This window comes from Oncorhynchus nerka, linkage group LG25 (assembly GCF_034236695.1).
Source record: "Oncorhynchus nerka isolate Pitt River linkage group LG25, Oner_Uvic_2.0, whole genome shotgun sequence".
Lineage (NCBI taxonomy): Eukaryota > Metazoa > Chordata > Actinopteri > Salmoniformes > Salmonidae > Oncorhynchus > Oncorhynchus nerka.
This window is the reverse complement of record NC_088420.1, coordinates 49,618,346-49,762,524: the sequence shown is the minus strand read 5'-3', so window position 1 is coordinate 49,762,524 and position 144,179 is coordinate 49,618,346. Positions and strand designations below refer to the sequence as shown.

At 42.6% G+C, this 144,179-nt stretch overlaps 3 protein-coding genes across 5 annotated transcripts; all 3 read left to right on the top strand.

Annotated features, from left to right (window-relative positions):
- Nucleotides 1-12,525: 12,525 nt before the first annotated feature.
- tcp11l1 (t-complex 11, testis-specific-like 1) lies at nt 12,526-19,691 on the top strand. Its single transcript, XM_029634780.2, has 11 exons — nt 12,526-12,614; nt 12,812-12,918; nt 13,950-14,097; nt 14,423-14,555; nt 14,727-14,847; nt 16,827-17,047; nt 17,226-17,362; nt 17,510-17,673; nt 18,386-18,567; nt 18,802-18,974; nt 19,191-19,691. The coding sequence occupies exons 3-11, from the start codon at nt 13,977-13,979 to the stop codon at nt 19,403-19,405; spliced, it is 1,467 nt and encodes a 488-aa protein (XP_029490640.1). The 5' UTR covers nt 12,526-12,614; nt 12,812-12,918; nt 13,950-13,976; the 3' UTR covers nt 19,406-19,691.
- An 11,296-nt stretch (nt 19,692-30,987) lies between these two features.
- Nucleotides 30,988-80,239, top strand: LOC115109624 (homeodomain-interacting protein kinase 3-like). Its single transcript, XM_029634779.1, is given in 16 exon segments — nt 30,988-31,083; nt 36,699-36,776; nt 36,779-37,857; nt 63,125-63,248; nt 66,529-66,648; nt 67,933-68,019; nt 68,192-68,376; nt 68,558-68,711; nt 68,978-69,098; nt 69,229-69,338; nt 69,529-69,647; nt 69,761-69,919; nt 70,256-70,699; nt 70,828-71,084; nt 75,676-75,806; nt 75,978-80,239. Coding segments are annotated over 16 exon segments (3,663 nt in total). The 5' UTR covers nt 30,988-31,002; the 3' UTR covers nt 76,392-80,239.
- A 647-nt stretch (nt 80,240-80,886) lies between these two features.
- On the top strand, nt 80,887-121,692 carry LOC115109623 (UPF0606 protein KIAA1549L-like). 3 transcript variants are annotated; one of them, XM_065009835.1, is made up of 23 exons: nt 80,887-81,397; nt 98,054-98,368; nt 98,751-99,347; nt 101,263-101,378; nt 102,370-102,592; nt 102,748-102,881; nt 102,986-103,154; nt 108,369-108,428; nt 108,944-109,104; nt 109,721-109,892; nt 110,162-110,322; nt 110,554-110,589; nt 112,720-112,910; nt 114,792-114,922; nt 115,272-115,396; nt 115,742-115,956; nt 116,371-116,509; nt 117,014-117,394; nt 117,668-117,765; nt 118,548-118,690; nt 118,861-119,012; nt 119,139-119,212; nt 119,307-121,692. In XM_065009835.1, exons 1-22 carry the CDS (start codon nt 81,175-81,177, stop codon nt 119,166-119,168), a joined length of 3,972 nt encoding a protein of 1,323 aa, XP_064865907.1. In that variant the 5' UTR covers nt 80,887-81,174; the 3' UTR covers nt 119,169-119,212; nt 119,307-121,692. The 3 variants fall into 3 exon arrangements, with proteins under 3 accessions (XP_064865907.1, XP_029490634.2, XP_064865908.1); XM_029634774.2 differs by having other exon boundaries at nt 80,888-81,397; nt 118,861-119,021; XM_065009836.1 differs by lacking the exon at nt 110,554-110,589 and having other exon boundaries at nt 80,888-81,397; nt 118,861-119,021.
- Nucleotides 121,693-144,179: the final 22,487 nt, after the last annotated feature.

Genomic DNA, 144,179 nt, shown 5'->3' with positions numbered 1-144,179 from the left:
CAAATGTGATTCAGGACTTTAAATCAATCCTGACCTAAATCAACTGAAAAATAGAGCAAAGAATAAGGGAACAGTGCATACCTGGAATAGTGATGAGCGATTAGGGCTTTTTGAGGTCGGTTCGGGATTAATGCTGTAACACAGAATGATTATTTTTTAAGTCCCATGATGGTAGTGACTGCCCATTACTGCTTATCAGTTACTAACCATCATTTCTTCTAAATGTTTTACTCAAATATTTAAGTTGTTGTGTAGATTACATTTTTTGATTCGATTACTTTATTATTTCATTCCCAAGTCATCTCTATTGAGCTGCTGCCTGTGCTGTCTGACTAAATTGGCACCTTGTAGATCTTCAAAGGTATACTTTTATTTTTTATTTTTTTTCACCTTTATTTAACCAGGTAGGCCAGTTGAGGACAAGTTTACATTTACTCATTTACATCTGCGACCTGGCCAAGATAAAGCAAAGCAGTGCGACAAAAACAACTACACAGAGTTACACATAAACAAACGTACAGTCAATAACACAATAGAATAGAAAAATAGAAAAATCTATGTACAGTGTGTGAAATGTAGAAGAGTAGGGAGGTAAAGGCAATAAATAGGCCATAAAGGCGAAATAATTACAATTTAGCATTAATACTGGAGTGATAGATGTGCAGATGATGATGTGTAAATGAGCAAGAGGGTAAGTAATAATATGGGGATGAGGTAGTAGTTGGGTGTGCTATTTACAGATTGGCTGTGTACAGTTACAGTGATCAGTAAGCTGCTCTGACAGCTGATGCTTAAAGTTAGAGAGGGAGATATAAGACTCCAGCTTCAGAGATTTTTGCAATTCGTTCCAGTCATTGGCAGCAGAGAACTGGAAGGAAAGGCGGCCAAAGTAAGTATTTGCTTTGGGGATGACCGGTGCAATATACCTGCTGAAGCGTGTGCTACGGGTGGGTGTTGCTATGGTGACCAGGGAGCTGAGATAAGGCGGGGCTTTACCTAGCAAAGACTTATAGATGACCTGGAGCCAGTGGGTTTGGCGACGGATATGTAGTTAGGGCCAGCCAACAAGAGCATACAGGTCACAGTGGTGGGTAGTATATGGGGCTTTGATGACAAAACAGATGGCACTGTGATAGACTACATCCAGTGTGCTGAGTAGAGTGTTGGGGGCTATTTTGTAAATAACACCCATGAGGTCAAGGAGCGGTAGGATAGTCCGTTTTAAGAGGGTATGTTTGGCAGCATGAGTGAAGGAGGTATTGTTGCGAAATAGGTCAGGACTCCTGAATAGAAACTACCAATGTATTTTCAGGTAGTGATACCTCGTGAAGCAACAGCTGTTTTCTATATCTACTCACGATCGCACATTCTTCCATCTCTTCCATTGCAGGTGTAAAAGAAACAAACTCGACAAGTAGATGCACAATGGATTATGATCACTGTAGTTAATTACCTTTATGTGCTAAACTATGTTGGACATTGGCCTGTTGGAAACTACAACTCCCTACTACATTTCCAGGCTGGATCACAACCGGCTGTGAATGGGAGTCCCATAGGGCTGCGCCCAATTGGCCCAGCATCGTCGGGGTTAGGGTTTGGCTGGGGTAGGCCGTCATTGTGAATAAGAATTTGTTCTTAACTGACTTGCCTAGTTAAATAAGGGAAGAAAAACTTTGCAAAGTTCAGGCTGGATCTGATTTATCTCTAGAGAAACTGTGCAATGTGGGCATTGAGCTCACCGGAAAAAAAACAGAACGAAATGCAATTCAAATAGTTGAAACGATGTTGGTCAATTAGTTGTTTGCAAACAGAAAAAGAACCAACACGCTAACTACCGTTACCGCCTATTGATGAGGTATCTTTAGCGCTTATTGATGAAGGTATATTTTTCCTGGGGGACTTTTGTTAAGATCCCCTCACACTCGGTCTGAACGTGAACACCCATAGCTTGTGGAATGGTTTTGGAAACATAAGGAATGTATCTTTCATAACAGTGAGAAAAATACCCCGATAAATACATGTTTTTTTAAATGACTAAACACATTTAGAGGGTTAGTGTCGCACATGTCCATATCTCCATGTTACAGCACGTGTTTACGGAAGACAGATGGACGGTCAAGGCGACCACCTGCGCTAATTAGACATCTAGCATGCTCTGAACACCCGTGTGTAAAGGAACGCTGCCAGAAACGTAATTGAACTGAAAAATACTGTCAGCTTCAACTGTAATAAAGCTGGTTACAACAGTAAGTGTATATTTTTGTATTTGTGAAATGATTTTGGTGTGATATGAAAGTAAAGGGCTTTATGTTTTCTAGAACCGTATCACAATTGAGAATTAATTCACGTTTAGATATCGTTTTTGCCTGTCAGAGCCAGCCTACCTCTGAAAATAGCCAGGTCCTTGGACCTTAAGGAGTAACGGTAGGTTATCGTAGCTACACTGGGCTAGATTTCTCCCTGCCTTTTCAGGAACCCCCTAAAAGCTCACTCGGGCACCCATAGGACCTCTGGCTGAGACCCACTGGTGTAGCTTCAGGCCTATATAGTTAGCAGACCCCTGTTTAGAGAAATGTGTCTTTGACTAACTACACGGCGTCGACCTCAGAGCCTGGGGTCACAGGGGTGTATTAGTCACACACGGTATTTTACAACGTGTTTTTCTACATGACAAATTCAGGTCGTTTTCCCCGTTACGTTTGGTTCCTAGGTTGTACAACCCTGGTTAAGTCTGGGCTACCTGTAAATCATTTTCACCAACCGTCTTCAAGTCCAAGGGCCTATAAACCAGAACAAGGCACCGACTTACTGATAGACCCCTTCCAGCGAGCTAACGTTAGCTGGTTAGGTAGCATGGTTGGTGACTTACCAATTTCACAGCTGATTTCCTTTGGATGGGAAGAAACAAGCACACTTTTGAGAATACACAATAAGTGATTTTAAGTAAATCTAGCAAGGTTTCTAATATTATATAGTGACAGTGTTGTTTGCTTAGCTAGTTAGCTACATTTATGAAAGTAATAAAGGCAATGTTGTAGGCCTAGCTAGCCATCTGTTATTTAAATGTAATCAGCCGCTAGCACAGCTCGCACACAGCCAGGCCAGCGCGCGAGAAAAACAAACAAAACGACATCATTTGGACCTGTGTTCTGACACCTGAATGCAGAGCACACATATCTACAAAAAGCCCATTTCTGAAATGTATCATCTTAATATTAAATTTGCAACCTACCCATAACCACACTGCTAAATCTTACCTTAAATCAAGAGTTTTGACAATTTGGACTTTGTGGCTGTGGAATCTGACTGTGGCTACAGAAGCTAGTGGAAACCCGACCGTTGATTGGGTGCATGCCAGATATGTGACTTCACATTATATTAACTTTGCAAAGGGAAGGAAACACTTACGTTACTCACTCTCCAACCAAAGTGCATGTTTTGAGAATCAAACTGAAGTGAAGAGCTAATTTAGCAACACTTTGAGGATAGTGGAAGTTTATGCTTATTTATGAACCATGAAAACAGCCCCAGACCATTATTCCTCCTCCACCAAACTTTACAGTTGGCACTATGCATTGGACCTGGTAGCATTCTCCTGGCATCCCCCAAACCCAGATTCCTCTGTCAGACTGCCAGACGCTGAAGCTTGATTCACCACTCCAGAGAACGCGTTTCCACTGATACATAGTCCAATGGCGGCGAGGTTTACACCACTCCAACCGACGCTTGGCATTGCTCATGGTGATCTTAGGCTTGTGTGCAGCTGTCTGGCCATGGAAACCCATTTCATGAAGCTCCCGACAAACAGTTCTTGTGCTGGTTGCTTCCAGAGGCAGTTTGGAACTCTGTGTTGCAACCGAGGACACTCAGCACTTGGTGGTCCCGTTCTGAGCTTGTGCGGCCTACCAGTTCACGGCTGAGCAGTTGTTGCTCCTAGACGTTTCTTCTTCACAATAACAGCACTTCCAGTTGACCGGGGCAGCCCTAGCAGGGCAGGAAGTTGACGAACTGGCTTGTTGGAATGGTGGCATTCTATGACGGTGCCACGTTGAAAGTCACTGAGCTCTACAGTAAGGCCATTCTACTGCCAACCGTTGGAGACAGTTGGGAAATCTGAGCATCAGTCCAAGCCAAGCAGTCCATGACGCTTCATTTCCACAGACCTGTAAGTCATCATCTACTATCATAGTGTAAAGTCAAATTGAAACCAGAGACTACATTTTATATAGTATCTATACATTTGAGTCCAATTTTTTCTGACAGGAGAAATGTTTTCATTGAAATATTCTAAAATCTGCATGAAAAAAATAGCATTTTCCCAAAAGAGGTGTGTTTCCATCAAACTGACTTGTTGCAGATGTGTAACTATTGGTCATGACGTAATGCATTTAAAAAGCACTAGTTGTATAACTTCTGTGTTTCCATCCTATTTTTAAAAATCTCTGTTGATGGTTTTTGGACAAAGTCTGCGATAAACAGCAAATATGCCCATTCTACAGTGCGGAGGGAACATGATGAGGTTATAGATAAGAGCGGGATCATTTTTATTTGCCAATTGGCAGCCAAGCACCGATCATCATGTCGCCACAATACAAATAAAGATCCTCGACAGTTATTGGAAATGAGCATCGAGCTCACCACCCTGCACTATCACCACCCTGCTGTCACGGTCGTTGTAACGAGGAGACCAAGGCGCAGCGTGATGAGAATTACATTCCTCTTTATTAAAGGAAGACCACTTAAACAAACTAAAAAAAACTACCGTGAAGCTATACACACCAGTGCTGACATGCAACTACACATAGACAATAACCCACAGATAAACCAAGGAATATGGCTACCTAAATATGGTTCCCAATCAGAGACAACAGTAAACAGCTGCCTCTGATTGAGAACCAATCTAGGCAACCATATACATATAAACCCCCAGACTAGTGAAACCCCAAGACATACAAAACCCCTAGACATACAAAAAACCCTAGACAATTCAAAAACTAAACACACCACCCTTGTCACACCCTGACCAAACCAAACAATAAAGAAAACAAAGATAACTAAGGTCAGGGCGTGACACCTGTGAAGTTCATCATAACCATAACCTCATCTGTAGCCTAATCAATTGCGCATGCTTTTCCAAATCTCAGTGGGAGGACCACACAACATAACATCGCTTGACTGCAAGTTTACTTCGACATGATGGTTATTTTGTCAATATTTGCACAAAAGCGTTTCAAGTGCAGTTGTCGCATCTATTTCACCCCAAAAAAAAATGATTAAACCTTTTCTAGTGCATTTTGTTTTGTCAACATCAAGAAAGTTTACTGACAAATTAGCTGTTTTCATCAGGTTACATTTTTGTCCTCTCATAAACAGTCTGGATGGAAACCTGTTTACTGTGTTTATATTGTCTAATACTCTTCTATTTAGCATTTGGGAACCCACAGGGATGCACATTTTGTTATAGCCCAGGACATATATACCAGATTCAACTAAAACTAAGTACGTCAGGGATGCTGGTGTCGGGCAAAAACTTAAATGTCGAGCCATGTGCGGTACCCAGGAGTAGGCTTGAAGAACAGTCCATTCCTTTACTCTGGTTGATGAAGTGAGGCAGGAGGAGACAATTCTGAGACTGCTGCAGCTAGTAGCGTTTCCTATGCTGGACAATCTGTTGGAAGGTAGAGAGGCCTCTCTCTCCTCACTTGATGTACACCAGCAACTACCTGGACAATGAGACCCTGAGGGCCTTCAAGGAATCACAGTATGTTGTGTGATTTTTTTATCGGTCTTAATTTAATATCTTATATGAATATTTCCACCATAATTGAAGATCTCATACAGGCCTACAGAGTACAATATTCCTGTTGGTGAGGACAACAGTTTTTTCAGTGGCACAAAATTGTATGTTTTCTTCTGTGGAACGGAGGATAATTGGCTTTCAGCAGCATTGGTCTGTCTGGAGTACCTGCCTGACCAGCAGGTGGTGGAGGTGAGTCGTGAGCTGCCCAGGTGTCCAGGTGCTGTGTTGTTGGCCAGGGCCAGCACCATTGCTCAGGCAAACAATAGTCCAAACTGACGCTGTATGAAGCACTGGTGAATACTACGGCCGGCCCGACCGCTCGCCCCTGCTCACCAATCACATGTCCGACATATACATTGGGGTTACCGAACTTCTAGGTGACCACTTCATATGACTTCGGTCAAGATGGCACCTTTTCTATCACCAGCTATTTGTAATGCTGCATTAAAGGGGCAATATGTGGTTGCTACATACATTTTTTTAAATTAAAAATAATAATAATTATATGCAGACATGTATTCTTAAAAAATATTACTTACCAATGTGTCATGAGCTTAGTTCAACTGTCTAACCCCATCAGAACCCAAAATATAAGCTTGTTTTACTCCATTGTTTGTAAACAATGTCATTGTAAACTAAACACATTGTAGCTTCTAAGCTATCATTTTGTTCTCACGGATGGTCAGTCCCTGCATCCATATACTCGTCTATGAATTTGATTATATTTCTCCAGTCCCACCCCTAAGCTGTTTACCCAAAACTGTGGTGGTGTGACTGCTTTGTTGTTGTTTGAACTGCAGATTCAGTTAATGCAAAGTTCGATAAAGCTCTGGAGGCATTGCAGTTGTGTTTGAAGCAACTGCACCCTTGTAAGTGAAGCGGGAGGAGCTGTGCACATTGTTGGGCTTCATGGCTGTGGCTACAGACCCACTGGAAATCAAGCTAGACAAAGAGGTGAGACCGTAAGAGTAATGCCCTGCTGGTAATCTATGAACGTTTGAACATCTTGGCCATGTACTGTTATAATCTCCACCCGGCACAGCCAGAAGAGGACTGGCCACCTCTCAGAGCCTGGTTCCTCTCTAGGTCTCTTCCTAGGTTCCTGCCTTCCTAGGGAGTTTTTCCTAGCCTTGATTGATTGATAATGCACATGGGTCAGTTACTGTTTCTGTAGGGAGTCAGAGCATTCTAATTCAGACCTTGATTAACCAGAATATATTATGTTTCAAATTATGTTGGAATTACTATCGTCATTATATGGTCTCATTTTCAGATTGAGAACAAAATGGTTATGAAGATAGCTTTTTCCTGAGCCAATATCCTCAGCAAATTGCTAGCCAACGAGAAAGTGAACCTTCTGGTCTTGTTCATGCCGGACAATCATCATGATATTTTTAAGGTATTCTTGTTTTGTAGACAGAGCAGTGACTGATTTATTTGGGCCCTTGAAAAGCTATATGAATGTTTTATTAACATTGTATGTTGTGAGAATTTCTCATGAACATGCATTCATTACATCATTACATTTGACACATGGCTTAATTGAAAAAAACGTCTGTTTCAGATACCAGAATCTTTGCACAAGCTGGTCAGAGGCAAACTCGCCAGAGTTGTGCACGGGAAACAACCAGAGGTGAAATATATATCTGGCCGTAGTCTTTGTGGAGAGTGCTCTGACTCAGATGTCTCACATTTTGCTCGCTTTGTTATCCTTAGGCTCCACCTTCTGTCAGCAAGCCTCAACAAAGGCTTATTATACTCAAAGAAGGACTATATTCAAAGAAGGACTATACTCAAAGAAGGACTATATTCAAAGAAGGACTATATTCAAAGAAGGACTATACTCAAAGAAGGACTATATTCAAAGAAGGACTATATTCAAAGAAGGACTATACTCAAAGAAGGACTATATTCAAAGAAGGACTATACTCAAAGAAGGACTATATTCAAAGAAGGACTATATTCAAAGAAGGACTATACTCAAAGAAGGACTATATTCAAAGAAGGACTATATTCAAAGAAGGACTATACTCAAAGAAGGACTATATTCAAAGAAGGACTATATTCAAAGAAGGACTATATTCAAAGAAGGACTATATTCAAAGAAGGATATACTCAAAGAACAACAAATGAAGAGCTGTTTGCATTACGGAAGAACAAGCTTTTCACTACACCTGCGATAACATCTGCTAAAAACGTGTATGTGAGAAATGAAATTTGATGAAGAGCCAAATCAGAGGAGGCTGGTGGGAAGGGGGGCTTTAGGAGGAAGGGCTTCTTGTAATGGCTGGAATGGAATAAACCGAACAGTTTGCATATGTTTGATGTGTTTGATACCGTTCCATTGATTCCATTCCAGTCCTTGCAATGAACCCGTCCAACTAGAACTCCTCCCACTCAGGACCGCCTCAAGCCTTTCGGGGGGCCTATGCGAGATTTGACGGTGGAGAGAAACATTTATGTTTTAAAGTTGATTTCCTGCAATTCTATACATTTTGCCATGTGGCGCAGAGAAAATGTTGCAGGTCAGGGCCTCTGGGCGGGTGCCATGCATGCTCGATTGGTATTCGACTATGATTAAATTCCATCAGATAAAAAATGTCATGACATGCCTGATGAAAACAGAACATTTGACGGTAAACTTTCCAAATGTAGACCAAACTAAATTCGCTTAGTGAAGGTGGCCTCTTTTGGTCTGTAAAATGAATTATGAGAGAAATGTCGGTCTAAATGCTTTTATGCGAAAATATTTATATAATAACCCTCATATTGAAGTAAACATGGAGTCACGCGATGACATGTTCTGTGACCCTCCAACTATGATTCGTTAGGAAATCATGCACTTTATTCAGCAACAAATTAAATGAGTTATGATGAGCTTCACATGGTGGTGAAAGTGCCAGGTGGTGAGCTTGATGCTCCTTTCCAATAATTATCGAGGGTCTTATGCTGGTGACGTGATGAAGACCGATGCTTGGCTACCGTTTGGCAAATAAAAATATCTTGCTCTTTTGTCCATAATAATATTATCATGTATAGTGCATTCTGAAAGTATTCAGACCCCTTAACATTTTCCACATTTTGTTACGTTTCTAAAACAGATGACATAAAAAAAGGTCCCTCATCAATTTACACACAATACCCTATAATGACAAAGTCAGAACAGGTTTTTAGAAACTTTAGCAAATGTATAAAAAAAGAAAAAAAAGAAATACATTATAGACTCAAAATTCAGCTCAGGTGCATGCTGTTTCCATTGATCATCCTTGAGATGGTTCTACAACTTGATTGGAGTCCACTTGTGGTAAATTCAATTGATTGGACATTACTTGAAAAAGGCACACACCTGTCTACATAAGGTCCCACAGTTGACAGTGCATGTCAGAGCAAAAACCAAGCCATGAGGCCGAAAGAATTGTCCGTAGAGATCCGAGACAGGATTGGGTCGAGGCACAGATCTCGGGAAGGGTATCCAAGAACACAGTGGCCTCCATTATTATCAAATGGAAGAAGTTTGGAACCACCAAGACTCTTCCTAGAGCTGGCAACCCGGCCAAACTGAACAATCAGGGGAGAAGGGCCATGGTCAGGGAGGTGACCAAGAACCCGATGGTCACCCTGACAGAGCTCCAGAGTTCCTCTGTGGAGATGGGAGAACCTTCTAGAAGGACGACCATCCCTGAAGCATTCCACCAATCAGGCCTTTATGGTAGTGGCCAGACGGAAGACACTCCTCAGTAAAAGGCATATGACAGCCCGCTTGGAGTTTGTCAAAGGAACCTAAAGGACTCAGACCATGAGAAACACGTCTCTGGTCTTATGAAACTAAGATTGAACTCTTTGGCCTGAATGCCAAGCATCACGTCTGGAGGAAACCTGGCACCATACCTACGGGGAAGCATGGTGGCGGTATCAAAGACTAGTCAAGATCGAGGAAAAGATGAACAGAGTAAAGTACAGAGAGATCCTTGATGAAAACCTGCTCCAGAGCGCTCAGGACCAGGAGTGGTTAACGCAGGAGTGGCTTCGGGACAAGTCTCTGACTGTCCTTGACTGGGCCAGCCAGAGCCCGGACAAACCCAATCGAACATCTCTGAGAGACCTGACAATAGCTGGGCAGCAATGCTTCCCATCAAACCTGACAGAGCTTGAGAGGATTTGCAGAATAGAATAGGAGAAACTCCCCAAATACAGGTGTGGCAAGCTTGTAGCATCATACCCAAGAAGACATACTTGTGAGTATACAGGCCATGGAATAACTGAGACATTTTCAGCGTCCAGGAATTGCATACAGATCCTTGTGACATGAGGCCTTGCATTATCATTCGGAAACATGAGGTGATGGCGGCGGATGAATGGCACGACAATGGGTCTCAGGATCTCATCATGGTATCTCTGTGCATTCAAATTGCCATATATAAAACACAATTCTGTTCTTTGTCAGTAGCTTATCCCTGCCCATACCATAACAGCACCACCACCGGGGTGCAATGTTGACATCAGCAAACTGCTCGGCCACACAACGCCATACATCCTATCTGTCATCTGCCCGTTACAGTTGAAACCGGCATTCATCTTTGAAGAGCACACATTTCCAGGGTGCCAGTAGCCATCGAAGGTGAGCATTTGCCCACTGAAGTCTGTTATGACGCCCAACTGCAGTCTGGTCAAGACCCTGGTGAGGACTATGAGCACGCAGATGAGCTTCCCTGAGATGGTTTCTGACAGTTTGTGACGAAATTCTTCGGTTGTGCATAGGGCAGTTGGGGTGACCGTTTTACCGTCGCATCGGCAGTCATTAGTCATGACCGCAGTAAAATTCCACATGACCTTGAGTCACGTAATCTCCTCTTATGCACTCTGGACATGCTTTGGTTGTACCCAACTCATGACCTGAGCTAATGGCCTGGTACTCAGAGCTCTATTGTCCCTCTGACCACTCTGACATCAATGCAAATGGGATCAAAAATCACATCCAACACTTATCAAAACAGTATCCTGCTTTTAAAACTCATTTTGCTATGATGATCAATTTGAAGAAAGAAGTTCAACATTGTGGATGATGTTTCATAGCCTAACACAACGAAATGGACAGGGGATTTAAAAAAAAATATTTTCATAATTAATTGGGTGGTACATTACCTTTAGCTACACAGAATTTCCACCACCATGCATTTCCATCTCCTCCTCTCTCCCCTTTATTCCTTTATAGAGCATGCAGAAGGGCTGTCAACTGTTTAGTGAAATATGTTTCGTTGCGAAAACATGTCAAATCAAATCAAATCAAATTGTATTTGTCACATAAACATGGTTAGCAGATGTTAATGCGAGTGTAGCGAAATGCTTGTGCTTCTAGTTCCGACAATGCAGTAATAACCAACAAGTAATCTAACTAACAATTCCAAAACTACTGTCTTATACACAATGTAAGGGGATAAAGAATATGTACATAAGGATATATGAATGAGTGATGGTACAGAGCAGCATAGGCAAGATACAGTAGATGGTATCGAGTACAGTACATACATATGAGATGAGTATGTCAACAAAGTGGCATAGTTAAAGTGGCTAGTGATACATGTATTACATAAGGATGCTACCGTCGATGTTCCCAAACAGACTTCACTTGGTTTCCCAAATTAAGCACTGGGTAGCTGCAGGAACAGGGTTGGAGAGCCCATGGCATACTGAGTTTCAGCAGCATACCACCCTGCGGCCCACTGATGGCTTGCCTCTGAAGCTAAGCAAGGTTGGTCCTGGTCAGTCACTCCCTGGATGGGACACCAGATGCTGCTGGAAGTTAAAAAAAAATATATATATATATATAAATTCCACACGGTAGTGATTGGGGACATTGCCCTGTGTAGGGTGCTGTCTTTCAGATGGGACGTTAAATGGTTGTCTTGACTCTCTGTGGTCACTAAAGATCCCATGGTACTTATCGTAAGAGTAGGGGTGAAATTCCACGTTCAAAACAACTGGGAACTCAAAAAAATACAAGGTCAAATCATGACGTCAGTGATATTCAGGTCGGAAAGTCCGAGCTGTAGAAAGAAGAAGTTCCCGAGTTGGTTGACAATTCAAATAGATTTTTACCAGTCGGAGCTAGTTTTTTTCTGAGTTCCCAGTTGTTTTGAAAACACTGAAGTCTGAGATTTATTTTTGTGCGTATGGAACATTTCTGGGATCTTTTACTTCAGCTCATGAAACATGGGACCAACACTTGACATGTTGCGTTCATAATTTGATTCAGTGTATATTTAATAATTTTGGGGGGGCCAACTAGTGGCCGGGGTTCCTAAGCGACCGATTATGCCTGGAATCGGCCCTGCACCCACCATCCTCCACTGATCCAAAGTATCTGCCAAAGAGAAGAAATGCATCCTTTCTATGTCTGCTGTCAGTGTGTAGCCAGTTTCAATGTTGTCAAAAGATCACACTTTGTACATGTTTGTATAGGCCTAGGATAAACTTTGTAAACATGCATTATGAATTGCATTTAAATAATCCACGTGTTTTAAACTGATGGAGATGGATGGTATTTGAATTTAACTCGAGTGGGAGAACTCTGATTGCATCAGTCTTATTTTACTTTAAGTTTCCGTGTTTTTGTGTTGAGGGACACATTGCAGTCATAAACATTGTAGCCATCTTCCATCTGAGAATGTATTTAGCAGGGACCTCACGACGAGTTCGACGTCACTTTGGCCCAACCCACTGCCGGAAGACTTCTCTTCATTTTCACCAGAGATCAACAACGCATTTAGCTAGCTATGTAACTTCATTCACCATGCCAGAAGTACACTTTGATTAGGTAACCAAATTGATTCGAATTATATTACATGTAACATTAGCTAGCCTGGCTTCGATTCAACCAAGATAGTTTTTACATTGTGCTGTAAAAAAAATATATTGGTTGAATCGAAGCTATAGTTAGCCTAGCAGCCAGCTGATGAAAGTCAGGCAGTAGGTAACGCATCGCTTTGTCACACGCTATTGTTTTGTTGTCAGCCAGCAGAGAGACGACTACTCCATCACTCGACTGTCCATTCACTTCAGGACTGGCAAAAGTCGGACCGAAGAAATCTACCCTGCAAGCTAGCTAACCACAGTATACGGTATGTTGCTCACAATAATATAATATGTTTTTGCTTGCTAGCTCATGACGTAAATTAGGCTGTCTCTGCTGTCGAGGTGTAAGGACTCGGTGATGTCATTGAAATCACACTATTGGTTTAGCCTTGACAGAACTGTGCATCGTTTGTTATGCGCCAGTGATCTTATGACCAGACGCCACAGAGTTCTGATTGTTTTTGTTTGCAATCACATCATTAGGATGGTGCGATGTCCTGGCTGCCTTAAGTTGTCTTAATGCTTGTGTTGGCGTCAGGTTGTCTTATCAGCCTGTTACCATGGTTACTCCATGCTATCAGTCTGAAAGACGTCGCTGTAAAAAAAACAAAAAAACGTCTCTACAAGCCAGAATGTTGATTACGGTGATATTTAAACGTACTTTATCGGTTGTCCGTGCTGTTGGTCCTTTTGGAGGTAGGAGGGTAACTACAGGAAAGTGTTGTTTACCCGAGTTTTTGCGGCGCGGTTAGGTTCTGTTGCTTGCTTGTGTTTTCCATCTCCTGATGCATTTCACGTGGTGCACAGTATGTAAACAATAGCCGAATGTAACCAAATGTTCTCGACCAAAGCTCTTCCCTTGCAATCTGTTGATTGTGTGGGAATTTGCCAGATGATTGTGTGGGACACCTTTTGGTCTGTGCTTTGGTTAAACTCGGCTATTGTTGACATATTGTGCAAATCGCGTGTGAATTGCGGCAGCATTGAAAATACAAACCGATTTACAGGCCATCATACTGAAAGTAGTGTTAACAACACTACTCTGTGGCTATTTTGGCTCAGATTACCTCCTACATAAGGACAAAATCTGCAGACAACATGTGAAGTATGTTCAAGGGAAGTTTATTCTACAGTCTGACTTGTGATCGGACTGTACACAAAAAGTGAGCCTACATGTTAGAGACGAGAGAGGAGTCTTCCACTCTCTGATTCGTAGAGGCGGGTTGTCAGCCATCACACAACTGAAAGTATTTGAATATGTTTCTTATCCTAATTTATCCCAACTTCAATTTTTCAGTCCCGGGACTCAAGTGAGAGGAGCAACATGCCCAAGGACTCTGACAAACCTGGGGGTGGAGAGGACAGAACTGACTCCTCTGAACAGTCCCATAGTAAGAGAGTCTGGAGTGGCACACCTAGTCCTCACAGAGGGAACACCCCACAATGTGAGTAGCACCTACAGGGTGGGAACTAGATGGTATACAGTTTCAAACATAATTTACTTTTTGTAGCAGGTTAGGAAATGTGGGTTAAGGTTAGGACAATGGTTAGATTTAGGGTTAAAATAAAAAAAATCTCCCTGAAACGACAAAAAATATGATTTTGACAATTTATGTGTCTAGCTTACAACCCAGCTTCCTTTATGGTTCAAAATCAGGTGTACTATTTGAAGGCTTGAAGTCTAAAACTAAAAGATGTAATTTAAGTATAAGTTGGTCCACATCCCTTTTTAGAGCTACATAACCTGTTGCCATTGCTCCCGTTTCACAGCCAGCCCACCAAGATTTGTGTCAGCGGAGGAGCTCATGGAGACGGCGAAAGGTGTGACCAACATGGCCCTGGCCCATGAGATCGTAGTGAATACTGACTTCCAGGTGAAGCCCTCAGAGCCAGCAGAAGGAAGGTGAGCTCAATGGGTAGTCTTATAGAAGTGGCTGTCACTATGTATTCTGATTTCTGTGCCATGCACAATTATAAGGCCTGATGTACTGATGCTATCATCCACAATTTTGTAAATATGCTGTTTTCGCATTTTGAATTGCCATTTAAATGATTATTCTTGCTATGCTCCCAGTTTGGAAAAAAGGGTGAAGGATATTATGCATAAAGCATTCTGGGACGTTCTAGAGGCACAACTGAGTGAGAACCCGCCATCATATAATCACGCCATCAAACTTCTTGCTGAGATCAAAGAGGTAAGACAGCTGTTGCTAGGCCATAGATGCAGTAAAGAGGTCTACGGACCGCAGACCGTGGGGGATAGAAGAATGACGCCTGATTGGCATACATTCAACAATTCTGATCGAACAAAGTAAATATTCGTCAAGTCCGTCGCGATTAATGTACGGTATCAGGCCCAAAGGGTGGTTGCTAAAGTCCGATTTGGATATACAGTGCCTTGCGAAAGTATTCGGCCCCTTTGAACTTTGCGACCTTTAGCCACATTTCAGGCTTCAAACGTGAAGAATCAACAACAAGTGGGACACAATCATGAAGTGGAACGACATTTATTGGATATTTCAAACTTTTTTAACAAATCAAAAACGGAAAAATTGGGCGTGCAAAATTAAAACTCATACAAGGAGAAGACTGATCAGAGATGCAGCCAAGAGGCCCATGATCACTCTGGATGAACTGTAGAGATCTACAGCTGAGGTGGGAGACTCTGTCCATAGGACAACAATCAGTCGTATATTGCACAAATCTGGCCTTTATGGAAGAGTGGCAAGAAGAAAGCCATTTCTTAAAGATATCCATAAAAGTGTTGTTTAAAGTTTGCCACAAGCCACCTGGGAGACACACCAAACATGTGGAAGAAGGTGCTCTGGTCAGATGAAACCAAAATTGAACTTTTTGGCAACAATGCAAAACGTTATGTTTGGCGTAAAAGCAACACAGCTCATCACCCTGAACACACCATCCCCACTGTCAAACATGGTGGTGGCAGCATCATGGTTTGGGCCTGCTTTTCTTCAGCAGGGACAGGGAAGATGGTTAAAATTGATGGGAAGATTGATGGAGCCAAATACAGGACCATTCTGGAAGAAAACCTGATGGAGTCTGCAAAAGACCTGAGACTGGGACGGAGATTTTTCTTCCAACAAGACAATGATCCAAAACATAAAGCAAAATCTACAATGGAATGGTTCAAAAATAAACATATCCAGGTGTTAGAATGGCCAAGTCAAAGTCCAGACCTGAATCCAATCGAGAATCTGTGGAAAGAACTGAACTGCTGTTCACAAATGCTCTCCATCCAACCTCACTGAGCTCGAGCTGTTTTGCAAGGAGGAATGGGAAAAAATTTCAGTCTCTCGATGTGCAAAACTGATAGACATACCCCAAGCGACTTACAGCTGTAATCGCAGCAAAAGGTGGCGCTACAAAGTATTAACTTAAGGGGGCTGAATAATTTTGCACGCCCAATTTTTCAGTTTTTGATTTTTAAAAAAGTTTGAAATATCCAATAAATGTCGTTCCACTTCATGATTGTGTCCCACTTGTTGTTGATTCTTCACAAAAAAATACAGTTTTATATCTTTATGTTTGAAGCCTGCAATGTGGCAAAAGGTCGCAAAGTTCAAGGGGGCCGAATACTTTCGCAAGGCACTGTATATCTTCGCTGCATAACATTTAGTAGTCCCTTTTCAGGTTTAGAAAAAGTGACTGCTAAATGCTAACTCCAGTTCGTATGAGCTGGTAGCATAGCTAGCGTGGAGAGGTCATAGGGTGGTATTCAAAGTCGTTTTTTAACTGTAACTGCAGTTGATTGGTGACAATGACATGAATATGTTTTGGGGTTGAAGGCCATACAAAGCATCAGATTTTTACCTCAAGTGCGAAATTTACATACAGTATAAACAATAGCCTAAATGTAGGCTAATTTTGCTGGATGGCAATGAGGAGATTCATGATCTTTCCCCCACAGCATCTTTCCCCCACATGTTTGCATATTTCCTATTCTTATTTCTCGTGTTTTTCTTCTTCTAGTGATACATTGTTTTTGATTGTTGGGTTTTGAGTTTGCAAGAAAGGCATTTCACTGTACCTGTGCATGTGACATTACAACTTGAAACTTGTTTTGGTCGAATTCCATTGACCTCTTTACCGCAGCTATGTTTTATCATTCAGAAGAGCAATTTTCATTAAACGGTCACTCTCTCTACCACTGTAGACTCTGCTGTCCTTTCTACTTCCGGGTCATGGTCGGTTGAGGGGGCGAATTGAGGAGGTGCTAGACCTCTCTCTGATCCAGCAGCAGGCAGAGAACGGAGCTCTGGACATCAGTAAGGTGGTTGAGTTTGTCATTGGTATGATGGGTTCACTCTGCGCTCCGAGCCGGGACGAGGAAATCAGGAAGCTTCGGGAAATCACAGATCTTGTGCCTCTATTAAAGTAAATCGGCAGTCAATTATTTTTAGTGCTGTAATGGGGTTATGTTTTGAATGATATGTTAACGTGACACAATTGATGTCTCCCTCTTTTTGTCATTCTAACATACGGCCTTATGTTGCTAAGATTTGTGCTTGGAATGTCTGTCAATACTTTAAAATTGTCATACTCTCTCTCATAGGGCGGTATTTCCAGTGATGGATAAAATGAAACTTGATATGGCCAATTTTGCAGTCAGCAGTATTCGACCCCACCTCCTGCAGCAATCCGTTGAGTACGAACGGAAGAAATTCCAGGAGTTTGTTGAAAAACAACCCAGTAAGGAGGACATCATTAGCGTCTCGCATCACATCACTGGTTGCTTCAGTCATCACTGGTTGAACAAAATCCTACCTAAGCTATGCTGTGCTGGCTCTTACTGTAGATGATGTAACTGTTTGTGGAGTAACATGCAGACTTTTTCAGACGCCTTAGACTTTACTGAGAAGTGGCTTCAAGACTCTGCTAAGTCTGTACTTCATGAAGATCAAGCGGGTGGTGCGGGTGGTTTACCCACTCCTCTCGCTGTGCACAACCATGCTTACCTGTGTCTGCTTAAATGGAACCACGCCTCTGATCCTTTCCCTGAGGTAGGCTTGTCTGTCATACACCTTACACAGGCCCAACAATGGCCAAACAGTGGTTAATAATCCTTAAGTCTATTGATGCACCTGTGTGTCGTAAGTAACATAATCATGATAAAAAATCCCATTAAAATCCATCAGTTTAACGTAGAGATATCAGTTTTTTTGGCTGCGTCTCGATCCACCGCATTCGCCAATGTTGGCCTTCCGCATCTGCGGTGGAAGGTGGCTGAGTTACAGCGGTATTCAGACCATGAAACAATCCAGATCATCTCACGAAAACATCTAGCATCTGAATTGTAACGCTTATGTGCCAACTTCTGTCTAACGTCCAAACCTTTTGGGCTACAAACTAATGTGACCCCATGGGACTCGTCTGAAGGTAACCCATACAAATGAATGGAAGTATAGGGGTCGTTTTGTGCCAACAATAATAAGGGGTTAAGTACTGTATGTCAAAAAACCCAACAATATTTCCTGAGCTTTCTTATATCTCCTAGATAAAGGATAGACACTTCAAAACCTTATTCCTTATGATTTCTTTTTTGACTGTCTTTTTTTGTTGCCATTTATGAATGTTTTTCTTCAATGCGTTACTATGGGCTATAGTAGTAAAGGCCAAATTCAATATTCAAATCTATATATATATATATATTTTTTTATACCTAAAGGGTCTTAAAATTCCAAATCAAATCATCACTTTTTTATATGTTCTCAGACTCTTCTCATGGACCAGGTGCGTTTCCAGGAAATGCAGCAGGACTTGGAGCAGCTGGTTCTGGTGGCGTCTGTGCTGCTCATAGTGTACAACACCACGGGAGAGGCCATCTCAGGCCTGCCAGGCCTTATGGACAGACTGAAGAGGACCATCGGGGTTCTGCTCACAGAGATGCACATGCCGTAAGTACACATTTAAACACACCGTTGGAATGATCATATACACACTTGAATATACTCATAACCATGGTCTACGACATTAGTCATAGTGACTACTCTTGTTTGTCATATATTTAAAAAGAAATACATGTATATATTTAACCTTTTTTTTAACCAGGTAGGCTAGTTGAAATAACGTAATACCCAGAGCTCTCATTCATTTTATGAACTCGCCCAACTCTTAACTTTGGTCTGAAGGTCTTTCAGTGCAGATGAAGCCTTGGCTACCATTGGAGAGAGGATGTGTGTGGAGCTAAGTGGACGTCTGTCTGAGCATGGCTTCTCCCCATTCACCACCAACCGGCAGAGCATTCTGAAAGGCCAAATCTCGGCTGTTACTCTCCCAGACAACGCCATCCGCAGGCTTATAGGTAATCTAACCATAGTTGAATGTATTTTCCCAATCCCCTGAATGAAGTTCTGTGCAAAATATAGTTTGGGTCTGTATCTTCTGTCTATTCTTTGATCATCGTTTACATGTGTGGTCATGTCAATGACATGATCTGCTTTTGATGATAGCATACCTAGTTTGTTGCTCTACACTGTCACTTTAACCCTCTGAGCATGAACATTCTTTCCTTACTCAGGCTCCCGCATCCAGACTTACCTGCTTGCCTTCCTGGAGTCCAGTCACAGGAGTGCTCCAACCCTGCCAGGGGGCCTAGCTCCAGTCAGCAAAGAGCTGGAAGAGATTGCCATGAAGTTTGGCCGTCTGGTCCACTTCAACAAGTTGGTTTATTCCCCTTTCTACCAAAAGATCCTTCAGGAGATTGTGCAAGAAGGAGAAAGTAGTGACACCTAGGCCTTAACACTGAACTGTTAATTAAAATAGGATCACTGTAGGTTATCCATGCTTTCCATTGTATGGCTAAAGATAATGTAATAATGACAGTATTGTACAATACCAGTATTAATTGATATCAAAATACTTATACAACAAGCGCTGTTGCATTCACATGTTACTTATTTGATGATGGTGTGTCTGTTTCTGGATTGGTACAACAAACACGGGTAAAAAAAAAAAAAGGCATATTACAAAACTGCATGTTTTCTTTTACTTGCATTAAATAAGGAGTTCTGTGATAGCATCTGGAAACTATTTGGTAACTGGCTACTCATGAATTGAATTGCTTAAAAACATATACAACAATATGTAGAATTTATTCCCAGAAGATAACACTAAAAAGTATTCCTTAATACACGTTTCCAAAGTGGTCCTTGATGGTAAAGGTGAGAACATAAGATGACTTTTTGTGTAGAGGCCCTCCTTGTTGGATATTTATTTCCACTGTAAACTGCTATGTATACTGTAAAGCACACATCGCTACCTAGGTTTCCATCCAATTGGCGACAGAGTTTCATGCGAATATTCTAAAATCTGCATAAAACAATATGCGCATTTTCCCACCAGACATGTGTTCCCATCATATTGACAGATAAAAGGCCGTGCAACTAAAAATAGCTTTTGCGGTTATTCCCATGTACCGAATACATAATTTTTTTTTTTTTTTAAAGTTAGTTGGGTTTCCAGCGCATTTTCAACTCTACAGATGGTTTTCACAAAAAAAGTGTTCGGATTATATAGTGAGTGTGCCCACTCTGGTATTGGCATTGCTGTTGGCTAGAGCGCATGTATAGTTTACATGATGAGATTATTAGGACAAAAGAGCGAGATTATTTGATATATGTCAAACAGCAGCCAAGCATCGATGATCATGTCACCAGAATGAGACCCTCGATATTTATTGGAAAGGAGCATCAAGCTCATCACCTTGCACTTTCACCACCCTGTGAAGTTCATTATAATTTATTTAATCTGTAGCCTAATAAACTGCATGCTTTCCCTACGAGTCGTAGTGGGAGGACCACAACATGTCATCGTTTGACTCCAAGTTTACTTCGATGTGATGGTTATTATATCAATATTTGCGCATAAGTGTTTCCATTGATATCTCTCCCATAATTCATTGTACCAACACAAATCCCACCTTGTCTAGCGTATTTAGTTTTATCAACATTTGGAAAGTTCACTGGAAAATTGTCTGTTTCCGTAAGACCTGTCATAACATTTTTGTTATCTGACATGTACTTTGCATAAAAAGGTTGGATGGGAACCTGGTTATTGACAGTGATCGTGATTGGTGCCTTGCATACCTTCATGTGACCAGCTGTAGATTCATGATTTGGTAATTGTTTAAACATGTTAACAATTGTTTATGAAAGGACAAAAGGTAATACTGAACCATACAATCAATCAAATGTATTTATAAAGCCCTTTTTACATCAGCAGATGTCACAAAGTGCTATACAGAAACTCAGCCTAAAACGCCAAACCGCAAGCAATGCAAATGTAGAAGCACGCTGGCAGGAACCTAGGAAGAAACCTAGAGGAACCAGGCTCAAACGGGTGACCAGTCCTCTTCTGGCTGTGCCAGGTGGAGATTATAAGAGTACACAGCCATTAAGACCAGATTGGTCTTCAGTATGTTCATAGATGACCAGCTGGGTCAAATAATAATCACAGTGGTTGTAGAGAGGTTGCAAAAGTTCAGTACCTCAGGAGTAAATGTCAGTTGGCTTGTCATAGCCAAGCATTCAGCAGTGGTGTTAAGTACTTAGGTTTTTTTGGGGGTCTCTACTATACTATTTATATTTTTGACAACTTTTACTTCACTACATTCCTAAAGAAAATAATGTACTTTTTCCCTGACACCCAAAAGTACTCATTACATTTTGACAGGAAAATGATCCAATTTACGCAAGAGAAGATCCCTATTCATCCCTACTGCGTCCGATCTGGCGGTCTCACTAAATACATGCTTCATTTGTAAATTATGTCAGTGTCGGAGTGTGCCCAAGGCTATCTGTCTGCTTTGCTTACTATAAGGAATTTGAAACTATTAATAATTTTACTTTTGATACTTAAGTATATTTAAAACCAATAATTTTAGACTTTTACTCAATTATTATTTTAATGGGTGACTTTCACTTTTACTTGAGTCATTTTATATTAAGGTACCTTTACTTTTACTCAAGTATGACGTTTGAATACTTTTTCCACCACTGGCATTCAGAGGTTGAGACAGCAGACATGGTCGAGATATGGAGAGCGAGAGAGTCTAAAACACCATGTTTTTACAAGCTCTGTTTGCTTTTTGTCAAACCAGGTTTCCATCCAACCTTTTTATGTGAGTAAAGTACATGTTGGATAAAAATGTAATGACAGGCCTGATGGAAACAGCAAATTTGTCTAAACTTTTTATATCTCGACAAAACAAAATACGCTAGACAAGAGGTGGGGGATCTTTTTGTGTCTAAAATGTATTATGTGAGAAATGGCAGTGGAAATGTTTTTATGTGCAAATATTGATATAATAACCATCATATTGGAGTCACGTAATGATCTTTTGTGATCCTCCCACTACGAGTCGGGAAAGCATGCAATTTATTAGGTAAGGCTACATAAAAAAAAATATATATACAATTTTATTTCGCCTTTATTTAACAAGGTAGGCCAGTTGAGAACAAGTTCTCATTTACAACTGCGACCTGGCCAAGATAAAGCAATGCGACACAAACAACAACAGAGTTACACATGGAAAAACAAACGTACAGTCAATAACGCAATAGAAAAATCTATATACAGTGTGTGCAAATTAGGGAGGTAGGCAATAAATAGGCCATAGTGGCGAAGTAATTACAATTTAGCAATTAAACACTCGAGTGATAGATGTGCAGAAGATGAATGTGCAAGTAGAGATACTGGGGTGCAAAGGAGCAAAAAAACAATATGGGGATGAGGTAGTTGGATGGGGCTATTTACGGATGGGCTATGTACAGGTGCAATGATCTGTGAGCTGCTCTGACAGCTGATGCTTAAACTTAGTGAGGGAGGTATGAGTCTCCAGCTTCAGTGATTTTTGCAATTCATTCCAATCATTGGCAGCAGAGAACTGAAAGGAAAGGCGGCCAAAGGAGTAATAGGCTTTGGGGGTAACCAGTGAAATATACCTGCTGGAGCGCGTGCTACGGGTGGGTGCTGCTATGGTGGGCTGAGATAAGGTGGGGCTTTACTTAGCAGACTTACAGATGACCTGGAGCCAGTGGGTTTGGCGACGAATATGAAGCGAGGGTCAGCCAACGAGAGCATACAGGTCTCAGTGGTGGGTAGTATATGGGGCTTTGGTGACAAAACGGATGGCACTGTGATGGACTGCATCCAATTTGCTGAGTAGAGTGTTGGAGGGGCTATTTTGTAAATGACATCGCCGAAGTCAAGGATCGGTAGGATAGTCAGTTTTACAAGGTATGTTTGGCAGCAGGAGTGAAGGATGCTTTGTTGTGAAATGGGAAGCCGATTCTAGATTTAATTTTGGATTGGAGACCGATGAAAGTTATGAACTTCACTGGGTGGTGAAAGTGCACGGTGATGAGCTTGATGTTCATCTCCAATACCTATCAGGGGTCTTAATTCTGTTGACATGATAATTGATGCTTGTCTGCCGTTTGACAAATGAAAATAATATCTCGCTCTTTTGTCCATAATAATCTTATCATGTAGTAGGCTATACCCACACTGTATCTGCGAGTGCGAGCTGTTGGCTAGAGCGCCCATGCACTTGCCAGAATGGGACGTTCGCAATGTTACACAAACATTTTTGTGACAAAACCATCAGTAGAGTTGCAAATGCGATGGAAATTTTTTACTCGCCACTCCGTCATTTGGCACGGCCATTTATTGGCCACTAGCCAATTTGATGGAAAGGTCTGTGGTGGGAAAATGTACATATTGTTTTTAAGAATGTTTGAATATTGGCATTTAAAATCTGTCCCCAATTGGATGGAAACCTAGCTATAGATGCAGATAAAACCAGTCGTGCATGCAAATGTGTATATACTGTAAGAGCTTGATGTTACTGTTTAACTTATTGTTTTCTCAACATCTACTGCATGTCCATCGATCTTTTGACTCATTCCATGCAACATTAACGCTCCTTCAATGCATAGCTGCGGGAAATAGGGGTGCCGAGGGTGCTGAAAAAGCTGGGGGGAAAAAAAAATAGATTAATTAAAATATACACTACCAATGAAAAGTTTGGACACCTACTCATTCAAGGGTTTTTCTTTATTTGTACTATTTTCTACATTGTAGAATAATAGTGAAGACATCAAAACTAACACATATGGAATCATGTAGTAACTAAAATAGTGTTAAACAAATCCAAATATATTTTAGATTCTTCAAAGTAGCCACCCTTTGCATTGACAGCTTTGCACACGCTTGGCATTCTCTTAACCAGCTTCACCTGGAATGCTTTTCCAGCAATCTTGAAGGAGTTCCCACATATGCTGTGCACTTGTTGGCTGCTTTTCCTTCACTCTGCGGTCCAACTCATCCCAAACCATCTCAATTGGGTTGAGATCGGGTGATTGTGGAGGCCAGGTCATCTGATTCAGCACTCCATCACATTTTTGCAAAAAACTCTAATCTCTTTTTGTCTTGTTATTATGGGGTATTGTGTGTAGATTGATGAGGGGAAAAACGACAACAATTTAATCCATTTTAGAATAAGGCTGTAACATAACAAAATGTGGAAAAAGAAGTCAAAGGGTCTGAATACTTTCTGAGTGCACTGTAAGTATTTTCTTTTTTTGTGGCAGGTATCCTAGTTAAGAGTGTTTGGCTAGTAAAAGAAAGGTCGCTGGTTGGAATCCCAAAGCCGACTAGGTGAAAAATCTGTTGATTTGCCCTTGATTTGCCCACGTAACCCCAATTGCTACTGTAAGTTTCTCTGGATAAGAGAGCCTGCTAAATGACTCAAATGTAATGATCAGCTTGTCAAAAATTGAAGGATGCAAACTTGAAACCACTTTTCATGACAATTTAGCCCACGGCGTAAAGCTCCTGGACAGCAGTTGTGAGTAGCCTGATTATCCATTCCATATTGTCCATTTTACTTTGACCTGTCCTGTTTTTAGGATCTGTTTTTTTGTCAACTTGTCAGCAATTTTTTTATTTTTTATTGGGCACCATTTATGTTAGACACATCATGCAGATTTATCAGATCAAATAGCCTGTCTCATTACATTGTCGTACATTTTTATCTCCAGCCTGTAGGCCACAGAAAAGGCCACATACTCTTTCTACCATATTTGATATCTGCTATGATTTATGTCAGATTATTTGTTGTTGTTGGCGGAACGTTGGAGAGTGGCAGTGATGCAGTTTTCCAACAGCACCATGGAGACACACGCTGGGAATGGACAAGCAACATTTCTTGCGCCCCTGCCTTTGACAAAGTGGCCACTGTGTATTACACGGCGGCATCAGCGCTCACTTAAAAAGCCCATATGCCACAGGTTGAGAGAAATTGTCATTGTTTTTGGGCAGAATTATGTGAGGTTTTTATGTGTTGTTGAAGGTGTGTCTTGATCAGTTTAGCTCAGAAATTGCCACCTTCAATCTGCCGCCGTAGGTGGCCGCATAATCCTGCCTAATGAGCGGACAGGCCTTGCCTGTATTAGTGGACGGATACAACAGTCCGTAACATGAGAAGAAATGTTTTTCTCCCTAATTTGCAGCACCCCCACCACCAAACATCTTCCCGTGGCTACGCTTCAATGTATTGTTACATAAAGTGTTATCACATCAATGTTACTTATTTTGTGTAAGGCTGTAATTACCTATCAGCAATGTTCAGCACCGAACATGAAGCACTCAATAAATCCTGTGAATATTTATTTGTTTTCAGGTTTGTGTTGGTTGTCAAGCCTTTGCTGAATTTAGTTTGCAGCCTTTTTGTGACTTTGATATGAATAGGATCTTCATTAGCCGACGCCAATGGCGACAGCTAGTCTTACTGGCGTCCGACACATAAGGAAAAGGACATTACAGACAAAATAATACAATTTACATACATTTAAAAACATGAATGTGTGTGCCTGCATCTATCAGTTAGCCCATATGCCACTGGTTGAGAGAGATTGTCATTGTTTTTGGGCAGAATTGTGAGGTTTGTATGTGTTGTTGAAGGTGCTTCTTGGTAAATTTAGCTCAGAAAATGCCACCCTCTTCAATCTGCCGCATTACGGATACAGCATAAATGTCAGTACATACACACAACTTTGAAGGTGAGAACGATCTATTTTTTTGTTTAGATGAAAGAAACATTAATCTATATATACAGTTGAAGTCGGAAGTTTACATACACCTTAGCTAAATACATTTAAACTCAGTTTTTTGCAATTCCTGACATTTAATCCTAGTAAAAGTGCCCTGTCTTATGTCAGTTTGGATCACCACTTTATTTTAAGGATGTGAAATGTCAGAATAACACTAGAGAGAATGATTTATTTGAGCTTTTCTTTCTTTCGTCACATTCCCAGTGGGTCAGAGGTTTACATACACTCAGTTAGTATTTGGTAGCATTGCCTTTATATTGTTTAACGGGTCAAATGTTTTGGGTAGCCTTCCACAAGCTTCCCACAATAAGTTGGGTGAATTTGGCCCATTCCTCCTGACAGAGCTGGTGTAACTGAGTCAGGTTTGTAGGCCTCCTTGCTCTCACATGCTTTTTCAGTTCTGCCCACAACTTTTCTATAGGATTGAGGTCAGGGCTTTGTGATGGCCACTCCAATACCTTGACTTCGTTGTCCTTAAGCCATTTTGCCACAACTTTGGAAGTATGCTTGGGGTCATTGTCCATTTGGAAGACTCAAGCTTTAACTTCCTGACTGATGTCTTGAGATGTTGCTTCAATATATCCACATAATTGTTCCTCCTTATGACGCCATCTATTTTGTGAAGTGCACCAGTCCCTACTGCAGCAAAGCACCCCCATAACATGATGATGCCACCCCCGTGCGTCACGGTTGGGATGGTGTTCTTCGGCTTGCAAGCATCCCCCTTTTTCCTCCAAACATAACAATGGTCATGATGGCCAAACAGTTCTATTTTTGTTTCGTCAGACCAGAGGACATTTCTCCAAAAAGTAAGATCTTTGTCCCCATGTGCAGTTTCAAACCGTAGTCTGGCTTTTTTTATGGCGGTTTGGGAGAAGTGGCTTCTTCCTTGCTGAGCGGCCTTTCAGGTTTGTCGATATAAGACTTGTTTTACTGTGGATATAGATACTTTGTACCCGTTTCCTCCAGCATCTTCAGGTCCTTTGCTGTTGTTCTGGGATTGATTTGCACTTTTCGCACATAAGTACGTTCATCTCTAGGAAACCGAACGCGTCTCCTTCCTGGCCGTTAGACGGCTACGTGGTCCCATGTTGTTAATACTTACGTACTATTGTTTGTACAGATGAACGTGGTACCGTCAGGCGTTTGGAAATTGCTTCCAAGGATGAACCAGATTTGTGGAGGTCTAACATTTTTTTTCTGAGGTCTTGGCTGATTTCTTTTGATTTTCTCATGATGTCAATCAAAGAGGCACTGAGTTTGAAGGTAGGCCTTGAAATATATCTACAGGTACAACTCCAATTGACTGAAATGACGTCAATTAGGCTACCAGAACTTCTATAGCCATGACATCATTTTCTGGAATTTTCCAAGCTGTTTAAAGGCAGAGCCAATTCAGTGTATGTAAACTTCTGACCCACTTGAACTGTGTTACAGTGAATAAGTGAAATAATGTCTGTAAACAATTGATGGAAAAATGACTTGTGTCATGCACAAAGTAGATGTCCTAACCGACATTACCGCTCAAATGTTTTTGGTCACTTAGCACAGCTGAAAACTGTTTTCTAACATAATTGCTAACACATCTAACATAAAAAGGCTTTTCTAATGATCAATTAGCCTTTTTAAATTATAAACTTGGATTAGCTAACACAACGTGCCATTGGAACACAGGAGTTGCTGATAATGGGCCTCTGTAGATATTCCATTCAAAATCAGCCGCGTCTAGCTACAATAGTAATTTACAAAATTAATGTCTACACTATTTCTGATCAATTTAATGCTATTTTAATGGAAGAGCTTTTCTTTAAAAAACAAGGTCATTTCTAAGTGACCCCAAACAGTAGTATACATAGTCAAAAGTTTAGACAAACCTACTCATTCAAAGGATTTTCTTTATTTACTATATTGTGGAATAATAGTAAAGACATCAAAACTATGAAATAGCACATATAGAATCATGTAGCAACCAAAAAAAGTGTTAAATCAGAAATGTTAATTTTGAGTCACCCTTTGCCTTGACAGCACACTCTTGGTATTCTCTCAACCAGCTTCATGAGCGCTTGTTGGCTGCTTTTCCTTCACTCTGCGGTCAAACTCATCCCAAACCATTTAAATTGGGTTGAGGTCAGGCGATTGTGGAGGCCAGGTCATCCAATGCAGCACACCATCACTCTCCTTCTTGGTCAAATAGCCCACACACAGCCTAGAGATGTTTTGGGTCATTGTCCTGGTGAAAAACAAATTATAGTCCCACTAAGCCAAACCAGATGGGATGGTGTATCGCTGCAGAATGCTGTGGTAGCCATGCTGGTTAAGTGTGCTTTGAATTCAAAATAAATCACGAGTGTCACCAGGAAAGCACCCCCACACTTCCTCCTCCACCTTGGGAACCACACATGCGGAGATCATCCGTTCACCTACTCTGCGTCTCACAAAGACAACGGTTGGAACCAAAAATCTCATTTGGACTCATCAAACCAAAGGACAGATTTCCGCTGGTCTAATGTCCATTGCTCATGTTTCTTCGCCCAAGCAAGTCTCTTCTTATTGGTGTCCTTTAGTGGTTTCTTTGTAGCAATTCAACCATGAAGGCCTGATTCACGCAGTCTCCTCTGACCAGTTGATATCAGGTTTGAAGGTAAGACCCAGATGCAGATTGTGTCAAAGTAACCATGTTTATTACAACAACAGGCAAACGACAGGTCAAGGCAGGCAGGGGTTGATAATCCAGAGTAGTGGGGCAAAGGTACAGGACAGCAGTTAGGGTCAGGCAGGCCAGGTTCAAAACCACGAGGGTGAGGGGAAAAAAAGAGAGACGGGTGAAAAGCAGGCGCTTGAGACAAAACCGTTGGTTGACTTGACAAACAAATCAAACTGGCACAGACAAACAGAAAACACAGGTACAAATACACAGGGGATAATGGGTAAGATGGGCGACACCTGGAGGGGGGTGGAAACAAGCACAATGACAGGTGAAACAGATCAGTGTGTGACAATTGAGTTGTGTCTGTTACTTGCACTCTGTGAAGCATTTATTTGGACTGCAATTTCTGAGGCTGGTACATTCTAATGAACTTATCCTCTGCAGCAAAGGTAACTCTGGGTCTTCCTTTCTTGTGGAGGAAAAGTAATTATGGACATTTGTTTTTCTGGGCTTATTTGAGCTGTTCTTGCCATAATATGTACTTGGTCTTTTACCAAATAGGGCTATCTTCTGTATACCACCCCTACCTTTTCACAACACAACTGATTGGCTCAAAGGCATTTAGGAAAGAAATTCCTCAAATTAACTTTTAAGAAGGCACACCAATTAATTGAAATGCATTCCAGGTGACTGCCTCATGAAGCTGGTTGAGAGAATGCCAAGAGTGTGCAAAGCTGTCATTAAGGCAAAGGGTGGCTACTTTGAAGAATCTCAAATACAAAATATATTTATATTTAAAATATAAATATATTTCAACAATGTAGGAAATAGTACAAGTAAAGAAATCCTTGAATGAGTAGGTGTGTCCAAACTTTTGACTGGTAGTGTATATATATTTCCTTTGCTGAAAAATTACACTTGTTTTAAACTCCATGCTTTTGGGACTAGCAGAGCCTTCACTGTGGAGTTACATGCAATACACATATCTAACAGCAGAGGGAAACAATACTCAATATTGAAACAGACATTCAAATCAAGTTTATTCATACATTAAAGTGGCCAGCGCTATCATCTGGGAAAAGGTTAATGTATTGCTGTGGGGAAATGACAGAGGTGTTATCTTTTTATCATTTGCTGAAACCGACGGGCATTCTGAGGGCCTGGGAGGGTTATTTTAGAATTTCCATAATATAACACAGCCTATTATTATTTTACTATTATTATTATTAGCTATGGATATAATGCAAAAATGTCCTTATCAATATTTTGTTGCATTTTGCACTGAACAAACAAATCCTATTTATTATGTTTTATGTAGTGGGGTCTTCACCTTGCCGTTGAAAATAGATTCAATAGAATTGCATTAATTGCATTGGATATTGGAGGTAACTAAAGTTAATTTTGAAATCGATTCTCTAATTAAGCAATAAGCATGAGGGGTGTGGTATATGGCCAATATACCACGGCTGTTCTTAAAAGCACAACGCAATGCAGTTTGCCTGTGTACAGCCATTAGTCGTGTACCACAAATCCCTGAGATGCCTTATTGCTATTAAACTGATTACCAACCTAATTAGGATAGTAAAATCACTTTTTTTTTTCACCAATGCATGGTCTACGGTCTGTTGTAAACTGGGTGGTTTGTGCTCTGAATGCTGATTGGCTGAAAGCCGTGGTATATTAGACTGTATACCACAGGTATGACAAAACATGTATTTTTACTGCTCTAATTACATTGGTAACCAGTTTATAATAGCAGTAAGGCACCTCAGGTTTGTTATATATGCCCAATATACCATGGCTAAGGGCTGTATCCAGGCACTCTGCATTGCGTTGCCCTAAGAACAGCCCTTAGCCGTGGGTGTAGTACACCCTCTCGAGCTTTATTGCTTAAATATACCACCGTTTTCAGCCAATCAGCATTCAGTGATCAGAACCACCTGATTTATAATTGGATTTAAGGAACTGAGGAAATAAATCACGTGACTGAGGCTATGGGGACTGTTCATATTTGCTCAAATTTGTCAGTTTCTTTTTTTAAACTTTTTATAAATCATGTTTCATAAATGTTCTTTTCTTTATAGATTATAATTGGTGCAGTTCGTTTTGCTTGGCCCGGTGCCCCGGGTGAGTGGCGATTTCCCTTAAGGACCAATGGAATGGTCTAATATCATTCACTCCACTCCCTTGGGGAACCGGGCCATGCAAAAAGAACTCTGCCAGCGGCTTTGACGATATCGTGCTCAGAAGTCAGCTCGTAATGTGTCGATGGTTGATTTCTCTGGTCTTGCTCTATGACTCTTAAACATTGCACACGCAACGGGGTGGGGATACTTTTTCTGCTGGCTTCCAACATAGCTAGTGCTAGTTGATGAAATAACGAGCAAAGTGCTGGAACTGCACGGCCTCTGGGATAACTGGTCCCAACAAAGATTAGAAATATGGGCTTCGTTACCCTTTAAACGAAAACAAGAGCCACTTTTTTTGCGAAACTGGCAGTTGTTGACTACGCCGTGGACGAAGACTGGTTTCATTTAACGGTGTAATACGTGAGTTATTTGGAGTTTAAAATGTGTGAGATTGTGGGTTTATCGAAAGCCTCGTTGTCCAGGAGAACAAGATGGCAGCATTGCAGGCATACTGAGCATGGTGTGGGTACTTGTTAAACTCGTTAGCATGTTCAGAGAAGCCATGCTGACTGTATTATGTCACTAACTACTGTTAATAAAGATAGCAAGCGTTTATATATCATAACGTAAAAAATTATCAAGCCATTTGTGCGAATTTCAATGCATTTCGTAACTAGTAAATAGCTAGTTTGTTAGTTTTAGTCAGTTTGACTTCAATGCCTAATGTAGACGTTGGCTAGCTAACGTTAGCAAATCTGTCAAACTAGCTAGCTAGTTGCTAGCCAATAGTTAATGTTAGCAAGAGGTTTGTTCGTCAGCATGGGTTGCATTTTGGATTCGTCCATTGGTTTGTATGTACATTTTAATTATCTGATTTTGGGTGAATTTTTTAAAATTTTTATTGCCTACCATCTAGCTGGCTAGCCAACGTCATGGAATGGCTAACGTTAACTAACTACATTGTATGGAATAGCATACTCTCTCTGAGTAGTAATCCACTCGGGGGGAACGAGAAGTCCCAGTCATGTCCTTCCCTTTGTTATGACATAACGTTAACTGACAAGATGAATGCGTACATTCACCAGCCATCTAACTTATAATAAATGTTTTATCCCTCAGACATATAGTTAGTTAAAACATTAACTCCCTTATATAATTTACATACTATTGGATATCTGCCGTGGCACTACTAACGTTAGCTAGTTACTTGAAATGACTTAAACTACGTTGTCAACAGGTGACTTATCAACCACCCATACCCGTCCTCAGTTTGCACCCCCATCCATTTGTTGATTACTTACACAGAAAGGTCAGTCAGTCAGTCACTAGTGATTCGATTTTACTTAGTTACCAGTGGCCTCTTACAGCAGGCAGCCTTTACAATCCTGAAATGGTGAGGAGTGTAATTCAACACTAGACCAGGGTCTCCTACCAATGATGGGGTATCAAGCCTCTGCGTGTATGGACAGATGGCATTGCAGCTGACACTGTTTTTGTACTTAGCTAGTGTGGTAACTAGTAAGTGTTGGACAAGGTTTATGTAAATAATGATAGAGTTAAGACTTAATATTCTAATTTATATCACCACAGGGTACCCCTGAGTGTGAAGTGAACCTTTTCATTGGGTAATCAGTTTATTTTATTTTGCACTGTTCATTTTGGTAGGATGACATCATTTCAGTTCATGTGTGATGCAACTAGCAATCTGCTTTTTGTTATGTTTGTTTTTACAATTTTAAATTAGGAACTGAAGTAGGGATGGGCATTTAATATTATGTTACTATTCATATTACTTTTTTGGGATATTGTCAAAATACAAAATAAAATAGCTACTGACTCTCGAGCAATCAGAATGATATTTGTCAGGGGTCTCCAATAATTTCCAACAGGAGAGCTACTTAAAAAAAGTTTTTACTTATTGCGAGCTACTCATTTTGATTCATTTTTTCCTTTCAAATAGGCACATTCTTCTCTTCTACTCTCCCTAGCAACTCTTTCTCTGGGTCTTTAGTGTACAAGAAAAAGTGCACTCTGTTTTCTGTCAATATACCTGATAAAATAGTGGCTAATAAACAACTCTAGAATCTGATTGTTTTATATTTTTTCAGTAAAAATGACAATTGTTATTTTATTTAACTAGGCAAGTTGAGAACAAATTCTCATTTACAATGGTGGCCTAGGAACAGTGGGTTAACTGCCTTGTTCAGGGGCAGAACAACAGATTTTTTTCCCTTGTCAGCTCGGGGATTCGATCTAGCAGCCTTTCGGTTACTGCCCCCACGCTCTAACCTTGAGGCTACCTGTCGCCCCTCTTAAAGAAACATCAACATTTGATGTTCTGAGTCCTTGTCAATGCTTAAATCACATCAGAAGATCTGGAATCATTTAAATTGCACCTCTGGCCCTTTTTACATTGCAGATCTAGTGAGGGAAGAATGTGCTGTCTAATCTGCTGGCCTAGTGACAGTTCTGAACCGCTGCTGTTCATTTCATGGCAACGTTTGCAAATAATAGATACACTTATTCATGATATACTTCTGCCAGGTAAGCCTTCTTTGCAGTTAACATTTAGTTGAAGGTTTTGGGGCAAGTATTTCTGTCGGTGGAACATGTGAAAATTGCATGTACTTTCAGAATTGTTTGGCGAGCTACTGGTAGTGCGTAATTAACCTGTTGGAGACTGCTGATGTAAATGCTAGACAGCGGGTATGCTGTTTTTCTTCTGTAGTTTGGCTAAAAGCAACAGAGAATGAAAAGTCAGATTTCACCATAACTGATTATGTAACAAAAGTTTTTGGGGTGAGAGTGTTGCGTTCATCTGTCAGGTATTGTGAAAACCGTTAGGTGAGGGCCTGTAATTGCTTTTTGAAGTGGGGGAAATAGCATACTAATGTCAGGGCAGCCTGGGGGGCTAAATCCGCAGCAATAGTTCAAAGCACCATTATAAAAATGTCATTCAAAAGTTGTTTTACTCAATTAAGACTTTCAACTGTCATGGGGTGTACTTGTTAAATTGTTAAAATAGGCCTATATATGCAGTACCAGTCAAAAGTCTGGACACCTACTCATTCTAGGGTTTTTCTTTATTTTGACTATTTTCTGCATTGTAGAATGATAGTGCTGACATCAAAACTATGAAATAACACACATGGAATCATGTAGTCAAAAGTGTTAAACAAATCAAAATATAGTTTATATTCTTCAAAGTAGCCACCCTTTGCCTTAATGAAATCTTTGCACACCTTTGGCATTCTCTCAACCAGCTTCACCTGGAATGCTTTTCCAACAGTCTTGATGGAGTTCCCACATATGCTGAGCACTTTTTGGCTGCATTTCCTTCACTCTGCGGTCCAACTCATCCCACACCATCTCAATTGGGTTGAGGTCGGGTGATTGTGGACGCCAGGTCATCTGATGCAGCACTCTATCTCTCTCCTTGGTCAAATATCCCTTACACATCCTGGGTCATTGTCCTGTTGTACAAATGATACTCCCGATAAGCGCAAACCAAATGGGATGGCGTATTGCTGTGTTTGACATGCTGGTTAAGTGTGCCTTGAATTCTAAATAAATCACAGACTGTCACCAGCAAAGCACCATCACACCACCTCCTTGCTTCACGGTGGGAACCACACATGCAGAGATCATCTGTTCACCTACTCTGCGTCTCACAAAGACACATCGATTGGAACCAAAAATCAAAAATTTGGACTACTTTGAAGAATCTCGTATCAAATATTTGATTTAAGACTTTTTTGGTTACTACATGATTTGATATGTTTCATAGTTTTGATGTCTTCACTATTCTACAATGCAGAAAATAGTTAAAAAAAATATCTCAAGTACCGTAAATCTTCAATTAATAGCCCTGGTGTTTATTTGCTTAAATCGCTCAATACAACAGGTGCTTTTTGGAGACCGGAATCTACTAACGTCTGTTAGGATATTCGATTAACCGTGCCCCTCCCTAAACTAAATCCATTTCAATACGAAAGACACACCCATTCCTCTGTCTGAACATGGCATACAGTGCCTTCAGAGAGTATTCATACCCCTTGACTTATTCCACATTTTGTTGTAGCCTGAATTCAAGATTGTTTAATAACCCATGACAAAGTGAAAACGTGATTTTTGAAACTATTGAAAATGAAATGTAGAAATATCTCAATTGCATAAGTATTCACGCCCCTGAATCAATACTTTGTAGAAGCACCTTTTACGGTGATTACGGCTTTGCGTCGTCTTGGGTATATCTGTCAGCTTTGCACATCTGGATTTGGTGATTTTTCTCCCATTCTTCATTGTAGATTTTCTCAAGCTCTTAAATTAGTTCAGGAGTAGCTGTGGACAGTGATTTTCAAATGGCATGCAAGTATGGCCTTTGGCTGGGCTCCTCAAGGAGTTTTACATTCTTGTTCTGGAGCCATTCCAGTGTTTCTTTGGCTGTATGCTTGGGGTCATTGTCCATTTGGAATGTAATTCTTTGCCCCAGTCTAAGGTCGTTTGTTTGCTCTCTGAAGCAGGTTCTCATCAAGGATTTGCCTGTATTTGTTTCTCTACTCATTGTTCCCTCAAGCTGTACCAGTCTCCCAGTCCCTGCTGCTGACAAGCATCCACATAGCATGATGCTGCCACCACCATGCTTCATGGTAGGGATGGTGTTAGACGGACGTTGAGCTGTGCCTGGTTTTCTCCAGACACAGTGCTTTGCATTCAGGCCAAAGAGTTACATTTTTGTCTTCTCCGACCACAGAATCTTTGCCTTTTTGCAAACTGAAGGTGTGCTGTCGTGTTTTTTTTTCTCAGGAGTGGCTTCTTCTGGCCTCCCATAAAGCCCAGATTGTTGAAGTGCTGTAGAGACTGGAGAACATGCCAGAAGGACTACAATCTCAGCCAAGGAACTCTGTAGTTCTGTTATTGGTCACCTCCTTGACCAAGGTCCTTCATGCCCGGTTACTCAATTTGGTCAGACAGCTCTAGGCAGAGTCTGGGTAGTTTTGTATTTTTTCAATTTCCCAATGATGAAGACCACTGTTATTGAAAACACTCAATTTGTGGACAGTTCCTTGAACTTCATGGTATAGTTTCTGCTCTGACATGCACGGTCAACTGTGGGAATGTTATAGAGAGGTGTTTCGAAATCAAATAATTGATTTGGCCACAAGTGGACTCCATTTGTTGTGACATCTCAAGGATAATCAAAGGAAATTGGATGCACCTGAGCTCAATTTGGAGCGTCATAGTAAAGGGGTATGAATAGTTATGTAAATTCGATCTCTGTAATTTTCTATAAATTAACTAATGATTTAAAACAAAAAAAATACTTTTGTCATTATGGGTTATTGTGTGTAGATGGGTCACAGAAAAAAAAATATTTCAACTATTTTGAATTCAGGCTGGAACACGACAAAATGTGGAATAAGTCAAGGGGTATGAATACTTTCTGAAGGCACTGTATTTGTACCCCATGGTGTAACTATTGCCAAGTCAGCATAACAACTTTCCATACTGTTTGATGCATTCACTCACTCTGATAGAATCCGCAGCACAGCTAAAACATCCATGTTTCCCAACTTTGATGATCTAACAAGTGCTAGTACTCCAGAGACTATAGTGACAAGATGAGACATTTTAAAAGGTAATGCTGAAATGTTAGCTTTTGACAGGCTGGCAGGTTGGCTGTCTGTTTGCTTGTGGTCTAGAGTGCCACATAGTTTGCTGTTTGAATAAAGCCCCCCCCATCTACTGTAGTTCCCTTTTTTGCTTGCTCTGCTTTTCCTGCCTGAGTGAGACACACACCATAGCTCGCCCACAGAGGGATGGGATTCCCCCCTCATTACATTGATATGGTTTTAGTTTTTTGCTGAATGCGCCCCGGTAGAGCTTGCTATGGAGAACCAATGGAAATTCTGGAAACCACATGCTATCTGATCTAACTGAAATGTCTAATTGCCTCCTCCATAGCAGTTTTTGTTGGAAGTTGTGTTGAGATGGCCTAACAATCAGCCACGTAACAACAACATGGCTGGCTAAATTGTATTATACAGCGTGAAAAATGTAATTTGGATAGTTATTGCCTGCAAAACAAGAGGTGCGGTAGTTGTAAACTAATCTTTTCCATTCCTTCTCTCTTACAGGTATGGCCTCAAATGTTGGTGGACCCACCAGATGTTTATCAAACACAAACGAGTGCCTTTTGCAGTGTGAAGAAACAGAGTTGAGTTCAACAGCGGTTTTATTTTATGATTGGACGCTGTCGACTTATATAATTGGAATAAACCTTGGCATTGCCCAGCCTACCAATATCCTCCATTTAAGACAAACTTCAACATCTTGTAGACTCCTGAGTGGGCAGGACATAACTTTGCAGGCCACTGCATCCCTGAAAGTAGTACACAGTGAGTTGCTCCAAAAAACACCTCGGACCCAGGACCAGGGTCCCCCCGTCAAGGCACAGCAGTGGAGCTACAGGGGCAGTCAGACTGGCCAGAGAGGCAGCAGTGAAGGAGGTGAGGAGATAGAGAGGGAGGGAGGTTTGAACTCGTTGAAAAGCCCCCTGCAATGTGGGCTGAAACGTCAGGGTGAGCACCCGGAGAACAGTGAGAAAGCCATGCAGATAGTGGAGGACGTTTCCATGATACCTGCCATGTTGCAAACTAACATAGGGAACACGGTGGGGGGAGTGCCCCGCAAACAGAATGGGGGAGGGACTGGGGCTCGCAATGCGGTCGGGGATGGGGACTACCAGTTGGTGCAGCACGAGGTCTTGTGCTCCATGAAGAACACTTACGAGGTGCTGGAGTTCCTGGGGCGCGGCACCTTCGGACAGGTGGTGAAGTGTTGGAAGCGGGGCACAGGAGAGGTTGTGGCCATCAAGATCCTAAAGAACCACCCATCGTACGCGCGACAGGGCCAGATAGAGGTGGGCATCCTTGCCCGTCTGAGTGGCGAGAATGCAGATCAGCATAACCTGGTGCGGGCCTTTGAGTGCTTCCAGCACCGCAGCCACACCTGTCTGGTGTTTGAGATGCTTGAGCAGAACCTCTATGACTTCCTCAAGCAGAACAAGTTCAGCCCGCTGCCGTTGAAGGTCATCCGGCCGGTCTTACAGCAGGTGGCCACTGCGCTGAAGAAGCTCAAGAGCCTGGGGCTGATCCACGCTGATCTGAAACCGGAGAACATCATGCTGGTGGACCCGGTGCGACAACCTTACCGGGTGAAAGTGATAGACTTTGGCTCGGCCAGCCACGTGTCCAAAGCTGTGTGTTCCACGTACCTGCAGTCACGCTACTACAGGTAGGTTGGGCCTGCCCTTTTACGTCACAATAATACACTTTAGTACTGTGACCTGACTACATGAATAGAGTGTTGTTCATGCCTTTATCTTCATATAACTATTTTAAAAGTTGGAATGACAAATCAGCACAACTCCAGTTAATTGGTAGCCTAAGCACTGACCAGTTCAAGATACAGGGTTAGCATTTCACAAGGGTTAGTCTATTGTCCAGAGCTTTATGCATTTAGTCCATTATGCAATATGAACAAAGGGCCCTGTAATAACCTGCAGATCTTTCAGAGGGAGCTTGACGGCTTGCAAACGCTTTCCATGCTCTGCCTCTGTTAACCATCAGACGGTCACACCCAAATGTGCCTACATTACGTAACCTGTTGAAGGAACAGAAATGTTTACATGAACAAGAATGCCTTTAATGTTTTACATGTTTCCGGATGAGACACATGGAAAATTCTTGATGTCTAATCCTTTTGGCCACTACCATATATAGGCCTTACGCTTCCAATTTAACAAGTATGTGAAATGTTGAAACAGTGTTACGTAACATACCTCCGTGACCTGCTTCGGTGTTATGGTGCTTCTCAGAAATGGTCCTGGTCTATGAAGAGCTTAGAAAGCCAGTTTATTCTCATGGCTTGGCTGCATATAGCCAGAGGTCAGTAGGTGGGGGGAAGAATGTTGCGTGTAAATGCACATTTAGAGACCGGAGAAAGGCATTTGGACGTTCCTCTGTTTTAGAGTGTGTGTGCAGCACACGGTACCAAGGTATTTTTTATTTTCTTTCCATCTGCATCTTGGTATTGGGAACAGCAGTTCTCGTGTTCAGCCAGCCATGGAGCATGTGTCGGACGGAGGCTGACATGAGGTTCACAACAGCTAAGGCTGGTTGCCTGCCTTCTGAACTGTACACAGTGAACAATTGGCTTCTCTTGGATTCATATTTCCATGTCATTGTGATAACTGTAGTTTATCTATGTGTAGACATGCCAGTATGTCCAGTGAACTCAACCTACGCAGATAGCAGTATGTGAACACCCCTGCAGTTGCACACCTGATAAACCTCCCCCTACGCTGCTCATGTAGGTGTTGGACTTATCTACTTTCTTGATGATGTAATGTTTCAGTGAGGGTACAGAACCCGTGTGTGACTTTGTTGCACTCAGGTTATCAGTCAAATAGATATAAGGAGGAACTGAGTGCATAAACTAGAGGTTGAAACCGAGTGTTTCATAAGAGGGATATTACTTATTTTCATAGTGATTCACATTTTGGAGGTGACTAAAGCTTTACTTTTTTACTTCTCAACTAGGCCCGGAATGCAGCTCTCAACTATTACTGCTGGATTAAATCAGAAATGTGTTCAAATTGCAATGCATAGACTGCTGCCTGTGACATGTAGTTTACGCCTAATCGTTTTATAGCAGTGGTCACCAACCTTTTCTGAGTCCAGGTCACTGAGTCAAAATGTAACCTGAGATCTACCATTCACATTTTTTAAATAATATTATTTAAACATACGCCTATACTACATTAACCAATTAAAAACAGTTCTGTAGCAATGAGGTTTGTGCAGTAGGCTATAGGCCCAATACATTATCACAGCCGTGCTTGAATTGCCCTGCCAATGTTCTTGTCAGACTATTTCAACATTTTTGTTATACACTAGTAATAGATAATTGTTGTATTACTTGTGGCACAGCTGAGTGAGCATAATATATACATTTTTGTTACTGGACTGATGACCAGCATCTGATGGTCAGTCTGAGGGGATTGAGGGAGCAGCCGTGAGGCTGTCTCTCACCAGACACCGTCCCCTCCGCTCTCCCTCCTTCCGCTGAGAAAAGGGGACAGTCTTCCAACTGATGGTGAAACTTAACTTGCACTGCATTATTTCTGCCTCCGAGCCCAGAGAAAGTGCAATATTCCTTGATAATAAATAAGACACAAGCCACAAATAATAACGGAACCGTAACAAAAATGTTTTGCTATACTCATTCATTGTAGCTGGTTGTAGCATGAGTGGAAGTAGGGAAAACGCACATTTCATGGCTTTATAAAAGGGTTGAACAAAGTGTTGACAGGGCTGAATAACAACTTACACATGAACTTACTCATAAAAACAGCAGCTCTTTGCTGTATTCATTGAGTCTCTATAGTCGTGGTTTTAAAAGTTTTTAAATCTCACATCAACTTTGCTGTGCATTCAATGCTTATTTTTACAGTCTATGGCATGAGGTAACCGAACTCTGATCACTGTCTGCAATCTGATTGGAGAGCGGTAGGCCTATAAGTGGACTTAATTTGCTCTCCGGTCCTGCCAGGTAGGTGGAGTTAAGCCTTCAGACACAAATGGTTCAAAAATGGGAACACTTTTACTTCCCGGCATTAGGGCTGCTGAATCAAGTGCACCTATCGCCAACAGCGCTGTGTTTTTTTATTAATTGAGAATATATATTTATTATTTATTTATTTATATATATTGCTGAAATGTTTGGTGAATGACTAGGAATGCCTTGGAGACTACTGGTTGGTGACCAATGTTTTTTTTTTATTGGAACGTGTAAAGTGAGTTTTCCGAGGTACCACACTGTGCCTTAAAAGCTCTCGTTTTGTTTTTTCAAAGTCACTACGATGCCTTTTGCCTCTACTCTCATTTGTACCTGCTGTTTGTAGTCTTCACTTTGCCTCCCATGAAGGTTACCTACAGTGCCTTGCGAAAGTATTCGGCCCCCTTGAACTTTGCGACCTTTTGCCACATTTCAGGCTTCAAACATAAAGATATAAAACTGTATTTTTTTGTGAAGAATCAACAACAAATGGGACACAATCATGAAGTGGAACGACATTTATTGGATATTTCAAACTTTTTTAACAAATCAAAAACTGAATAATTGGGCGTGCAAAATTATTCAGCCCCCTTAAGTTAATACTTTGTAGCGCCACCTTTTGCTGCGATTACAGCTGTAAGTCGCTTGGGGTATGTCTCTATCAGTTTTGTACATCGAGAGACTGACATTTTTTCCCATTCCTCCTTGCAAAACAGCTCGAGCTCAGTGAGGTTGGATGGAGAGCATTTGTGAACAGCAGTTTTCAGTTCTTTCCACAGATTCTGGATTGGAGTCAGGTCTGGACTTTGACTTGGCCATTCTAACACCTGGATATGTTTATTTTTGAACCATTCCCTTGTAGATTTTGCTTTATGTTTTGGATCATTGTCTTGTTGGAAGACAAATCTCTGTCCCAGTCTCAGGTCTTTTGCAGACTCCATCAGGTTTTCTTCCAGAATGGTCCTGTATTTGGCTCCATCCATCTTCCCATCAATTTTAACCATCTTCCCTGTCCCTGTTGAAGAAAAGCAGGCCCAAACCATGATGCTGCCACCACCATGTTTGACAGTGGAGATGGTGTGTTCAGGGTGATGAGCTGTGTTGCTTTTACGCCAAACATAACGTTTTGCATTGTTGCCAAAAAGTTCAATTTTGGTTTCATCTGACCAGAGCACCTTCTTCCACATGTTTGGTGTGTCTCCCAGGTGGCTTGTGGCAAACTTTAAATGACACTTTTTATGGATATCTTTAAGAAATTGCTTTCTTCTTGCCACTCTTCCATAAAGGCCAGATTTGTGCAATATACGACTGATTGTTGTCCTATGGACAGAGTCTCCCACCTCAGCTGTAGATCTCTGCAGTTCATCCAGAGTGATCATGGGCCTCTTGGCTGCATCTCTGATCAGTCTTCTCCTTGTATGAGCTGAAAGTTTAGAGGGACGGCCAGGTCTTGGTAGATTTACAGTGGTCTGATACTCCTTCCATTTCAATATTATCGCTTGCACAGTGCTCCTTGGGATGTTTAAAGCTTGGGAAATCTTTTTGTATCCAAATCTGGCTTTAAACTTCTTCACAACAGTATCTCGGACCTGCCTGGTGTGTTCCTTGTTCTTCATGATGCTCTCTGCGCTTTTAACGGACCTCTGAGACTATCACAGTGCAGGTGCATTTATACGGATTTATACGTATCACAGTGCATTTATACGTCCCACTTGTTGTTGATTCTTCACAAAAAAATACAGTTTTATATCTTTATGTTTGAAGCCTGAAATGTGGCAAAAGGTCGCAAAGTTCAAGGGGGCCGAATACTTTCGCAAGGCACTGTATATATGTACCTGCATGTTTCAAATGGTGACCTCTTTTCTGACATCAGTTTTCCAAATCCATGGACTGCAGGAAAACCCTGGTCTTGAGGGCTTGGTAAAATACCCTTAATTTCTTGATAAAACATCAGACAGAAACAATAAATGAGGACTGTTGCTAAATGTCATGTGCGCAGACCTTTTAGATTAAAGTAATTGTGCATATGCGTAGGTGTGTCTTTGCCTATGGTTGTGGGTTATGCCATTTAACACATGCCTCAGTTTTTCTTATTTTCAATGTGGTCAGTACCATAAATACACTGTTACTGATTGACCATGGTGAAGAGCAACCTTTATTCATAGTCAGGCTCGTATGCTGGGTTGTCATGACTAAGCACACTTGAGGGGCTTACACAGTAATTCGTTTTTAGAAAGGCATCAATCCGACGTACGGTCAGACTGCTACGAACTCTAATTCACATATACAGTGCATTCGGAACGTATTCAGACCCCCTACTTTTCCACATTTTGTTACGCTACAGCCCTGTTCTAAAATGGATACATAGTTTATTTTCCCCTTATCAATCTACACACTACCCTATATAATGACAAAGCAATAACTGAATTTTTTTTGCATATTTATTGGAAGAAGAAAAAAAACTGAATACATTTACATAACTATTCAGACCCTAAACTCAGTACTTTTGTTGAAGCACCTTTAGCAGCGATTACAGCCTCAAGTCTTCTTGGGTATGACACTACAAACTTGGCACACCTGTATTTGGGGAGTTTGTCCCCATGCTTCTCTGCAGATCCTCTCAAACTCTGTCAGATTGGATGGGGAGAGTCGCTGCACAGCTGTTTTCAGGTCTCTCCAGAAATGTTCATGTCCGAGCCCTAGCAGGGCCACTCAAGGACATTCAGAGACTTTTCCCGAAGCCATTCTTGCGTTGTCTTGACTGTGTTTTAGGGTCGTTGTCCTGTTGGAAGGTGAAACTTCACCTAGTCTGAGGTCCTGAGCGGTCTGGAATGGGTTTTCATCAAGGATCTCTCTGTACTTTGCTCCATTCATCTTTCCCTCGATCCTGACTAGTCTCCCAGTCCCTGAAAAAAACATCCCCACAGCATGATGCTTCACCGTAGAGCTGGTGCCAGGCTTCCTCCAGACGTGACGCTTGGCATTCAGGCCAAAGAATTCCATCTTGGTTTCATCAGACCAGAGAATCTTGTTTCATGATCTGAGAGTCCTTTTTAGGCAAAAGAAAAAAGGCACCTAAGGCTGCTGTGCCTTTTACTGAGGAGTGGCTTCTGTCTGGCCACTCTACCATAAAGGCCTGATTTGTGTGTAGATTGAGGATTTTTTATTTAATACATTTTAGAATAAGGCTTCTCTCCCAAGTGGTCATTCTCTCTTTCTCCCCTTACCCATCTGTCTATCGCCTCCTTTGAATTCCATGCTGTCACAGTTACCAGCCCTTTCAAGCTTAACATCCTTATCATTTATCGCCCTCCAGGTTCTCTCGGAGAGTTCATCAATGAGCTTGATGCCTTGATAAGCTCCTTTCCTGAGGACGGCTCACCTCTCACAGTTCTGGGCGACTTTAACCTCCCCACGTCTACCTTTGACTCATTCCTCTCTGCCTCCTTCTTTCCACTCCTCTCCTCTTTTGACCTCACCCTCTCACCTTCCCCCCCTACTCACAAGGCAGGAAATACGCTCGACCTCATCTTTACTAGATGCTGTTCTTCCACTAACCTCATTGCAACTCCTCCAAGTCTCCGACCACTACCTTGTATCCTTTTCCCTCTCGCTCTCATCAAACACTTCCCACACTGCCCCTACTCGGATGGTATCGCGCCGTCCCAACCTTCGCTCTCTCTCCCCCGCTACTCTCTCCTCTTCCATCCTATCATCTCTTCCCTCTGCTCAAACCTTCTCCAACCTATCTCCTGATTCTGCCTCCTCAACCCTCATCTCCTCCCTTTCTGCATCCTTTGACTCTCTATGTCCCCTATCCTCCAGGCCGGCTCGGTCCTCCCCTCCCGCTCCGTGGCTCGACAACTCATTGCGAGCTCACAGAACAGGGCTCCGGGCAGCCGAGCGGAAATGGAGGAAAACTCGCCTCCCTGCGGACCTGGCATCCTTTCACTCCCTCCTCTCTACATTTTCCTCTTCTCTCTCTGCAGCTAAAGCCACTTTCTACCACTCTAAATTCCAAGCATCTGCCTCTAACCCTAGGAAGCTCTTTGCCACCTTCTCCTCCCTCCTGAATCCTCCTCCCCCTCCCCCCCTCCTCCCTCTCTGCAGATGACTTCGTCAACCATTTTGAAAAGAAGGTCGACGACATCCGATCCTCGTTTGCTAAGTCAAACGACACCGCTGGTTCTGCTCACACTGCCCTACCCTGTGCTCTGACCTCTTTCTCCCCTCTCTCTCCAGATGAAATCTCGCGTCTTGTGACGGCCGGCCGCCCAACAACCTGCCCGCTTGACCCTATCCCCTCCTCTCTTCTCCAGACCATTTCCGGAGACCTTCTCCCTTACCTCACCTCGCTCATCAACTCATCCCTGACCGCTGGCTACGTCCCTTCCGTCTTCAAGAGAGCGAGAGTTGCACCCCTTCTGAAAAAACCTACACTCGATCCCTCCGATGTCAACAACTACAGACCAGTATCCCTTCTTTCTTTTCTCTCCAAAACTCTTGAACGTGCCGTCCTTGGCCAGCTCTCCCGCTATCTCTCTCAGAATGACCTTCTTGATCCAAATCAGTCAGGTTTCAAGACTAGTCATTCAACTGAGACTGCTCTTCTCTGTATCACGGAGGCGCTCCGCACTGCTAAAGCTAACTCTCTCTCCTCTGCTCTCATCCTTCTAGACCTATCGGCTGCCTTCGATACTGTGAACCATCAGATCCTCCTCTCCACCCTCTCCGAGTTGGGCATCTCCGGCGCGGCCCACGCTTGGATTGCGTCCTACCTGACAGGTCGCTCCTACCAGGTGGCGTGGCGAGAATCCGTCTCCACACCACGTGCTCTCACCACTGGTGTCCCCCAGGGCTCTGTTCTAGGCCCTCTCCTATTCTCGCTATACACCAAGTCACTTGGCTCTGTCATAACCTCACATGGTCTCTCCTATCATTGCTATGCAGACGACACACAATTAATCTTCTCCTTTCCCCCTTCTGATGACCAGGTGGCGAATCGCATCTCTGCATGTCTGGCAGACATATCAGTGTGGATGACGGATCACCACCTCAAGCTGAACCTCGGCAAGACGGAGCTGCTCTTCCTCCCGGGGAAGGACTGCCCGTTCCATGATCTCGCCATCACGGTTGACAACTCCATTGTGTCCTCCTCCCAGAGCGCGTGATCCTGGACAACACCCTGTCGTTCTCTACTAACATCAAGGCGGTGGCCCGTTCCTGTAGGTTCATGCTCTACAACATCCGCAGAGTACGACCCTGCCTCACACAGGAAGCGGCGCAGGTCCTAATCCAGGCACTTGTCATCTCCCGTCTGGATTACTGCAACTCGCTGTTGGCTGGGCTCCCTGCCTGTGCCATTAAACCCCTACAACTCATCCAGAACGCCGCAGCCCGTCTGGTGTTCAACCTTCCCAAGTTCTCTCACGTCACCCCGCTCCTCCGCTCTCTCCACTGGCTTCCAGTTGAAGCTCGCATCCGCTACAAGACCATGGTGCTTGCCTACGGAGCTGTGAGGGGAACGGCACCTCAGTACCTCCAGGCTCTGATCAGGCCCTACACCCAAACAAGGGCACTGCGTTCATCCACCTCTGGCCTGCTCGCCTCCCTACCACTGAGGAAGTACAGTTCCCGCTCAGCCCAGTCAAAACTGTTCGCTGCTCTGGCCCCCCAATGGTGGAACAAACTCCCTCACGACGCCAGGACAGCGGAGTCAATCACCACCTTCCGGAGACACCTGAAACCCCACCTCTTTAAGGAATACCTAGGATAGGATAAAGTAATCCCTCTCACCCCCCTTAAAAGATTTAGATGCACTACTGTTCCACTGGATGTCATAAGGTGAATGCACCAATTTGTAAGTCGCTCTGGATAAGAGCGTTTGCTAAATGACTTAAATGTAATGTAAATGTATAACGTAACAAAGTGGGAAAAGTCGATGCGTCTGAATGCTTTCCGAACGCACTATGAGAGACTGCATTTAATTATACCGCATCTGGTAGATGTGTGGTAGCTATACTGAAAGTGGTGAAAGCCTAATGTGGAGGTCCTGGGTTGGCGTGGTTACATGTGGTCTGCAGTTTTGAGGCCAGTTGAACGTACGGCCAAATTCTCTAAAATGACATTGGAGGCAGTTTATGGTAGAGAAATTAACATTAAATTGTCTGGCAACAGCTCTGGTGGACATTCCTGCAGTCAGCATGCTAATTACACGTTCCCTCAACTTGAGACATTTGTGTCATTGTGTTGTGACACAACTACACATTTTAGTGGCCTTTTATTGTCCCCAGCACAAGGTGCATCTGTGTAATGCACTTTAATTAGCTTCTTGATATGCCGCACCGGTCAGGTGGATGGATTATGTTGACAAATGATAAAGTGCTCGCTAACAAGGATGTAAACTAATTTGTGCGCAGTTGCGAGAACTACGTTTTCTTTGTGCATTTGGAACTTTGGGACCTTTTATTTCAGTTTATGTAACATTGGACCAGCACTTAACATGTTGCGGCTTTTTAATATTTTTGTTCAGTGTAGTTTGCTCTTGCCTTGAGTTTTCTCTCTTCAACTATGGGTTGAGGTTGTTGTTACAGTTTGGCTGAGGAGTGCGTAAGAGACGCTGAGCATGATACACTGCTGCTAGAAATAGGCCTAGAAATAGGCCTAGCCTTTGGGTGTTGGACAGTGCAGTCTGACTGCTACAGATGGTAAGCTGCTGGCAGGGGCCACAGTAAAACATGCCAAAAGTAAATCCCTGAAGGTCACACTCTTCTGGCTGATCTCGGATCAGTTTATAGATTAAATTATACTTTCTGAATATTCCAGGATAACTTTTATGGGGGGGGGGTTGTTCTCTTAAAAGTAGAATAATGTGCCTGTCACCTGGCCGCCTCCTTTTGAGGAATTTGACCGCTGTGTGTGTTTTTTCATTGCCCTGCTTTTCAGGTTTGGATGTTATTTGGGCATGTGTGCTCTTGAGCACAGCCCACATGTGGTGTGTGGTATTCTTATGAGAAAATGAAGTTGAACCTATTGAGATGTGAGAACAGATAAAATTAGGCCTAATCAGGAGCACTGGTAAGAAGTTCATCCTTTTAGAACAAACTAAACATTTTAAAACACTTCTTTCGGTTATGCTTGGCGGTGTACTGTTTATGCTGTATACAATGGTATTTGGAAAAAGCCACAGGGTGGTTTTTCAATACAGTCAAATGTTTATTGGATGTTTTTTCTTTTACGACATTTGAATATTTGTAGCTATCTTTTTAATGTTGCAGTCCGCTCGTGCAATACGTTAGGAGAGGAAGCAGATTGCGTTCTTCATTTCACCTGTCACATTATTTGACATTATGAAGCCTACTGTAGTTCCCCAGGACAGTTGAGCCAGTCACGTGTTTGTTTGTAAATGGGAGACGGCGGGAGCTGGTGAGTCCAAGCGTTCTGTATCTATCAGCTAGTCTGTGAGGCGCATATGAGGTGATAAAGTTACACTTGTATATAATTCACTACTGAGTGTTTGCTATCGGATATCTTATAATGGCTTTCTGCTATAAATCAAAGAGCTCTGGATGAGTAGTCTGTACAGCTACCTTTTTTTTTTTTTACCTAGTTTATTTATTTTCCTTCTCTCTGTTGTTTTCCACTCTGCTCCGTGTACACGCGCATGCTTTTCTGAAGGAAACGCAGCATCACAACTTTGTTCATTTTCACAATTTATCTCATTCACTTTTGCTTGTAAATGTCCACACTCACTGAAAATGACATTTGGTAGCTATTAGCTATGCTTAACTTTGAGCTCGAGTTGTCTTTGCAATTTTGTTTACGTTAGTTTTCGCACATTAGCATTTGGTTAACGATTTTGCTATTAGTTTGTGCAAATTGTCTTAGCATTCTGTTAATTGAGGCCCGATGGGCTTTTCTTGTTTTAGCACTATAGTTTTGGCAAGTCGGTTAGGACATCTGTTTTGTGCATGACTCAACTCATTTTTCCAAAAATTGTTTACAAACAGATTATTTCACTTATAATTCACTCTCTCACAATTCCAGTGGGTCAGAAGTTGACATGCACTAAGTTGACTGTGCCTTTAAACCGCTTGAACAATTCCAGACAATATCATGGCTTTAGAAGCTTCTGATTTAGAAGCGGCTAATTGATGTCAATTGGAGGTGTACCTGTGTGCATTTCAAGGCCTACCTTCAAACTCAGTGCCTCTGCTTTACATCCGAACTGACCTAAAACAGGGAATAGTTAATAGGATTAAATGTCAGGAATTGTGAAACTGAGTTTAAATGTATTTGGCTAAGGTGTATGTAAACTTCTGACTTCAACTGCATATGACTTCAACTGCATATACAAAACCTAATGTTCCTACTGTAATCTGTAAATATGACATTGTGAAGTGACTCCAGTAATGTAGGCTTATTAATTGTTAGGCTAGTCAGTTAATCATTCTCTTGTGAGAAATGTTTTATTTTTTTATTTTGTGGTTAGGTGTAATTTTTAAATTGTATTTTTATTATCTGTGATGTTTAGCCTCCTAGCTGTAGTTTGGCAGTGTTCCCCCTCCAGGTTCTTATCCCAGAATACATGGAGCACTGTGCTCTTTTGAATAATTCAACCACCAGCTCGTGTGTGTGTGTGAGGTTTTCTGGACAAGAGAGTTTGGGAGTTACACAGCCAAAGAGTTTGCCTTCATGCAAGGTTTCAAAGTAGCAGGCTATAACCGGGGTTTAGTGTACTTTCCCTGAGCGCTAGGCTATTTTTGTTTTGTGGTTTAGCCCTGCCCTGAGGTTGGACTTTCCCTCTACTGCCCAGGGATGTCAAATGCACGGTTTTCCATGTCCATGCTGTTATTTCTGCACTAATTGTCATTAGCAGTGAGCCCTTCATTTTTTGCTTTTAAAGACCCGTTTCTCCTTCTCCGCTCCTGACTGCATGTGCTGTTGCTGCATGCAGGGGGACGTTGCCTAGGCTACTGAAGACTCGTTTGCCGCAACAGCTTGCATGTTTTAGCAAGGAGGAACAAAGTTTCATCACGTTGTGGAGTCCATGTTACAGCAGAAACTGACTCAACCGCACAAATGCCCAGCCGTCACGTCTCCAGTCAGCTGTTCCATGTTTATGGCGGGTATTTTATTTACTGTCTTCATCCATAACCATCGGTTATACTGTAATTGTACCATCCCTACTTGGAGTACTACCACAAGTGGCATCACTGCTCAGCCACTCTTTTTGTTGTTTGAGAACGACAAGACTCTGTCAAATGTTAGCGATGGAGGTAAACCGGTTTTCATCAGTGTTTTACAGTTTGTATCAGCTCCTAGATCAAATCTTGATAATGACTATCTGGAATAAAATGCTTCTCTCACTGTATTGTGAATGACCTTTTCTCCATTCCATTTCCATGACTTTGGGGTTTTGTAACAGTTAGGCTAGCACCACTAAAACACAGCCAGGTAATTACAGACCGTTAGAACAGAGCTGAAACGCAAAGACAGCCTTGTTGCCCAAATGTGCCTAATTGGTTAAGTCTTACACTTTTTTTTTTTTTTTACAGAAATGCGATGGGTAATTGGATCAGTCTAAAACTTCGTTGAGACTCTGTCAAATGTTAGCGATGGTGGTAAACCGGTTTTACATCATACACTGCTGCCCTCTAGTGGCCAAAATCTAAATTGTGCCTGGGCTGGAATAATACACTGGCCTTTCTCCTGCATTTCAAAGATATTGGTACAAAAAAAAAAACGTTTTTCTTATCAGATCTAATGTGTTCTCCTATATTAATTTCACATTTCCACAAACTTCGAAGTGTTTCCTTTCAAATGGTATTAAAAATATGCATATCCTTGCTTCATGTCCTGAGCTACAGGCAGTTAGATTTTGGTATGTAATTTTAAGCAAAAATTGGGGGGGTGGGAGGTTCAGATTCTTAAGAGGTTTATGGATCGTGTGTGCTTTCCACATAACCAGCTTATCTTGTGCCAGCTCAGGGGAGAACCTTACTTTTATGGCTGACTGTTGCCTTTGAAGGAAGGAATACTGCCTCAGTCTTGCCGTCTAGCCGGTTGCGTTGTTGATCGTCATATTTAGTTTAGACTTGTAGAATGTTACTGTGCCATTTTTTGATATGACACGGATCTCTGTGTACACAAGCAGGTCAATGTATTTCCCACGTCATGCTTATTGATCTAGTGCTGATAACTGTGATATAGGCCTATTAGTGTTCCGCAGTTGTCTTTCTAATTCTATTTGCTAGGAAAATATCCAACAATGTTTTTTCTTGCGTGGAGTCCAATGTTAAGCGTCGAATAGGAGGCGCTGGTCTTATTGCCTAGTATACTATAGGGTAGAGAGATGGGTTTTGTACTTTTATTTTAAAGTCATAAACTTCCTGGAACAACATGTTCAGGGCCTTTTCTCTTTGGGTACATGCCTTGTGAAATGCTTGCATGCAAGCCTAGGCAGGATCAGTCTGTGGGTGCAATACAAGCTGCTTGACGTTAACCAGAGCTATTTGCCTTTGCCACAGTAAAATGAATTACTCCCTCCCTCAACATTATGCAACATCACTGTTTTTCTTCCTCTTCGCTTTGGTTCATAAAGCACATTTTTCATGTCTGCTCTGTCGTATGGCAGACTTGAATGGCCTTAACATATACCTGCTGTTATATTTTAGGTTGGACCCCATTCCATAGAGCCAGGAATGGAATGGCTCACAATGTGTTTGAACACTACCTCCTTAAACTCAGAACATTCTGTACCGGGCGTTTAGTAAACTTTAGAAATTAGGCAAAACAAATTTCACTTGCCCAGGTGCCTGCTAAAAGTGTCTGTTTTGATTTCAATAGACATTCCCTGGTTCTCTCCACCCAAGGCTATTTTGTCCATATTAAAGGTGCCCTCATAAACTTAAGGGCAAACTGCAGTTTTCATCACAAGGTGTTAGATATTATCTGATCCATGACCTGCGTAGTTGTATCTGATCCCATTCAACAGATCACAGAACTGTGGTGTAACAAGCCTCGGATGTCTTAACCATGGGCTTGGTCTCCTCTGACCAGGGGCCAGTCTCTCGATGAGGTCTGGCAATTGACTTGACTCTTGGTGTATTGAAATGCCTGCAGGGAATGAGGGCAGTTTTAATTACGCATTTGATGATTAAGCTGTAAAGACCGATCTGAAGATTTACACCAAAAAGTGTAGAGAAGCTAGCCATGAATCCTACTAATAGTTACCACTATAGTAGTGCATCTCGGTATAGAGCTCTTCATGCAGTTGCTCTACTTTGTTTGTGATTTGTCTCGGTAAGCATGCTGGCCCTCATGGGGCAGCAGGTAGCGTAGTGGTTAAGAGCGTTGGGCCAGTAGCCGAAAGGACACTGGTTTGAATCACCGAGTCGACTATGTGGAAAAATGTGTTGATATGCCCTTGAGCAAGGCACATAACCCCAATCTGCTCCTGTAGGCTCTGGATAAGAGCATCTGCTTAATGAGTAAAATGTAATGATATTGTTGCTCTGTGTTTGATTGCTTTACCCTGTCCATATCAGTGTCTGGTTAGGGTTGGGTGACTTACACTCTTGTCTAGCTGTTTAAAAGAAAGAAAAAAAAGACTGCCTATATTCGTTCGCTCGCTCTCCATTTGATAGGCTAGGAATATGACTGAAGGCGGGTTATGCATGGCTGTCCCCTGATTTAAAAAAATAAAATAAAAGATATGTAAATTTCATCTCAATTATTTGAATAGCCTACAAATGCACAATGCTTACAGAAAGTATTCACACCCCTTGACTTTTTCTCCAAATTTGGTTGTGTTACAAGGTGGGATTAAAAATGATTTAATTGTCATGGTGTAGATCTTTGACAAACAAAATACTTTTCTGTAGCGTTTAAAAGTTTTGGCCTACAAACTACTATGACCCCTCTGGAAAGATGAGTCTCATTAACACGATGGTGTCCTCTGTTTTGCTCGTAAGACCCCCACAAGCGTTTTGTGACTCGTCTGAAGTCGGTACAGCCGATCTGCCAACTTCTGTCTGTAGCGTCCGAACAGTTTGGGATACACACTAATATGAACTTCCTTTGGAAAGGTGACTCATTTTTATTTACTTAAGTTTTTGTTCACCAAATAAAAATCCTGTGTTTCCATGGTTTCCACTCTACTGATTTTTAGTTTTTTCTCAAATGTGTCTACTCTGGTCTTGGCACATGCACTCTAACCAACAGCTGGCAGATGGTGCTGGTAGGCTCTGTGGATAGGGTAGTCTACATCAGGGGTCATCAACTAGATTCACCCTCCGGAATTTAGTTTTTATATTTTTCTTTAGCAGATGGTCAGGGGGCCAGAACAGAATTAGACTAAAACCTAATAATTTCAAACCTTGCTTACATTTTGTATACAATTTTATATATATATATATATATATATATATATACTGCTCAAAAAAATAAAGTCAACACTAAAATTACACATCCTAGATCTGAATGAATGAAATAATCTTATTAAATACTTTTTTCTTTACATAGTTGAATGGGCTGACAACAAAATTGCACACAAATTATCAATGGAAATCAAATGTATCAACCCATGGAGGTCTGGATTTGGAGTCACACTCAAGATTAAAGTGGAAAACCACACTACAGTCTGATCCAACTTTGATGTAATGTCCTTAAAACAAGTGAAAATGAGGCTCAGTAGTGTGTGTGGCCTCCACGTGCCTGTATGACCTCCCTACAACGCCTGGGCATGCTCCTGATGAGGTGGCGGATGGTCTCCTGAGGGATCTCCTCCCAGACCTGGACTAAAGCATCCGCCAACTCCTGGACAGTCTGGTGCAACGTGGCGTTGGTGGATGGAGCGAGACATGATATCCCAGATGTGCTCAATTGGATTCAGGTCTGGGGAACGGGCTGGCCAGTCCATAGCATCAATGCCTTCCTCTTGCAGGAACTGCTGACACACTCCAGCCACATGAGGTCTTTCATTAGGAGGAACCCAGGGCCAACCGCACCAGCATATGGTCTCACAAGGGGTCTGAGGATCTCATCTCGGTACCTAATGGCAGTCAGGCTACCTCTGGCGAGCACATGGAGGGCTGTGCGGCCCCCCCCAAAGAAATGCCACCTCACACCATGACTGACCCACCGCCAAACCGGTCATGCTGGAGGATGTTGCAGGCAGCAGAACGTTCTCCACGGCGTCTCCAGACTCTGTCACATGTGCTCAGTGTGAACCTGCTTTCATCTGTGAAGAGCACAGGGCGCCAGTGGCGAATTTGCCAATCTTGTGGTTCTCTGGCAAATGCCAAACGTCCTGCACGGTGTTGGGCTGTAAGCACAACCCCCACCTGTGGACCTCGGGCCCTCATACCACCCTCATGGAGTCTGTTTCTGACCAGTTGAGCAGACACATGCACATTTGTGGCCTGCTGGAGGTAATTTTGCAAAGCTCTGGCAGTGTTCCTCCTGCTCCTCCTTGCACAAAGGCGGAGGTAGCGGTCCTGCTGCTGGGTTGTTGCCCTCCTACGGCCTCCTCCACGTCTCCTGATGTACTGGCCTGTCTCCTGGTAGCGCCTCCATGCTCTGGACACTACGCTGACAGACACAGCAAACCTTCTTGCCACAGCTCGCATTGATGTCCCATCCTGGATGAGCTGCACTACCTGAGCCACTTGTGTTGGTTGTAGACTCCGTCTCATGCTACCACTAGAGTGAAAGCACCGCCAGCATTCAAAAGTGACCAAAACATCAGCCAGGAAGCATAGGAACTGAGAAGTGGTCTGTGGTCACCACCTGCAGAACCACTCCTTTATTGGGGGTGTCTTGCTAATTGCCTATAATTTCCACCTGTTGTCTATTCCATTTGCACAACAGCATGTGAAATTATACACACACACACACACACACAGTGGGGCAAAAAAGTAAAAAATACTTATTTTCCACCATAATTTGCAAATAAATTCATACAAATCCTACAATGTGATTTTTCTGGATTTTTTTTTTCCTTCTCATTTTGTCTGTCATAGTTGAAGTGTACCTATGATGAAAATTATAGGCCTCATCATTTTAAGTGGGAGAACTTGCACAATTGGTGGCTGACTAAATACTTTTTTGCCCCTCTGTAAGTGCAAGAATGTATGTATTTGTCAAACGGGAGTCGAGCATTGATCATAATGTCACCAGAATAAAACCCTCAACATTTACTGGAAAGGAGCATCAAGTTCATAACGTTCACATTCACCACCCTGTGAAGTTCATCACTTATTTAATCTGGAGCCTAATAAACTGCATGGTTTCCCCGAGTCGTAGAAGGACCATACACCATGTCATCGTTTGACTCCAAGGTTACTTCCATATCATGGTTATTATATTAATATTTGCGCCTAACACGGAACCCAAACCGGCTGCTCGCGTGCGCCATCGTGCATAAACTTATTTTGTCCCCCCACACCAAAAGCGTTCACGACACGCAGGTTAAAATATCAAAACAAACTCACATTAATTTGGGGGCAGGTCGAAAGGCATTAAACATTTATGGCAATTTAGCTAGCTAATTTGTCCTGGGATATAAACATCGAGTTATTTTACCTGAAATGCACAAGGTCCGCTACTCCGACAATGAATCCATACAACGGTCAACCTAATCGTTTCTAGTCATCTCTCCTCCTCCTAGGCCTTTTCTTCTCTTGACTTTATATTGCGATTGGCAACTTTCATTAATTAGGTGCATTCAGTCACCCATGTGGGTATAACCAATGAGGAGGTGGCACATGGGAACCTGCTTCTATAAACCAATGAGGAGATGGGAGAGGCAGGACTTGCAGTGCTATCTGTTTCACAAATAGAACTGACTTCTATTTTAGCCCTTGGCAGCGCAGATGCTTGTTGGCGCAATAATTCAATAATATAGATTTCTAAATTTATTTTGCAACACTTGCGCACTCGATCAGTATAGTCAGCCTGTAAAGGCTTTTCCACCGCCAGTTCTTTCATAATTTTTTTTTTACACAAAGATCCCACCATGTCAAATTAACAAATAACAGTATCTTTCGGCATTTATTAAATTGTACTTCCTGTTTCCACCACAACTGTCGATTTTTATATTTTTTATATATGTTATAACTTTACGGTGGATGGAAACTAGAGGTTGACCGATTATGAATTTTCAACGCCGATACCGATTTTATTGGAGGACCAAAAAAGCCGATACAGCTTAATCGGCCTATTTTTATTTATTCATTTTAATTTTATCAAGATTTATTTGTAATAATGACAATTACAACAATACTGAATGAACACTTATTTTAACTTAATATACTGCATCAATAAAATAAATTTAGCCTCAGGTAAATAATGAAACATTATTTAAACTAACAATTTGGTTTAAATAATGCAAAAACAAAGTGTTGGAGAAGAAAGTAAAAGTGCAACATGTGTTATGTAAGAAAGCTAACGTTTCAGTTCCTTGCTCAGAACATGAGAACATGAATGCTGGTGGTTCCTTTTAACATGAGTCTTCAATATTCCCAGGTAAGAAGTTTTAGGTTGTAGTTGTTATTATAGGACTATTTCCCTCTATACCATTTGTATTTCATTAACCTTTAACTATTAGATGTTCTAATAGGCACTTTAATATTGCCAGTGTAACAGTATAGCTTCTGTCCCTCTCCTCGCTCCTCCCTGGGCTCGAACCAGCAACACAACGACAATTAGCGCGCGCTAACTAGCTAGCCATTTCACTTCGTTACACAAGCCTCATCTCAGGAGTTGATAAGCTTGAAGTCATAAACAGCGCAATGCTTGACGCACAACAAAGAGCTGCTGTCAAAACGCACAAAAGTGCTGTTTGAATGAATGTTTACGCGCCTGCTTCTGCCTACCACCGCTCAGTAAGATACTTAGATACGGCCCTAATTAATTGGCCAATCGGTCGACCTCTAATGGAAACAACATCGTTATTGACCATGTATTTTCAGTGGATTCAATGGCAGTTCTTACTTTCGCCACAAGGGGCATTGTGCCGATTTTAAAATGTGCTTTTGGCACGTGTGCACATTCCAAAAGTACCTTCAGCGCCAGCGCTGCTTCACAGGCACTATTCATGGTGCAAAAGTACATGTACATGCATATCCAAAGCTCTTGCTAGCAAATTCAATAGGGTCTGGCTGCAGCAGATACCGTCTCAGGACACACGTGAGACAGACGAGCTCAGACAGGTTTAATGGTGCCAGAGAGGATGGTGCGTTACTGCCACCAATAGTTGGTGTGTGCGTTGCATACTGATGCCCTGTAACAAAGCTACTGACTCGTGCGATACACGCGACCAACAAACTTCTACCTTTTGCATGCACACATACCATCTGAGATGCAAAAATACAATTTGGAGGTTCGCAGACCAGGCGGCGTCAGCATGCATAATGTGCTGCTGGATGCTTCTCAGCAAATTGGCAGTTCTTGACTGTTAGCAGTCTCTTACTGGCAGTAAGAATGGACGATTGCCAGAATTGTTTTACTTTCATCAAAATTACATTTCTATTTAACATACGAAACATTGACAAATACCATTTATGTAAGGTAAAATAGAAATCCAAACCGATCTGTGCATCAATACTGGTGCATATAGTGAAAAGCAGTTTACGGCCCAGCCTACCACTGTTTTACAATCTCACTAAGTCGAAGATAGAAGCTTCAATGGTTATCCAATCCCACAGTAGAGAAGGTCGTGTGGTCAGATCAGCCAGGGCTGCTGTTTTGATCAGAGAAACATGCCCTTGGCGGTACACATCATTAAAGTAGAAATGGTCAGGAACACAATGGCCTGTGGCTGCTTGATGAAGACCTGTTTCTTAATTGGCACATTAAAGGAGGGTCATCTGGCCATGTCTGGGCTGATGCTGCTGATGAGTCCCTAATAAAGTCAGTCAATGTCCTGTGTCGACAGACTGCAGATGGGCCTTCTCGAGTTGGAGAGCAGTTATCTGCTGGTGCAGAGGCTCTACTCCGTTTGTTTAATCACCCAATCAGACATGGAAGATATTTAATGGCTGTTGAGTAAAGTAAATTATGCCCATTTTGTTTTTGTGTGTGGCTGTTGGCTAGAAGCTAATATCTTCCTTCCCTGTGTAATCTAATCTACATTCTTAGCTGCTATTCCAAATGCTCTTTTGGCATCACAGTATTCTAGCTATGTCAGTTTGGTCTGTTTTTACCCAGATAAGGCAGCTCTCATGTGAATGGTCCAGTGTATTTTAATTCTGGAAATGGTTGCCCCACCCCCACGAGGCTCCACAAAGTGCTGTGTTCCATCAAATATGGTGTGTGCATTGTACGGGCAGCTTCTGGAAAGGCAGGCTGTGGCTGCAGCCTTTATCACACTGCCGGAGTTCAGTTATGAGCGGTATGCTTTCCCTGCTGGGTGTGAGCGCGACACAAATGGTCCGATATGTATATTCACAGGTTGTCACTCACTCACGCACACTTCAGCCACAACACAAAGAACGCACTAGCTTAAATGAACTTGATCGTATCTCCTCTTTCTAAATATCCAACATTAGGTCTTAACAAAACATTTTGTTAAACTAGTCTTTCTTGTTCCTGTGGTATCTGTATGGAGGAATTTCTGACTTTCTGTGAATTTGAAGGGCTGTAAAATGCATACCCTGTTCTGCTGTAAGAGTATAGGCAAAATGGAAACACTTGAGTAAATGAGGGATACAGGTGTGGTTCCAGAATTAATTAAGCAATTAACTAACATCATGCTTAGGGTTGTGTAAATATGGCGACCTTGGCTATGTCCCCATAGAATGACAATGCCCCCATCGATAGGGCACGAGGTCACTGAATGGTTTGATGAACATGTCAACTATGCCATGTTCGTCAGTCACCAGATCTCTACCCAATTGAACACTTATGGGAGATTCTGGAGCAGCAACAGAGAGAGCAGTTTTTTCCACCACCATCAAAACACCAAATAATGGAATTTCTCGTGGAGGAATGGTGTCTCATTTCTCCAATAGAGTTCCAGACACTTGCAGAATCTATGCCAAGGTGCATTGAAGCTGTTCTGGCTCGTGGTGGTCCAACGCCCTATTCAGACATTTTATGTTGGTGTTTCCTTTTATTTTGGCTGTTACCTGTATTTGCATCAGAGCGCTTCTGTCCTTGTTCTTGCTGCTTGGGTAATGGGGTAAGTTCGGTCATTTATCCTTGACCTCTGTTAAGGCATCTCAATGGAAGGTTGATGTACTACATTTAAACATTCTCCAAGTTTTTCCAAAGAACACATGGCTGTGTTTATCAGCTGTGGAGATTTCTAGCTATGCTCCCCATGAGGCAGAGTATTTTTAGCCCAGCAGGTTGAGAACCGTGGCAGGAGAGCTGTATGTAGAGCTGTATGTCTCTAGACACAACGTGAGAACCGTCTGAACTAGAATAAACTGATGTAGGAATGGAGAGCCAATGTCGCTCCAAGAGATTGTCTTCGCCTGCACCCAGCTGTGCTGACAGGTTGAGGAAACCCCCTCACAGCTCCCCCTAATCGGCATTCCCCTGACACATGTAGTGTTTATTTTAGTAGATTGAGTTTAGTTAGGGCCATGGTTAGATATTCCCTGCTCCTGGGCTTGTGGAAGACATGTGTTTTCCCCAGAACAGCTGCACTGTGCAGAATTCCCCTGGACCACAGGGAGGCGGATACCCAGGCCTTGTTGACCAGGCGGTCAGATCCTCAGTCACAGTAGCCTAGGAAACACGTTCTCTGGGGATGAACTTCCTGCTCCAGCCTGGATTAATCAGTTACTTGCATGTTATCTATATTAGTTCATGCTGGTGTTATATAGGCTAGTCTTTATCTCTAACGGGACATTTTGTAATATGATATAACAGACTCTTCTGAACTTAGCCGTAAGCACACCATGTACAGGAGTTTAAAAATTATATGTTTTAAATAACACACCCACCACTCTAATCCATTCCTTTGCCAATGTTTTGCAAAAAAAGGGGAAGACTATCTCTGCTCAGGATAGCACTCGGACCTAATTTCCACTTTATGCGACGGATACTGACGTTGAAATGTTCTGCGTTTCTCAATGTCCCTTGTCCTTTCTTTGCTTCACATAACTCTAACTTTCTGCTCTTTTTAGGAATGACAGGAAATAGTTAATTGTTGCTTCCCCTTCCAGCACAGGGTAGAAAAACATGAACTGTCCTGATCTTCCTGTTAGAGAAAGGCCTTTTATAACAGGTGTTACTTTCCCAGATAGCTAAGGTTTTATACTATGTCTGGTTATCTCTTATTCACAATGTTGCCTGAGGTGAACACTGACCGTCTGTCTCCCTGTGGGTGTACATGATCCCCCTCAGCTGTTGCCAGTGTTGTCCAGGGCTGGAAATAGAGTAACTCTGCATCTCCTCTTCCTGTATGCTGGGTGTGCTAAGCCATGCTGTCATCAGGGCACAGAATTAACTGCTGATGTAAGAGAGGGTGCCCATGGTCACAATATAAGATTGCACTGTTGATATTCTCTTTTTCAGACGTCTCATAGCCATGCCCACTCTTCAGATGTCCAAAATAGGTTTTGAGAAAGTAGTTCATTCTTTCTTGCCTGAAATAATTACAGATGGCCTATTTGTCTGTATCTGAACTGAAGTTTTATGGGTCTCTGCTGCACAATATGATAGACTATATAACCAGAGGCGTGTACTCATGGATGCCAAAAAGTTTACCTATTAAAAAAAGAACATGAAAGATAAAATGTTGTCTCTGTTTCATAAAAATAATAGCCAACCAGCTTTGAGCTAAACTGTGAATGATGCTAGCACAACAAATCTAGTGTTAACGGAAGCCAGTTTGGATTTGGCTTCACACCAATCACATCAAAAACAGAATGTAATTTATAGAAACACTTGAATTGTTGCATCTCTTTGTTTCGTTGACCTCCAGTGGCTGGCCAGCTAAAATTGTCCCTTACCTAAAATAAGCCATGCATGGAGATTTGGATTTGTGGTTTTACTTACATCTCCACACTGGCCAATGCTTATAACGGCGATGCTAACCATAAATTCATACGTTGTGCCCCTGGCCTGAGAGGATCGAAGTTCAATATGTAGTAGGCTAGTGTCAACTAGCTGGCCTGGCGCATCGTTGTCCATGAAAGGAAGTTAGGCCGGCTAGTGTCAACTAGCTGGCCTGGCGCATCGTTGTCCATGAAAGGAAGTTAGGCTAACGAGCAAGCATTTTAGCCAGGTAACCTAGGACAATGAACTAAAAGCGTGTACTGTATGACAGTCAGACCTTTTCGTCAACATGAAGGAGGGGAGGATGTCATTTGCATTTCTCTACAAGTAGGGTGTGAGTACGTGTTTTTTTTACTCACGTGCACACCAGCACCATGGACAGCTACTTCATATTTAGCTTGGACTTAATAGTTTTTGATATCTTTTTAGTTGTCACTATATTAGACTAAGCATAAGTTAGTTGATGTTGAAATGGTGCTGGAATAGTGGAGGCAGCTCCTGTTTTCTTTTAGACTTGCAGTAACTCTCCGTGGTTAATAAACAACCGTTGATTTAGAGTCTGAAAATGTCGGAAACATTAACTTGCTTGATCCTGCTGTAGGTCATGTAACTGTTCGATACATGTAAAAATGCTATGTGGACCGTCACCTGACGTATTGCTCTCTGGTTTTGTGATGAAACACAGGTTATTGTCTCTGCTTTAGGCCTATACACACAGTGCATTCGGACAGTATTCAGACACCTTGACTTTTTCAAAATGTTACGTTACAGCCTTATAAAATGGATTCAAATCGTTTTTTGCCCCCTCATCAATCTACACACACTAACCCATAATTTAGAAATTATTGCAAATGTATAAAAATGAGAAATTGAAATCACATTTGCATAAGTATTCAGAGCCTTTACTCAGTCCAATGTTGAAGCACCTTTGGCAGTGATTTTATAGCCTCAAGTTTTCTTGGATATGACGCTGCAAGCTTGACACACCTGTATTTGGGTAGTTTCCATTATACTCTGCAGATCCTTTCAAGGGCTCTGGCTGGGTCACTCAAGGACATTCAGAGACTTGTACTGAAGCCACTCCTGTGTTGTTTTGACTGTGTGCTTAGGGTTGTTTTTTTTTTCATCAAGGATCTCTCTGTACTTTGCTCCGTTAATCTTTGCCTTGACCCTGACTAGTCTCCCAGTCCCTGAAGCTGAAAAACATCCCAGAGCATGATGCTACCACCACAATGCTTCACCTTAGGGATGGTATTGGCCAGGTGATGAACGGTGCCAGTTTTCCTTCAGACATGATGCTTGGTATTCAGGCCAAAGAGTTCAATCTTGGTTTCATCAGTCCAGATAATCTGGTTTCCTTGAGGTGCCTTTTGGCAAACTCATAGCGGGCTGTCATGTGCCTTTTTACTGATGTGTGGCTTTCGTGTGACCACTACCATGAAGGCCTGTTTTGGTGGAGTGCTGCAGAGATGGTTGTCCTTCTGGAAGGTTCTCCCATTTCCACAGAGGAACTCTGGAGCTCTGTCAGTGACAATTGGGTTCTTGGTCACCTCCCTGACCAAGTCCCTTCTCCCCCGACTGCTTAGTTTGGCCGGGCAGCCAGCTCTAGGAAGAGACTTCGTGGTTCCAAACTTCCATTTAGGAATGATGGAGGCCACCGTGTTCTTGGGGACCTTCAATGCTGCAGAAATGTTTTGGTACCCTTCCCGAGATCTGTGCCTCGACACAATCCTGTCTCAGAGCTCTACGGACAATTCCTTCAACCTCATTGCTTGATTTTTGCTCTGACATGCACTGTCAATTGTGGGATTTTTTTATAGACAGTTGGGTCCCTTTCAAAATCATGTCCAATCAATTGAATCTACCACAGGTGGACTCCAAGTTGTAGAAACATCTCAAGGATGATCAATGGAAACAGCATGCACCTGAACTGAATTTAGAGTCTCATAGCAAAGGGTCTGAATTCTTATATAAATAAGGTATTTGTTTGACATTTTTTATACATTGGCAACGATTTCTAAAAAAACTGTTTTGGCTTTGTCATTATGGGGTATTGTGTGTAGATTGACATGTTTTAATCCATTTTAGAATAAAGCTGTAACGTAACAATGTGGACAAAGTTACGGTCTGAATACTTTCCGAATGCACTGTATCATGGTGGCAAGGCATAAGAACTAACCTGTTGTAGAGCGAACAACTTCTCCAGTTATTTTACCCGCCCACCACTACTGGATATAACCTCCCATTTTGCATGCACTTCTCTGAGGGGTTGGGTTAAATGTGGAAGACACATTTCAGTTGAATACGTTCAGTTGAACAACTGACTAGGTATCTGCCCTTTCCGTAGAACTAAGAGCCTGTTTTTTTTGGTCACACCTTCTCTCGCTGAATTTGTTTCAGCATTTATCCATCGACAGACGTTTCCTGCCAGCAGGATATCAAAACCGAGTGATGATGTCACAGGTTACCTTGTGTGTCACACTATAATGGTCGCATTAGGGTGTTGCATCTGTCAAGGCAGCCGCTGTGCTCCGCCTTGGTTTTAAAATGGTAACTGATTGATTGGCCTTAATTTTTTATGGAAGTGGAACCTTGTGGTAATGCCAACAAAATTGCTTGATGGCCGTCAGTCCACGAGCGTCACTCTCGGCTTGATTAAACATTTGTTTTGTGTGCGTGTGTGCTCTGTCTCAGTATTTGTGAAGAACTAACACGAGTTCAATATACACAGTACCTAATGTGTTTGTGTGACCTCATGGTCTTCATACATGAGTTCCCACAATAAATCATGTTAGTTAAGATCTCATCTTGAGTTCCCTGCCCTCCCATGAGTATAACAAATCCAATGCCTGTTGTGTATGTGTGTAACAATGGTTGTTGAAAGTGCTCCCCACTAAACTCGTTCCTGTTTTGTATTCCCTATATACAGGGCTCCAGAGATCATCCTGGGTCTCCCATTCTGTGAGGCCATCGACATGTGGTCCCTGGGCTGTGTCATCGCTGAGCTCTTTCTGGGCTGGCCCCTCTACCCAGGAGCACTGGAGTATGACCAGGTAAATCAAAGCACCTGCCTGACATCTCCAAAGCTAGCAGACTGTCAAGGGAAGAGAGCGATACTGACAGGACTGACATCTCAGTGAAGACTGGCCACACACAGACCAGTGGAGCAGTGTAACCGCCCCTGATGCCGGTGTGCTGGTGCATTTTGAATCTAAATGTGATGGTTAAAGCCTCCACTTTTCGTTTGTTTTCTTATTGAAACCCTGTCTTATTTTGTTGGTGCTCTCTAAGCAGTGAAGCATACGAATACAAAATGTCTCATCTGGACATTAATGGAACAGGAAATTGGCTGTGTCATCTTTGATTATTTCCCTTAGGCCAGTAACTAAGTGATTGGGACTGAGTCCCCCAGCTTAAAGGGGAGATCATGGGAAAGCTCTGTGGTGTGCTGGTGTAGGGCTGTCATTCTTGGGTCTAGTGGTCATTTGGACCACGACCAGGCAGTAGTGCTTTGCTGACCATGAGCCCCCCTGACTGCTGCACCGCGCCAGCGCTGGGTCCAGTTCCATGCCACACAGCAAAATGTATTTATAAGCCTAATGCTAGACACACCACACACACTTCGACCCCAAGCCTGCACCATCAGCAGGTTCTCACTTCATTGCTCTCACTGTGTTTGTGCAGCGTTGTGGCAACCCAATTTGAATCTCTATAACATCCAAATCATCAAGCCTTAAACAGAGCCAGTTAATCTCGCCGGTCTCCTGGCTGTATTGAGAGATACAGCGGCAGCTTTGCAGAGTGAGGAAAAACCCCTGCCTCCTGTCCTAACACATGCCTGGTCTTGTAGTTTTAGCAGCTCTAAGGCACAGTGTTTTGGCTGGAAGAGGGTAGATATGACGTACCCTTTCTGAGAAATAGGCCTAACTGGCTTTACTGTCAGGGACAGATGCTAACTTGTATTTGTCATACTGTCAGTGTTACTGCTCCCACAGGAGAGCAAGTGTCAAAATCTAGTCCCGTCTATTGCTGTTTTTAAAAACAATTTTAGTAATGAACTCATGGGCAGCAATGACGTTGTTTGAATAATAAAGAAGTAGATATCTTCATTATTGTTTTTGCCATGTTACCAGATGAGCAACATGTCTTTTTGTAAGGTGATTTTTTTTTTTTTTTTGCATCTATCTAGGTCACCCTACCTCCACTTTGTGGGATTGGAAAGGTTTCCATGGCAATTTTGGAGCACATTACATCTGTCCTGGGCATGTCAGGTGGCTCTCAGCATATTGGCCTGGCAAAGTAGCAAGGGATTAGCAGCAGTACTATAATAGAAGAGTAACCGATATTCCTACTGGAATTATATTTTACAAGTGTATGACATGTGTCTATTTACTCCGTTTGGAAGACCTACATGTAACCTTTTTGATTAGCTTGGATTAGTAGAGACCGAAACACCCTGTTTGGCTTAAGTGTCTTTGTCCTGCGGGTATGTTTGGTAGGGCTGGGATAGCCGTGTGCCTGTGTCAGGCTCCCGACGTGGGGGTGACGGAATGCTGCTAATGGGAAGTTCTCCTCGACACCTCTCTCACAAACCTCACAACTCCATGACCACACTTGGCGGTCCAGTCATTGCATGCCATCAATAGCATTGCAGTGGTCAGCTCTATTTACGTCCTGCATTAAAATACTATCGTGTAGTTTGTTTTGATGAATATCTGTGTAGTGCCATCAGGGTTTTTTCAAGATCAAAATGGAGTTTTGGGTGGTTGGCGTGGCTGGGCGTGGCCAATGGTGCGGTCGCCGACCACCATTTTTAGAGGCCCTCCTGTTGACTGCAGTAACAAATGTAAATTTCCTGCAGTTCCACACATCTTGCCATGGCTTATGCTATCTGACTGACTTCAACATAACAAAATCAATGGGGGCCCTATTCAATGACAAAAAAACAATACACATTTTTGGGGGGGATTTTTGATTCTCTGTCTAGCTTTTATTTTGGTGATTGTTAGTTCTCAAAGATGATCTTATTTGAAAATATAGGTCCATTATCTTTTCTACATACTTTACATCTGGTGTTAGTCATTTAAGTTGACATGTTTGTCCATTATCCTTAATGTTGGTGATTCCTTTGTAGATGTATTCGTACCCCTTGACTTATTCCACATACAGCCTAAATTCAAATTTGATTAAATATTTTTTTTTCATCCTTCTACACACAATGCCCCATAATGACAAAGTGAAAACATGTTTTTAGAAGTGTTGTCAAATTTATTAGAGAAATATCTCATTTATATATGTATTCGCACCCGTGAGTCAATATTTTGTAGAAGCATCTTTGGCCGCGATTACAGCTTTCAGTCGACTTCGGTATGTCTGTGTCAGCTTTACACATCTGGATTTGGGGGATTTTCTCCCATTCTTCCTTGTAGATTTTCTCTAGCTTTGTTAAGTTAGATTGGTAGCAGTGGTGAACAGCCATCTTCAAGTCTTACCATAGGTTTTCACTTCGATTCCAGTCTGGGCTTTAGCTGGGCCACTCAAGGATTTTCACATTCTTGTTCTGAAGCAATTTCCAACATGGCTTTGGCTGTATGTTTGCGGTCATTGTCCTGTTAGACTGGGGTGAAGATTTACATTTCCAAGGTTATTTGCACTTTTTGATACAGGTTCTCAAGGATTTGGCTCCATTCGTTGTTCCCTCTATCCTTACCAGACTCTGTCCCTCACTGAAAGCTGCCACTATGCTTCATGGTAAGGATGGCGTTAAATGGGTGATGAGCTTTGCCTGGTTTTCTCCAGACATGGAGGGTAAAGTTTCTCATCAGACCACAGGATCTTTTACATTATGATATCTGTCCGCTCTCTCATAAAACCCAGATTGGTATAGTGTAGTAGAGCTTTCATCTCAGCCAAGATACTCTGTACTTCTGTCATTGGGTTCTCGGGACACCTCCCTGACCAAGGTCCTTCTTGCCGGTTTGGTCGGACGGCCAGCTCTAGGCAGAGCATGATCAAAGGAAATTGGATGCACCTGAGCTCATTTTGGAAGTTCATAGCAAAGTGGTGTGAATATTTGTATAAATGAGATTATATTTTCATTTAGTTTCATTTTCAATAAATTAGTTAAAATAAAAATGTGTTCACTTTGTCATTATATTTGTGTATAGATGGGTGAGAAAATCAATATAATCAGGCTGTAACACAACAAAATGTGGAATAAGTCAAGGGGTATGAATACTTTCTGAAGGCTCTGTATATTAGTAGGTTCAACAAGCAGGAATATGATGTAAACGCTGCAATCATATTGTCTTCCTCTGTCTTTCTCCTACACAGATTCGCTACATATCTCAGACACAAGTGTTGCCGGGGGAGCAACTGCTAAACGCGGGGACCAAGACGTCCCGCTTCTTCTGCAAAGAGTCCGACTCGCCTTATGCTTCCTGGAGACTGAAGGTAACATTGACACTCTCTGATTCCTGAACATGGGCATCCTAGACCAGGGCTAGGCAACTACACTGAACAAAAATATATAAACATCAACATGTGAAATGTTAGTCCCATGTTTCCTGAGCTGAAATAAAAGGTCCCAGAAATGTTCCTTAACATTTCTCTCAAATGTTGTGCACAAATTTGTTTACATCCCTGTTAGTGAGCATTTCTCCTTTTGAAAAGATAATCCATCCACCTGACAGTGTCAATGTTATCAAGAAGCTGATTAAGCAGCATGATCATTACACTGGTGCACCTTGTGCTGGGGACAATAAAAGGCCACTATAAAATGTGCAGTTTTGTCACACAACACAATGCCACAAAGTTTTGAGGGAGCATGCAATTGGCATGCTGACTGCAGGAATGTCCATTAGAGCTGTTGCTAGAAGGTTGAATGTTCATTTCTCTACCATAAGCTGCCTCCAATGTCGTTTTAGAGAATTTGGCAGTACGTCCAACTGGCCTCACAATCGCAGACCATGTATGGCATGGTGTGGGCGAGTGTTTGCTCATGTCAATGTTAACCCCACCGCCACCATGGGGCACTCTTATGGTATGGGCAGGCATAAACTACGGAACACAAACACAATTGCATTTTTTCAATGGCAATTTGAATGTAGAGATACCTTGACAAGATCCTGAGGCCCATCGTCATGCCATTCATCCGCCGCCATCACCTCATGTTTCAGCATTAAAATGCACGGCCCCGTGTCGTAATGATCTGTACACAATTCCTGGAAGCTGAAAATGTCCGTTCTTCCATGGCCTGCATACTCACGACATGCCATCCATTGAGCGTGTACAACAGCGTGTTCCAGTTCCCGCCAATATCCAGCAACTTCGCCAGCCATTGATTAAGCCGATGATTTGTCATAGCAGATGGTAGGGTGGCCGGAACATAATTGTAATAATTTTGACTACTGCAAACGGGCCACAACTAAGCCAAAAATCTATTGTATTTGATTACATTGAGACACGATCACATATCTATTTTATTTGTGGGAATACTTGGAACAGATTTCCTGAATTATTATTATTATTATTATTAGTTTATTTTTTTGCTGAGCTGGTGATTTTATTTTTCAGGTTTTTGTGCAAAAAATAAATCACTCACGGACTAAAAACCGAAACGCCTGTTGCCGACCCCTGTCATAAACCATCAACAGACCCAGTTCTGAGTACACTAGGTAGAATTCTAGAGAATGCATGTTCACAATTGAAGACTCCTCACATTTTCTGTTTCTGCAGACGACAGAGGAGCATGAGACTGAGACGGGGATGAAATCCAAAGAGGCCAGGAAGTACATTTTTAGCAGTCTGGATGACATAGCACATGTGAGTACATTTGCTTAAATGTGTCAGATAATCACATCATTCAAAGTACGAATTTGCGTACAAGTAAATTATGATGTGTGAAAACGACCATATGATACAGTAGTGTGACAAGTGAATACCTGTGTATTTTGATACATAGTAGCTAAAGATGTTGGTTTTGTTTTGCTGCCAGGTGAATCTGGTGCTGAATATGGATGGCAGTGACTCGCTGGCAGAGAAGGCAGACCGGATGGAGTTTGTGGGCCTGCTGAAGACCATGTTGCTGATTGATGCTGAGAAGAGGCTTGCTCCCTCAGATGCCCTCAACCATCCCTTTGTCACCATGCAGCACCTTCTAGACTTCCCCCACAGCAATCAGTAAGTCTAACCTAGGGCTAAACAATAACATAACAAACCCAACAAAAGCTCTTCCATGCTCTACCAAGAAATTAACTACAAACTGATTACAGATGGACACTGATCAGAAGTAGGCTGCAATGTTCCATGAATGCGCTCTGCCCGATCGTCCATCTCACCCGTTCTCCTCCCTTTTCTCCAGTGTTCAATCGTGTTTCCACATCATGGATGCCTGTCAATCACGTCCCAACACTTACGATACACTCAACCGCAACAAAGCACCATTCCACAGACCCTCAAACAACTCAGCTGGACTGCCAATGGCCTTCAATAAAATGGGATCGGTTCACTCCCAGGTAATCTATTCATCACAATTACAAGAAGCTTAATGTATGGCCTGAATGGATGTAAACTGGAAATCTGTTACATTTATGGTTGGGGTAAATAGACTTCTTATTTAACCAATATTGCCACCTACAGGATTATTGGTGCTATTGAATTGCTATTAATTGCTATTAATATTTACCTATAATGGTACTGCTGTCTCTCTCACTTCAGTGCCTGAAGTAAATAATGAAAAGAAAGGTTGATTAAACTTAACCCCCCCCCCCCCCCCATGCAGGCTTTGACACAGTCTGCTCCCTCTGTGATGCATCCTGGGATGCTGCAGACTGGAAATGGTCAGTTTGGGTGTAACGACTCCTTTCAGCCAGCCCTCATCCTTTGCCCCCCAACCATGCAAGGTATGGAGCGCCTCAAATTAGCACACAGTCGAGTCATTTCATGAGAGATACAACATTAATGCTGGATTTACAGTGGCCTTGTCGATCAAAGTTCAAATCCAATACTAGGCTATGCTTGTTGTTTTTGTAGGTAACCCAAACCAGTCAGGATATGCAGTTCGGATGGAGAGCACGATACCAATGGTGAACCAAGCCCCTCCCATACAGCCTTTGCAGATGCGACCTGGAGTTATGGCACAGGTGAGACTGGCTCACATTGGAGATATTTGTATACAGGGGTCAGATGCCACACTGTACTTAGTTGAGGTCCTTGACTCATGCTAGTCGGAGGTAACACTTTCAAGTGAGGCGGTTCGGGAGTTTGACGCTTCCCTTACCGCATCTTAAAGGTTTATGGCGTGCTAATGATTCCTGTCTTGGTTCTTTGCAGCAACCGTGGCCAAGTAGAGGCCAGCAAATCCTGGTACCAGCCTGGCAGCAAGTGGCTCCTCCTACCTCCTCTATGGCTTCTGATAATGTGGCTGGCCCACAGAGGCTCAGTGACTGGGGGTGAGTTAGTTCACCATTGAAGAAATTACATTTTTAACACGTATGTCACTTTCCTCTTTCTTTGTACTGTGGAGATAAAACGTATATAATGTTGTTGTTTTGCCTTTTTAAAGGAAAGTACAGCAACACAGCAATCATTACACCAACATGATACAGCCTATTCTAACCAACCAAATGACCATATCCGGTCCACAACCAATCAACATTGGTATTGCACATGTGGTGTGGCCACAGCCGCACGCCAACAAGAGGAACCAGACCAGTCAGAACAGGTGAGATTTCCTTCTTCCGCCCAATGCTTCTCCTCTATGTTCCAGTTAGATAGTGTCCATGGCAAATCAATGCTGTTGAATTGACCCGAGTTCATTGTTTCTGGCTTGATAAATGATTGATTTTGCATCATCATGATAATGTGACTGGTGACACTTTGCTTCTTGAAAGTCTAATATCTTTAACTTTACTGTTTTGGGACTATAAAAAAATGTAAATGTATAGTTTTGAGTGGATTTTCCCTTTAAGTGAGTGTACTACTTAATCATAGTCATATTGTTCTTACATAAACAATAGTCAATGTACGGATAAACAACTTTTACTCTACTACCTATTAGGAGCATGAACTACTCACACAACAACAGGGACATCCAAATCTCAATGTGCCGATCTCCAAAGATGTCCGACCGTGTTAGTAACACAGGAGGAGGCGATTCGTCCCATCGGGAGAGGCCTGTGGAGGTTCAGCAGGAAAGAAGTGAAGAAGTGAGCTGCTGTAAGGCAGTGGAGGACGAGCGGATAGATATGTCCCACCAGCAGCGAGAGTCTGTGGTCATCGATGACCTACCCAGCCCCACCCTCAGCGTAATCAGTATCAGCAGTGACACGGATGGGGAGGAGGATTCTTCCTGCAGGTGCAAAGGCGGCTCTGACTGCGAGGCTTGTAAGGGCTCTCTGAACATGGAGAGGGTGTGCTCCCTCAGCAGCCCAGACAGCACCCTCAGCACCAGCTCCTCTGCCTCGGTGCAGTCCAGCCCGTCCCCCTGCAAGAGGCCCAACAGGTACTGCCAAACTGCACAACTTTTGATAACTTGCCTGAGGGGTCAAAGTCTTGATCATCAGTAGCACGCCTGTGCATTTAGTTGTTCTGTTAGTTATTCTGTTACTGATTGTGTTTGTCTGTTTTCAGCATGTCTGAGGATGATGGTCATGGGAGCGGCTGCGAGACTGTAGACGGTTCCCCCGCCTCGGACTCCAGCCAGAGCCACAGCCCCTACCTGGAGAGCCGCTATCTAGGCAACCACAACCATCAGTCCCTGGGTATGACGACGCGTGGCATGGACCCCGAGAACGAGCCCAGCAAGCTCCCAGTGAGAACCATGGTGGTGCCCCCTATGAGGGTGGTGCAGAACAACAACAACATGGACCAGCATACAGACAGAACGGGTCAGTTTCTATTTGCAGAATTTCATGTCAAAATTGTTTCAGTATTAACAGTAAGAATAGGCCTATACAGTTATCTTTTGTTTCAGTTTTGTGTAATGCAAAGGCCTGGTTAGAACTGATCTCTGAACTGTTCAAAGTTAATTTATGGATTTTTTTTCCTCAATGCGTTTGAGCCAATTATTGTGTTGTTACAAGGTGGTATACGGAATATAGCCCTATTTGGTAAAATACCAAGTCCGTATTATGGAAAGAACAGCTCAAATATGTTAAGAGAAACAACAGTCCATCATTACTTTAAGACAAAGGTCAGTCAATCTGGAAAATTTCAAGAACTTCTTAAAGTGCAGTTGCAAAAGCCATCAAGCACTATGATGAAACTGGCTCATGATGAAACTGGCTCTTTCTGCCACAGGAAAGGAAGACCCAGAGTTACCTCTGCTGCAGGGGATAAGTCCATTAGAATTACCAGCCTCAGAAATTGTAGCCCAAATAAATGCTTCACAGAGTTCAAGTAACAGACACATCTCAACATCAACTGTTCAGAGGAGGCCTTCATGGTCAAATTGCTGCAAAGAAACCACTGCTAAAGGACACCAATAAGAAGAAGAGACTTGCTTCGGCCAAGAAACACGATTTAATGTACATTAGACCGGTGGAAATCTGTCCTTTGGTCTGATGTGTCCAAATTTGATAAATTTGGTTCCAAGCGCTGTGTCTTTGTGAGACGCAGAGTAGGTGAACGGATGATCTCTGCATGTGTGAGTCCCACCATGAAGCATGGAGGAGGTGTGATGGTTTTGGGGTGCTTTGCTGGTGACGCTGTTGGGGATTTGTTTAGAATTCAAGGCACACTTAACCAGCATGGCTACCACATTATTCTGCAGCGATGCACCATCCCATCTGGTTTTGGCTTAGTGGGACTATCATTTGTTTTTCATCAGGACAGTGACCCAACACACACCTCCAGGCTGTGTAAGGGCTATTTGACCAAGAAGGAGAGTGGTGGAGTGCTGCATCAGATGCCCTGACCTCCACAATCCCCCTCTCAACCCAATTGAGATGGTTTGGGATGAGTTGGACCATAGAGTAAAGGAAAAGCAGCCAACAAGTGCTCAGCATATGTGGGAACTCCTTCAAGACTGTTGGGAAAGCATTCCAGGTGAAGCTGATTTGAGAGAATGCAAAGTGGCTACTGTTTAACAATTGTTCTATTTCATAGTTTTGATGTCTTCACTAGTATTCTACAATATAGAAAATAGTAAAAATAAAGAAAAACCCTTGAGTGAGTAGGTGTGCAAAAATTAAATGTTTTTTTTTTGGGGGGGGGTAAGTCAAAGATAATGGACTTATATATTTTATATTAGTATAATCTTTGAGAACTAACAATCACCTAAATTAGATCTAGTCAGAGAATAGAAAATTCAGAAAACAGTCCATTTTTAGCTGTATTTATTTTGTTTGAGCGAAAGAACACCGCATGGCAAAATTGATGGAATTGTAGAAAATTTGCATAAAAACCTCATATGTCTCTCGGCTTCATGGAGAAATGTGTAGAAATGCAGGAAACAGCTGACTGAAGAGAGGACGGCTGGGATTTGTGAGGTTAAATTACTTTTTGCGGTAACGTGGACTTTTAAAATAATGTTTTGGTCACTTTTGAATGCTGGCGGTGCTTTCACTCTAGTGGTCGCATGAGACGGAGTCTACAACCCACACAAGTGGCTCAGGTAGTGCAGCTCATCCAGGATGGCACATCAATGCGAGCTGTGGGAAGAAGGTTTACTGTGTCTGTCAGTGTAGTGTCCAGAGCATGGAGGCGCTACCAGGAGACAGGCCAGTACACCAGGAGACGTGGAGGAGGGCAACAACCCAGCAGCAGGACCGCTACCTCCGCCTTTGTGCAAGGAGGAGCACTGCCAGAGCCCTGCAAAATGACCTCCAGCAGGCCACAATTGTGCATGTGTCTGCTCAAATGGTCAGAAACAGACTAAATTTTTAAAAATATATATATATATATATTTTTTCACCTTTATTTAACCAGGTAGGCTAGTTGAGAACAAGTTCTCATTTGCAACTGCGACCTGGCCAAGATAAAGCATAGCAGTGTGAACAGACAACACAGAGTTACACATGGAGTAAACAATTAACAAGTCAATAACACAGTAGGAAAATAAAGGGGAGTCTATATACATTGTGTGCAAAAGGCATGAGGAGGTAGGCGAATAATTAAAATTTTGCAGATTAACACTGGAGTGATAAATGATCAGATGGACATGTACAGGTAGAGATATTGGTGTGCAGAAAAGTAAATAAATACAGTATGGGGATGAGGTAGGTGAAAATGGGTGGGCTATTTACCAATAGACTATGTACAGCTGCAGCGATCGGTTAGCTGCTCAGATAGCAGATGTTTGAAGTTGGTGAGGGAGATAAGTCTCCAACTTCAGCGATTTTTGCAATTCGTTCCAGTCACAGGCAGCAGAGGGTGGTATGAGGGCCCGACGTCCACAGGTGGGGGTTGTGCTTACAGCCCAACACTGTGCAGGATGTTTTTCACCCAGTGCTCTTCACAGATGAAAGCAGGTTCACACTGAGCACGTGACAGACATGACAGAGTCTGGAGACGCCGTGGAGAACGTTCTGCTGCCTGCAACATCCTCCAGCATGACCGGTTTGGCGGTGGGTCAGTCATGGTGTGGGGTGGCATTTCTTTAGGGGGCCGTACGGCCCTCCATGTGCTCGCCAGAGGTAGCCTGACTGCCATTAGGTACCAAGATGAGATCCTCAGACCCCTTGTGAGACCATATGCTGGTGCGGTTGGCCCTGGGTTCCTCCTAATGCAAGACCATGCTAGACCTCATGTGGCTGGAGTGTGTCAGCAGTTCCTGCAAGAGGAAGGCATTGATGCTATGGACTGGCCCGCCCGTTCCCCAGACCTGAATCCAATTGAGCACATCTGGAACATCATGTCTCGCTCCATCCACCAACGCCACTTTGCACCACAGACTGTCCAGGAGTTGGCAGATGCTTTAGTCCAGGTCTGGGAGGAGATCCCTCAGGAGTCCATCCGTCACCTCATCAGGAGCATGCTCAGGTGTTGTAGGGAGGTCATACAGGCACGTGGAGGCCACACACACTACTGAGCCTCATTTGGACTTGTTTTAAGGACATTACATCAAAGTTGGATCAGCCTGTAGTGTGGTTTTCCACTTTCATTTTGAGTGTGAATCCAAACCTCCATGGGTTGATAAATTAGATTGATAATTTTTGTGTGATTTTGTTGTCAGCACATTCAACGATGTAAAGAAAAAAAGTATTTAATAAGAATATTATTTGGGGAGTTTCTCACATTTGTTCTCTGCAGATCCTCAGGTTTGATGGGGAGCGTCGCTGCGCAGCAATTTTCAGGTCTCCAGAGATGTTCGGTCGTGTTCAAGTCCGGGCTCTGGCTGGGTAACTCAAAGACATTGAGACTTGTCCCATAGGCCACTCGTGTTGTCTTTGCTGGGTGCTTAGGGTCGTTGTCCTGTGGAAGGTGTATCTTTGCCCCAGTTTGAGAACCTGCTCCAGAGCGCTCAGAACTTCAAGGATCTTGACTCGTCTCCTGGTCCGTCCTGCTGAAAAACATCCCCACAGCGTGATGCTGCCACCATGCTTCACCGTAGGGATTGTGCAAGGTTTTCTCCAGATGTGACACTTGGCATTCAGGCCAAAGAGTTAAATCTTGCTTTCATCAGACCAGATTATCATGTTTCTCTTGGTCTGAGTTTTTAGGTGCCTTTTGGCAAACTCCAAGTGGGTTGTCATGTGCCTTTTCACTGAGGAGTGGCTTCTGTCTGGCCGCTCTACCATAAAGCCCTGATTGATGGAGTGCTGCAGAGATGGTTGTCCTTCTGGAAGGTTCTCCAGAGGAACTCTAGAGCACTGTCGGAGTGACCATCGGGTTCTTGGTCACCTCCCTGACTAAGGCCCTTCTCTAATTGCTTAGTTTGGCCGGGCGGCTAGCTCTAGGAAGAGTGTTGGTGGTTCCAAACTTCTTCCATTTAAGAATGATGGAGGCCACTGTGTTCTTGGGGACCTTCAATGTTGCAAAATGTTTTGGTACCTTTCCCCAGATCTGTGTCTCGACACAATCCTGTCTCAGAGCTCTATGGACAATTCCTTTGACCTCATGGCTTGGTTTTTGCTCTGACATGCACTGCCAACTGTGGGTCCTTTATATAAACAGGTGTGTGCCTTTTCCAATTAATGTTCAATCAATTGAATTTACCACAGGTGGACTCTAATCTAGTTTCAGAAACATCTCAAGGATGAGCAAATTAAACAGGATGTACTGGAGCTTAATTTGCTTGGGTATTCAAACCAGCGACCTGCTGTTTACCGGCCCTACTCTTACTAATGGGCTTTATTACCACCAGCAAGGAGGAGCAATTGTAATTCTGTCTGCCGAAGTTTCTCTCTCTGTGTTTATTTTAGCAAAGCATGCTCTTGTTTCCAGTGGGTCCTTATTGGTGTTTTACCCAGTCATATATATTAAAATACTTAACTTATCTGTTAGTCTTACCGATCCCTTTTGTGGTTTCTCTTGCAGTCTTCGAAATCTCGTGCCAGTCCAAAGGGCGTTGCGCCCCCGGACGACTGAACCACCACTCCACACCTCTCCATCCCCGGCAGCAACAGAAGATAACTGCGTTCCAGCAGCAGCCCCTGGGCTTTGGCCAGGTCAGTCCCCCCTTCTTACTGGTGTCTTCCAGGTTTTGTCATTCAAATCTAATTCTACCTGCATCATTTTACTTTGTTGACATTTTAGTAATTTAGCAGGTGCTCTTATCAAGAACGATTTAGACACCACTACAAACTAACGGTTTCTCCCTCTCCTCTGCCCACCCTCAGGTCCAGCATTACGGCTCCTGCAACAAGGAGTGGAACGGAAACTATGGGCAGCACCGGCGGCCGCACGCTTACATCCCTCCCACGGTGCACGGCCATGCTTTCACCCTCCCCCACAGCAGCCCCACCCACAACTCGGGACACCACCCCCAGGCCGCCCTACTCTCCTACCCTCCCTCGGCGCCCGTCGCCCACCTTCTGGCCTCGCCCTGCGCCCAGCGGCCCATTCTGCAGCCCACATACGGCATTGTCCACCAGGTGACCATGGGCATCAACCACCGGCTGCTGCCCTCGCCCACCATCCATCACCAGGGCCAGTACAAACCCCTCTTTCCACCACACTCCTACATCGCCTCTCCCGCCTATACAGGTTTTCCCCTCAGCCCCACCAAACTCAACCAGTACCCTTACATCTGAGAACCAGCCACCCAGTGCCATGGGCCAGCAGGGGCAGCCAGCAGTGACAACTACAACCAAGGCCTTCATCTGTCATCTCTCATGTTATGACGGATAAAGAATCCCCTTTGACTTTAACAAATCATGTTGGTTGATGGTGATGATAATAGAATTGAAACCGTTAGCTTTAAAAAATATAATTTAAAAAACATAATGGAAAAAGAATGAATGAATCAGTGAATGATTAAGAAATTCTCACTTTTAATGTGTTTTTGCACATTTGCTCTGCTTTGTCATTTGGATCGAATGGTTCTCTCTATGAAATGGGTCAAATGGAGGGGTTAGAGGTCGTTTTCTCAACCCCCACTTTTCCTGTTTTTCTGTATTGCCTTCTATCTAGCATGTGTGCTAATCACATCACTCATTAAGCCATCCCAGTCTCCAGTGCTAGGACAGCAGAAGTTTGTCTCCGTTCGTTTGTTGGTTCATTGTGGTGTAAAGGTGTTACTGTGTTGTTTGCTAATGTCCTCTGTGTTTTCAGTGTGATACCGTCGGTGGTCTGAAAAGGTTGTTCCACACACTGCATGACGTCGCATGGGCAAAATAACTTAGTCGAGTCGTTGACAGATGCTTAGATGTCACTCTTTCTATGTGTACTGTGAGACTTGCTGCATCGTAACTTGTTCCCACACCTACTAGTGCCTTAAATATATGAGGTTGTTAATGTTACTTATCGCGCGTGTGTATATATATATAAAAAATAAATGTACTGGACTGCAGCACTTGAAGATTATTTTTACTCTGATATGCTTATCAGATAATCAAATAAGTCTTGCTTATTTGGCCTCATTGTATATTTGAGTAGTTGAGCTTCTTTTACCAGAGGACGCCAGCATGCTTTGCTGTGGCAAATGTTTATTTGGTTTGGACTTTTCCCAAATGAACTAATGTACATAAAACACAATTTGAATGATTTTAATATTTGATAATCAATTTCTAGTCACTTAGTACTTAATTACTAACAGTATTGACACTGTTTTTTTGAAACTGCAGTACAATCTAGATATTAGGCGCTGGTTTGCTGTGTTATGGTTTTTTACAGCCTTTTTCTTAGATTAATACTGATGTGAGGCATAACGTTGACTATCGACAAACATGCAAATAGTTGGTTGGTTCTTGGTACAATATGATCTCATTATCTTCAGAACACCTATACAGTGTTTGATATACCCATTTATCAACCTACAGTATAATTGCTGGACTATGTAGTGCTTGACAAGGTGTATTGGTTGAGTGCAATTTGCTTTCATTGTTCCATTTAAAGATTTGTCGTCGTCAACTGCTTAGTGCTTATTTTCTACATTCCGTCAGGGAGGAAATATATTTTGAATTTTGTTTTTAATTGCTTGCATGAGCATTAGATTTTTGTCTTTCCTTACTTTTCAAATGCTCTTTCAGCACCAAAGACTAATTCATATCCTAAGCAAGGTAGCTACTCTTTTTCCGTTGGCCTCAAGTATTCTGGAGTCATCGAGATGAAATATATTTTAAAAAGGTTTGAGGTTTTATTTTCAGCATTTTGGGCAAGTTGTATGATATATTATGTATTGAATGTATCATAGATAAGCTGCTAGCTATGTACTGATTGCCACATCAAAATGATTAACTTAGTTCTTACTGTGTTCTTACTTTTGTATAGTTTTAATTACCATATAACAGAGGTGGATTTTATTTTAGTATAGAGTTTACTTAATGGCATTAAGACTTGTTAGTGCCTCTGTATATTTGCTTTGACGTTTTGAAGTGCGATTGTATCTACTGTATTGCAAGTAATGGAATTTAGCGTTTTTGTTGGGTTTTTTCTGTTTTTTTTGTTTGTGTGCCTATAGCATCAGTATTTTATCTTATTAAATATAGGTTGGGTTCATCATTGCATACAGTAATTGATGTGTTGACGATTTTGTGTTGATTTTCAGTTATTGTTCTGTTAACACGCTCAAAAGCCTACATCTTACTCACATTATCATTGTTTTGACAGATCTGTATTACCATGCAGATATATTTACTGCAACACATCTATTTGGTCCTTATCTAAACATTGGGCTACAGGGAGGCCTTCTTCACACACACATTTGTTATGAAATGCATCAGTAAGCACTTGTTCAAATTTATTTAACTCTCCATATGCTTATCAGGTTCAGTATAAGGCAAAATCCCACACAGTTTTTGTGAAATTGCTGTGCTCTGTGGACTTTGACTATGATTTTTTTTCTAGGCATTTATTTTAAGCCTAAGAAAATGTTCTAAACCCACTTTTTGTATCTAAAGTGGATTGAGAGAGATTTTCTACAGATTATTCTGACCTATTCCTAGTTGATTGACTGAGGCAAATGGGTGGGATTTTTCTTCAATCTTTAATCCAAACAAGGGGGTTGTCAAATGACTGATCTTTTTCGCTTTCAAATCTTGCCACTCCTTTTGTAGTCTCATTACATTGTGGACTGAGAGATTTGTTTACTCACTATCCCCACAACCCCAGACACACACGGATGCATTTTTTTTTGTCATTCTGACTGTCTACAACCTAGTGCCTTTTTAGATATGTGGTCCAGAGAATAACTGTTGGTCGATAACTCCCTGACCCCTAGGCAGTCCCCTCTCCCGCAGAGGGGTGGCAGTAGAGTCAGACGTGGACGCTCCTCAACAGAATAGAGTATTACACATCCAAGCGGCGGGATGTTAGGATTAAGCAGCATCTTGTTATTTCAGGACTTCTGTCTCCAAATCCAAATATGTTTTACATGTTTGCCAACAAGTGAGAAAGCATTCTGCTTTTGGACTCGTGTACAGTATAATAGAGCTGACAAATCCAATGCATTCTTCTCTCTGAGAAGCTCTTATGGGTGCTGGCTTCTATCTTCAGATCACGCAACCCCAATGCGCAACCTTAGACCATATGGTCTGAATCCATAAAGCTTTTCTACAGAATATAAAAATACAAATGTTATTCTTAGTCAGGGAATATTTTTTTACACTCTTCACCCAAGACACAGTTTATCTCTTATTGGACATGCACAAATGCAAAGCTTTACATACAATGTGAATGTATATGTGGAGTTGAACATATGGTTTGTGGAGTTGAACATATGGTTTGCGGACTTGACAAAATGTAGTTTTGTTTTAGTTTTCGATTGGCTACAGAGAATTCTGTTCTGTGTATATGATCAACATCCATATAGCAGCCTTAGTTTTGATGTATCACTTGTTGGTATTTGCTTTAACATCCCACGTAAATATTAGGTCCAAAGTTGTCACATATACTGCAATTGTATTGTTTTATGACTTCCTATATGATTCATTCAGGGTCTTTTGTATTCTACTGTATTAACCTTCCAATCCTTACCACTTTGTTTCATTGCTTTGGATCTTTTTTGCAGTAATTTCACTGTTAGCACAAGTTGTATTTCACTTCAATTTATTGGATAATATACGGTATCTAAACAACACAGCATATAGACTTGATTGTGAAATTGGAACTGTTACTGGTTTAATGTGTAGTTTTTGTGGCTTTATGATTTTGTTTGCTTTTGATTTTATGCTACACTAGTTTGCCATGTAGCAAATGCACTGTGCAATATATATATATATACATTATGAGGACTGGGACAATTTATTATTTTGGATGTAATGTCTTTTACAGTTTGCGGTCGTATTTCTCTCTAGTTCTCAGTGATTTCAATGTGACCAAGCCTTATGTACTTTGTCATAAAAAGCGGGTTTTCCTGGTGAATATTGGCGAGTGTCAAATTAAGAATTGGTGTACTATTGTCAAGATTCACTTTGAATAAAAAAAAAATGATATTGCTTCAGCCATCTTGTTTGTCACTGTGTTACCCCAGTTTAGCATAAGGTATTTGCTTTACTAACTTGTATTTTAGTTTGTCCATTTTCAGATGCGGTACAATACAGTAGATGAAACGGGTCGAAGCCAATAGCACCACCCTGTGCAAGCAGAGTAGAAGAGCACTACCTGTATTTTGATTGCATTGACCATGTACAGTATAGGGCATGGTAAATCATAGTGATGTAGATGACACCATGTTCCTCAGCTAATGCCTGGAGTGTTCTAAATAATAGCAGACATGTTAATATAAGCTGTCATTTTGAAACCAGGCCATTTTTTAAATAACATGCAATGCTGTTCACAAACCCAGATCTCAAATGTCTCATCACTTATGTATGCGATACCATTGGCCCGCCCTGGCTGCCCCCTGGTGACAACCTGTCATTTTTGAAGCTCAATTTGAATTCATGCAAATCAAATTGGTGATAGAATTAGCGTTTTCCAGTTGGTTTACTATTGATGACTTATTAGTTTGGTTTGCCATCTATACCCAGAAGCGGTCGTCTCACTGAGAATGCCAAATATTTTTAGCAGTCAATGCTGGCGTCACTGGCGTGAAATGACGGGTTTGAAAGTAAAAATTCTGACGGTGTCGTATGATTTATCAGTTCGGTTTTTTTTTCAATGGGAGACGTTTGTTTCGTCGGTGACTGAACTCACTACTATGGATATGTGTGCATCTTTAATTTTTCGCAGATAATAGCTTATTACGCGCTAGCAGGTCGACGTGGTGCATGGAGTGTGCCCTACAGACGCATTACACACAAGTGTCAATGCTGCCGTTTTGTGTCAACCTCTGGGAGAGACGGGCTTACGCAGAACCTCTCATTGTCCGCAGTGAAGGATTGATCAAATGTATTTTACAAGATTAAGACTGTTAGATGTATCAAGGATAAACAAATGGCTTCAAAACATGCGTGTAACAGCCTCGATGATTTGATCGCCAGCGGAATAAACAATGCTCGCGCGCTTGGTTCGATTGAATGGATAGGTATGGGGATGGGATCCACCTTATGTTTCCAGAAAAACGGAAAAACACTGGGGCTGAATCGAATGTGGACTAAATGTATTTTATCCGTTGGAATGGTTTTGCTTTTAATGCCGTCGGTCCTAGCTGCTGATGGTAAGACTTATTTGGTTGATGACAACCTGTTCGAGTAATATTTTTCTTGATTTTGGTAGGACAAACTAATTGGTCTTCATTGGCCACTTGCAATGTAGCCTATGTGGAGGGCACTTTACAAATCCACATTATCATTTTTGTTATATTCAAACAATTTGGGTAGTAGTGGTTTATTGTGCGTAAATGATGACATTGCGCCTATTTTTGCATGATCTAAATGTCCCACTAGCCGTGTTATCTGTCGCAGACACATTCAAGCTATTGAACGTCCCTAAATCAATATGAATGTTGATTTTCTATAATGCAGCCTCCCAGACACTCTTTCGAATTAGTAAAATAACCGCTGGAGTGGCCTTTGTGCCTGGGGTGGCATGCCTGTGTGCGGTCAATACTGCAACGTGCGCGCAGAAGCGCGCTTTTAATAATATCCATACTAACTTACTTGATCGACGGTGTTGGCAACATTTGTGGAGGTTATTCACAATATAGATTTTTTTTAAAGAACACAACTCGTGAAACGTTCATACTCATTATTTATAATGCTGTCATAAGAAGCTAAAACTAGCCACTAGCCTAAATTGGTTTTCGTTTTTTCTTATCCTCTGTGATTTGAACCTGATGTTTATTAGCCTATAATTTAACCATGGGTAGCTGTTTTCATCTCATTGTTCCTTCAAGTAGGAAAAACAGCTCGTGACTTAGCCATGGGCCTGACCTATACACTTTCAGGTCCTCTCAGATTGCCATAATATACCCCTATTCCTCCATTCATGAAACAATATTTGGAATTTGGCGTTTGGCTGTGGTCCAGGGAGGGCTAGATCCACGTACCATTTTGAGAATGAGGTGTTTTTTCCTGTATTTCCCCCGGGGGGGGGGGGTTGAGCTGTTCCTTTGAGTCAACATGGAGCCCACTGTGCCTTGTTGCCATGGGAACTGATCTGTCTAACGCTTTTTTTTCCAGACTGGGCTGTATATAGCCTGCCCTATAGCATCTGAATAACCAGTACATGCTCCAATTTCTGTCTGCTTTTAGACAATAGTTTAAAATTGATTAGAAATGCTGTGTGATTCGAATAGTACGTGCAAACAAATTGCTTCTTTGTGTAAATGACGGAAGATAGGATTTCACACTGCTCAACGGCATCAACAGGCATTTTGGAGATACAGTTCAGTGCATGCCTAGGCCTATAAGCATTTCTTCACAAGAAAACACTGAATTTTGTGCTCCATTTTCTTTCCAGTGTTGTTCTTCCATTACACACAACTAGACCTTTCACATTTCTTTAACCAGGCTGTCCATGATGTGGTCATGTCTTGCTGCTGTATCAGTATTGGTGTGGGAAACACTGGCCTTATTCAACCCCATAATAAGATGCCCACAATTTGGATGAATAGTTGGGTTGCTTGGATACTTAGTCTTTTTAATAGATCGGCCTCAAAAATGGCCTGTACAGCACCTTGCCCCATGCACTCTGCTGTGCTTCATTAGGGTGATTGCCTGTGCTGTGAAAGTTAATTATGCATTGCTAGAGCCCCTCTCACTGTGTCAGATCTTAAATAGATATTTCCCTTGTACATTAAATACATTATGCATGACGAGCCTCTACAAATCATGTGGTTGGGATGATCTTGTTGGCTAATTTGATTTCTAATCCCAATTAGGTATAGTACTTATTTCCCAATCTATGGGGAATTCTATATTGTGTTCTGAACATGAGAGTATGTTCGGAACACAGTTTGTGTTTTTTGTTGTTGTAATGAAGTGTAAACCTTGATGCAAAAGATTTAATTATATATGCACAATATAATGTATCCGTGGGTAATACATGTTATTACATAAATACATGTTAGTATATTATACTGTGTGTGCGTATGTGTGTTTTCCAAATGTCTGTATTTTGGAGTCTGCACAGCAGCTGTAAGTCCAGCTACTGTGTCCCCTTTTTAAAAGCTGTAATTCTGAGTGACATGTAATCTGTATCTGACAAGCTTAGACGTCCCCAGAGATTGTCCATATTCATAGACACAGTGTTTTGTCATTTCTTTCCTTGGGGAATAGCGTTGACCCCAAAACCAACACATTAGGTAACAGAAATGTTTCAGTAAAAATCACAGCCAGTGAATGCTCTTGACTTGCATGAACATTTCATCAAGTCCCTCAAGATTGAGTGAAGAATGGATTTATGTCTCCGTCTCCTTGAGCATTTTCTGAACTCACAATGTGTTAGAGCGCCCTCTCGTCATCGCTCACAGTGACGGCTGTGTGACGGCCTTAATAGATGCTGCCTGCTATGTAGCAGCAGTCTTCACTTTGTGTTGGCCTGGGAGGCTTCAGCGCTGACTAAAGAGAGAAACACAAAGGGCAGGGCTGTCTGGCTGGCCTCACCTTAGACCTGAGCAGATCAGCAGGTCAAACTCAAAAGAAACTGAAACAGGAACAGAAAATAACTGCTTTGATTCATGTCAGCACTGCCATACAGAAGCGCTGTGTAGTTATTTATTTGGCACAGCTTAGATATAGGGCTGTAAAGGTATTTGGAATTTGCATGTAAAAAATGTTGTGCTGTATACCCTGAAGGTAAAGCGAATGAAACCTGGTTGGCACAACCCCAATGAGTTTGGAATCTTAGAAATATTCTTCCCTCCAACTTCAGCGTCCGTTTAGAACCCACTTGCTGTATCCTCAACTGGCGAAAAGCTGCAAAGATGCTTCTCACTGTGTGTTGTATGACTGTGTCTATTATGTAACGGGAAAGGACAGACAAGAGTCTTGGCCTTCTAATGAATACTATATGCAATGGAATCAGAGCCATTTAACAAATGTGTTTCCTAAGAGGGGTTGAAAAGTCAGGCGATCATGTGGTGGCCTCTGTCAGGTTAATGCTTCTGATTCCCAGAAACAATGATGAAATCGCTTCTGTGCTCACACCATATGTGCCTGCAAGTCTCCCACTACAGTAGGTTATGAATCAGAGTCCTTTGTAGCTCAGTTGGTAGAGCATGGAGCCTGTAATGCCAGGTTAGTGGGTTTGATTCCCAGGACCACCCGCATGTAAAATGTATGCACGCATTGTTATAAGTCGCTTTGGATAGAAGTGTCTGCTAAATGGCTTTTATTATTATGTATTGAGCCACGGTAGGGGACAAGGAAGGGCAAAGCATGGCTAGTGGTTCCTCATTGGACAAGTGGCGTCACGTGGTCCTGCAGCAGTTTTGGCATTTGTTATGAAAAATCAATGCATACTTTCATGTTAAAAGTCTTATCAATTGAAGTGCTTCTGCTTCCCTGGGATAGGCTGTTGCTAGGGGCTTTTATGATTTACTGTCTGTGTTTGGCCATTTGAATCAATAGGAATTCATAATACATAATATGGTTTGTGTACATGCCTGCAAGTGTACTGTGTGTGTGTGTGTGTGTGTGTGTGTGTGTGTGTGTGTGTGTGTGTGTGTGTGTGTGTGTGTGTGTGTGTGTGTGTGTGTGTGTGTGTGTGTGTGTGTGTACATGCCTGCCAGTGTGCATGTGTGCGTGCATTTGTCACCTTAGCTACAAAAGGTCAGGTGACTGACTTTCCTAATTTCGAACTACCCTCAGTGCCAGTTCTGACAGTTGATCATACTGTAGTGAAATAACTGTGAATTCATCACACGATCTGAATTTGAGAGAAGCTATAAGAAATGTTCTTAACACCTTTAAAAAAAAATCTGTACTGAAAAAATATTCTTAATATACAAATTGGTCTTATAGAAGGCTAGTGTAAGCAACTGAGTTTTCAAATTGGTCTTATAGAAGGCTAGTGTAAGCAACTGAGTTTTCAAATTGGTCTTATAGAAGGCTAGTGTAAGAAACTGAGTTTTCAAATTGGTCTTATAGAAGGCTAGTGTAAGCAACTGAGTTTTCAAATTGGTCTTATAGAAGGCTAGTGTAAGCAACTGAGTTTTCAAATTGGCGTATTGAATTGTATAAATTACATATATTTTTGAATGAAAAGTTATATTTTTGTATGATCAGTAATGTGTTTGCCAACACCAATCATGTCAGTATCTTGTTTTGTCAAAAGGCCGTACGTTGCTTCTGATAGTATTTGGAAATTAAGTGGGTTGTCTTTAGTGTTGGTCTTATATTTATGAGTGAGACTTACTCACGTGGACATGATATTGTCTGTCTGAGGATCAGTAGGCTACAAAGAACAATTCAACAAGAACTAATGCAGAGTGAAACTAACTTTCCCAGTGTCTATGTCTTACTTCTGGTACCCTGAGGTCGGTTTCGACTCCTCAGATATGAGGGGGAAAAATTATCGCTGCTCTTTTGCAGGGTGGTACTGGAGGAGCAAGACACTCATCCACTTTTAATAGCGTTGTGATTTGCCTGCTGCATCCCTGGGACTTGAAGCTTGAAGCATGTGTTTCTTAGGATGCACTCAGGTGAAGGAATCTCACATGCTCTCCCTTGCAGGAGCTTAGAAAGCTCTCAATATTTCAGTCCCTGGCTGCTGTGATGCTAACCAAAGGAGAAGGCTGCAGAGCCAGACTGAGCCAGACTCAGAATACAAAACGAACAAGGCCTGCTGAAATCCACGCTCCATCCATCTTTGTCGCCATTCATTATCACTGTCCCGCAAGCCATCAGGTTTGTTGTAGAAAGCCAGTGTGGCAGGATCAGGATATGTTTGTTTGCCAAGGTGGATTTAGGGCAATGTACTATAATGCTGTTTGCTGTGTCCCCCTCTGTGTTGTTTTTCATGAGCTACAGTGCTAGACTAGAGTTCTCCCAACAGTGTCTTTCCCCTCCAAATCAAAGGCATGCAGTAGACATAGTCAAAAGAGCCTCTCTCCTCAGTGCAGCTCACTTAGTGGATTCTTCATTGCTGCCTGCCTGATCACCATATGGCCAGATTGTCATCTGCATAATTTCCACTCTCTCAGTATCTCCTTACGTGACCACTTTTAAAATTGTCGTGGCTCATAATGTCTCACCCTCACTCTGTTTTTGCTAGACTGCCTTGACATACCCCGAGCCAGGAAATGGTCACATGATTGTCTTGTCTAGTCACATGGGACCAAGTAATGCCTACACAGATGAGCTGCTATCCATCTGCATCATTGACATCACAACCTAGTTTTGTTTATCACATTTGGAAGGCATTCTTCATGTGTGTGCAATGTGCTAGTTACGTGTTTATTCCTCCAATGAAATCAATTTCCAGGCTCTTTAACACCAAATCCTTTTAGTTTGTGGTTAGAAGTTTAACAAGTAGGCTTATTAGTTGTTGTTTTTTGTGATCTTGAGTTATGATAACACAGTTGTACTAAGCTATAACTTATAACTTATATTCTTAGAGAATCTATGGGTATTTTTGTCACAGCCTGAATTTGAAATTGATTCACTGACCTAAACACAATTTCCAATGCCTCGCAAGGTTGGGCACCTATCAGTAGATGGGTAAAAATAAAAAAGCAGACATTGAATATCCCTTTGCGCGTGGTGAAGATATTCATGTTATTAATTTCACTTTGAATGCTGTATCAATACACCCAGTCACTACACAAATACAGGCGTCCTTCCTAACTCAGTTGCCAAGGGGGAAAGATACCGCTCAGGGATTTAACCATAAGGCCAATGGTGACTTTAAAACAGTTACAGAGTTTAATGGCTGAAAACTGAGAATGGATCAACAACATTGTAGTTACTCCACAATACTAACCTAATTGACAGAGGGAAAAGAAGGAAGCCGGTACGGAATAAAAATGTTCCAAAACATGCATCCTGTTTGCAACAAGGAACTAAAGTAATACTGAAAAAATGTAAATCAAATCAAATTGTATTTGTCACATACACATACACATGGTTAGCAGATGTTAATGCGAGTGTAGCAAAATGCTTGTGCTTCTAGTTCTGACAATGCAGTAATAACCAACGCGTAATCTAACCTAACAATTTCACAACAACTACCTTATACACACACACAAGTGTGAAGGGATGAAGAATATGTACATAAAGATATATGAATGAGTGATGGTACAGAACGGCATAGGCAAGATGCAGTAGATGGTATCGAGTAAATTAACTTTTTTGTCCTGAACACAAAGCGTTATGTTTGGGGTAAATCCAATACAACACATTACTGAGTACCATTCTCCATATTTTATTTTCAAGCATAGTGGTAGCTGCATTATGTTATGGGTATGCTTGTAATCAATCGTTAAGGACCGGGGAGTTTTTCAGGATAAAAACAAAATGGAATGGAGCTAAGCACAGTTAAAATCCTAGAAGAAAACCTGATTCCGTCTGCTTTCCACCAGACACTGGGAGATGAATTCACCTTTCAGTAGGACAATAACCTGAAAACACAAAGCCAAATCTACAGTGGTTGCTTACCAAAAAGACAGTGAATGTTCCTGAGTGGCTTAGTTACAGTTTTTAATTTACAGTAAATCTACTTGAAAGTATATAGCAAGACCTGAAAATAGTTGCGTAGCGATTATCAACAACCAATTTTTTTAAGAATAATGGGCAAATGTTGCTTAATCCAGGTGTGGAAAGCTCTTAGAGACTTACCCAGAAAGACTCACGGCTTTAAATTTCTAAAAACATGTTTTCACTTTGTCATTTTGAGGGATTGTGTGTAGATGGATGAGAAAAAACAAACATTTAATCCATTTTGAATTCAGGCTGTAACACAACAAAATGTGTAATAAGTCAAGGGGTATGAATACTTTCTGAAGGCACCGTATCAAATCAAATTGTATTGGTCGCATACACATGTTTAGCAGATGTTATTGCGGGTGTAGTGAAATGCTTCTGTTTTTTAGCCCCAACAGAGCAGTAATATCTAACAAGTAATGACTAACAATTTCACAACAATACCCACAATACACACAATACCCACAATACACACAATACCCACAATACACACAATACCCACAATACACACAAATCTAAAGTAAAGGAATGGAATTAAGCATATATGAATATTTGGACGAGCGATGTCGGAACAGCATAGACTAAAATACAGTAGAATAGAATAGAGTATATTATTAAAGTGACTGGTGTTCCATTATTAAAGTGGCCAGTGATTTCAAGTCTATGAAATCACTGGCCACTTTAATCAATCATGAATTGTTTGGGAAATATTGTAGGCAGTAGCATATATTGCAGACTGTGGCTTTAACGTGTGTGATAACTGAAGTGCCAGAGTATGTCCATCATATTCTCCCAGGACCCAGGAGTGTGATTACTGCAATATGGGTCACACACACAGGGCCTGGGCTCCAACAAGAGATCAAACAGAATATGGCACTTAGTTTATTCTGCAGCTGAATCTTTTTTTTTCACTGTCACAACATCACTTCATTGGCTTTTTTTTTCAACTTTCGAAAAATGTTTAATACTCTCCTTAATCATAAGCTGTGCAAAACTCAGGCTCTGATTTGACTTTAGGTTGGCATTTCTATGAGTTAGTGTGCTGTAGGGTTTACTGCCATAACTTAATACCTTGCTTCTATCATGAGAATAATTGGTGTGCGTTTTCTTCCCAGTCTGAAATGGAACACAAAAATATATTTCTTCAGATCGTCATTTATGGTAATGTCTTACCTGGGAGACAGTGGCACTAGCTTACATTTTTTTTGTGTGTGCATGCAATTACAGTAGCCTAGGTTGTTTGCTTTGATTCTGCTGATTAGTAATATTGAATGACCACTAGTAACAGTACTATTGAATTACTGTGAATAGAATTCCATTGAATCAGATGCAACAACAGCCTTTTGGTATTTGGTATTTTATTAGGATCCCCATTAGCTGTTGCAAAAGCAGCAGCTACTCTTCCTGGGGTCCAACACAAAACATGAAACATAATACAGAATGACATAATACAGAACATAAATAGACAAGAACAGCTCAAGGACAGAACTACATACATTTTTTAAAAAAAGGTACACGTAGCCTACATATTAATGCATACACACAAACTATCTAGGTCAAATAGGGGAGAGGCGTTGTGCCGCGAGGTGTTGCTTTATCTGTTTTTTTTAAACCAGATTTACTGTTTATTTGATCAATATGAGATGGAAGGAAGTTCCATGCAATAAGGGCTCTATATAATACTGTACGCTTTCTTGAATTTGTTCTGGATTTGGGGACTGTGAAAAGACCCCCTGGTGGCATGTCTGGTGGGATAAGTGTGTGTGTCAGAGCTGTGTGTAAGTAGACCATGCAAACCATTTGGGATTTTCAACACCTTAAAGTGTCTTAATAAAAGAAGAAGTGATGCAGTCAGTCTCTCCTCAACACTTAGCCAAGAGAGACTGGCATGCAATAGTATTTATATCAGCCCTCTGATTACAATTAAGAGCAAAACGTGCCGCTCAGCTTAACTAGGTCTTTCCTTGCAGCACTGGACCACACGACTGGACAATAATCAAGATTAGACAAAACTAGAGCCTGCAGGACTTGCTTTTTGGTGTGTGGTGTCAAAAACGCAGAGCATCTCTTTATTGCGGCTAGACCTCTCAACCACCTCCCCACCTTTAAAAGGCAATGTTGTTGCTATGCTGTGACTGAAGATGCATGCTGAGCTGCAGTGTGACCGTGCTTAGCAGGTGTCTGTGCAGTGCCACAGGGTAAATAGGAGCCATATTCTGTTGAGTTTGACAAACAAAACAGTGAAATATCAGCTGAACTTTCATATAGCTTTTAGAGCTCAAATCTGCAAGCCCTGCTGTCACTCTGTCCGTACTTGATGATTCCCTTTTCTTATCTGCCTTGTCTACCAGGGAGATGACATACAGTGGCAAGAAAAAGTATGTGAACCCTTTGGAAATACCTGGATTTCTGCATAAATTGGTCATCAAATTTGATCTGATCTTCATCTAGGTCACAACAATAGACAAACAGTCTGCTTAAACTAATAGCAGCAAAGCAGCCCCAAAACATGATGCTCCCTCCACCATACTTTACAGTTGGGATGAGGTTTTGATGTTGGTGTGCTGTGCCTTTTTTTCTCCACACACAGTGTTGTGTGTTCCTTCCAAACAACTCAACGGTAGTTTCATCTGTCCACAGAATATTTTGCCAGTAGCTCTGTGGAACATCCAGGTGCACTTTTGCAAACTTCAGATGTGCAGTAATGTTTTCTTGGACAGCAATGGCTTCTTCCGTGGTGTCCTCCCATGAACACCAGTCTTGTTTAGTGTTTTATGTATCGTAGACTCGTCAACAGAGATGTTTGCATGTTCCAGAGATTTCTGTAAGTCTTTAGCTGACACTAGGATTATTCTTAACCTCATTGAGCATTCTGCGCCGTGCTCTTGCAGTCATCTTTGCAGGACAGTCACTCCTAGGGAGAGTAGCAACAGTGCTGAACTTTCTCCATTTATAGACAATTTGTCTTACCGTGGACTAATGAACATCAAGGCTTTTAGAGATACCCTTTCCTGCTTTATGTAAGTCACAATTCTTAATCTTAGGTGTCCTGAGATCTCTTTTGTTAGAGGCATGGTTCACATCAGGCAATGCTTCTTGTGAATAGCAAACTCTAATTTTGTGGGTGTTTTTATAGGGCAAGGCAGCTCTAACCAACATCGCCAATCTCGTCTCAGTGATTGGACTCCAGGTTAGCTGACTCCTGACTCCAATGAGCTTTTGGAGAAGTCGTTAGTCTAGGGGTTCACATACTTTTTACAACCTACACTATGAATGTTTACATTTTGTATTCAATATAGACAAGAAAATACAATCATTTGTGTGTTATTAGTTTAAAGCACACTGTGTTTGTCTATTGTTGTGACTTAGATGAAGATCAAATTTTATGACCAATTTCTGCAGACATTCACATACACTACCGGTCAAAAGTTTTAGGACACCTAGCCATTCAAGGGTTTTTCTTTATTTGTACAAATTTCTATAGTGAAGACATCAAATCTATGAAATGACACATACAGAATCATGTAGTAACGAAAAAAGTGTTAAACAAATCAAAATATATTTTATATTTGAGATAGCTTAAAATAGCCAGTATATTTGAGATACTTAAAATAGCCACCCTTTGCCTTGATGACAGCTTTGCACACTTTTGAGTTTTAGATGTGTGCAATTTTGCTAAGTACAATACAATGTGATACCTATTTTTGTTTTTTTCATATTCACGTTTCCTGTGTTCTGCTTGTGGAATAAATTGCTCTAATCATCCTTTTCAAGGTTAATTGTTGCATTTGGGTCCTGTAGTCTTCCTGAAAAGTACTGTAGAAGTGTGACTTACTCTCCAGATCCAATATTCAACCCAGAGAGACAGATGGACACTATGAATAGTTTCAGGAAGTGTGTATCTGTACATCCTGTTGGAAAGGTGTCACTCCATGGAAAGCACACCACACTGTCGCAATGGGTTTAATTTCAGTTGGACACTTCCCAAAGGCCCCCTCCTCACCACCTGCGCCTTGGATGGTGGTGCACTGTGTTTCTCCACGCGTCCCTCTTTCCTGCCCCAATGGCTCACTGTTTTGAATGGGCAGAGGTTCTTCATGAGTCCCAGGACGGCTGGAGCTGCCATGTGTTGTCATAGGAGCCCAATGGAGGAGCTTTGCTGTCTACTGCCATGGCTCAGCCTCTCAGTGATCTCTCAGTGCTGCTGAGGGAGGGCCCTTATGTTGCCCCCTGTTAGAGCAGGTGGCTTTCTGTGGGGGGATAGGATAGATACAGGAGAGGTCTTCAGTGTGTCCTGTCTTGAAGACACCAAATACTGTCACACTCTCACTGCTGAGCAAATAGGGTCTTTTAGGATAAATATCTCCTGATCATGTTTGCTATTAAGAACGTACAAACTCGTTGTCATATATATATATATATATATATATATATATATATATATATATATATATATATATATATATATATATATATATATATATATTCATGTAGGGCTTTAAATGATTGGTTCATCTGAGTTTTTTGTAGGATTAAGCGATGCTAGTTCCTGCTAGACTCATTGTTTGAGATGAACAGTCCAGTAGGTAGTGTTAATGGAAGACAGTGGGCTTGCATCCTGGGGATGTAAAGCACAGGCCTGGTTGTACTGTACAAAGCCAGCCTGGTTCGGAAATCCTTCCTTTTAATTAAACAATCCTCCGATGAATAGATTTAGAGTGTGGGGGAAGCATGTGCTCGGTACGGAAGTACAAATGCGCTCTGGAGGTCTGCCAGTATTTAATCGTTTCCCTTATAGAAGGCAATAAACCCTGCTAGCTGCCCATTCCTCATCGTTCACTTGTACTGAGGAAAGATGTCTTTGAAAACACCACAAACCGTATCAGCACTGATTCAACGCACTAGCTTTCCCTCGTAGGTTGAGATTATATGTTTTTAAATCACAGCAGCTGCTTATGTGTGCCCCAGATATGTACTTGAGAGCATCTAAATTAATTCCCTATGCTCATCCTGAACAAAACATAAGTGACCTACTTATTAAGATTATTTTCCCTCTGTCACGGTTTCATAATACTGCTCCTGGATGACTAAGAAGTGTTTGTATCCTCAAATGTTCTGCTCCATAGTTTTGACGTCGGCCTCTCCCCGTACCACTCATGTTGTTGACAGGGGGCACTGCCAGGCTGCGTTTTGGAGAACAATATTTCATGCTTTCAAGATGTGGTTATAGAGAGAGACGATGTTGATGAGAAACATAGGGGGACAGTCAGGATGTCATCATCAGGCCTCTGGGATTGATGAGTCAAATGGAGAATTAACGTGTTCCTGCCTTCCCAGCTAACAATTCTAGGGAGAGAGAGAATGTTTTTGTAATGTTAGCCGTAATGGTGCCTAGATGTTTCAGTGTCCAGTTCTCAGTTAGTTAGGTGAACATTCTATGTATGTAAGCAAAACTCTGAGAACCTATTTTGCATGTTTTGGAACTAGAGTTAGGAGAATGTTCCCTAAATGTCAAACAGAACTTACCCAGAACATGGTTGCCATATTCTCAGAATATCCTATATTAATATTCTAGACACATTTCATTGGATGCTGCAAGAACATTCCTGTGTCCAGTTTTCTGAGGGTTAGGATAGTATTCTATCAGCGTCCCACCAAGCATACACAGTACATGGTTACCATGTTCTCAGAATATAAGATATTAATGTTGTAGACACGTTTCATGGGAACATTGCAGGAACATTTCTGTGTAGTGGTCTAAATGTTGGGGCAATTTACCCAGTCTTAATGTTACTCCTGAATCACTATAATCAATAAAACAGTTTTTCTTGAGTGTACTTTTAGGAGAGCTGAGATTTACTTCAAAGTGCATTTCAAGAAGACGATGGAGAGATGCTCAGCTATTCAGAATGGATAAATACTCATCAGTTATGAGAGGTAGTGGATATTATTTGCGCTGAAAGTAGAATTCTACAGATTCTCATCTTTCAATGAGGAACTGATTTTAATTAGACCAGATGAGGGTGTTGTAAATGTTGCCAAGTAATGACACTAACGTATGTTGCTAAGAATGTGAGAGTAGTGTGACTCCACTAGCAGGTGTCGAACCCAGGCCACCAGCATCAATGACAAACACCTTAACCACTGTCCCAATAAGGGATCTCTCTAGGTCATGTGCTTGTTCGGCCTGTCCAGAAGCAAAACCTAGCTAACATATGGAATTGTTTTAAGAGGGTCATACAATGGACCATTTAGCTATTTGATTTTGAATGTTAGGACCCTTGTACATAAAACAAAAATATATACAGTATATACATTACCAGTCAAAAGATTGGACACACCTACTCATTCAAGGGTTTTTCTTTATTTTGACTATTTTAATAGTAAAGACATCAAAACTATTAAATAACACATTTGGAATCATGTAGTAACCAAAAAAGTGTTCAACAAATCAAAATATATTTGATATTTTTAATTCTTTAAAGGAGCCACCCTTTGCCTTGATGACAGCTTTGCACACTCTTGGCATTTTCTCAACCAGCTTCACCTAGAATGCTTTTCCAAGGAGTTCCCACATATGCTGAGCACTTGTTGGCTGCTTTTCCTTCACTCTGCGGTCCAACTCATCCCACTAAGCAAATTCTAAACAAATCATCCCCACACCATCACACCTCTTCCTCCATGCTTCACGGTGGGAACCACACACGAGGAAGTCATCCGTTCACCTACTCTGCGTCTCACAAAGACATGGCAGTTGGAACCAAAAATCTCACATTTGGACAGATTTCCACCGGTCTAATGTCCATTGCTCGTGTTTCTTGGCCCAAGCAAGTCTCTTCTTCTTATTGGTGTCCTTTAGTAGTGACTGTCTTCTGTATACCACCACTGCCTTTTCACAACACAACTGATTGACTCAAATGCATTATGAAGGAAATCAATTCCACAAATTAACTTTTAACAAGGCACAACTGTTAATTGAAATGCATTCCAGTTGACTACCTTATGAAGTTGGTTGAGAGAATGCAAAGAGTGTGCAAAGCTGTCATCAAGGCAAAGGGTGGCTACTTTGAAGAATATAAAATATATTTTGATTTGTTTAAATTTTTTGTCACCACATGATTCCATATGTGTTATTTCATAGTTTTGATGTCTTCACTATTATTCTACAATGTAGAAAACAGTAAAAAAAAAAGAAAGAAAGATAAACCCTGGAATGAGTAGGTGTGTCCAAACCTTTGACTGGTACTGCATATAAAAAAATATTTGATGAAACACTGATTTTGTCCTTTACCATTATAGCCCATAGAAATGCATTGAGTAACACATTTGTACATGGCAAAACAGACAGTCCAATAATGTATCATAAATAAGGTTTTGAAATGTCTGTCCTATATCTGAGATACAATAGATACAATTTAGACACAAGTTTGGTCACTTTATTCATGGCACTTTTTACCCCCTATGGACGTTGTGCCTTCACTCCTGTGAAGCTTGTGTGCTTCATAGAGCAAAACAACCGACACCTTTGTGTTTGTGAGAGACTCCCCTTTTGATATTGGTGTCTTATAGCTCAAACGGTTCGGTCTGGATAGTCGGTTTTGTGAGCAGACTCCCCTCGAAATGAGAACGTCCGTGGCAGAGAGTTCAGACGATTGCAGTAAAGCTTGTGGATGTCGTAGAGCGAGATTATTGTTTATACAGACGATTTTGTGACCATTCTCTTGTCCCGATCCTCTCACGTGTAGAAAAACACCTCTTTTACAAGCCCCATGTTATGGAATAGGCACAAACGTTGTATTGGCGGACAGAGGTGATTGAGCTGCAGCCACTGCAAGAAATGCTAATTCTCTTGCGTAAACATACAGGGGGCTATTCGATATTCAAAATTGTACCACCGTGTGATGCACGGGTGCGTCAATCGACTCTAGGTGGCTAACCCTCAGAAAACTGGACACGTATGTTCCAGCAACCTTCCCATGAAACACGCCTGGAACATTAGTATCTTATATTCTGAGAACATGGCAACCATGTACTGTGTATGTTTGGTGGGACGTTGATGGAATAGTCTCCTAACCCATAATAAACGCAGGTATGCTTTTGCAACGTTTCCATGAAACGTGACAGGAACATTAATGTTAAATATTCTAAGAACATGGTAACCACGTTCTGGTTAACTTCTGTTTGACATTAAGGGAATGGTCTATTGGAAACCGTCCTTGTATGTCAGTGAAGCCAGGGGTGGACTGGGACAAGAATTTGGCCATTTTATCTACACCAGCCCACGTCACTGCATGCAGGGCCGTGCACAGACCTTTCAGGGGGCAGGTGTTCAAAATTGTTGATGATTGATGTAAATCTGCTCGTTAGCTCGTTAAATATTTGTTTTACTGATTGCTATTTAGCTTCAGTGCTCTTAAATAATAATTTTATGATATATCCTAATATTCATAACCTTCTAACTCATGATTTATGGCTGGCTGGCTGGCTGGCTAGTGGCTTGTGTGGAATTTGAGTGTATGGTGGTTAAACTACCTGTGAGCCTCTTTTTTAATACCTCACAGAATCTTTTTTAATACCTCACAGAATCTTTTTTAATACCTCACAGAATCTTTTTTAATACCTCACAGAATCTTTTTTAATACCTCACAGAATCTTTTTAATACCTCACAGTAATACCTCACAGAATCTTTTTTCAATACCTCACAGAATCTTTTTTCAATACCTCACAGAATCTTTTTTTATACCTCACAGAATCTTTTTTAATACCTCACAGAATCCTTTTTCAATACCTCACAAATGATTACGACAGGCTACTTTGACACTAACAAACTGAGAATATGCGATCAATCAAAAGGACCTCATCTTGAATCCATCAATAGATTAGCCTACGCCTAGGTGTCTGGAGACACACATTGTAAAATATGAGGAGTCCTAAAAAAGCTTTCCAGTTTCACTAAAATACCTAACGTTGCGCAGCTCACTCGCCGATGGCTGATGCACTCGTGCTAAAAGCCTATCTCTCTCGTTTTGCTTTGTAAAACAATGTTTGCTCAATGGGCCTATTTGTATGTTAAAGAGAATATTTTGGTAGTCTACAGCAGACAGATTATAGTCTTCCCTTTTCAGTAGGAGCCATTTGCTTTCCAACCTCTTTTCCCTGGATTGTATTAGAAATTTAGTGAAAGGCCTGCTTTGTCTGCATGCTGTTCACTGATAGATTTGTTGCGTGTTCCCGACTGCAGGCCTAGGCTTATGCCTTCTTATTGGGCTACACACAATCCACAGGTAGGACATTTTTTAAAAGAAGCTATGGCTCCTCTGTGGCTATGTTATAAGTCTACTCATGGTGTAGTAGGCTGTTCTGAAGGATTTCATTTATATTTTAACATACGGCAGTTAATTCTATAACTTTGGCAAATGTACTTAAATTCGTCAGGGGGTTGCAGCACCTCCAGCACCTTTCCCATTGCTATGATTCTATAAGGAAACAAATGATGAAGTGCTGCTGTGTGTAGGCCAACCAGACTGAATATTGATGCTGATGTAGCCTAAATCAAGTGTTATGCTGCTCTGGTAGTAGCCTAATGTTGATATTTCAACTAAATAGCTTGCTACACACACTCGACCGGTCAATTCTCAAGCCATGCATGTTTGGATACTGGGCGCACACAATCTCTGTACCCTGCAGGGCAGACTGGTTAGGGGTGGGGTGGTGAACTTTACGACATCACAATGATATTTGGGTCCAACGACAAAAATGGTATACAACAAAAATAATAATGATACCAATACCCAAAAGAGCACTTGGAGAGTGAGAGGGCAAAGGGGCAGGTACTCAGGCACAGGTAAACCTCTATCCGTGCCTGACTACATGCACTGCCGACTCAGTGCCACCAACCACATGGAAGAATAAACACATTTGCTGTGCTTTCTTGTGTTCAAAAACGGTTAAATGATTGTTGCATTTCTATCCTGTCACTTTAGTTGATACATGATGGAGTGCTGTGTGTGTGTGTGTGTGTGTGTGTGTGTGTGTGTGTGTGTGTGTGTGTGTGTGTGTGTGTGTGCGTGTGCGTGTGTGTGTGTGTGAGGGAGAGAGAGAGAGAGAGAGAGAGAGAGAGAGGGAGGGAGAGAGGTAACCATATGGAATGTGTTCTTTCTACATTTCCATGCTGCATCTACATGCTTTCGGTTGCTGTTTAAGTCCCATCTCTCTCCTCGTTTTCCAGATGAAGGGCACTACAACGAGTCATCAAGGCATGCGGCTCTGCCTCAGGACCCAGCCATGCCCTCTAACCTCTCTGCCAGGGCAACGCCAGTGGAGGACGGGCCCCGGGCCCCTCCAGCCATACCCACGGACCCAACAGACCCATCAGGGGTGACAGCAGAAAGCATCAGAGAGCAGCCTGTGCAACCATCAGTGCTAGCTAATGCCTCCTCCTTAGCCTCCTCCTCAGCCATCAACAGTGACAATCAAACAGCAGGAACAACAGACCCTTTGTCTTTAGCACCTGTAACCAACAGCACCTCAAACACCAGCCCAGGTAGGACACGTCATCAAACAATAATCAAAACCCATCTTGTTGTAGAAGGAAAAAAACAATTGGTTTCTTGTCATCATCGTTGTCATCATCATCATCAGCGTTGTCGTCATCATCATCATCATCATCCTCATCATCCTCATCATTATCATCGTCATCATCATTATGCTCTGCACCTTCATTCCCTCAAAATCCCATTTTCTTTCGGTCCAGCTCAGTCCCACATTCACTGCTCCATCCCCTCTATCATGTTGCCTCTCCAGGTCTGACCTCATCCTCACATTATGGGACATCATCCAAACGGGACATTTTTCACCTGATATGAATGACCTGATATGAACCGATTTTTGAAATCCTTTAAAAGCTGCTCCTTCTTTCATTGCAGAGGAGGGAGACAGCAGTTTGCCTGCGAACCCAGATTTACCTACAGTCCCAGTGTCCTCTCTGGCCACATTGGGGGAGAGTGACGCCACCCTCCCAGACAATGTGACTAGTCCTATCTCCACTCACACATGGAACACCACTACACCTGCAAGGGCTGACACCAACACCACTACACCATCCACCACAGCAGCACACACCAACCCAACACCAGACACTGTGACCAATGACAGTCTACAGCTCACGACTGTGACCACCACGACCGTCACGCCCCTGACCGTGACCACCACAACTGTGACACCCCAGACCACCACAGCTACGACCACAGAGGCTGTTACAACCACAACCTGGACTACTACGACCACACAGGAAGTGACCACACTCCAAGAGACCACAGTGATGGCAACCACAACTGACCAAACCACGACCACAACCACAACCGCTCCCACTACAACCACATTTGCACCGACTACCACTTTGACCATCCCCACCACCACCAAAGGAACAACCCCTGGACCGACCACAACTGAACCAACCCCCACCAGTCCTGAAGGGGAGCATCTACCATGTAACATCACCGAGAAGACCTGGGTCAAAACAGGTACAGTATGGGCACTCAATCAACAGCAGCTCAGTTTGAAAACCGTTCATTAGTGTACTCTGTTTCGCCAAATAAATAAAACAAGATTTGACATTACATTTACATTTACATTTAAGTCATTTAGCAGACGCTCTTATCCAGAGCGACTTACAAATTGGTGCTTTCATCTTATGACATCCAGTGGAACAGCCACTTTACAATAGTGCATCTAAATCTTTTAAGGGGGGTGAGAAGGATTACTTTATCCTATCCTAGGTATTCCTTAAAGAGGTGGGGTTTCAGGTGTCTCCGGAAGGTGGTGATTGACTCCGCTGTCCTGGCGTCGTGAGGGAGTTTGTTCCACCATTGGGGGGCCAGAGCAGCGAACAGTTTTGACTGGGCTGAGCGGGAACTGTACTTCCTCAGTGGTAGGGATGCGAGCAGGCCAGAGGTGGATGAACGCAGTGCCCTTGTTTGGGTGTAGGGCCTGGTCAGAGCCTGGAGGTACTGAGGTGCCGTTCCCCTCACAGCTCCGTAGGCAAGCACCATGGTCTTGTAGCGGATGCGAGCTTCAACTGGAAGCCAGTGGAGAGAGCGGAGGAGCGGGGTGACGTGAGAGAACTTGGGAAGGTTGAACACCAGACGGGCTGCGGCGTTCTGGATGAGTTGTAGGGGTTTAATGGCACAGGCAGGGAGCCCAGCCAACAGCGAGTTGCAGTAATCCAGACGGGAGATGACAAGTGCCTGGATTAGGACCTGCGCCGCTTCCTGTGTGAGGCAGGGTCGTACTCTGCGGATGTTGTAGAGCATGAACCTACAGGAACGGGCCACCGCCTTGATGTTAGTTGAGAACGACAGGGTGTTGTCCAGGATCACGCCAAGGTTCTTAGCGCTCTGGGAGGAGGACACGATGGAGTTGTCAACCGTGATGGCGAGATCATGGAACGGGCAGTCCTTCCCCGGGAGGAAGAGCAGCTCCGTCTTGCCGAGGTTCAGCTTGAGGTGGTGATCCGTCATCCACACTGATATGTCTGCCAGACATGCAGAGATGCGATTCGCCACCTGGTCATCAGAGGGGGGAAAGGAGAAGATTAATTGTGTGTCGTCTGCATAGCAATGATAGGAGAGACCATGTGAGGTTATGACAGAGCCAAGTGACTTGGTGTATAGCGAGAATAGGAGAGGGCCTAGAACAGAGCCCTGGGGGACACCAGTGGTGAGAGCGCGTGGTGAGGAGACAGATTCTCGCCACGCCACCTGGTAGGAGCGACCTGTCAGGTAGGACGCAATCCAAGCATGGGCCGCGCCGGAGATGCCCAACTCGGAGAGGGTGGAGAGGAGGATCTGATGGTTCACAGTATCGAAGGCAGCCGATAGGTCTAGAAGGATGAGAGCAGAGGAGAGAGAGTTAGCTTTAGCAGTGCGGAGCGCCTCCGTGATACAGAGAAGAGCAGTCTCAGTTGAATGACTAGTCTTGAAACCTGACTGATTTGGATCAAGAAGGTCATTCTGAGAGAGATAGCGGGAGAGCTGGCCAAGGACGGCACGTTCAAGAGTTTTGGAGAGAAAAGAAAGAAGGGATACTGGTCTGTAGTTGTTGACATCGGAGCGATCGAGTGTAGGTTTTTTCAGAAGGGGTGCAACTCTCGCTCTCTTGAAGACGGAAGGGACGTAGCCAGCGGTCAGGGATGAGTTGATGAGCGAGGTGAGGTAAGGGAGAAGGTCACCGGAAATGGTCTGGAGAAGAGAGGAGGGGATAGGGTCAAGCGGGCAGGTTGTTGGGCGGCCGGCCGTCACAAGACGCGAGATTTCATCTGGAGAGAGAGGGGAGATGCCACCGTATGAGATGCCACCGTATGCCACCGTATGATTACATCCCTAATGAAGACCTTCATAAAAAAATTATATATATATAACTGTTTGTTTTCCTCCAAAGTTTTGTCCATGCAGCTGTGGAGGAACAGGCTTGATATCATGACGAGGCAGAATCTGTCTAAAGGACTCACCCATGCTCTACAGAAGGCCTTCAACGACACCAATGTTTATGTCCAGGTCCGTATTATTCTGCTCTCTACTCTCTGTGTTAGGATGTTGTTCCTGCTGTAGTGTAACTGGAGAAGAACACCTACCACATCCAATACAGAATACAGTGCCGTAGTCCTGTTTAAATGTTGATAGTCCGTGTTCACGTTGTGGGACAAGGATTTCATATTAGTTACTCTGGATGGCCAGAGTAACTAATACAGCTCTAGGAACTAGAGTGAGTGTATTTACTTATTCTGGCTCCCCTCTTAGCCATACTATTCATGGGGTACAATCTCTCACTTTGATAGCGGAGGAGACTGAAGTGACTAACGGTGAAAGGATTTCAGTATGATGATAAATGGCATCTTGAATGGTGAATAGGCTTTGCTTTATAGAGGCTGTTAACAGTATGTGAAGAGAATAGCTCTTTATTGACCCTACTAGCTGAATGACTAAAACCTATTATTGCAGGCGTTTCCTCTTCAGACACGTCCGTTATTCAGTTCTCTTGTTCTCTATTTCACGCTTTTTCTCTCTCTCTCTCTCTCTCTCTCTCCCCCCCTCTCCCCCTCTCTCTCTCTCTCTCTCGCGCTCCCCCCCCTCTTTCTCTCTCTCTCTCTCTCTCTCTCTCTCTCTCTCTCTCTCTCTCTCTCTCTCTCTCTCTCTGTGATGGCTGACTCAGTTTAAGTCCATTGATTTCCTACCTGTTTTTCTGTCTGTTTTTCTGTTTGTCTGCCCGAGGTGTAATTCAGTGATTGCTACTCTATCCCAGTCCTCTTCTCTCCCCCATCAGAACCCATGTATTATTACTGAGCCCGGAAGTGATCGGCAGGAAACAACACAAACACAAGCTGCATAGTTATGTGTCCGGGGATAGCTAGCTAACACATACTGGTGGAGACTGGAGAGGAGTGAGTGGTAGTACATAGGACCAGAAACACTAGTCTTGACCCACTGCAATTGTGTTGGGTGTTAGCGATAGCGATCAAGACATAAACAACACGTTTTCTCTTCTCAGGTTGAACGGGACCTCTGCAGCCCTCATAATGTCACTCTTGGGTACTATGTAGCCAGTGGGAAAACGGTCTACATAGCATCTGTGGTGGTGGAGACAATGAATACCTATGGCTTTGACAAAGTGCTGGCAGACATCCGGCAGCACAGTCCTCTGGTGAAGGCTGTTCTGCTCCCTGTAGCCCCCTGGGCCTCCAGCCTCAGTGTCCATCTGCAGCTCAAAACAGGTAAGGCCCAATAGGGACAACACTCCACAACAACACATGTAACACTGCTGAATGATGTGACTATGCTTGTAGAAAATGTTGTACTGCACTCTTACGTACTGTAACTGAATGTGCTCTACTGGTATATTGATTGTTGCTCTGCGTTTTTTTTTTAGTTCTCAGGTTTGTAGGCCTAGAAGACAATGTCAACTCCTGCAGTTTTGTTCAAATGATGGAACAACGGCTGGAGAATGCATTTGAGGAAGCTCAGGACAAAGTGCTGGAATCTTACAGCGGGCTTTCTGTGGAGGTGTGATAATGACTTTGGGCCATATTCAATCCCATGCAATTAGCGTGTCGTATTTACTTCGACATGTCTGATATCGTACAACATCCCTGTCTGTGTTTGTTCAGATCCAGAGCACCGCCCAGGTGATTGGCTCTCCTGCCGTGTCTCTGGTCTATGTGGTGAAGAACGAGAACGCGGTGCTGAACGGAACAGTCTCCAGCGGTCTCCTGAACCAGCTGACCGCAGAGCTGGTGGGCTACTTCCTCTTCTTCCCCCCGCTCATCATCGCTGAGCGTAAGTGCCCCAGGGCATCACGGGAAGGGTTTGCGTGATAGTTGTTTCCAGTGGCGTTTTCGTCTTGTTTTCTTCATTTGTATACAGAAATATGTCATATTTCCACTGAGTGTTGTCCTCAGCGAAAGCTTAAGTTTGCGTGTTTGTAAGTGTGTGGTCTGAACATGAAAATATGAATGGTGTCTTTATTTCATTATACCAGCAGAGTACTGCTAATTAGATGTTGAACTAATTGACAAAGGTGACGTTATGGTCCAATATTGTGCAGTGGAGAGGAGGCTGATTAGCTCACTTCATGCTAACCTGCAATTTGCATCACCTTCTGGGTGTTTCTTCAGAGAATGGATGATTTGAGCACGAAGGGAAGATCAAATAATATTCTATTTTTACACTGAGTGTACAAAACATTAGGCACACCTGCTCTTTCCATGACATAGACTGACCAGGTGAATCCAGGTGAAAGCTATGATTCCTTATTGATGTAACTTATTAAATCCACTTAAACCAGTGTAGATGATGGGGAGGTGACAGGTTAAAGAAGGATTTTTAAGACTTGAGACAATTGAGACATGGATTGTGTATGAGCGCCATTCAGAGGGTGAATGGGCGAGACAAAATATGTAAGTGCCTTTGAATGGGGTAGGTGCCAGGCACACCAGTTTGAGTGTGTCAAGAAGTGTAACGCTGCTGGCTTTTTCACATTCAACAGTTTCCTGTGTGTATCAAGAATGGTCCGCCACCCAAAGGACATCCAGCCAACTTGACTCGACTGTGGGAAGCATTGGAGTCAACATGGGCCAGCATCCCTGTGGAATGCCTTCGACACCTTGTAGAATCGAAGCTGTACTGAGGGCTAAAGGGGGTGCAACACAATAGTAGGAAGGTGTTCCTAATGTTTTGTACACTCAGTGTATTTGAACCCTTCAAATCAAATCACGCTTTATTTATACAGCACATTTCAGACATGGAATGCAACCCAATGTGCTTTACAGGAAAACACTAATAAAAACAATGAAAATAAAAGCTCAAATATCCACTACACAACAAGCATAATATGAAAAAACACAAAGAATAACACAAACTGAACAACTAAAAAGCACCCAAAGGAAAAAGATGTGTTAAGATCTCTTTTAAATATGTCCACAGTTTTGGCCCCCCTCAGGTTCTTTGGCAGGCAATTCCAGAGATAGGGGTCGTAATAAATAAAGGCTGCCTCTCCATGCCTCTTGGTCCTGGGTTTTAAGTTAAACGGCCAGTGCCAGAGGACCTGAGGGACCGACTGGGTACATAACTGAAAAGCATGTCTGACATGTATTGGTGTGCACAGTTGTGGATTGATTTAAAAACCAATAGAAGAATTTTAAAATGAATTCTAAAACTCACAGGCAGCCAGTGCAGAGACCTTGAAACCGGTTTAATGTGGGCTCGCCGCCTGGTCTTGGTCAGTCCCCATGCTGCAGCATTCTGTATGTTTTACAGTTCACCAATGGCTTTCTTGGGTAGACCAGATAGGAGAGCATGACAGTAGTCAAGCCTGCTTATAATAAAAGCATGGATGAGTCTGTCTGTATCAGCCTGAAAGAGAAAATGTTCCTCAGGTGATACAAAGCTATTTTAGTCTCATTCCTAAAAATAATTGTTCAGAATCTAAAGTAACACCTAGGTTTTTTACCTGGTGTTTTATCTTTATTGCCCGTGAATTCAAATGTACGGCTAGATTCTCTCTCTGTGCTTTGGCTTCAACAATGAGTACCTCGGTCTTGTCTTGATTTAGCTGGAGGAAGTTGTGAGCCATCCAAGTATTTGAATCACTAATACAGTATAAGAATTTATCTGTGGAGCTAAAGTCGTCTGGTGACACAGAAATGTAAAGTTGTGTGTCGTCTCCGTAGCTGTGAAAATCAATGCTGCACTTTCTGATAACACTGCCAAGGGGTAACATACAGTATATAAACTGAACAGTATCAGACCCAAAATCGAACCTCGTGGAACTCAACATTTGATATGTATTTTCCCTGAGCTATGTAAACTAATTTAGAGGCCAACCCACCTCTCCAGTCTGTCCAGAAGGACGTCATGATCAATAGTGTCAAATGCAGCCCAAGGATCTGACCCTTTTTTTCAATTTTCACCTAAAATGACATACCCAAATCTATCTGTCTGTAGCTCAGGACCTGAAGCAACAATATGCATATTCTTGATATAATTTGAAGGAAACACTTTGAAGTTTGTGGAAATGTGATATGAATGTAGGAGAATATAGCACATTATATCTGGTAAAAGATAACACGTTTTTTTGTATTATTTTGTACCATCATCTTTGAAATGCAAGAGAAAGACCATCATGTATTATTCCAGCTCAGGCGCAATCTAGATTATGGCCGCTAGATGGCAGCAGTGTATGTACAACGTTTTAGACTGATCCAATGAACCATTGCATTTCTGTTCAAACTTTTATGTCAAGACTGCCCAAATGTGCCTAATTGGTTTATTTTGAACTTTTCAAATTCTTAACTGTGCACTCTCCTCAAACAATAGCATGGCATTATTTCACTGTAATAGCTACTATAAAATGGACAGTGCAGTTAGATTAACAAGAATTTAAGCTTTCGGACAATATGAGATACGTCTATGTCCTGGGAAATTTCCTTGTTTCTTACAACCTCATGCTAATCGCATTAGCCTACGTTAGCTCAACCGTCCCGAGAGGGACCCACCAATCCTGTAGAGGTTAAATCTACAAGTACATGGACAAAGAGCTGTTTGGCCTGTGTTGGCTTTAAGATAATTTATCACTTGAACTAAGGCTGTCTATGTGCTGTGGTTGGCACGAAAACCAGATTGTATTTTTTAAAATTACAGTTGGCACTTAAAAATAATTTTGCTGTTTGAACACCAATTTCTGCAGGGAGTGATTAACAATAGTGTACACTTCTTCAGATATGCAATTAAAAACATTTTTGACGAAGGTGCTGGGGATAGGATCGAGAATGCAGGTAGATGGCTGAAGTTGTGATATCACTTTCCTGCGCATGTCTGTGTCAACCAGATAAAATGCATCCATTGTGCCTTTGCTTGGTAGCCTGTCATCAGGCTGATACCCAGCCTAATGTGGGTTCTTAATCGTTCCTAATCTTATCTCTGTAATATGCCACAAACTCATCACATTTAGATGTGCAAGAAAGTTCACATCATTTTGGATTTATCAGGCCATCAACTGATCGAGAAGAGCACTCAAATAATTCTGATTAGTAGTGATCAAGTAAGAAAAATTTGCCCGGATGGCATTTCTAATTGCCTTGTTATACACTACCGGTCAAAGGTTTTAGAACACCTACTCATTCAAGAGTTTTTCTTTATTTTGACTATTTTCTACATTGCAGAGTAATAGTGAAGACATCAAAACTATAAAATAACACATATGGAATCATGTAGTAACAAAAAAAAAGTGTTAAACAAATCAAAATATGTTTTTTATTTGAGATTCTTCAAATAGTTACCCTTTGACTTGATGACAGCTTTGGACACTCTTGGCATTCTCTCAACCAGCTTTGTGAGGCAGTCACCTGGAATGCATTTCAACTAACATGTGCCTTCTTAAAAGTTAATTTGTGGAATTATTTTCCTTCTTAATGTGTTTGAGCCAATCAGTTGTGTTGTGACAAGGTGTGTGTGTGTTTGTGTGTGGTGGGGAGGGGGGGTATACAGAAGATAGCCCTATATGGTAAAAGACCAAGTACATATTATGGCAAGAACAGATCAAATAAGCAAAGAGAAATGACTGTCCATCATTACTTTAAGAAGGTCAGTCAATACGGAACAAAAACGTTCAGAGTTTCTTCAAGTGCAATCGCAACAACCATCAAGCACTATGATGAAACTGGTTCTCATGAGAACCACTATAGGAATGGAAAACCCAGAGGATAAGTTCATTAAAGTCACCAGCTTCAGAAATTGCAACCTAAATAAATGCTTCAGAGTTCAAGTAACAGACACATCTCAACATCAACTGTTCAGATGAGACTGTGTGAACCAGGCCTTCATGGTCGAATTGCTGCAAAGAAACCACTACTAAAGGACACCAATAATAATAAGAGACTTGCTTGGGCCAAGAAACACGAGCAATGGACATTAGACAGGTGGAAATGTGTCCTTTGGTCTGGAGTCCAAGTTGGAGATGTTTGGTTCCAACCGCCATGTCATTGTGAGATGTGGTGTGGGTGAACTGATGATCTCCGCATGTGTATTTCCCACCATAAAGCATGGAGGAAGAGGTGTTATGGTGTGGGGGTGCTTTGCTGGTGACACTATCTGTGATTTATTTAGAATTCAAGACACACTTAACCAGCAGGGCTACCATAGCATTCTGCAGCGATACTATTCCCATCTGGTTTGCGCTTAGTCGGACTGTCATTTGTTTTTAACAGGACAATGACCCAACACACCTCCGGGCTGTGTAAAGGTTATTTTACAAAGAAGGAGAGTGATGGAGTGCTGCATCAGATGACCTGGCCTCCACAATCCCCTGACCTCAATTGAGATGGTTTGGGATGAGTTGGACAGCAGAGTGAAGGAAAAGCAGCACAAAAGTGCTCAGAATATATGGGAACTCCTTCAAGACTATTGGAAAAGCATTCATCATGAAGCTGGTTGAGAGAATGCCAAGAGTGTGCAAAGCTGTCATCAAGGCAAAGGTTGGCTACTTTGCGGAGTCTAAAATCTTTATACTGTATAACACTTTTTTGGTTACTACATGATTCCATCGTGTTATTTCATAGTTTTAATGTATTCACTATTATTCTACGATGTAGAAAATAGTCAAATGAAGAAAAAACCTTGAATGAGTAGGTGTGTCTAAACCTTTTACTGGTACTGTATATATGCATTTTTTTAAGCACAAAACTATTTCGGCAACAGGGATATTGATCCAGAAGGGGATTGAATGTCTCTGCTGTAACCAAGAGGCTTGATCACGTAGCTTTCAAGTTAGCCAACCAAATGCATAGCTGGACTCCTGAGCTGGATATAATTTATTTGGCACATCTTAGATTTCTTGTAGTTATACTTAACTTATTGTTATAAGCAGTGGCCGAGCACGCACCCCTGCAGCCCCTTGTATACAGTATAAACGGTATATTGCCCAAGCCTACTCTCTGTAACCTCTCTCTCATCTCTGCTCTCCCTTTCTCTTTCTCTCTCCCCTTCACTCCACAGCATTAGAGTACCACAACCTCAACACATCCACTGCCACAAAGCACTACTGGGTGATTACAGGTAATTTAAACTGTCATTGATTTTCAGTTAGTTAGTGCTTTGGTTGACTGTGTGTTGTGTACATTTGCCTGTGGTGTTTCTTCTTCAAACATCTTTGAGCTCCTCCTTTCCCTCCCAAATCCTATTGATGCATTATTTAGAGCTTCCTGACATCTGTTTCTGTGAGATCACATCGGATAAATACTCGGTGTGAAGGAGGCCCTGTTTTGTGAGAGGACTCTAAATGGCACACCTTTCTGCCACTGTCGTGATGAGACTGCAGTGCGCCCAGGTCAGCCCTACTATAATATGACTTACAAGTTTTAAATTGAGGAATGACCAAACCTCTCTTTCCTCCTCTGTCCCTATCCCACCTCTCCATTACCTCTCTTTTCCTCTTACCTCTCTCTCCCCCCACTCCCCTCACGTCCCCCTCCCCCTGTCTCCACCTCTCCCCCTCACATCCCCCTCCCCTCCCCCTCCCGGTCTCCACCTCTCTCTCTCTCTCTCTCTCTCTGTGCTCCACTGCTCTGCAGTAATTCAGGATGTTGACAGCTCTTCTCTGGAAGGGAATTATCAGAGCTTTGCTAGTTTAATGGAGCAGCGGCTGGCTGAGCTTTTTTTGGTGTCTGGACGTCAGGGGAGTCAGGGGAGCCGCTTTAGAAGGGCCACCACCGTCGGGAGCTACACCGTCCAGGTGAGGCGGGCACGCACTCACACACACGCACACGCACGCACGCACGCACGCACGCACGCACACGCACACACGCACGCACGCACACACACACACACACACACACACACACACACACACACACACAGGGGACTGCATGCCCACTCACTGATAAACCACTCAGTCCCATTTTATGTTCACTTGCCCCAGAGTTTCACTATTTTATGAAGATTCACGGAATTTCTATGTCCCCTTTTAGGTTTTGTCACAGATTAACATTTTTATGTAACGACACAGATGATCAGGTTTTATGAGGGGGGAGAGAGCTCATGTAACGGATGTTGATCTCTTCCATTTAACACTCCCTTCCCCCTTCTTTATGGCAAGCTTTAATCACAGCCCGTGATGAAACCGTTATGATGTATTATGGACATTAAACATGTGATCTATACTAAAATACAATGAATTCCACTGATTCATATTAATCCCATGAGTGTGTTCCCTGAGTGCTGTTATTTTTTGAGTGTTTCAAATACATAATTATTGCTATTATATTTTTGCAATGTCTCATATGACAGCACTGCATGTCTCATGCCATATGACAGCACCGAATCCACCAAATTGTGCTGCTCTTGTTTAGATGGTTGGCATTCGTCGACTCCCGGGGCCTAAGAACTCAGCCGAAATGACCTACTATGCCCAACTGAATGGTGCCCCCATAACTGGCACCACTGCAGCTAAGATCCTCAGTACCCTGGATTCCCAAACCATGGCCCTCACTCTGGGCTACTTTGTCCTGCTCCAAGCTGATCGTAGGTTTTTTTTTTTACACATCTTTACCAAACAGCCTTAACATTATTCTCTTACATGAAGTCTACAGAACTAGCTTTTTCAATCATAAAGAGATGGATGCACAGGAGTTATTGCAGCATATTTTAGTTATGCTCAGGCTGAAGCACTTCTATCTGTCTCGTAGCCTGTTGAATAGCTATGTGCCTCCATCATTTTGTAATGATTGCAAACAAAAATACATATGGATAGATATGGGTGTACTTATTTTGTCTCCATGGATCCCCGACAGCTGTGGTAAAGGTCCCGCCTGCCAATCTGTGGATCATGGCTGTGCTGACACCTGTTGCCCTGGTGATGGTTGTTGTCGCCATGGTCACCGCCATCCTGTGCAAGAGGAACAGGGTCATCTTCAAGACGGGCGCTTTCAGGAGCTTCAAACCCCGCTCTAAGGTGAACTTTACATATCTCTTATCATCTTAATGCGCAGTTCAGAGAAATGTCTTTGTCTTGGGCGGGTCTTAACACTTCGTCTTGCGTTCGCTCCATTACTTCTAGCCAATGGTGACGATAGTGATGGGTGCTCAATAAGCATGATGGGGCGGCGAAATGAGAATCCAGATGGTTAATGTGATGGAAGTGAATCCTCGGCTAAATGTCCCTTTCAATTGTCTTCTTGTTTAGACATCCTATCGGAGGGAGGGCAGTTATCACCACCAGGTATTGACTGAGTGTTATTTGTGAATAAATGCATGTTGACAGTGCCTGGGGGGAATCAATGGAAGGGATGGAGTGGGCTCACCATGGCTTATCGTCCACGATCACTGGGCCATTTTATACGTCCTTGTTGCCTTCCAATGCATAGTAATGATTCTTATCCACCAGGCTTCTTCTCATCTCATACCAGCCAGTGGCTCAGTGGCGCAATGCAAGCGATCAGTAATTTTGTTACTCGATTAAATATTGTGCCATTTAGATGAATAGAGATAGAGATGAATAGAGATAGAGATGAATAGAGATAATGTGTAACTTCTGTACGTCACACCAAAATCACTCCCTCCAGAAGAACAGATGTAACATCAGTGCATATTTTTGGATGGGAAAAGAGAAGCGCCAGCTCCAGTTTATGGTGTAGGACAAGGTCAGACATACACTAGTGTCAAGTAAAAATAGGACAGTAGGATAGGACTTCCTCTCCCAAAACGTGGCCAATTAGCACCATATTTGCCAACTGTATTTGACATGTGCGAGTACAGTGCTTCAAGGCTTTGTTGATTTGTGAAACTGTTTGTGAACCTTTCATGTCACTGGGTTGGTTTTGAATGTGACATGAATGATTTGAAACGGCACCAAAATAGGAGATTCGCATGCGATGCTGCGAGGCAGATTTCTCTCTCTGTCCCTTGCTGATCCAGAGATGTGGCACGCATGCGCAAATTAGACACACGTTCTTAGAATTACTTGGTTTATGAATAGCTTGTGGCGATATGACAAAAGGACATTAGTGGTAAATGTGCTGAGTTGAGCTCTTTGGTTCCACCACACTGCACATATGTGCAGTCTGTTGCAGTGGAATGTGTTTGTGTCCAAACGTTCTGGGAATGAAGACAGAATACCAAAGCAGAGCCTAACCCACTAGGGAGATAGTGGACTTCTTCAACCACCAGTCCCGGCACATAATTATCCATCAAAGCTGCAAATCAATGGCATGGCTTCAGTCTGCATGGGGTTGTTTTTGTTATTGTTGCGTTGATCATTCAATATGTGAGCGTATTTCATTGATCTCCAAACACAGTATGTGGTATAGTCCGTCACATGGCTTTATTTTTGGCCGTTTGTGCAACGAAAACAAATATCATGTCAATCATAATTGAGTTGTTTAGAGTGGTTCTGCCATGAGGTCTCTTTTACAAAAAGTCCCTTGTTAAAAAAAAAATCTAAAAAAATCAAACCTCTCCTTCTCCATCAGTATACCAAAGGAGCCCAAGTCAAAACACAGAATCCATCTTTGTCGAATACATCACAGAGTAGCCTTGTGCAGAGTCTCGGATCAACTCCATGTCTTTATCAAACTGGGCAGTTGAAAGATGAAAGGAGGCCATTTATGAAGTTAACCGCATCAAGTGGACAGAGAGGTCTGCCTCCTGCCAGTGAAACATGTCTCTGTTGAGCTCAGCCGTCAAGGTTCATCTGTAGAAACATTCCCCCTGACTGTGACTGTCCAATAGGATGAAGCCATCCTGTCCTCATACATTATCTCAGCCAGACTCTCACTGTTGTGAAATGTCACTTATCTCAGGATGAGGTAAAGATGTCTGCACAAACAGTGTGTCGATTTATCTCACAACCAGGTGTGGTGATGCAATTGATGGCACCGTGCAAGACACTTTAATTATTAAAGCTGCGTGAGGTTGTATTCTCCCTTTCTATCCCCACATGCACTAGAAAAACATTGAATATAATGTATTTACATATTTAGTTTAAAAAAAAAATGGAATTTGAAAACAAATGTATCTGTACATTCTGTTCCTTTCGCTGTTTTGCAATGCAGAGAGGCTTCATGAAATGAGAGTAATTTGGTGAAACAAAGAAACTGCCTCGGTATAATATAAATCATAAGCCAATTTAATTGTCCATTTCTTTCTTCCAATATATCCCAACTTCAAAGGTGCCATTAGACATTTTGTTTTAACATTTAGTAGTCTTTACTTGCTGACTGAGAGAAATCAGAGCTCACCGAGCCAACTTTGCTCATTTACCTGTTATCTGTAAATGAAATGTCATTCTCCTTTACTTTACCATAGATCATATGTCATCGTAAACCCTTTTGTAAAACCCTCTATGTCCCAGCATGTGCAGGGATTTGACTATGCCAAGAAGCACATAGGCCATCAGCAAGGTGAGGAGACCGTCTCTGTTACCAAGGAGACGCTGGTTCTGGGCCTCCCAGTGAGAGATGCCCCGTTGTCATTGGACAGGAAGGTGCACCAGGATGGGATTGCCTCTAAAAGACCTCCTTCTGCTGACATCATCCACAAAGGGTAAGAAGAACACTGAATTCAATTTCAACAGAATGATCTCCCTGTTTTCTTTAGATTACCAGAACACATTTGGATTTGTTTGTGGCAATACTTTAAGTCAAGGAAAATGCACCAAAAATATGACAGTCTTGGACAGATTGCATAGAATCTGCTTAAATCTGCTCATGTTGACTGGCTTACAGTTTGCCTGGGTGTTGCCAATTCCAAGAATCGTAGCCATCTATCACTAGGAAAAGGCAATAGAAAGAATAATTTGTAATGAAAAACTTGTGATTCATGAATGCGTTATTGCCGTGCCACAAAATGAATACAGCCTCCTCTCTTCCCTCTAGTCTAGAACACTAAAGACTGTGTTTAGACAGGCAGCCCAATTCTGATATTTTTTCCCCCACGAATTGGTCTTTTGACCAATCACACCAGATATTGTCACATCAGATCTTTGTAATAGTGGATCTGATTGGTCAAAAAAACAGTTAGTGAAAACAATATCAGAATCGGTCTGCCTGTCTAAACATAGCCAAAGCTAAGCTTGAGCTGCCTATCGAGCCATCTTTCCTTTGAATTTCCAATGCATAAAAATGCTCATTCTAACACACTGGAAGAAATGGTACAGACCAACCAAAGGCTTGATTTTTTTTTTACTGACCCAACCCAAATCATCAGTCATTGTCAGCTGTCAAACAGATCTCCCCTATCTTTGGCTGATTTAGACCCACTTGGACTTTTTAGTGCCATATTTACGGCCGCCATGCTGGAGGTGTGACATGAGTCTGCTGCAATGATTACTGGGCCTTGAAGGCACTGCAGTGCAGACCTGGGTTCAAATAGTACTCTAAGTCTTTTAAATGCTTTGAGTATTTGCTTTGCTCTAGCCTGCCTGAAGTACCAGACGAGTGGGCGTTGTAGTTTTTGACCATTCTATTGACTCATTAAACCAGGCAACCTCAATCAAACACTGATCAAGTATTTGAAACGATTTGAAATAGTATCTGAACTCAGGTCAGCTGCTGTTCCAGTCACCCTTTGGATGGACCCCAGGGCTCATTCAGACGGGGATTAGCAAGGCTACAAACACAGCTCCTCTGCTGCTGTCATTGGGATTCTGCAGTGTGATGATTATACAACAAAACGCTTTTGAAAGGATACTGAGCATAATAACTGGGGAAAAAAACAAACAAGGGGTAAACACACAGTGGTGTGTAGTGAATAGAGGCTGAACACGGCATGGTAACGTGAGTGAACTTACACAGCCTGGAGAGATGCTTCCAGGGCCATGTTTGATTCAGTGTTTTTCTGGGCTCACGTTGACAGGAATACACACAGACATACATTTTCTCTCTCTCTCTCTCTCTCTTCTCTCTCTCTCTCTCTCTCTCTCTCTCTCTCTCTCTCTCTCTCTCTCTCTCTCAGAGTCTGGCTATTTATCACACGAGTAGAACGCTGCCTCATTATACAAGCCTCATGAATGCGAATGTGGATTCCATTTTGCTTTTCTGAATGCATAACACCCTTCGAATGACCTGATCCATACATTCTGAAGAGGGATGTCGATATGAGCTGACATGATGGGTGTACTTGTTCCAAGCTATCTTATATGACATCACATCAGACTGGTGTGTTAGTCACTCGTGTCTGCCTGTTGGTTACTCCTGAAAAGATACCAGGGGAGATATGTTGACATTAAGCTAGAAGCACCCACTGTGCTAACCCGTGGTCTTAGCTAGCACACCACCTGTCGAGGTGTCTGTGTTACGCACTGCAGTCAGTCTTCACGGGTTAGAACTGTGGCCAGGGGGCTGTGTGATAGCGGCATTAACCTTGGATAATACTGTATGCACAGAGCTTACCACTGCCTGCCTCTGTTGCTATGGTTACCCGCAGCAGGTTGCCAAGCGAGGACGGCTCGGTTGCGAGCAACGAATCCGGGAAACTCAACACGGGCAAGAGCTTGGCGGCACGGAGGGCTGCGGCACAGAAGAGCACCAAGGAGGATCTGCTGCACAAGAGGAGCGGTGAGAGAGAGGCGAGAGGCCACGCTCTGGCTACTGTAGGCTACTGCTGCGTGTCCACACAATGTTATGTCATCACACAGGCTTGAGACACTGTAGGACCAATAGGAGAGAGCTAATGAATTGTAAATAAACACATATATGCATGGACACATGCCCTCACTCACATGGTGCTCTCACTCACTCACACACACACACACGCGCACACACACACGCACGCACGCACGCACGTGCGCACACCGCATTTCTTACTGCAGTAACTCATGCAGTGTGATTGGGGATAACAGCAGGATCAGTAGTAGCTGGGCTAGCTAGTGCTGTGCTAAATAGCAATGTCCTCTCACCTCAGCAGATCCCTACGAGGACCACACCGGCTCACTGCGACTCATCACCATCAAGCCAATGGCGGCCCAGCCCACATACTCCTACCCATCCTCCTCCAGTCACAGCCAGGACTCAGTCGTCCTCAATGGGGAGGTGAGAGCCCGTCCCCGGCCTGCTGGGAATGATGTCATACTTAATCGGCCAGCCTGTCTCAAATTTCTCCCTTCCCCATGGCCCCAACCCTTTATACCCAGATCTGAATATAGTTCTGGATAGGTACAGAACGGGCAGTGTAGAGGTGGAGCTACTGTATATTGCACTTGGACTACAGGTCTGCAAACATCAATGGGTTAGGGCCAAGGGGAAATAAGAATGGAATTGAAACCAGTTGTTTACTTATAGGGAAGAGAAACCTCACCAAGTATACGCATAATACCATGCAATGCCAAACTAGAATCAATATACAAATGTAATGGATACAAATGACTTTGTCCACAGGCAAACATGGGGCTCAAGCAGAAAACCGACATCGAACACTACAGGAACAAAGTGCGCCAGAAAGCCAAGAGGAAAGGCTACTGTGATTTCCCCATCACAGACAATGGCATCCACCCATTCAACCCCAGAGAGAGGCACAGTAGGCCTGAGATGGCAAAGGAGCCAATGACTGCTGAGGAGAAGAGGGCCTCCTATGCAGGATGCCACATCAGGAGGTGGGGGAGCATCCACATTATGTAGTATGCCGAGAGACATACAGTATGCTATACAGGAAGTATTCATTTCATGTTTGAGTGGGTGTTCAGTGGGCGTTCAGTGTATGCAGATCCACTGATTTAAAAGTCACTTTTCAAAATGCCTGTGCTGCAGCACCGGTGCCTTTTCTGGGCGAGAGTATCTGCTGACGTGTTTAGTAACTGTTTAGTAACTGTCTGAAATTTTCCGGTAAGGGAGCAGTTGTAAGTCCATTTTGTATGTCCAGGTGTTCAGTTTAAACCTGTGCTGCAGCGCAGAGAAATAATTGAATCAGCCCAACTGTAGATGTTTGCAGATGACATTTTTTACTGATGATGATGATATTAATGATGGCTATAATAATGACGATGGCAACTATGATATCCCTACTTCAGGCACCCCCCATCGAGAGAGCCAGCCTACTGGAGTCGTCAGTCCCTGGCCGCCAGCAGCCCTAGCCCCGTGGAGACGGAGATGGACCTGCTGGTCCTCAGGGAGAGGTCCAGGAGAGGCATCCGCAACAGCGGTTATGACGTGAGTCATCACTGAATATCACTGCATCCATGAGACATAGATGTCCTTAAATGTACACCGTACTGCCGATGTAACTGCAGCGAGAATGTCCTAAAATTAACACCGTACTCCTGGAGTCACTGCAGGGGTAAAGGTGGTTGAGCCTAGAGAAGTTCTGGTACTGGGGTGCAATAACCTAGAGAAAACCCTAGGACAAAGCCTTTCCCATTATACCTACCTCTCCCAATCCTCACTTTTAAGCTCCATGGCTGAAATGAAGAGGATTACCTTCAGCCGAACTTTAAAACCTTCATCTAGCGCAGCCTGGGAGCCCATTCTTTACGCTGCCTGAACCTTGCTGAATGTCAATGACAGTGAATATGATTTATAGCCTGTTCAGTGATTTAGATTGTAAATTCGATACCAGTTAATAGCTCTGAATGTTCGGTGCTTTTAAATTGTAAATGGATAACCATGTATGTGTACGATTCGTGTGTGTGTGTATTTTGTCTTCCTGTGAGTCAGGCAGAGCCAGAGACGTTCCAGGAGACCAACGTAGACCGACTGATGTGCTCCCTGGGTTATGGTGGAAGCCATCAGGTCAAAGGTCTCTCGGACTCGTCCACTCTGAGCTCTCAGCCCTCCATCGACGAGGTCCGGCAGCAGATGCATATCCTGCTGGGTAATGCCTTTGGGCTGGCCCCAGACGAGCCCTCGCCTGCCAGCCACCACCACCACCACCACCCTCACCCCCACCTCCACAGTTCCTACAATCCCAGCCACACCAGCGCTTACTCCGAGGGTGTGACCAGCGCTCCTGGCACCATGAACCATCCATGCGGAGGAGGCCACCAGCGCGGGTCTGCCTACGGGCCGGATATCCACCAGTGTAGCTTACCCAAACCTGTGAGTGCATTGATTAGACTGTGCAATGTAAAGCAAATGATTTGGAACGACGCATTGGTGTACGTGTGCTCTTGTAGAATTGCTTATGATGGTGCTTCAAGCAAAAATCCTGAATGCTACTGTAGAAAGTCAAGATGTGTCGAGAGAGTAGCTGCACAGTACATATGTTTAAACACCCACACACTGATTTAACTATGTGTGTGTGTGTGTGTGTGTGTGTGTGTGTGTGTGTGTGTGTGTGCGTGTGTGTGTGTGTTGTGCTTGGTGCTGCAGGGCTTCAGGTTCACTCAGCTTCCTGACATGGGCATTGGACCCCCACCTCCTCTGATACCCTCCAGGCCTGGACCCCCTACCGGGACCTCAATGAGGCTGTACGAACCCCCCCTCCTCCTTCTCCCATTCAACACTCCTCTAGCTGTTAGAAAGACAGTAAACTGATGAAAATAACATTAATTCTGATTTATTCACATCCTCCCAATGCTAAACATGCCCAACCTATTTTTTTAAATACATTTTTTAAAGTCTACTTAACTTGTGCACTGTGTATCCTTGTAGGTCATCCCCCATGTTTTTTTAAAATCTACCGCTTAATAAAGGGAAACGGAGAAAAAAAATGTCAACTTCATATTCATCACTCCAGCACCATCCCAAAGTCAACATATGTGAAAATGGCCCATTTCTATGTTTTGTAGTTAAAAAGATAGAGGAAGATAAGCGTTTCCTATGACGTTTAGATAAGCGTGTCCAAACTCGTGTGAGTTTGATCAGTTTTAGAGTAGTTACTACTAATTGCCTGCTAATTGGTTGATGATGTCATTAGAAACACTTGTCTTTCTTTATATTTTTTCTACAAAACATAGAAATGGGCCATTTTCACATAATCTGTTGGTGTTGATGTTGGGATGGTGCTAGAGATGATGAATATGAAGTTGAAAATTGTTCAGTTTAAGTCCTTTGGCTTTAGATGTCATACTGTTCATGCATTGTGTTGTAATTCTACTCTGCGCTGTACTTTTTTCCGCATTATTTAAAACAAACAGCATCTTCATTTGAATGCCTTGACTGTTACCAGGTTTGCGCATGAGGTTTACAGGCCACCCAGTGGTGAGATGTATGAATTACAAGGCTTTTGTCTTTGTTTCCACTTCTGCAGTTCTTCACCGGATGTCAGCCTGAAGCCTCGTGTTTCCGAGGCCTCTGAGATGCAGAGTCAGCACAATGGTGCCCCCTATCTGCCTATCAACAGAGCGCCCTTCCCTGCTGTTACTGTTGACCAGTCCATGACCAGCTACTCAGGTCAGAATAATAAATAGTATATATATATTATGACTAGTAAATGTATACGTATATACATGTAAATGTGTAAATATAATATACATAAGGCATATGTATACCCTTCTCTGTCAAATTGCTTCAGTTCACTCATTCAAGCCTCTGATTGGCAAAACACTGCTTATCTCGTACAGGAAACCCAATGACAGGAGTCTACGCCATATCAGCCAACCGCCCTGGTTACTCAGACTACTTTGTCATGCCTCCACCAGCGTCGTATGGAAGCCCATCCTGGATGTCCTACCCACCAGAACCCGAGGACATCCCACACCAGTGGAATGATACTGTAAATACTGTTAGTATCTGAACCAGACAATATCCTCTGATATTGTCCCTAGATAACTCTGTTGGTTTGATCTGGATTTATCCTCACTATTTGTCCCTGTTTTACATCAGTCTCTTCTCTTTGCAGAATCCGTGTCATTTAGAAACCATTTGTTGAGATTACATGATCTTTGGAGCTGAGTGGAGACAGCATATATTTCGGTGGGCACACACACTTCGTAACACAACACTGAATTTTCCGATCAATGTACAGGGTTGTTGTGGCTCATTCCATTTCCTTCTCTTTGTCTTCCAGGTGTCCTTTTGGTTAGGCAGTAGGGCCTCCCTCCCTCACATTGAGTACCCCTGGACTCGAGCACCCCGCCCTGCCCTTCACCCCTGGCCCTTGGCTACTGGCCCCTGGCCTGCCTCCTCAGCCCAGCCAGGCCCTCTCTGCTCTGCTCTCTGAGCCCCAGGTCTCCCAGACCTCACAGCCTCCATGTCAACTGCCACCAGCCAGCAGAGGATGGCCTAGACTAGAGTACAGCAGCACTATCCCCCATGGTAGTCCACATACAACCTCTACCCTGGTCCACACCATCCAACGACAGGGCTGGCAAAGCTGGACTAACTAACTGTGCTTTTTGATTCTCCAAATTCCTTAATGGACAGAAGACTTGTACCTACTACTGGTGGTTTGTGTGTATTTAAAAAAAAAAAAAACTTAGTCTCTCAGTTTCAGTTGTTGGATATTTGTGTGCTTTGTCGTTTACTTTCATGCTTTACTTATTTTTAAAGGGGGGAAATAATTGAGTGAGTGTATGTTGTGCGCTCACCTTATTAAAAGGCAAAAGAGAAAAAAAAGAAGGAAAAAAAAGTGGGAAGAAAGGCTTTGGTGTGAGTGGCTATGTCATTCTGTATTTTTAAAATGTACCCATGACCTTTACCCAATCAGATTACAGTAAAAAACAAAACAACGGTCACCTGTTCTGTCATTCATATGTTTATGAAATTTGTCTACTGACCACGATTATGAAAAGATGAATAGAGTCGTATATTGCCGCACACAAATTATCTTACAATAGTTCTTCACGTGTTACGGTTTTGTATTTGGAGATTTTGACTTATATTGGGTCCTAAAGAAGATGGGTGTCGGATGGGCCACAGGTGTGTTGACTAAATATATTATGTAACGTGAAGACATGAATTATTGAAGAGACTTGTGCCAGCCGTGAGAGACAGAGAGAGAGCGAGAGATTTTCTTGTATATTTTGACCTCATTTTCTTTAGAAGTTAACTTGCTTTACTGCATTTTTTAATTTGAAGGATGGTCAGATTGTTTTCAATCCTATTTTCTAATTTGTCAAAGCGTACCAACACACATAGTGTAAAACAAATAGCACATTTAGAATGTATTCATGTCGGTGCATATGCTGGTATATGCAAAATTATTCACTCGGTCATAACATAAGCAAAATGATGGATAATTCTATGTTTTACTAGTATTTACTGAGTTTTCGGGATCTCAAAACAAGGAAAACGTGACGGCTAGAGCCCTTTACCATGTACTGTACATGCTACTAGTTCAGTTCATCAGTACAGTTAGGTGTAGATCAACAGCCACCAAAACATGTTACCAGATTGTATTACTGCGCTGACATTGCATATCTGATAATGACATAGCGTTGGAAAAGCTTTCACACTTTCGAAATAGTAACAGAATAGGGTCTAATCAATGTGATATAATAGGAAATAGAAAATACAGTTTGGTCTATCACAATGTAGGTACGACATTAGTTTAGTATGAACATAGTACTTTCTTAGATTACCTGGCTCTACAAAACTGCAGTATCAATGTGAAGACTTTGTTAAGCATGCAATATTCATATTTGAAATATTAGATTTTTTTTTTTTTTTTTTGATTTTACAAATGTTTTGAGCTATACTCAATGATAATGACGCAAATGCAAAGTCAGTATCTAGTCCATTCATTTGACTGGGTAGGTGTCTTTAAATGGATCTCAACTGTTGCTACCCAGTTTGACAAATGTTATTTGACTATTTTTCTACAAAATTATGAATCAATTATTTTTGGGAGATGTAGTTCCAAAAGTTTAAGCCTAATATTCCACAGGAAATATGATGACATTTTAAAAAGCTGAAACGCAAATACCTTTTGAGAATCTATATGATGTGCTCTGTAACACTACCTTCCTTTTCACCTCTACTCATACATTTGTAAAAAAAAATCCTCTACCAGATTTGACTCACAATAAAGTTTCACTCAACAATGTGGATGAGACTTGAAAAGGAATCATAATGTAGCCTATACATTTAACATCTTGGCCTTTTGTCGAGCACAAACAATTTGGTTGGTGCTTGGAATCATCATCATTATCACTTGTATCGCTAAAAGACAAAAGGTACTCCCGTTTGTTTCAAATAATATCATTGGTATGTTCACCCATATTTCAAGCTAATGAATAGAAAATATGATTGATTAAAAACAGTCAAAAGGAACATAACGAATGAGTTGACACAAGTTGATGCACTGCTGATGCGTCTTTCATCAGACACATTTCTGAGGTGGAATGTGATGACAGGCCCCTGAGGTTTCTGAAGGCACAGCAGTTTGAATCATGTCATACAGAATGCAGTTGGATGTAGTTATGCAGAATGTGGGTGGAATAAAAACCAATAAATTACAACTTAGAATTTGTTTCTTGTGTGGAACATTACAGTTTTCAACCCTGAATAAAGAATAGCTAGGGAAGAGTGAGGTACGTTGAGACATTCTTTATATTCAGCTTCCCTACTGGAAATATAGTGTTCTTTCTAACAAAGATTTCTACTGTACATACATTTCATGATGTTGTATATCCCTGGAAATAATCAGAATTTATGTAAACATGACAGTTTTGAAAATATAGCTTGTCCAAAAAAGGTGTTCTCTTGAAACAACTTACCCCAGGTATGAGGTAAATTGAGCATAGGGACAGGGTAAGTTGAGCTGCCTTGGGGTAAGTGGGTGATGGTGTCCTGTGACAGTGGGTGATGGTGTTGGTAGGTCAACTGCGAATGAATGGAACGGGGTTGTGGTATATTGCACATCATAAATGTCGACCAACATTCGGATATAGATCTCTCTGTTCAATATCACTTACCCTTCCATTTCACATGTTTTACATTTAGCAGACACTCTTATCCAGAGCGGCTTACAAGAGCAATTAGGGTTAAGTGCCTTGCTCAATAACACTGCGGCAGATTTTTCACCTAGTTGGCTCGGGATTCAAATCTTATCCCACCCCAACTCAACTTACCCCAAGACAAACATTTTGACTATATTGGCCCACACAGCTACAAAAATGGACATTCATGCTAGGTTTAGAACCTCATATTGTAGCTTATAGAGACCCCAACCGATGTACATCTACTTTGGTTTAGATACAAGCATCATGAAACCTATAACACAATATTGAATTGACATTGTGAAAATCTTTTTTTTTTTTAAATGACCTAACTTGCTTACCACTTTTCCCATGTGTTTTCTTCCCTCACAGACTCCATGAAATGATGACCTCTTCCTAAATATTTGGTCACATTATTAATTTTGTGTATGGTTTCCCAGAAACAAGGGGTGGCTCAACGAATCCCTTTGGCTCAATTTACCCCGCTCTCCCCTACTGTAGAAACCTGCATGCGAGGGAGGTGTCTGACATTTTCAGTGTTTGACATTTTCTACTAAATTCACGGAATAAATGTCAGGGTCTCACAGTCATCTAACGTGCATTGTTCCCATTGTGTAAAGAGCAGAACTTCCCCAGTGTGAAACTAATTTGACCAGTGACATTGGAGTATTAAACAAAGACTGTTCAAGGACTTTTCTTGACTGGACTTTTCAATGATCACTGAATCCCACGTCATGGTCCTTGACTTTTTTGGGTGAGGGAACGCAACAACAAAAAAGTAAATGAACTAGGTATCATTATAGAACAGGACTCGCAAAACCCTCTTCCTGGAGATCTATCCTCCTGTAGGTTTTCACTTCAACCCCAGTTATAACTAACATAATACATTTTATAAACCAGCTAATTATTAGAATCGGGTGTACTAGATGTGTGTTGGAATGCAAACCTATAGGATGGTAGCTCTCCAGAAACAGGGTTGGAGAGCCCTGTTATTTAATATGCACAACGTGCATCCTCCAATTGCAACGTCTGCCTATGCCCACACATATTGTCTCAAGAAAAACATATATTTTTAATACCCTCAAACACAGGCATACCTAATTTTAAAATAGGCCATCATCACTGTCAATGGCGAATGGTAATTATTTACGTTTTATCGGTGAAACTGCATCTGCATGCCAATCATTTTCAGGGGAATAGCCTATGCATTTCGATATTCCTGAATTAGCGTTTCGTGAGCGAATTAGAACAGATTATGTTAACGAACTATTAGCCTGTCTTGTATTTTGTTTCAATCAAATCATAAATCCTGCCTAGTGGCGCGCTCTATTGAGTTTTGGCGCATGATATTTATTTCGGTGACTATTCAGCTTCAGCTAACCATCCTAAAATCTCATTAGAACCGAGGTGTTATTTTTTTCCGGTAACAGTAACATTATAGGCCTACTACTGTATGCTATGCTATTATATTCGGTTCTGTTATGTAAAATACTCATGATTCGTTATGTCATCTCCCATAGACAGATTCTCGTGGACATGATACAGCGAGGCAATCATTCAGTAATTCAACTCTGATCGAGATCTTCTCCATTGTGCGAAGTGATCATCTTCTATTTGTAATAATAACAATACGTGATGAGTAGGAGAACTACTAGGCGTAGGCAACAAATCTTGATGAGTGCTATTTTAAACGATTGGAGCGCCCTTCGTGGTTGTGATAGGACAGCACCAGGATCGCACAGTGATGTTAAAGAAGTTGAACCAACTTGTTGTGCTTAAGGATAGCTGAATGTTAGGAAAAGTATATAATTTGTCTTAAACCCTAATAGGCCTACGACTACCTGGTATAGCTATTTGTAGGCTATAACCTAATGTTAATACAAGCACGTGTAACGTTACCTTTATATCATTGCACTGCGAGGAGAGCTTTAGTTGCTATAACCATTTCATTGTATTGTGTAGCTAACACTACGCTGTATCAAAAATAAACTTTGATTTGATTAGCTTGAACATATGGTTACAATATACCCGATTGCAGAATAAAATAAAACAGAGAGATGAACTACCAATTCATAGACTGTATTTGCATAAATGTTATCAACAAATCAATTGAACAAGAAGTGAACATAAATCGTTACTACATAGAATTGCAGGAAATTCGCTGTAAAAACAGACATACAATCCAGCTTTTGCTGTGGTGTATTCATGCGTCTCAATAAGCTTTTTTTTTAAACCTCCATTCTGATTGGTTAAAGTGGTCAATCCTTATACAGGCCTCAGCAGTGCACACAAGTAGCCTATAGTTCAGCATAATTCTCGCCACTGCCAGAGACAAGACAGGGAAGAAACCAGCGTTTACTGTACCTCTAGGCTGTTATGCACATTTATTTGGTTTGACATTCTATCTTTTTTTAATTGATTTTCTGTGGTAATTAAATATAATCTATTTAGAATTGATCAGAATTTTTTTTTTTTACCAGCTCGGTGTATTCTCAAATTGAAGAAGGTGAAGGAGTGCCCGGCAGCACTCCACCCCTGGTTAAGATACACTTCCGTTTTAGGGACATAAATCCATATGAGATCTAAAGTAACATGGGATGAGTTTAGCTTTTAGATCCAGATTGTCAGTAAACCTGAGAGTAAACCAAAGAGTCTCGATCAGGTGTTTTATTTTTCTTACTCTCAAGGCATAAAGCCCGTAAAACATGGGGTCAAAACACTCAGCTCAAAACACACTCAGCTTGTAGTAAAAGTGTGATCATTAAGTGGCAGTTCTCCTGTATTTCCATAAGGGGGAGGCAGAATTCCTCTAAAGCATCAAGGTTTCATCTTCCTCTCCTTTTGCAAAACCTTTCTTGCATTAATGGAGGTCTAGATGCTATTTTCCTTCCATGATGCCTCTGGATTTCTTCTCAAACACGTTATAGTGTTATCCAGACATGGCTCTTGTCTAATGTTCCCGCCCAGCGGGCAACACTGGTTGGAATGACATCATCGCTTGCTCTTTATCTTGCTGCTGCTGAGACAACCCTGTTTAACAACAACACCATACCCAGGTAACCCATCCCCTGCGGCTCTGGATCTGATGTCCCTACCTGCCAAGGTGTCTGTCACATCTCATCTCCCTGACCGTGGAACAAGCCCCAGGCAGCGATGCAGTGACAAAAACAATCCCCTCTTCACCACATTGTTTTGATCTGTTTCTTCCTCTCTCCTACTGAGGTAGTCAACACACAGAGCACAGCCTCCAGGACCACTGCTTCTGCAAAAGCAATGGGATTATATCCGACTTTAATAACAGGGTGTCTCTAAATCAGTGGAGGCTACTGGGGGGAGGACGGCTCATAACAATGGCTGGAATGGAGTCGTCCTCCCCTCAGCAGCCCCCACTGCTCTCAATCCCTGATAGCTTAGTGTTTTGCTTGATCTACATCTGGTTGTCATGATGGATCCATACTACCCCTGAACTGGACAGAACTACGCACACAGAAGTTTAAATCATTAATGAATTAACCACCACAATGGCAACATTGAGGACACACCTACTCATTTAAGGGTTTTTCTTTAAATGTACTAATTTCTATGTTGTAGAATAATAGGGAAGACATCAAAACTATAAAATAACATATGGAATCATGTAGTAATCAAAAAAAGTGTTACTTTTCAAATTCTTCAAAGTAGCTACCCTTTGCCTTGATGACAGCTTTGTACACTCTTGACATTCTATCAACAAGCTTCACCTGGAATGCTTTTCCAGCAGTCTTGAATGAGTTCCCACATATGCTGAGCACTTGTTGGTTACTTTTCCTTCACTCTGTGTCCAACTCATCCCTAACCATCTCAATTGGGTTGAGGTCAGGTGATTGTGGAGGCCAGGTCATCTGATGCAGCGCTCCATCACCCTGCTTAGTCAAATATACCTTACATAGCCTGGGGTGGGTTTTGGGTCATTGTCCTGTTTAAAAACAAATAATAGTCCCACTAAGCGCAAACCAGATGGGATGGCGTATCGCTGCAGAATGCTGTGGTAGCTATGCTGGTTAAGTGTGCCTTGAATTCTAAATAAGTCACTGACAGTGTCACCAGCAAAGCACCCCCACACCATCACACCTCCTCCATGATTCACGGTGGGAACCACACATGCGGAGATAATCCGTTCACCTACTCTGCATCTCACAATGACACGGCGGTTTGAAGCACAAATCTCAAATGTGGACTCATCAGACCAAAGGACAGATTTCCACTGGTCTAATGTCCATAGCTCATGTTTCTTGGCCCAAATAAGTCTTCTTCTTATTGGTGTCTTTTAGTAGTGGTTTCTTTGCAGCAATTCGACCATGAAGGCCTGATTCACGCAATCACCTCTGAACAGTTGATGTTGAGATGTGTCTGTTACTTGAACTCTGTGAAGCATTTATTTGGGCTACAGTTTCTGAGGCTGGTAACTCTAATTTGTACCATGTTTTGTGCTGCCACCATGTTGTGTTGCTACCATGTTATTGTTATGTTGTGTTGCTACCATGCTGTGTTGTCATGTGTTGCTGCCTTGCTATGTTGTTGTCTCTCTTTATGTAGTGTTGTGTTGTCTCTCTTGTTATGATGTGTGTTTTGTCCTATATTTATATCGTATTTTTTATTTATTTTTAAATCCCAGGCCCCCGTCCCCGCAGGAGGCCTTTTGCCTTTTGGTAGGCCGTCATTGTAAACAACGATTTGTTCTTAACTGACTTGCCTAGTTAAATAAAGGTTATATAAAATAATGAACGTATCTTCTGCAGCAGAGGTAACTCTGGGTCATCCTTTCTTGTGGCGGTCCTCATGAGCCAGTTTCATAATAGTGCTTGATGGGTTTTGCAACGGCACTTTGAAGAAACTTTCAAAGTTCTTGACATTTTCCGGATTGACTGACTTTCATGTCTTAAAGTAATGATGGCCTGTTGTTTCTCTTTGCTTATTTGTGACCGACTGGCTGAAATCGGTGTTATGTAGCATTTTTTTTTTACATTGGATAAAGAGCTATAAAATGGTATGTCATACACTACAGTTGAGGAGCAATGGGAAAGTAATTCTGCTTAGAAAGTTGATAAACTTGTAAACTCACTTTTGAGAAAATGGCCTTTGAATATTTTGGTACTGCTACTGGAGAGCCCTTCTTTGTCTACACCCATTCAGCATCACCTATTCACACCCTCTTAAGCTTCAGCCTCACCCATCTTTTTAAGGGTTGATCCGAGCGTTCTTTATTTACAACAGCAGTCAAGCACCCAAGCTAACTTGCTAGCTACTTCCAGACACAAATGAGAGAACAGCTCACTGAACATTACTCACCCTAGCAGAGCTGGTTAGGCTGTTATGTTATGCAGAGCGTTGGTGACTGCAAGTGTGCTGTCAGATTGTCCGTTCGTAAGTTCAAAGCGATTCGCTCTCGGCGTATTCAGAGCGCACACCTGACGATCTGGTCGATGAGTAGAGTTGATCCGAACGTTCTGACCTCACAACGGCAGTCAAGCACCCAAGTTAACTGGCTAACATTGGCTAGCTTGAGATGAGAGAAATGAAAGAACACCCCACTCTCACCATTTTACTCGCCCTAGCAGAGCTGGTTAAACTGTTTTCATGTTATCCAGAGTGTTGGTGACTGCAACTGTGCTGCTGGCAACAATTTAATTATGCTTTTTTTGCCAACGTTTACTGACACCGGCCATATTGTCTTCCAAGATGGCATAGCAGTTCAGACGTCTTTTGTCCTCGTCGTGTCCCGTATATATATATATATTTACAACTTTTTTTCACATACATTTTTTAATTTTCCATAAACTCATCTTCAAAACACTCTCCCGCAACCCGCCTCACCAATTTATATTTATAAAAAAGTATTATTTACCTCAAATCTGTAATCCTCCAAGAAGCTAGCCAGAAACTAGCCAGAAGCTAGCCAGGAGCTAGCCAGAAGCTAGCCAGAAGCTAATCCAGAAGCTAATCAGAAGCTAATTAGAAGCTAGTTCAAAAGCTAGTTAGCTTCTTTACTCTTTACTGGCAAATCGTTAGTATTCAGCTAACCACGGTTTGTGGTCATCAGCTATCCTTTAGCTCGAAAATCTATCGCCAGTTTTGTACAGCGCAGCGCGGCTCGGAATGGAACATACCGGACCAATTTTTCTCTCCATGTCCCTGGATTTCAACCGCTAACTCTGACATTCATACCTGGATCTCACAGCTAGCTATCTGCTATCTGTGTGACTGTCGGCTTTCGTCGATTCCGGAGCAAACATAAATTATTCCGGAGGCTAGCCAGCTGAAGAGTTCCATCAATCACTCCTGGGCTGCAATCACCTATCCGGACCCATTTTACTGCCTACGCGGAGCCCCACCGGGCCTTCACAACTGGACTGCCGACGTTATCTACCCGAAGGAGTTATCCGGCTGGCTCCTCCGTCGCGACGCTACCTGAACGCCCATCTGCGGCCTGCTAACCGTTAGCTGTCTTATCGGCTGCTATCTGAATAGACAATCGGACAATTGATTTATTTATTTTTATTGTTATTATTTATTTTTATTTTTTCTTCTTGGGCCTCTATAACTATATCTCTTTTTTTTGTGTGTGATTTGGATTAATCCCCTCTACCACACGGAACCCCACTAATCTACTGACGGAACGCAAGAGGTGGCTAATAACAGACCTCCATCTTATGCTAGCTTGCTACCGATGGCCTGGCTAGCTGTCTAAATCGCCGTGACCCCCAACCAACCTCTCCACTCACTGGACCCTTTTGATCACTTGACTAAGCATGCCTCTCCTTAATGTCAATATGCCTTGTCCATTGCTGTTCTGGTTAGTGTTTATTGGCTTATTTCACTGTAGAGCCTCTAGTCCTGCTCACTATACCTTATCCAACCTATTAGTTCCACCACCCACACATGCAATGACATCTCCTGGTTTCAATTATGTTTCTAGAGACAATATCTCTCTCTTCATCACTCAATACCTAGGTTTACCTCCACTGTATTCACATCCTACCATACCTTTGTCTGTACATTATACCTTGATGCTATTTTATCGCCCCCAGAAACCTCCTTTTACTCTCTGTTCCAGACGTTCTAGACGACCAATTCTTATTGCTTTTAGCCGCACCCTTATTCTACTCCTCCTCTGTTCCTCTGGCGATGTAGAGGTGAATCCAGGCCCTGCAGTGCCTAGCTCCACTCCTATTCCCCAGGCGCTCTCTTTTGACGACTTCTGTAACCGTAATAGCCTTGGTTTCATGCATGTTAACATTAGAAGCCTCCTCCCTAAGTTTGTTCTATTCACTACTTTAGCACACTCTGCCAACCCGGATGTTCTAGCTGTGTCTGAATCCTGGCTTAGGAAGAACACCAAAAATTCTGAAATTTTAATTCCAAACTACAACATTTTCAGACAAGATAGAACTGCCAAAGGGGGCGGTGTTGCAATCTACTGCAAAGATAGCCTGCAGAGTTCTGTCCTACTATCCAGGTCTGTACCCAAACAATTTGAACTTCTACTTTTAAAAATCCACCTCTCTAAAAACAAGTCTCTCACCGTTGCCGCCTGCTATAGACCACCCTCTGCCCCCAGCTGTGCTCTGGACACCATATGTGAACTGATTGCCCCCCATCTATCTTCAGAGCTCGTGCTGCTAGGCGACCTAAACTGGAACATGCTTAACACCCCAGCCATCCTACAATCATTTACATTACATTTAAGTCATTTAGCAGACGCTCTTATCCAGAGCGACTTACAAATTGGTGCGTTCACCTTAAGACATCCAGTGGAACAGCCACTTTACAATAGTGCATCTAAATCTTTTAATGGGGGGGGTGAGAAGGATTACTTTATCCTATCCTAGGTATTCCTGAAAGAGGTGGGGTTTCAGGTGTCTCCGGAAGGTGGTGATTGACTCCGCTGTCCTGGCGTCGTGAGGGAGTTTGTTCCACCATTGGGGGGCCAGAGCAGCGAACAGTTTTGACTGGGCTGCGCGGGAACTGTACTTCCTCAGTGGTAGGGAGGCGAGCAGGCCAGAGGTGGATGAACGCAGTGCCCTTGTTTGGGTGTAGGGCCTGATCAGAGCCTGGAGGTACTGAGGTGCCGTTCCCCTCACAGCTCCGTAGGCAAGCACCATGGTCTTGTAGCGGATGCGAGCTTCAACTGGAAGCCAGTGGAGAGAGCGGAGGAGCGGGGTGACGTGAGAGAACTTGGGAAGGTTGAACACCAGACGGGCAGCGGCGTTCTGGATGAGTTGTAGGGGTTTAATGGCACAGGCAGGGAGCCCAGCCAACAGCGAGTTGCAGTAATCCAGACGGGAGATGACAAGTGCCTGGATTAGGACCTGCGCTGTCTACAATCTAAACTTGATGCCCTCAATCTCACACAAATTATCAATTAACCTACTAGGTACCTCCCCAAAGCCTTAAACACGGGAACCCTCATAGATATCATCCTAACCAACTTGCCCTCTAAATACACCTCTGCTGTCTTCAACCAAGATCTCAGCGATCACTGCCTCATTGCCTGCATCCGTAATGGGTCAGCGGTCAAACGACCTCCACTCATCACTGTCAAACGCTCCCTAAAACACTTCTGTGAGCAGGCCTTTCTAATCGACCTGGCCGGGGTATCCTGGAAGGATATTGATCTCATCCCGTCAGTAGAGGATGCCTGGATATTAAAAAAAAAAAAAAGCCTTCCTAACCATCTTAAATAAACATGCCCCATTCAAGAAATTTAGAACCAGGAACAGATATAGCCCTTGGTTCTCCCCAGACCTGACTGCCCTTAACCAACACAAAAACATCCTATGGCGTTCTGCATTAGCATCGATCAGCCCCCGTGATATGCAGCTGTTCAGGGTAGCTAGAAACCATTATACACAGGCAGTTAGAAAAGCCAAGGCTAGCTTTTTCAAGCAGAAATTTGCTTCCTGCAACACTAACTCAAAAAAGTTCTGGGACACTGTAAAGTCCATGGAGAATAAGAACACCTCCTCCCAGCTGCCCACTGCACTGAAGATAGGAAACACTGTCACCACTGATAAATCCAAGCATTTTTCTACGGCTGGCCATGGTTTCCACCTGGCTACTCCTACCCCGGTCAACAGCACTGCACCCCCCACAGCAACTCACCCAAGCCTTCCCCATTTCTCCTTCTCCCAAATCCGTTCAGCTGATGTTCTGAAAGAGCTGCAAAATCTGGACCCCTACAAATCAGCCGGGCTAGACAATCTGGATCCTTTCTTTCTAAAAGTATCTGCCGAAATTGTTGCCACCCCTATTACTAGCCTGTTCAACCTCTCTTTCGTGTCGTCTGAGATTCCCAAAGATTGGAAAGCAGCTGCGGTCATCCCCCTCTTCAAAGGGGGGGACACTCTTGACCCAAACTGCTACAGACCTATATCTATCCTACCATGCCTTTCTAAGGTCTTCGAAAGCCAAGTCAACAAACAGATTACCGACCATTTCGAATCTCACCATACCTTCTCTGACATGCAATCTGGTTTCAGAGCTGGTCATGGGTGCACCTCAGCCACGCTCAAGGTCCTAAACGATATCTTAACCGCCATCGATAATAAACATTACTGTGCAGCCGTATTTATTGATCTGGCCAAGGCTTTCGACACCATTCTGTATACTTCTGGCCCTTCTTTGGACACTGTGTTAACAACCCTCCAGGCAAGCTTCAATGCCATACAACTCTCCTTCCGTGGCCTCCAATTGCTCTTAAATACAAGTAAAACTAAATGCATGCTCTTCAACCGATCGCTACCTGCACCTTACCCGCCTGTCCAACATCACTACTCTGGACGGCTCTGACTTAGAATACGTGGACAACTACAAATACTTAGGTGTCTGGTTAGACTGTAAACTCTCCTTCCAGACCCATATCAAACATCTCCAATCCAAAGTTAAATCTAGAATTGGCTTCCTATTTCGCAACAAAGCATCCTTCACTCATGCTGCCAAACATACCCTTGTAAAACTGACCATCCTACCAGTCCTCGACTTTGGCGATGTCATTTACAAAATAGCCTCCAATACCCTACTCAACAAATTGGATGTAGTCTATCACAGTGCAATCCGTTTTGTCACCAAAGCCCCATATACTATCCACCATTGCGACCTGTATGCTCTCGTTGGCTGGCCCTCGCTTCATACTCGTTGCCAAACCCACTGGCTCCATGTCATCTACAAGACCCTGCTAGGTAAAGTCCCCCCTTATCTCAGCTCGCTGGTTACCATAGCATCTCCCACCTGTAGCACACGCTCCAGCAGGTATATCTCTCTAGTCACCCCCAAAACCAATTCTTTCTTTGGCCGCCTCCAGTTCTCTGCTGCCAATGACTGGAACGAACTACAAAAAATCCTGAAACTGGAAACACTTATCTCCCTCACTAGCTTTAAGCACCAACTGTCAGAGCAGCTCACAGATTACTGCACCTATACATAGCCCACCTATAATTTAGCCCAAACAACTACCTCTTTCCCTACTGTATTTAATTAATTAATTTATTTTGCTCCTTTACACCCCATTATTTTTATTTCTACTTTGCACATTCTTCCATTGCAAATCTACCATTCCAGTGTTTTACTTGCTATATTGTACTTACTTTGCCACCATGGCCTTTTTTTTGCCTTTACCTCCCTTTTCTCACCTCATTTGCTCACATCGTATATAGACATGTTTCTACTGTATTATTGACTGTATGTTTGTTTTACTCCATGTGTAACTCTGTGTCGTTGTATGTGTCGAACTGCTTTGCTTTATCTTGGCCATGTCGCAATTGTAAATGAGAACTTGTTCTCAACTTGCCTACCTGGTTAAATAAAGGTGAAATAAATAAATAAATAAAATATTCAACGGGTGTTGAGCGTTCGTAAATTAATGAGTTATTCTGCTGCTCTGGCACACTCAGACGAGAGTGCTCTGAAATCGGAGTAGATAGCCAGACTGAATTTACGAACGCACCCGAAATGGTTACTTACATAGTGGAGCCTTTTGTTAAGACAATTAACCATAATCCCAATTCATGACGTTACTACCCTATGTCAAAATTAGAAATGTTATATATCTGAAAATGTAGCTACTGTAGCTAGACTATCTTACCCGTGGTCTGAAATCGGAGTAGATAGCCAGAGCAATTTTACCAGCTAAGTTCCATCGCAGTGACATTCTATTGAAATTGATACTTTAATTGATGAGTCTTTTGTTTAGACATGTAGCTAGCCAGCTAAACAATGAAACATAATTCCAACTCATGATGTTACTACCCTGCATGAATCTGCAGGTAGCTAACCAACCAGGTTCAATGCTAGCTAGCTAACATTAGGCTATAGCTAGCAAAGTAAATGACTCTGAGATACGAATAATACGATAATACACGTAACTTTAGCTAGCAAGCCAGCCAGCTAACGTTAGCTAGCTAGATAACAGTACACTTTAACTTGAAATGAAACCAACTTCGTCAAAATTAGAAACGTGTAATATCTGAAAATGTAGCTAGCTAGACTATCTTACCCATCACACATCATGGTTGGACACTTCTCCCTGTCACGGATGCCATGGTTGCCGTTAGTTTGAAGATGTAATCTGGAGACAGGTGTTTTATCCATCTCCTTAGCTATCATACTCCAATTCCACTGATTTCAAAACTCAGTCCTCCAGAAAGTGGAGAGCAACACTTTGCAGTTCTACTAAGCAATATATATATTTTAAAAGCCGTGTTAGACAGGATTACCTACACATACTAACCGGCTCAAATAGACAGAAGCGTTCTATATGGCAGTCCAATCCAAACTCATCCCCCGGCATGTCCAGCCCACTCATTATCTCAGCCAAGCATTGTTAGTGGGAAGGTTGCTGACTTTTTCTGTGGCTAAACTAACTAGGCTCGTAAATGTACAATTGTATTTGTATTTACAGATGGCATACACGTTTCTTATTAAGGCACATGAAAGTTCACATGTTCCAGAAGACTTTGCTGCCAAAAAAACTCATTTAGATTTTTTTTTAAAGAAGAAAAGATTACGTTCAAATGGCTCTCGTGTGAAGTATTAACCCATGACATACGCCTAGTTTCCTGAAACGGGTTACATTAGAGCTGTTCTTGCCATAATAAGGACTTTGTCTTCTGTATACCACCCCTATCTTGTCAGAACACAACTGATTGGTTCAAACACAGGAAAGAAATTCCCCTAATTAACTTTTAACAAGGCACACCTGTTAATTGAAATGCATTCCAGGTGACTATCTCATGAAGCTGGTTGAGAGAATGCCAAGATTGTGCAAAGCTGTCATCAAGGCAAAGGGTGGCTACTTTGAAGAATCTAAAATCTAAAATATATTTAGATTTGTTTAACACTTTTTTCGTTAGTACATGATTCCAAATGTGCTATTTCATAGTTTTGATGTCTTCACTATTATTCTACAATTTAGAAAATAGTAAGAATAAAAACACTGGAATGAGTAGGTGTGTCCAAACTTTTGACTGTTACTCTATATAAACAATATTTGATAAAACATTGAATTTGTCCTTTACTGCTATAGCCCATAGAAATGCATTGAGTATCATATTTGTACATGGCAAAACATGTACATGGCAAGACAGTCCATCACATTTGTACATGGCAAGACAGTCCAAAAATGTATCATGAAGAATAAGGTTTTGAAATGTCTATCCTATATCTGAGATACAATAGAAACAATTTAGACACAAGTTTGGTCACTTTATTCATGGCAATATTTACTCCCTATGCATGTTGTGCCTTCACTCCTGTGAAGCTTGTGTGCGTCATTGAGCAAAACAACCAACACCCCTTTCAATATTGGTGTCTTATAGCTCAGAAGTACAATGTAGAAAATAGTCCAAATAAAGAAAAATTCTGGAATGAGTAGATGTGTCCAAACTGGTACTGTAGATAGATAATTAGCTTATCAGAACAATACATTTTTCATTGTTCTGTCTTCCAAATGGCCCAAGGACGTGTTACTTTGAATGGAAAAATCCGACAGCTCTCTTTTGTGCTTGCGAAGGATTTTGATTTGAGAATGTTCTGTTTTGTCCTTGGATGGCTTGCCTTGTCTCTTAATCCTTTCACCGCCTGCTGGAGTTGATTTTACACTCAGCTTGGACTGTGCACTTGTCCATCAGATTTGCACAGAACAGCATCTTCAGGCCAGCAGTTTGTGTGTGTGTGTAAATAAGGGCTTGGAGGCCCTTCAGGCAGTGCTGGCTCAGCTCCTCTGCCTGGGAGGCCCACTGTAATGAGAGATGTTTAATCGCTTCTTACAGTAATTAATGAGCAATCACTGAAAGGCAAACAAATGAGAATTATGAAATTGGGGAACTCAGCAAAAGATCAGAGCATAGGGCTCAAACTGTTCGGAGGATTTACGTTTTGATAGAGAATGGGAACACAGGGGAAATTGCTGCTCTAACTGTAGTGTATTAAGAGTGTCTTTTTATGGAGAATTCCACATAGGTTAGGCCTACTTGCGTTTTTCAGTTTTAAAAATGGAAGGTAAAACTACAGAGATTCTTTAGCTATAAAAACAAAGAAAAAAGACTTATTTTTTTATACTGTTGTCACAAAGCACAGTGTGCTGATGTAAAAAAAGAGGGGGAAAATGGCATGACAGCGAGCTAGCCTGGTGGAACCAGTCTGATCACTATGTTCACCACTCTATTTCACTTCATAGTCAAATCAGGCTGTGATGAACAAACATGATTGCTATCCGGGATCCTTGGGACAGCCCTACCCCATTGAAGTTGAAATGTAAAATGGTTAGGGTTAAGGTTAGGGTAGGCACATCCCAAGGACCCCGGATAGCACTAACAATGAACAAACAAACTCAAACTGCAAAATTCTGTCAACAAAATATTTGACAATTCTGAGTTATTCGTAACCACACCCAACAAATGTCACAAAATATAAAAATGTGCGAAATTGCTAATTGCTAGCTAGACATGACGGCCACTGATGATATGATTCTTAGCTCCAATGTGCCGATCATACTGGGTCGTTTGCAACGGACAGGCAGAATTTAATGAGCTCCTGCAGGTTATCACTGGATTTCTTAAAACGCCAGTAACAGGAAATTACATGCTTGATTGCAACCAAAAACCCACAATTGGTTTATCTCTCGCTACCGTGTCAAGGGATTATGATACTAGACAGCTGTTGTCTACGTTCTCTACTCCCACCCCCAATGAAATATCAACCTATCAAGAGTATTGGAAACCGCACCCTCTGTTCCATCAGCAAAAATCAGAGACAAACGGTTTTCAGGGGAAAAGGAAGAGAGCCTGTGACGCAACTTTTGGATGTGCACATTGCTATTTACAGTCCCCGGTGGAACATATAGCAGCTAGCCATGACACATTTGCTAGCTTGTAACCTAACGTAGCAGGCGTGGCTAGCTAGCTCTCTGAAGTTGTTTCTATCCGGAATATTAACAAGGCGACACTCCATCTTAACTCCTCCTTCACATTTACCGGATTGGTTGAACAGTGCAGAAGAGAACCTCCGCTGAATTGTTTTCCTGAATATTTAGCTAACATTTTCTCCTATCTCACAATCTTTTTTAGTAATTTAGCGTACGGTTTCCTAAGCTCGGTCCTGTCCCCCCCGGGTGCAAGCTTTGGTTTTTGACCTAGCACTACACAGCTGATTCAAATAATCAAAACTTGATGATACGTTTGCTATTTGAATCAGCTGTGTAGTGCTAGGGCAAAAACCAAATCAGGATTGGGTTCAAGAAACCCTGATTTATCCAGAGCAACTAGGGTTAAGTGCGTTGCTCAAGGGCACATGGACATTTTTTCACTTTGCCCACTCAGGGAGTCAAACCAGAAACCTTTTGGTTTCTAGGCCAACACGCTTAACCACTTAGCCTATTTACTCATAGAGGGGTAGTTAGCCATTTTAGGCTAATAAGTCATTTTTTGAAAATATCTAATGTAGGGCCTACTGGTAATGTAATCGCCCAATGCTCAATTATGAGACTTAGTTCAAAATGTTCAATATAATCTGAGTGAACAATTTTCAAACAGGAATAACTACTACCAGTGTCTTTCTCAGTTTGTCATATTTTTTGAGCCATCATTGTAAGAATAATTCATGTGTTTTTTTTCCTCTTATCCTCCAACCCTCTTTCAGCTGGGAGTCAGTAAGGCCAGGGATATGAATATAATGATGAGATGCTTATGTCTCCGTCCAAATAACGGGAATCGTTGTCCATAGAGCGGAACTGCCGGGTGGCTAGCTCCCGCCTATTCCTCCCTTTGTTTCAACTGTGCAAAAGAGAACCAATCTGGCAAAGGACCGGAAAGAAAGAAACACCACTCAGGTTAGGTTAGCTTTCTAGTTACATCAATAGCTTTAGGTTGGTTGTTTTCAGGCAAAACTTACAAGATTTCCATCAGGGACCTTGCCTCTTAGATCATCACTCTCCCTCGCTTGGGCAAGCGACTTGAGGTACACTCGGATGTGACAATGTAAAACATAATTCAAGGGCTGGTGGCAGAGGGCCAAGGGCTGTCTGCTTTGCATTTGGAACGCAGCCTGAGTGTCTCCTTGTAATTGGCAGGACCAAATGGAGAGATGGGGGGGGAAAGAAGCCACTGTCTCATAGCGAATGTCGTTCATTGAGAGAGAATTGGATGTCCTTGTTAGATTTAAAGCCACAGGGGGAGACACTGGTTCAGTTGAGCCAGGATGATGACAGGGTGCCATCCGCTCTAGACGGCTGTCTTTGTAAACTACGGGGGACAGGCCAGTAGAGGGCTGCAGTTTTCCTCTTATCTGTTCTGGGACGCTGATCTCAACAGCCGTTTGCTCCAGTGTAATGTGGGAGCGGTAAGAGTTAGCCAGACACCTTGTTTGGGCAGAATTAATTAGGTTTGGTATCCCTCCCAGGGCCCATTATCAAAGTCTTATCTGCTAATCAAAGTCTTATCTGCTAATAAGAAACTGAAACTGTAATTACAGTTCAATATACCTGGCAGAGGAGAGGCTCTGATTAAACAGTAATGTGAAGACCTGTACAGTGAAGAGGGAGGGAGGGAGAGGTGGAAGGCAGGGGAGAGAGAGAGAGTTTTAGAGAGAGAGAGACAGAGGAAGAGAGAGGTGGGGAGGGCAGAAATGGCGATCCAGGAGAGTGATGAAATATGTAAGCCTTTGGCACTTGAAACGTTACAGATCTTACAAACGTTTCTCCAGTGTGTGTATGTCTCTATGTGTGTTTTGTCAGATGTAGGCCATTTTTGTTCATGTTATGAAATCGTAACAGTCATTGCATTGATCACTTATCCCCAATGTATTGCTAGTCTCCTTCAGCGCAACGTTTCCCTCTCTTCAGAATATGTCACCTATCTTAGGATACACAAGAAATACACTGTGGGTAATTTTTTTTTCACCTTTATTTAACCAGGTAGGCTAGTTGAGAACAAGTTCTCATTTGCAACTGCGACCTGGCCAAGATAAAGCATAGCAGTGTGAACAGACAACACAGAGTTACACATGGAGTAAACAATTAACAAGTCAATAACACAGTAGAAAAAAAGGTGAGTCTATATACATTGTGTGAAAAAGGCATGAGGAGGTAGGCGAATAATTACAATTTTGCAGATTAACACTGGAGTGATAAATGATCAGATGGTCATGTACAGGTAGAGATATTGGTGTGCAAAAGAGCAGAAAAGTAAATAAATAAAAACAGTATGGGGATGAGGTAGGTAAAAATGGGTGGGCTATTTACCGATAGACTATGTACAGCTGCAGCGATCGGTTAGCTGCTCAGATAGCAGATGTTTGAAGTTGGTGAGGGAGATAAAAGTCTCCAACTTCAGCGATTTTTGCAATTCGTTCCAGTCACAGGCAGCAGAGAACTGGAACGAAAGGGGGCCAAATGAGGTGTTGGCTTTAGGGATGATCAGTGAGATACACCTGCTGGAGCGCGTGCTACGGATGGGTGTTGCCATCGTGACCAGTGAACTGAGATAAGGCGGAGCTTTACCTAGCATGGACTTGTAGATGACCTGGAGCCAGTGGGTCTGGCGACGAATATGTAGCGAGGGCCAGCCGACTAGAGCATACAGGTCGCAGTGGTGGGTGGTATAAGGTGGTTTAGTGACAAAACGGATGGCACTGTGATAAACTGCATCCAGTTTGCTGAGTAGAGTGTTGGAAGCAATTTTGTAGATGACATCGCCGAAGTCGAGGATCGGTAGGATAGTCAGTTTTACTAGGGTAAGTTTGGCGGCGTGAGTGAAGGAGGCTTTGTTGCGGAATAGAAAGCCGACTCTAGATTTGATTTTCGATTGGAGATGTTTGATATGAGTCTGGAAGGAGAGTTTACAGTCTAGCCAGACACCTAGGTACTTATAGATGTCCACATATTCAAGGTCGGAACCATCCAGGGTGGTGATGCTGGTCAGGCGTGCGGGTGCAGGCAGCGAACGGTTGAAAAGCATGCATTTGGTTTGTTTTATGGCATTGAAGCTCGTTTGGAGGTTAGATAGCACAGTGTCCAAGGACGGGCCGGAAGTATGTAGAATGGTGTCGTCTGCGTAGAGGTGGATCAGGGAATCGCCCGCAGCAAGAGCAACATCATTGATATATACAGAGAAAAGAGTCAGCCCGAGGATTGAACCCTGTGGCACCCCCATAGAGACTGCCAGAGGACCGGACAGCATGCCCTCCGATTTGACACACTGAACTCTGTCTGCAAAGTAGTTGGTGAACCAGGCAAGGCAGTCATCCGAAAAACCGAGGCCACTGAGTCTGCCGATAAGAATATGGTGATTGACAGAGTCGAAAGCCTTGGCAAGGTCGATGAAGACGGCTGCACAGTACTGTCTTTTATCGATGGCGGTTATGATATCGTTTAGTACCTTGAGCGTGGCTGAGGTGCACCCGTGACCGGCTCGGAAACCAGATTGCACAGCGGAGAAGGTATGGTGGGATTCGAGATGGTCAGTGACCTGTTTGTTGACTTGGCTTTCGAAGACCTTAGATAGGCAGGGCAGGATGGATATAGGCCTGTAACAGTTTGGGTCCAGGGTGTCTCCCCCTTTGAAGAGGGGGATGACTGCGGCAGCTTTCCAATCCTTGGGGATCTCAGACGATATGAAAGAGAGGTTGAACAGGCTGGTAATAGGGGTTGCGACAATGGCGGCGGATAGTTTCAGAAATAGAGGGTCCAGATTGTCAAGCCCAGCTGATTTGTACGGGTCCAGGTTTTGCAGCTCTTTCAGAATATCTGCTATCTGGATTTGGGTAAAGGAGAACCTGGAGAGGCTTGTGCGAGTACCTGTGGGGGGGGGGGGGGGGGGGGGTGGAGCTGTTGGCCGAGGTTGGAGTAGGCAGGCGGAAGGCATGGCCAGCCGTTGTGAAATGCTTGTTGAAGTTTTCGATAATCATGGATTTATCGGTGGTGACCGTGTTACCTAGCCTCAGTGCAGTGGGCAGCTGGGAGGAGGTACTCTTGTTTTCCATGGACTTCACAGTGTCCCAGAACTTTTTGGAGTTGGAGCTACAGGATGCAAATTTCTGCCTGAAGAAGCTGGCCTTAGCTTTCCTGACTGACTGCGTGTATTGGTTCCTGGCTTCCCTGAACAGTTGCATATCGCGGGAACTATTCGATGCTATTGCAGTCCTCCACAGGATGTTTTTGTGCTGGTCGAGGGCAGTCAGGTCTGGAGTGAACCAAGGGCTATATCTGTTCTTAGTTCTGCATTTTTTGAACGGAGCATGCTTATCTAAAATGGTGAGGAAGTTACTTTTAAAGAATGACCAGGCATCCTCAACTGACGGGATGAGGTCAATGTCCTTCCAGGGGACCCGGGCCAGGTCGATTAGAAAGGCCTGCTCACAGAAGTGTTTTAGGGAGCGTTTGACAGTGATGAGGGGTGGTCGTTTGACTGCGGCTCCGTAGCGGATACAGGCAATGAGGCAGTGATTGCTGAGATCCTGGTTGAAGACAGCGGAGGTGTATTTGGAGGGCCAGTTGGTCAGGATGACGTCTATGAGGGTGCCCTTGTTTACAGATTTAGGGTTGTACCTGGTGGGTTCCTTGATGATTTGTGTGAGATTGAGGGCATCTAGCTTAGATTGTAGGACTGCCGGGGTGTTAAGCATATCCCAGTTTAGGTCACCTAACAGAACAAACTCTGAAGCTAGATGGGGGGCGATCAATTCACAAATGGTGTCCAAGGCACAGCTGGGAGCTGAGGGGGGTCGGTAGCAGGCGGAAAAAGTGAGAGACTTATTTCTGGAGAGAGTAATTTTCAAAATTAGTAGTTCGAACTGTTTGGGTATGGACCTGGAAAGTATGACATTACTTTGCAGGCTATCTCTGCAGTAGACTGCAACTCCTCCCCCTTTGGCAGTTTTATCTTGACGGAAAATGTTATAGTTGCGTATGGAAATCTCAGAATTTTTGGTGGCCTTCCTGAGCCAGGATTCAGACACGGCAAGGACATCAGGGTTAGCAGAGTGTGCTAAAGCAGTGAGTAAAACAAACTTAGGGAGGAGGCTTCTGATGTTGACATGCATGAAACCAAGGCTTTTTCGATCACAGAAGTCAACAAATGAGGGTGCCTGGGGACATGCAGGGCCTGGGTTTACCTCCACATCACCCGTGGAACAGAGGAGGAGTAGAATGAGGGTGCGGCTAAAGGCTATCAAAACTGGTCGCCTAGAGCGTTGGGGACAGAGAATAAAAGGAGCAGATTTCTGGGCATGGTAGAATATATTCAGGGCATAATGCGCAGACAGGGGTATGGTGGGGTGCGGGTACAGCGGAGGTAAGCCCAGGCACTGGGTGATGATGAGAGAGGTTGTATCACTGGACATGCTGGTTGTAATGGGTGAGGTCACCGCATGTGTGGGAGGTGGGACAAAGGAGGTATCAGGGGTATGAAGAGTGGAACTAGGGATTCCATTGTAAACTAAAATAATGATAACTAACCTGAACAACAGTATACACGGCATATTGACATTTGAGAGAGACATACAGCGAGGCATACAGTAATCACAGGTGTTGAATTGGGAGAGCTAGCTAAAACAGTAGCTAAAACAGTAGGTGAGACAACAACAGCTAATCAGCTAGCACAACAACAGCAGGTAAAATGGCGTTGACTAGGCAGGGAGGGTCGGATTAACTACACACAGAGCCTGAGTGCGGCTGGGGCCGACAGATAAACATAAACAAGCAGAATGGAGTACCGTGATTAATGGACAGTCCAGCATGCATCAGCTATGTAGCCCAAGTGATCAGTGTCCAGGGGGCAGCGGTGGATGGGGCAGGGAAGCTAGACTGGCGAGTATTATCCAGGTAAAAAAAACTGGCTGGCTGTGCAGAAGGTAAAAGGTAAAAGCCGCTAGCAGTGGCTAACAATGACTAAATAGCTAGTAGCTAGTTAGCTGGTTAGCTTCTGGAGGTTCTTGAGTGTGTTCTAAAAATAAAAAAATAATAGCGATTCCGTATCACATTGGGTGAGGCAGGTTACCGGAAGGTATAAACGAATTAAAAATCGAAAAGAGATTGAAAGTAAATATGTGTCCAGTGAGTGGTTGGGACGCGGCGATTCAGACGGTTAGCAGGCCTGTGCTAACAAGCTAACAGTTAGTAGGCCGGGGCTAAAAAAGGTAGCAGTTAGCGGACCGGGGCCAAACAAGCTAGCAGTTAGCAGGCCGAATTAGCAAGCAAGGAGATAGCAAGGGCTAGAAGGTTAGCCTTTGGGGGACGTCGCGATGGGGTGAGTCTGTTTATGCCTCTTCATGCAGTGACATCGATAGACCGGTCATGGGTCCGGATATTGTAGCCCAGGAGTATGCTTCGGTGGTAGCACAGGAGCTCTGGCCGGGCTAGCTTCAAGCTAAGTGGGTGGAAACGCTAGCCAGGAGTAATCATCCGGGGTTGCGGTTAGCTAGTTCGCTAGTTGTGAAGATCCAGCTGAAAATTTTCCGTTTGCGGTGGGAATCCGGGGATAAAAAAATAATAGGTCCGTTATGCTCTGGTTAGAGTCGCGTTGTTCGAACTGGCGAGAGCTTTCCGAGCTAAAGGTTAGCTGAAGACCGCTAGCAATGGTTTGCTGACTGATAGCTGGTTAGCTTCAGTTGAGGGGTTCCGGATCCGATGTAAATATAAATACTTTAGAAAAAAAGCAGATCCGCGCTACATTGGGTGAGGCGGGTTGCAGGAGAGTATTTAGAAGTTGAGGTTTAGCAAAATGTTTAAAAAGATATGCGAAGAAAAATATGTAAAAAAAACAATATATACAAGGGACACGACACGACAAGACGTCTGACTGCTACGCCATCTTGGATTTAAATCACTGATGGAGAGGCAATGTAAGGCAATTATAACACAGAGACCTAATTCATGAGTTTCGGGTACGAATGTTTTTTGCTTTATTAAATGCAAATGATCAGGCAGTAGGGGATGCAATATCAGCGCTCTAAGCACTCACGCACACACACACACACACACACACACACACACACACACACACACACACACACACACACACACACACACACACACACACTGTTGTCTCCTTTCCACACTAATGACTCCTCGCAGCACCATTACAATTACAGGTAGCACTCAGGGAGAGATGCTTGCTCTTCAGTAATGGGAGAGAAAGCAAGAGCCGGGCATGCTTTTCTCTGAAAGGCTGCCATTTTGTCATCTAAGTCTCCTGAATATGACATCTCATTGTCTGGTCTTGTGTATCGATTAGGGCTCTCTTCTAGTTTAGCCGGCTTTGCGAGACTGTCCCCAAGATAATTAATAACAGAATATAACCATATCCTGCAGGCAATTTGTAATTTTATGGTAGCGGTGGACAGCAGCAGCTTTCTGCACAGCTTTCTGTCCTCTGTTTTAAAGAAGGCAGTGACCTGGAAATAACCTTTAATACAATTTTACAGCCTGTGTGAAAGCACAGAATATTAAGCCGTTCCATGTGAAATAGTTTTCT

What these genes read in the sequence shown, in the direction of transcription:
- tcp11l1 (XM_029634780.2), top strand. Translation starts at nt 13,977, where the DNA reads ATGCCCAAGGACTCTGACAAACCTGGGGGTGGAGAGGACAGAACTGAC. An exon ending in TCAGAGCCAGCAGAAGGAAG is followed by an intron (nt 14,556 to 14,726) that starts GTGAGCTCAATG and finishes CTATGCTCCCAG; the next exon opens with TTTGGAAAAAAGGGTGAAGG. An exon ending in TTCTTGCTGAGATCAAAGAG is followed by an intron (nt 14,848 to 16,826) that starts GTAAGACAGCTG and finishes CTACCACTGTAG; the next exon opens with ACTCTGCTGTCCTTTCTACT.
- LOC115109623 (XM_029634774.2), top strand. Translation starts at nt 81,175, where the DNA reads ATGGCTTCAAAACATGCGTGTAACAGCCTCGATGATTTGATCGCCAGC. An exon ending in TCTGCTGCACAAGAGGAGCG is followed by an intron (nt 114,923 to 115,271) that starts GTGAGAGAGAGG and finishes TCACCTCAGCAG; the next exon opens with ATCCCTACGAGGACCACACC. An exon ending in TCCGCAACAGCGGTTATGAC is followed by an intron (nt 116,510 to 117,013) that starts GTGAGTCATCAC and finishes CCTGTGAGTCAG; the next exon opens with GCAGAGCCAGAGACGTTCCA.